Raw genomic sequence first — 144,179 nt, 5'->3', positions numbered from 1 at the left:
TAGCGGATGTGATGCGACAGATTTTCATTTTCTTGCGTTCGTATTGATTGATAACAACATTGCTTCTCGGAGACCTCGAAGTTAGAAGAGGAGGTGATGTCATGGACATACATTGGAAGATTCTTCGAATATTCTTCTAGAATATTCTCTAAAGATTCTCTAAAGATTCCTTTAGAAGGTTCTAGAAGATTCTTAGAATATTCCCTAAAGATTCTCTTAGAAGGTTCTAAAATATTCTTAGAAGATTCTAGAATATTCTGATAGATTCTAGGAAGTTGCTCGAGAAGTTTCCTAATTAGTAGAAGTTGTTGGAGAAGCGTCCTAGTTAGCGGAAGTAGCTCGAGAAGCTTCCTATTCAGTAGTATATATAGGAGTCGAGGCTGAAGGGTTCTTCAGTCTCGACAACACATCTCTTGGAGTTCTAGCTCACCTTTCTGGTGTTGTTCTTGTATACATCTGTTTAATCTAGTTCTGCCACTTCTTCTTGAACTTCTTGTTACATTTCAAGTCTGTATTTTGTGTCCGTGACAGTCAACACATATTAGAGGTCCTATAAAACATTGCCACATAGCCTTTAGTTAGATAGTATATATAGAGACAAGAGTGAAGCCCTCTCCACTCTTGTGAACTTTTTTCTTACTTCTAGTCTAGTTTCAAGAGTCTCAAGTTTCGTTGTCTTTTAGCAATAAGCCATTCTAATTTCTTTTTAATATATATACTTCCATATTTCTATTTTATTATTCTTTTTTTAACATGAATTTCATTAGTTTATGCATCATCTTTTAATTCATGTCATTGATAGAGAGGACTAATTATCGACATGGATCAAAATTAGATCCTAAGGCACAAAACCATACACCTACAACAATTCTAGATTTTTTTGGAAGACCAAAGAGTAGGATTTGAGAGTAGACTTACAAAGAAATTTTTGGGTATTATTTTTATATCAACTAAATTAATATTTAGTTTTTTGGAGAATTTTTAAAGTTAGTAATATTTTTGATTGATTTAGATTTTTAGAAATAAAACTATGTTTATATATTTGGAGGTTTCTTAAAATCTATTGTATATATATATGGATGAATTTTGGACAAAGTCTTAGCGTGCTAGTTATAAATATGTGTAAAAATTTTGAGGTCAATCAAATAGTTAGATCAAAATGTGTGAAGGTTTTTACAGATTGAGATCTTAGAAATTAGAGTTTGAAGGTCAATGAGTATTTTTAAGATCTTTAGCAATCTGACAATTTGAATGAAGTAAAAAAAATTTATATAGAGACTAGACTTGATTTTCAATAATTTAGATAAATTTTGGAAGTAATTCAATAATTCAAGAAGGAAATATTGGCACTTGAAGTTCAACATTTAGATTGAAATAGGAAGTTAGCCAACACCCGAGTAGAATTTAAGATTGATTTTCTAATTAGTAAGTTTGATCTTCTTCAAATTTTATGTACTTTTTATCAACTTAGTTTTTGAAAGATGTATAAAATCTTAAATAAAATCAATAGTATAATTGATAGATATTGAGGTTCTAAACCGCTTTAGAAATAAATTAATTTGACTAGGATTTGGTTTAGGATTTAGGAATTGGTTAGGATTTAGGACTTTTTTAGAATTTAGGATTTTTTAGGATTATTTAGGATTTGACTTAGGATTTAATTAAAAACTAATAAAATTTTAATTAATATTAAATTAAAATTTAATTAAAATTTATTTAAGATATATTTAAAATTTTATTCTAATATTTCTTTTGAATTTCTTTAGAATTCCTTTATGCTTCTTTCGTAAAAATTTTAAGATTTTTTGAATTTAATTAAAACTTGTTTAGCATTATTTGGATTTAATTGAAATTATTTAAGATTATATTAGAGTTAGAATCTTATTTTTGCAATTTTTCTTCTATCTTCCACAGCTAAGTGCTTAGTGCATTCTCAAGCAAAGCTTCATATAAATGACAATGTAGCTTCTAGTTAGATAGTATATATGGAAGTAAGATTAAAGCCTTATTCACTCTTATCAATGCATTTCTAGCCTTTAGTCTTATTTTAAGACTTTTTAATCTTCTTGTCTTTGGCAATAGCCATTCTATTTTAATATATTATCATTTTTGAATGACTTTCTAATCTTTTTGAGTGATACAAGAGTTTAATGAGTTTTTCTTTTTTTGAGATTAACGTCCTTTACACATATTCAATATGTATTTATCTTCTATCTAGCTTTTTTTATTTAGATATATATATATATATATATATATATATATATATATATATATATTTTTTTTTCTTGATATATATATATATAACTTTATTTTTGTTATAAAGTATAAAATTATATGTTCATTAATTTATATACTTTATAACAAAGTGAATTGCTTGACTCAATATTTGAAGATCATGTAAGTTCAACATCAATTTTTTTACCTCATACTGTAATCCATAAAGAAATTAGTTGATAAGTGCAACATCATTTCATTTAATAGACAAATAAAAAATCCACTCTTAATCAAGAAATAATATTATAAGTATATCCTTATTAATTTAACTATTCTATAAATAATTGAGAAGTATATCAAAGAGAGATGAAAAAAATAAAAACAAATAGATATGTATATTCAAGAAGAAACTAAATAACTATTATCAACAATTAAAAAACTAGAAACTCTTAATACTAGTTTAGAAGCAAGAAAAGAATTAATAAGAATGAGAAAGACCTTGTTCTTGCCTCTATATATAAAATCTAACTAGAAGCTATATGACAATGTTTTATAAGACTTCCAAAAAATATACAATTTGTAAGACACATGATTAGCTTGCAAGTCAAATTTCTTATATGTGTGCTATATGGCCAACTTGTACTACAAGTGGCTAACATGTACAATATGTAGCTAACTTGATGGTTAAGTTTTCAACCTATCAATCACTTACAAATAAATATAAAATAAAATTTGTATCTATGAAGCTTCTAAATTGTTTTTTAATAAGACATTGTAGAATTCATATACTTCTATTTATTTTTATCTAACTCATCTAATGTAAATAAATAAGCATGTCTATGATATTTATTTAAATAAATATAAATAAGTAGAATTTTATTAATAATTTTTTTCTTAAATCATATTAAATAATTTTGTTGAATGTCAATTTTATTTATAAGTAATTTTTAAAATGATGCATAGATTTTTAAATTTCTTTTAGATTCTTTTTATATTTTGATAGCTAAAATAGATATTAGGCCTATAAGCCTTATAATCTTTGGAAAGTTTTTATACAATCTTCTTATTAATTAGTATATATATATATCAAGCCTAAAACAATCTTTAGTATTATCAACATCTTTTCATATTTTAGACATTGTTTAAGACTTTTTTATTTTTTCTATTTAGTATATGTATAGTAATTTCAATGAATTATAAACTATATTTTAAATATTATTTTTTACTATATACATATTATTTATTTAATCAATATCTAACTAAGAAAAAAATTATATTATTTATATTAGTTTTTAATATCAATTTTTTATTTATATAATAATTTATAATAAAATAAATATTAAATAAAATAAATAAATGGATATTATTAATGGATTGAAGAAGCACATTAAAGAACAAAAATAATTGATGAAAAATCTTATATTTTTAATAAGATTACAAAACTTCTTGATTAAATAGATGTAACAAATACTCTAATTTTTTACAAAATTCAAATTTTTCATTATTTGTATAAAATAATTTACTTATTTTATATAAGTTGGTTACAATCAGTATTCTAATATAATGCTAATGTTAAATAGTCAAATTTGTTGTAAAAATTAAAAACTTATATAATATTTCTTGGCTCAAAGAATTCCTACCTTGGATTTCAAGTACAACATATCTTAAACCAATTATAGATTTGCATCTTTAAAATTATGCATAAAAAATTTGTAGATTAATTTAAATGGATGTATAAAATTGATAAATTTTATCTTATAAATCCTCCTAAGCAATAAAAATCTAAATAATAGCATAAATTGTACCATTACCAATATGTTAACAATGTCACTATTTTACTGAAAATAAATAAATAACATATTTGTTATCAATCCATTAATAATATCCATTTATTTCCTGTAGATCTTTCCCAAATTTGTTGTTATTTTTTTTCATTGTTGTATCTAAAATATTAGTATACCAGTCTATGTCGAACAGTCATAGAATAAATACACTACAAGCTTACAATTGAAGAGGAACATAGAGGCCACAAAACAAATTTTATGTTTGTAGAGGTTTGTGAATTCCAATGAATTGTTGTTCAAAGGAGTTGAAATACCAAAACACGTACACAACTTCATTTGTGTCAACGCTGATATTCCTGTACACATGTAAGGTTCACATTGGCTTCCTCTGAGGATGACAATGATCTGAACAGTTCTGCGAAAAAAATGGATACCCAACTTCCAGGATCCTTGAGCCTCGTTCGGCAACGGAAAGAGAACTGTTGCAGAGAAAGGAGTCACGTTGTAAGTAAAGCACGATGATAAATGATCAGTGGGCCTATCGCCAAACCAGAGTCCTGATTCGGATATGTAGTTCCAGAGTGGTTCCATGGATGAAGTATTTGATGCGTCACCTAGTGGAAGATTGTTATATTTGACTTATAAAATGATTGTGGTCTACACGTGGAAGAAAAAGATTAAAACACGCATGATAGTTAGAGGTATTGATGTAGGACACCTGTCGTTGAGGACATCGATACAACTCGTGAGAAGCAAGATTCGTACTGACCAAAATCTTCAGTGGAATTGTGCCACTTCTCACATCAAGATGGTGGTTTTCACGGAATTCATGGCGTAAATAGTGTAGCGTCCGTCTTCGACCCTAATTTAGGGTTCTTGTTCCTGGAATCAGATATGTATGTCGAGGAACTCAAGTGGATACCACGTTAACTGCTTCACAATGTTCTGCATTTCCGGATAATTCTTTATGGAATGGAGGCTATGCATAACGAATAAAAAAATGATTATAATATTGTTAGGGATATCCATACACCATAGAGGAAGAAATTCTTAACTGCAGATGGATTACAACCATCACGCACGGTTGAATAGCCTATTTTACAACTTAGAGATTTACACCAAACTCTCCCGTGGCTGCCCTTCTAAGATTTCACCGATTTCATGCCGTGTAAAATGTGGAATGAGTAGAATCGGTGCAAGAATCTCCCAGCGTGAACAATGCTACCGCTTATACAAACGTTTTGGTTTGTACTGCACTAATTAGTGCTGTCTATCTGCTTGTATAAAGACTTCTGATGTGCGCTTGAGACTACGAAAATTGAATTGTGAACCCTGAAGAAGGCACCAAAAAAAATTTACAGTTACTCTCGCTGATGTTGGTCATTCTTTACGACTCTTGTACCTCGTAACCAGCAATTTTTGAAGTTCTTCCTCCCCTCCAACATCCTCGAGTTCCTGAATCCAAATTCGGATCAAACCTAATGTCAAAACACAGTAGAGAAAGGAAGAAAGAGAGAAAATGAGGAATCAAACTTAATTTGAATGCAAACAATGAGATTGTTAAATGTGTTGAACCTGAGGGCCGAGAAAAAGCCCGTATGGTACGCCCTCAAACAGATCAGCGTGATGAAGCTGCAAGACAGGAACTCCGTACTGTTAGAACTTGAGCCCTTGAAAATCAGGCTAATGTCAGAACAAAGTGGTTCATGATGACGGCTAGACAGATAGACTAGAGAAACGCCAAACATCCAGAATGAACCACCAGTACCTGATGTGCAGCCGCAACCTTTTGAAGATAAGGAACGTCTGCAATGGGCCCAACTGGAAACCTTCGGTGTACAAGTCCATCATGGACAAACATATATGCCATACCGAACATTGTGATCCCAAGGCCCTGCACGAATTACCAAGGCGCTGTCACGAAAAGAGCATCTCGAACCATGTACACGGAAATCACCTAAAACATAGTGCGGAAGAGGTTTCAAAAGGTCTCCAAAGGCCACGACAAACTTAAATCCAATAGAACCTTGAACTTGATTACTCTAAAATAATCACAAAACAAGTAGTGGGGATCTTAAGACACTTACTGCTCCAAAGCAGAGACCAGGCACGAGGCCTTTGTGAAAGAAACCATATGCCATCAGCGATATGGCCGGAACAGCATTTATGATAGCGAATATGTCATTCATCTCAAAAGGTCCTTCCCGTGGTCTGTGATGCGACTGAAAACCACAGGCGACACAACTTCAGGCCAAGATCTCGCAGCCAAATATTTGTCACTAGTGTGTAGACAGTGTGGTGGTGCAATCTTTCTTATGATGAAACACAAAGAAGTGACAAGTTATACACTCACCTCGTGCATGTTCCAAAGCGAATCATGCCAAAGTGCCTTGTGAGCCCATCGCGCCCAATATTCCATACCCACCTGAGAACGATCATAAATCGTATCCGTCAGCGAACACGCTACAAGGACAACGAAATACGGAAGATACAAGCGAAGTGCGTAGAACTTATAAAATTTACACATCAGTGAGGCCAGACGGTGGGTTGAGGGGAACATAGCACAATTGCATCACGCAGTCTATCGTCATACATTGACTTACCGCGGCACCAATGGCTAACGAGAAGGTTCCCAGTATTTCCGAGTAGGGCACTTCCGATGCACCCTGCAGAAAACGAGAAAAACGTTGGCAAAGCAACTGATATCCGATACGGACAAACATACAATAACAAAGAAAGCATCCTCAGTTAGAGGCAGCATATAATCTAGCACGAACTTTCACACTTCAGACTGTAGAATCAAAAATGTCGTATTACTCCTAACAGGAGAGAGTCAGTTTTAACTGCCCTCACTAAGATGTGCCTCAACCATTTTATCATCCTACTGCAATAAACCAAGCGCACACTTGGAAGGGTTCTATCCAGAAAGATGCGAACCTGCAGTTGCCAATAGAATCGGTAGTATACAGCGCCAGCGGATAAGGTGGTGAACCCAATGCTAGAGGCTATGGCAGCTAACAAGTAAAATTTTCGTTCTCCTTTCCTGTTCCTTTTCTTCTTTGTCGGCAGTTCAGTTTCGCTCGAAGCATCGGAGCCAACGGCAGACGCCAGAGTGGAAGCAAATTCAATAGGTGACACTGGAGACTTCTCCGCACTGATATTGTCATTCCCCTCCTCCGCTCCAGCGGGAAGCTGAATAGGTTCTTGCGAAGAGTTATCAGTGGAGGCAACCCAGGTGGTAGAACTTGACTTCCGCCCATTGCTGAGCAAATCCTGCGGTCTAGCATTAATCTTCGCCGAGAGTAACCTACTATTCCATCGGGTACTACCCAAGGGATTGTACACAAGAGCACCTGGTGCATTGCGGAGCTTGTATGAGTGTGTTGCGCTCACACAAGGATGAATGTTCCTACTAGTAACTGAGTGCAGAGTGACGACGCACTCTGCCATCTTTCCTAAAAAGCTTCAATGACAGCTTCAAAACTTAGCCAAATGCGAACAGAAACAAACAGGCCGGACGCCGAGGTTGCGGCCTGCGAGCGCGAAGATAATCACTTAGTGTTCACCAAACTACAAAAACTGGATTCCTAATCTTGCACAGTGAGACAAACCACTCGCCATGAGCAGGGGAAGAATACCGCACATACAGACAGCCGTAAACAAATCTCACTAAGAAAGCACTGGAGTAGCTAGCCCAAATACTGCCCACACAATCATCGATGACAACACACTTCTAGCCACAAACGGATGGCGGAACACCTTGATCAACCTTGGAAGAAAACCTCCACAATCTCTACTTCACTCACTGACACACTCTCAGACACAGAATGTTATTTTGTACTTGCCATGGAGTCCTAAGACAACCTCCCGAATAATAAAGCCATTCAGTCCTCAACACCCTGACAATTCATGGCCGATAACCGAAGGAACGAACGTTAACTTCCGGCTGTTACTGTCCAGTCACAACACCCGCGGGCTACTCCACTGATGCACATCATGCAATGGTCTCTGCTACTAATGCAGTAACTGTGACACAGAACGTAAAAGCACGCAACGAAACTCTAAAAAATCGACGACATCGGGCAAACCACGACGACAAGAAAAAAAAAGTTGAAGTAATCAAAACGAAGGCTTCCATAGGACATAAGCGATGCTTCAATGGCCAAGCGCTACACCAGATAGGAAGCAACCAACGATTGTTAAACGAAACTCGTCGTGCACGATTCCGTTACCGAAACGGTGTCCATTCCCGGACGTGAGCAAAATCCCACACTACACAGCAAGCGATGAAGAAATTGATTCGCTGAAAATCGCACTGGAGACGGCGGGGCGGCGGTCCCACGGGAGGATAGAGGCGACAAGCTTGCCGATTCATTGGACGTCATTGGGTTCCTGATAGCAACGTGGCCGCGTCACAGCGACTGAAGCTAGAGGACTGCTGCGACGCAGCCTTATTTGCGGATCCAGCCCCCCCTTTCTCCACACACACTCACACGAGACACAGCGACACGGCGCAAGCGAGCGAGCGAGAACGACCACGCGCGCGACCGAGCCAACCCCACCGTTTCCTTCCGCTCTTCATAGACTTTCTTTCTTTCTTTTGCTTTCCCTTTCCCTTTTCCAGGGTTTCGTTGCTAATATTTCGTCCACGGCAATCCAGAGGCTTCTTCTTCAGCGCTCCACGTATGGCCTCATCCTCCGTTCCAGATTATGGGCGGAAAAGGCGTCTCGCACTTCCTGGCTCACATCTCCCGAACCCGTCCCCTCCTCTTTCCCCTTCCCCCCACTCCCGCGCGTTCCCTACGCCGGGAACATCGATGAATTCTGAGCCTGTGGGATAGGTTTCGTTGAACTGGTGGTCCTCATCCAACCCCCGCGACCCGGTGGGGCCAGCGGGTTACCCGTCGGCATTGTGGATGGCTCCCAGGTCCCCAAATCTATTTCTGGCCCCTCGTTGGTGGTCGAGATATCGTTCCTCCCTTAGCACCTCGGGAGTTTGTTAGCTATCGCATCCACTTGCAACCCAATTTTATATTATTGTAAATCTATACATCAAATTAATTTTTTTTGGGTATCATGTTTATTTGTAGATAGAAAATTTAGTTTCTATGTATACTTTAATATCGAAAGCACTGTTTTTAATTTTAATAAAAGGATCAGTTTGCTTTCATTTAGCTTTTTGTAGACATTTTTAACTTTGTGAAGGGCCTAAAACTTTTACTCTATTTGAATTCTACAAACTTAGGTGCAATCTCTAAAACGCAATTTCAATATGAAATTTTTTAAATCATTTTTGAAGGAAGTTTAGAGAAAGTATGGTTATTCTCAATCAGAATGTTTTGGTGGTTGAAAAATACCACAGAAGAAATGGTTACTATGCAATATGTGTTTGATTTATTGATAGCATTTTTTTGAATGTATGTTATGTCTTCTACTAATTATTTTTCCAAAAATTTCTTAAAAACGTTTCAACAAACTGTATTTGACGCTTTCATTAATTATTTCACTGTTTTACTATAAATATAAATGCCGGAAAAATAATTCATTGTTCTGTTGGAATTGAGATTTCTTATACCACTTTTACAGATCCACTTAATTTACTAATTTCATGAATCCTTTATTTTTTTTAAAAAAAATTCAAACAAATATTTTTGAAAAGTGCACAACTTGATGCATTGTAATATATATATATATATATATATATATATATGTATCTAATATCTTCACACACTAAAACAATATCTCAACTTTAATGCGTTATGAACAAATTTAATACATTATTATGTCTTGAAAAGTACTTATTTTGACCAACCAGTTATTGAGTAATATACATATATTTATTATTTATTAAAGACATTATATTTATTGTTTGGAAAATGAAATGATGGATTCTTGAATGAACATTGAAAAAAAAACAGAATTACATGTACATATTGATTGCAAGTAGCATGTATGTGTGTGTTAGTGTATACATATGTATATATATATATATATATATATAAATAAATATATTTATTTATTTATTTAAAATCAAATATCGTTGTTCTTAATGAATTACGTCTATCGTTGTTACTATCTGGTAGTTTGATTAATATCAAAGTTTGATGGTTGCCACTCGAATTTAATGTTAGTTATCACCACAGAGACTTCGAGTAATAATGAAACTAAGATTCAAAGAAACTATTACCATTACCAGATGTCAAATGATGTATGCTTTAAAAGAGAAAGATAGGTTCTTAAACATTGTTCTTCTGAAACGTTTATTTTCAACACTTTATTAGAAAGCTTGTCTAACAAAAAAGATTCGTCTACTAAGTTGTATAATTACAAGTCATTTCAAACTGAAAAAGGTTGGCTTTTAAACTTATAGATAACATGTAAATAGTTAGGAAATTTACAACATTCTTAATATTGTCATTCTTAAAAACATTCGCATCATAAAAACCTTATAGCATCTTGGACACTCACTGAATTACTATCGTTGTTCTCATGTGACAACTTTGACTTCAACTTCATCTTGCACAAAATTCTTATGCAGTTATGTTGTTCACAATACCTCATACGTTTGAAAATTTGTTAGGTAAGTTTTGTTTATTTATTTTGTACGTCAGTTTTCAACGTAAAGATTTTATCATAAAAATTCAAAACCATGTTCATACAGATAAAATACATCTTCACTGATCAATGATGGAGAATGTTATTGAAAACCACCTGAATTATTTCTGAACACCTTGGTGCTTTGCAAATTTTACGGTTCTAAGTTTCATTTTGAATTACATACTCCACAAGTCAATCAAAACTCAAGAAAATATCAAGAACAAAACTTGGAGGCAAAATAGCAAAAGAAAATGCAGATCCGATCTTTGGTTAATGAAGCAAAAACATTTCATCTTTAACGCAACCATACATGGATTGAAACAAGAAAGCATTTGATCATATTCTGTTGTTCTACAGGTGGACTCTAATAAATGGCCACCCTATGAAACCAGGCAGTGGTCAATGTCAAACAATTTTTGGTAATTATATTTCTGATTGACACCTACCTTCAGTTGGACTTTTGAAACAAAATGAAGTAAAATAGGCAACAGGTTGTTGAACTGAATAATCTCTAATCAAGCAGGCCATAAGAGAGGGAATAATATCAAAGGCTTGGAAAGAGGTATGGTACACTTAAAGAATACTAATACGCCAATGCGAGAATTTCGATCAATGTAAGAAGTGAAAGAACCTCCCTAGGCATCACTATCACTAAGACTCACCTAAGGCCTGTGAATGCTTTGTTGCAGCTTAGGTTCTATTGGGGCCTTGAACATCTGATCAGGCCCATCATCATCAGTGCCGAAGTAGCGGTCTCCAAATTCACCCATCCCGGGAACAACACGGAACTCATCGTTCAGTCCTGCATCGATCTCCGATGTCACAATCTTCAGAAGTGGAAAGCGCTTGCACACTGTGTGAATACCTTCTGGAGCCTGGATTTACGGAAAACCAACGTTTTAATCACGAATGAGAAATGCACGGTGGAGAAATACTAAATTCCAAACCGAGGTCATTAAATCAGCTTCCAGAAGGGAAGACATACCGAGATAAGATTCAAGAATATGATGTGAGACTCTGGAACTCCTTTCCGAATCAACAACTCGATGGCTTGAACAGCAGAGTTTCCTGCAACACGTCAATCACGCATCTTTGTCATACAAACAAATCAACGAGTTATTAACCAGGAGGATTGAAAGCGTTTTCTTGTCCATGTTCAAGATCAAGAATCATAATCTTTGATGTCCATCCACCAGATATTGCAGTCGAGTACATCTGGCAAGACTATGCCACAGCTTACTATGATGCAAAAACATATGAAACATCTGGATTTTCTTTTCCAGGCACCAAAACACTACGGAAATATTAGAATAGAGAAACAATGTAATTCAGGTTCCTGTAGTACACTTAATCAAAATTTAGATCGTCAAAGTGAGCGAACAAAGCAGGATACCTGTTCCAAGGATGGGATCCATTAACAGCACGTGTCGGTCAGCTATATTAATAGGCAACTTCTCATAAATCAGCTGCATCATCACCATCAGCCACTTTTAACAGATGAAGTAGCTCCAAACTTTCAACATTTGCGATTCTGTGCAGCCTTGAATGAACTTAACATATTCGGATTCAGCGTATTGAAAATATGAAAAGATGAAGAAAAGCAAGCGTGATACAAGACCAATCACATCCAACAAGTACCTGCTTCCCGTCATCTCCCTCCCGGTGTATTAGAATCTTTCCAATCTTGATGCCCTTGCAACACGCCCGCAAAGCATTCTCCATACTCTCTCCACTGCGCAACATGTGCTAACAGAATGAGTTGACTGATATTCTGTGACTTACATCCTCGAAACAATCTCTGCACACAAACTTCAAATAAAGCTACAGCATTACTGCATAAGAAGATGCAACCAGACTACTGACACTCCACAAGCCCAGTGAACTCGTAACAATATCCCACTTCGGTGGTACAATAAATAAAAGATAACCTGCGAATGATGGAAACTCCACAAAGTTGCTTGCAGAAGTCCACTCCAACATATATTGAGCCTGCAGGAAAGTGCCGTCCACTGTGAAACAGGACAATAACACTGATATAGACATACAAATGCCAACATCAGGCTCCCTGCTCGCATATCATGACAAGTTAACAATGGCGAAGTGCACGGCATTCTTTAGCGCACCTGTTGGTGTAATAACCTGCTTCTCAGTGAAGGGTAGATGTCCAAGTCCATGTTCCACAATCTGCACTCGGAAAGAGTCATTTCTTCACTTCACTGGTTTCACAACTTCAATCCAAGAATAATAGCAAGAGTTTCAGAGACGTTGACAATCTTTTATACAAATAGTAAAGACGCATACTCACCAAGCGGATAAGACGGTCGGCATAAAAGACGAAATCATGTTTGGTAGTCTCCTGATCTCGAATGAGAGTATGCATTCCACGAATCTGTAACCATCAACGTACGTGTCACAAGTATCGCTATAAAAAGTTAGCCAACAAAAAGGTCGGTAGATAATGCTTCGCAAGTCAACAAAAGAGCGATGTCACTTGTGAAATTTAATCTTGGCACAGCATATTGAAATCATCCAGACCAAACATCAACTACAGTATGACACAGCGACCCAATCTTCTGCACTGATCTTGATTGTCAACAACTTTGATTTTGGAGGTCGCTAGGCAGAGGGTACATATTGAAGAAAGGGAAAAATAAAAGATGAATGAAAAAAACAATTAGATCATATGTCAATGCTACCACACTGTTTACGGACATGATTACAGAGTGTCCTACAAGTTTCTGAGATAATCATATGAGTTCACTAAAACAGCACACACTAGGTAGCGTACATGAGTGAGGATGTCGGATATTCACGTGCTTCCTTTGACAACAAAGTTCAAATGGCATATGAACATGGCATCCTTCACTCACAAAACAATGTGAGGAACACTGGAAACTTCGAGAACTTCGAATGACGACTTATCATTCCCATGAAACTGCTGATATAAGAATTAGACAATACCTGAAAAGTGGACTGGATAACAAATACATTCGGATATATTTTGCGGAGATCATGTTGACCAAGTTTCATGCGAATATGCTGAACTATAAGATCAATAGCCACATGATTGTCTCCTCCACGGGGTAAGATGACATCCGCATACTTCTTTGTTGGCAAAATAAAATCATCAAACGCTGGCTTCACAAACTTTGCGTACTGCGTACACCTCCAGAAGTTAGTTCATCTTCATTCCGTATAAGCTACGAGATCGAAGTGTTCGCACTAAGACGCCATGGACAACAAGGCTGGGATGGTCAACAGATGTTACTCCGAACATACAAAATTAAACTAAGGTACCCAATGGAACATTTAGAACTAACTAGAAGTTTATCCATTAATCCACGTGAAAAAATGTTGCAGATCACTACACGTGAAGTGAAAATATTATGATAAAATTTTATTTTAATAAAATCGAAGATCGAAACAAACATCACCCCCCCCCCCTCCCCCATTCATGTGTGTTTGTGTGTGTGTGAATATATATATATATGTGTGTGTGTGTGTGTGTGTGTAAGTGTGTGACGAATGTACAATCAAATATTATCACAACTTCACGAAAGCAAGACTTATATCAAATAAAGAAACTTAAACGGATATTGCGGGTTAAATTTAGCATCAGAATTTTATTGACAAGTCTGTCCTTTGAACCCTGTCAAGCAAGTACTGATATCTCACCTGTTCAATCACACCATTCACGTCTCTGCCTCTCTCCAAAGTGTCCCTCTTTATCCGACGTGCTAATCTGACATCCGCATCTGTACTGCACAAAAGAACGTGATTACTAATGCCCTCTGAATATGTCTAGACTAAATATATCTAGATTCACAAGTTATGAGGTAATTCGTAACGAAAGCTAAAATCTTAAGCCGTATGAAATCTACCGAAATGTGTGAATAAAGCTGACCTGTATCCACAAAGATCTTCATGTTCATAAGCTCCCGCACACGGGCATCATGAAATACCAAGATGCCCTCCATGATGATCACATCAGATGCATTCACCTGTACAGACAACAGCAGAATCCGTTAAAAAAATAGCATATATATATATATATATATATATATATATATATATGTGTGTGTGTGTGTTCTGCGTAAGCGTTGAAGAGTGAGCATAAAAGCAATGATAAATAAACAATTACCTTCCGATACCTATCATTGCAGCGCTGATGCTTCTTGAAGTCGTACACAGGTATCTGAACAGGTTGGTTAGCTTTCAAGCTCCCAAGACATTCCAATAGCTGTTCCGTATCAAAAGCATCTGCAGTTGATTGTTAAGTCTTTCAGAAAGAAATCAAATTTACTATCAACATGTGATAGAAGCCATCTACAAATAACCAGAACCAAGTCAAAGATTGGATTAAATGCATTGAAAGAAGAACTCACCAGGGTGATCAAAGTTATACTCTCCAACATTAGCCATCTCTTCGGGTTTCAGCCCGCGGTAGAAAGAATCCTGTAACGGGATCATCTTACGAAGACTCAGCAAAGAGCTACAACATCCAGTTGGACCATGTAGAAAACCTGATACTACATACATTCAAATTGGTGTACAGTTTCATTGTGAGAGTTCGAGAAAGATTTCAACCGCAATCTAGAAGAGGTATAATACCTGATTAACAAGCACAACACGGTGATCGTGTAACTGTTGAATAATCATGTCACACACAGTTGTCTTCCCCGACGCAGTACCTCCCGCTACACCTGCACGCACAAACCCATATGTCTTAGGCCGCACGTACAAAGCTAACTTCATTTAGCACGTTAAGCAAATTTTCAGTCAAAGCAGGCATAGGCAAAAAAACCAAACGAATTAATGTTTTTGACAAAAATAAACAGACGACGACGAGGCGAGCGCACGAGTGAGCAAGTCCTCTTCACTAACCGATGACGAAGGGGACCTTGTCAGCGCCTTTGTACTTCGGCACCGGATACTCATCGTCAAAGTGCAGGCCAGAGAAATGAGCTGCCGCCGTAGCTTCCATGATGGTGTCTGGGTCCGATTTCACCATCTCGCACTTCACCTCTAGTATCCCAATTCCATAAAATCGATTCACCTACATAACTGGTCGCAAGATCCCACTACTCCTAACCCTAGCTCTTCTTCTACCCAAAATTCCAGTATTCCAAAACTCCCACCAGAATTCTCAAGCACAACGTCTTCTGACTTCCCTGCGGGGGAGGGGTCGTGCTGACTAAGAATTTTCACATCCCTTCAATAGCTGTACAAAGCAGATGTTATCTTAAACTCGACGCATCCCATGCGACAAGACACCGCACTCAAAGGAGCGGAACAGGGTGACACAAACATGTTAAGGTTTAGCCAGCACTGGGGTTTATCGGGTGAGACATGTTCGCATCGTAATGAACGATACTGAAGCAAGCGAGGTTTGATTTTAGCTCATGCTCCAGAGTACCAAACCCTGATCCAAGATTCCCACCCGAGATGCCAGTCGACTCGGCGGTCTGAAGAGGATGGTAGGTTGCGTGGCAGAATGGTCGGTACAATAGCTGGTATCTTCTAGGAATCTCTTGCTGGGCCTTTTGCCACAGCTTTCTACAACAAAGGCCTGGGTATCATGGTGAGATATCTTGCTTTCTGTGCAATATACAGAAAAATTGCTGTGCTTTTTGTGGACCAGGTTCCGATTTGTTCAGAATGGCCATCAAAGATTCTATGTGATTTTTTCTCCACGGAGAAAACATTGATGCAAGTATCGATTGCAAAAACTGTATGAATCAGACTATATTAGCCACCAAAATTGTGAACAAATGCTTTCTTTCCAGTAAAAATAGTATATACAAAGGTCTATCATAATCAGATGGTTGATCGAAAAGTCTGTATAGGCTTGTGCTCCATCATTACCAGCCATGATTACAGTAGGAAGTTCCAAGCTCTCTAGCTCTTGTTCCATCTTCTACATCTGTACGTGTTGGTGGTGGAGTGGAGCAAGCATAAAAACCGAGTTCTACCTGATATGGTTCTATTTAACATCGTACAATTTCTAGAAGCTTAGTGCTCCCTGCATCCAATTTGATGGATGGCTTTTACAACATGCACATGGAAGTAAATTACCAAAAAACTTCAGAGCTGGCATCGGTGTTATTCTTGTGTGTTATCATTGCCGGTGTCCACTTGGTAGTTGCACAACGTGATAGAAAGGGACGGTCTTTGTTGGAAGGCCAGCTACTCCGTCTTCTTCGTCGCCGTCAAACTCAAGTGAATACCTGCACCAACGTTGTAAATGAGTTATAAGGGAATTTCTCATCAACGACGGCAACATGTCAGAAGAATCCTTCTCTGGTAACCAACTCCACGTCAATATAACTATGAGCTTGAAAAAGCATGTAAATGTATGTGACAGGGCTAGTTTGGAGTAACGCATGAGTGTCGAGCACAAGTCGATAAAAATTAAATGAATGCTACCCTTCCAACAATAACAAAGCGACAAAAATAAAAATGTCTTGACCCTGAAACAAAAAGTAGTTCAACTTGACGAATATGTTGAAAAAAGTAACAAGAATTGTAAAACATAAAATTAGGGAGTATGAAGACTCACTCATCGCTTCGTTTCTGTCATTTCAGATGCATCCCAGCGCAGCCACATTCAAACGAAGAGTGAGACTCGAATTTTGAAGAAGATAAAAGTTGCTTAAATCTTAGATACACTACTGAACGACAGACCCAAGATATTGTAGAAACGAGTTATTTTGGCCATTTCCTGCAATCAGGGTTGCTTATTACAGCTATACAACTGTAGACTAGACTAAGTGGAGAGAGTCACAAATACTGTTACACAAGAACAAGCATTTTGCAACTTAATCAAGCGAAGGTTAAAAAGCAATTGGCAAAGCTTGAGACGTATGTCAATTGAACTTGAACAACGAGACCAGTAACACACTAAAAGAGTCACAAAGCAGTCAAAGTGCCTTTACCTTGCGTTGAGGCCCAACAACCGATGCTTTATATAATGCAGTTGTACCAGGGTAAACAGCCAGAACTTGGGTCCCCACAGGGAAGTCTGGTGCGTTGGACACATCCGATCTCTTTGTAAAAGGAATGATTTGTGATGCAGGTAACTTGTACTTTCTGAGAATGCCACACAGTCATCCAAACTTTATCAAAACTGCTTGGGCATAGTACATAAAAAGAGTGAATGTATCCTCTGCAGTATACATAGCGATCATGAACTGTAGAGAGAGAGACCAATCGCTCCTGAGACAAAACTCCCACCAATTCTTACCAAACAACTATAGAACACAATCTTATAACGTCTAAGACACATTCCAGGTGCATCACAATATCTTCAAGGAAAAAGAACGCAAGCAACAAATTAGTTGGCAGAAATACCTTTGGCCATTTCCTTCATCGTCAGGCTCTTCGTCAATCACTTCAAACCTGATAGAGAAAAAAAATTAAAATTGTGTTCAGGTAATAATACAAATATTGTTTATGACTAACTAGGTCTTGATATCATATCAAGCATGAACTAAATTGCACAACAGATCTGTCTTACTTCACTCAGAGATAGACCTACAATTTAAGAACTGCCATAATTGCACATACATCAATTTTTAAGTCGCTATCCCTATATCACAAGGAAGCGCAAGATTTCTACTTACCTGTTTGTTTCACGGTCATACTTCGTCAATTTCACCACGATCCACTCATCATTTTCTGCACCATCGCCTGAAATACGAGCTGCTACCTGCCATGCTTCATACTACTTGTTATAACATGGAGATCCTCGATCCTATCTAAGGTCAAGCATTCTCAACCATGGAATTCTGTTGGATTTTAACCAACAAAAAATCCCAACTTAGAAATTGACCACCTCATCGGATCCAATGCTGTATTCCACATACATCATAACCCTAATACTGACACTCATTTCATTCACAACACATCAAATATCACTCTCACTCTCATACATAACATTCTAAACTAGTTGAAAACAAATTGACGGGCCGCGTAAGCAAAGAAGCAAAGCCTAACCTGATCTCCAGATGCTAAATTATTATAGGCAACACTTGTGCTTCGCTGAGTGGGGGAAGACAGTCGAGTTGAATCATCTGCTCTAACTCGCTTTCGTTTCTTTTCGTTGGGATCTGTTTGTAACATGGAGCCGCCTGTGGTCAATTTAAAAGGCACCCTTGTAAAGCACACCAACATCGGACCCGCAATAAATAACAAAGATGGGTATTCTTCAAAGTCTCAGTTACATTCAGTTATTGAATCAAACTGAATAATAGACTAGTTTTAATCAAGCTCAACGAAGATGACGATCTACAACAGTAATACCTGGTTTCTTGCGGTTGGGGGGCGCTTGGCCAGGTAACAACCCAGTCAGATGCTCAATGCAATTAGTGGAAACACTGCCAATTTTTCATAACATTGTAAGAGACCCAAGAATCAAAAGATTGTTTCGATTCTTAAAATTAGCACGACACTTGTGTGTGTGTGTTTGAGTGTGTAAAAGTATTGAGTATGTGTATGTGTGTGAGAGAGAGAGCGAGAGAGAGAGAGAGAGAGAGAGGCACCCACGTTGCTTCATCTTCAGCCAAGGTCTTCGCCTTGATGTAGTAAGTCCGCAGCTTTATCCAAGAATCATCTTTCATGTGGTCCGCTTGTTCAGGAGCTAATAACCAAAAAAACCCAACATTTTGCTCCCACTTCAAATCATCCTCTCACAACTCAACTCAAATCTCAAAACTCAAAAACTAAATAAATGCAAAAGAAAATATGAATGTAATTACCCATAATCCTCAGGCAACATTCTCGTGTGGCATGCCAACCAAGAATCACCGACAATTAGACAAAATTCAACGCAAGAGTTTCTTTTCCACAACCCAATTCTTAACATCCCATAAACTAAAATTTCCGACAAGGGTTCCCCACCTCCCCCCACACACAACCTTCCTTCGAACATTCTGACACAACAAAAAAGGATCCGACTGCGCATAACATTGCCATCAGGACAGGAACCAAACACGCAACTCTCAGGAAAAAAGCCACATACACTGCTGGAGCTTGGAATGATAATTGTTAATTTTGCGAATAACAAGCTCTTGCTCTTTACGCAGCCTCTCGATTTCCTTCAAAGCAGCATTGGCCAACTCGAGAGAGGCCATCGCCTTGTTTTTGGTTGCAGTTGCAGCAGCAGCAGCCCCTCCTGCCCCAATCACTCACTCACTCACTCACCCTGGTGCTGTCTGTCTGTGATTGAGAAGCTGTGAAGTATGATAGTATTCGTTCAATAGGAATCAATCGGAACAACACAACAACATATCCACTGGCCCACTAAGGCAGAATCAGAATAAGAATAATAAAAAAGCATAACAACAAGGAGGAGGAGGAAGATTGTTAGTTTGTTGTTGGGGTCATTGCACGTTGTCGTCGGCATTCCTCAAAATAAGCTTCTTCGTATTAGTAGTGGTAGTATTCCCTTCCCATTCTCATTCCCCATTCTCTCTTCTTCTTCCAATTTTCTTCCTCCTCCTGCTGGCCCGAGTCCACACTTCCCTCCTCCTCCTCTTGCGTTCATTCCTTGTCTTGTCGCGCTTTTCTTTCCGAATAAAAGTTAAAGAGCAAAAGCCGCTCTTCTTCTTCTTCGCCTTTGTCTTTCCCTTTCCTTCCCTCTTTCCCACGATTTCTTTTTTCTTTTTCTTCCTTCTCCTTTGCCCTGCTCCCTTCTTTCTTTCACGGTCACGGGTCCGTCTTTCGCGAACAGTCAAAAGTCCTTGCAGAGCCAAGCTTAGGGTCACTACATCCGCCACGTGTGCGCTCTAGAAACCGTCGGATCTAATCTTTTGGAATGGTCAACCATTTGTCCTTTTGCCTAAAGCAAATATCCCATGAGTGGGTTTATTTTATTTCTTCATGCAATTTTGTATTTATTTTGATATTATTTTTTAAATTAAAATTTTGCTACAAAATATTGATGATTCAGCATGGCCTTGAGATGTTTGGTACCTAACTGTTGAAAGTCTTTACTTCTGCTGCCTAACAAAATTGTTGAGATCATTAAATGTAGCCGGTGCTCTCTATAATATTTACTGTAGACTATAATAATTACCATAGCTATAGTATTTAGAGTCTAGTGGAGAAGTACTGTTTATCCTCTCCTCTTTTTCTCTTCTTGTATACGAGACACAACCAGATCAATAGATTTGTGTGTGTGTGAAGCTCTCTCTCCTTAGAAACCCTTGTGTGTATGACTTACTACTATTCTTGTGTGTGTGTATGACTTACTATTACTCTTGTGTCTTTCTAAACATTCTCAACACGTTATCAGCACGACTCTCTTCTACACACTATCACAATTTTTTGCTCTAGTCTTTGGCTCTTCAAACTTGTTCCTATCCTTTCTCAGTATCTGCCTCATAATCTTGTTCTTCTTACTAGTCCCTCACACATTAGCTTGTTTAGAGCACTTGTTCCACTCTCTACCGTACTTGCTTAGAATACTTGATCCAGTCCAACTCTACTCCAGCTTGCTCCCTGCTCTCCACTGCGCTCCACCCCTCCTGTTGCCAAACAACCATCAAACTCGTCGCTACCACCTTGTCGCCGTTGACACTGCCATCCACTGTTGCCACCCGTCATTGCATGTCGTTGATCGTCGCCGCCCGCTGCCGCTGTTGCCTTTCATTGCCCGCTGCTGCCCATCGTTGCCCGTCGCTGCCACCCTGTCGCCCTACTGCTGCCACCTTGTCGCCCTACTGTTGCCGCCCTACTGTTGCTTGCTGTACCATCTTATTACTGTTCTGCTGCCTTAATCTACAACTCTCTCTTTAAAAAACTATATATATATATATATATGTATATATATATATATATATATTTTCAAGTTCAAGTTTATCATTTTATTTGACTTTATATTTTAAGGTACGTTTTACTCAACTTTTCTACTTGATCTTGTATTTTCTTTACAGATTTATTTATAATGAGTGCTTCAACATCTTCAACTGCTTCTACTATGGTTCCAACTACTACCAATGCATCCCAACATTTTCAAGCTCTTTTATTTCCACCATTGATTGTGGATGGAAACAATTATCTATTATGGGCAAAAATGGCAAAAGTAAATTTATTTGCAGAACAACTCTCAGATGCCATTATATTTGAAGAATCTCATACAACAAGTATTTCTATATCTCCTACTATTTGTTGGAAAGCACTTCTTCTCCTTCGTCGTCATCTTGTACCTGCATTACAATATCAATATTTGGAAATGGAAGATCCTGCAGAACTTTGGAAGAATCTTAAATCTAGGTTTGATCATCAAAAGACCATTTTTCTTCCACATTCACATCATAATTGGACACATTTATGTGTCTTGGATTTTCCAAATTTAAATGCTTTCAATAGTGAAATGTATAGTATTGTCTCACAATTACGATTATGTGGATAAAGCATTTCTGAAGAAGAAATGATTGAAAAAACTCTCTCTACATTTCCTCTTGTATCTGCTATACTTGCACAAGAATACATGAACATGAAATTTCAGAGTCATTCTGATCTCATATCCTATCTACTTCTTACGGAGAAGAAAAATGAGCTACTCTTGTGCAATGCGAAAGCTTGTCCTATTGGAACTATAGTTCCAAAATCTCATGCACTTAATATTTCAAAATCTAAGAAGAAATTATATAAACATGGAAAACATGCTCATAAGTATCAGGGTAGTCATAGTCAAGACCATTTCTATCCATATGGAAAGAATAAACGTTCTACTATTAATTATAGTAGAAAATAAAAATTAGAGATGTGTTCTTGCCATAAGTGCGGAATGATTGGATATTTAACACATGCGTGCGATACTTGAGAATATTTTATTAAAATGTTCCAAGAAAATAAGAAATTACAAGCTGAGGCTCGTGAAGTTCATACCATGGATGCGTCCATGGATTCAATTGGTGTTGATGACTTAGAGGCTTATATGAATGATAGAACTTCTAATGATGAATCAAATAATGCACTCATTGATTCTGCAACAATACATACTATCTTGCGAGATAGACAATTTTTTTATTGAAAAATCTTCAACTTGGCAAACTAAAAATATGATGACTATGGTTGGAACAAATGCGTTTTTTTTCCAAGAGGGCACAGCAATGGTAAAATTATCTACGAGTTCCATCATAAAATGTAAACATGCGATGTTTGCACCCTCAGCACCTTGGAGTTTGATTAGCTACCGAGATATAAGTATTAATGGTTATTACCTCTCGACTGCCACTTTAAATAGAAAAGAAGTTTTGGTTCTTGCGAAGAACCATAAAGTTGTTGAAAAAGCTTTTGCTATAGAAAATGATTTATACCAAATTGTGATTCGGCCTCCCATTATATTTAATTTCGCATCATCTATCTCAAAGAGTCGTATTTCTTTCTGGCATGGACAATTGGGATAGACCATCTATTACAGTAGATGAATCATTTGCATATATGATTATAGAAGCCTTTTCTTGCGAGGAAGACGATCCCAAATCTCAAACCATCGAAGAAGTGATGCATCGCTCAAATTGGTCAAAATAAAAAACTACTATTGAGGAGGAGTATGCCTCTTTGCGTAAGAGAAAAATCTTTGGTCCAATTGTAGTCACTCTTACATCTTGCCATGTGAAATATAAAATGGTATTAATATGCAAGTGAGATACTCAAGGCCAAATAACCCGCTATAAAGCTCGTCTTGTTGCTCAAGGATTTATTCAATGATTTGGCATTGATTATGAATCCACATATTCTCCAGTCATGGATTCAATTACATTTTGATATATTATTGGAATGACACTTCATGCCACCCTTGAGATGCATCTGATGGATATAGTAACTACATATCTATATGGTTCTCTTGATGCAAATATTTATATGAAAGTTCCACTTGGCTTAGAAATAGGAACTCCAAATCAACCCGCTCCAGGAAAATATCATGGTATTAAATTATGTAAGGCCTTGTATGGTTTAAAATAATCTGGATGAATGTGGTATCAATATCTTTGAGATTATTTAATTAAAAATAATTTTATAAATGATCCACTAATCCAGTGTTTATTTATCAAACGAGATAAAATTGGTTTTGTGATCATCGTTGTATATGTTGATGATCTTAACCTAGTGGGCACTACATCTGCATGTGTTACAGCTACAAATCTACTTATACATGAATTTGAGATAAAAATGCTAGGAAAAATAACTTTCTACATTGGTCTTCAGATTATGCATCTAACAGATGGTAGCATTTTTTTCTATCTACTAACGTATATTAGACAAATCTTGTGAAGATTTAATATGATTGATGCTTATCCATTATCTACACCAATGGTTGGACATGGTCATGATAGTCATGATCCATACTGTCCATGCGAGGAGGAGGAGGAAATATTGGAAGACCAATATCCATACCTCGCAGCAATTGGGGCACTTTTGTATTTAGCTATATTTACAAGACCAGATATTGCATTTGCAGTTAGTGTTCTTATAAGACATAGTGCACGTCCAACACTACGACATTGGAATGATATCAAACATTTATTACGTTATTTAAAAGATACTGAAGACTTGGGATTATACTACATACAATCCGTAAATCCAAAATTGGTTGGATATTGTGATGCAGGATATAAATATGATATTGCAACAGCTAAATCTCAAACAGGATATATATTTTTAAGACATGGAGCTGTAATATCATGAAAATCAGTGAAATAAACAATAACTGCAACTTCATTCAACTATGTAGAAATTATTGCTTTAAATGAAGCATCTCGAGAATGTATTTGGATGTGATCAATTGATAAATTTATTCAAACAACCTGTGGATTTTCATATGATGATTCTTCAACTATCTTGCATGAAGATAATATTGCTTGTATTGCACAGATGCAAGTTGGTTTCATTAAAGGTCACAAGACAAAGCATATTGATCCAAAGTATTTTAATTATACTCATGACTTGATTATTGATCAAGCACTTATAATTAAAAAAAATGAATCTACAAATAACCTTGCTGATCTCTTCACCAAAGTTCTCCCATTAAGCAACCATCGTCGACTTACTTATGGCATTGGTATGCGGCGACTTGCTTTTCTTGAATATGAAAGTTAATGAGCTCTTTAAATAATTAAAGAAAATGATGTTGTAGTCTTTTTCCTTCATCTATGATTTTGTCCTTAAATACAATAAGATTTTCCTAGATAAGGTTTTAATGAGGCAACAATTATTGATCTTACAAGATCACAGAAAATTATAGATCATAATTCTATACAAATTTAATATTATGTAAATATTATGATGAGCGAGGACGAGTATTGAGATCATTAAATGTAGCTGGTACTTTCCATAATATTTATTGTAGACTACAGTAATTATTGTAGCTACAGTATTTAGAATCTAGTGGAGAAGTACTGTTTATCTTCTCCTCTTTTTCTCTTCTTGTATACAAAACACAACCAGATCAATAGATTTGTGTGTGTTTGAAGCTCTCTCTCCTTAGAAATCCTCGTGTATATAATTTACTACTACTCTTGTGTGTGTGTATGACTTACTATTATTCTTATGTCTTTCTAAACATTCTCAACAAAAACAAACTCCTATACATGATCTAATTGGTATTTGTGGTACTTTTTTTTTCTTTTCTTTTTTAATTCATGTGCTTGCTCCAAATAGATATATCTGCTATTATGTCTCAAGACTATCACAATCCCGATTCAAAGTAAATTTGGCAACACAGAAAATGAGAGAAGGAAAAAAAAAAAAAAAAAAAAAATCATGATTAGAAGAGTCATGTCTAGTCCTATAAATTGTCGTGCAAAAGTGGCACCTTCCTAGTCATGTCTTGATCTGTAATGATTATTGATTTGTCATATTAATTTTGTAAAACAAAACTTTCTTATAAATTTTTCTATTGGTTTTATATTTTTATTTGTACAATTTTAGGAAAAATAGGAGCACCCAACTTTGAGGTTGGTGAAATATTAGGAATATTCATTGTTATTTTTGTAAGATTAATAAAACATTATTTTGATACAACATATTTTTCGGTTGTTTTGTAAATAATGACTTACAAATGGATATCTTGGAGGACATGCATTTTGTAGATAATCTTAAGTAGAAGTTGAAATAAAGAGTAAAATAACAACTTTATTCATAACAAATAATTAAACAAATAAAATGCTATATTATTTGGGAGTAATGTAAATGCCAGATGTATTGTAATGTAAAAATTATAAAATGCATATTTTATTTTATTATTTTATTATTTATTCGTAAACATATTTTTGTTGAATTTTTTTTTTTTTTTTTTTTTTTTTTTTTTATTCCAAAACATGAATAAAAGTAGATGATTGTATGAATTTAAACTCTCATCTTAAATTCATAGGACATAAATATTTGGTTTTTATAAAAACTTCTAAACCAAGTAAAGATACATGTATTTATGTAATGGTCAGGATTTTAAATTTTTTTTAAAAGAATATTAATTATTATTTAGCATAACAAGTGATAAGAGATGGATCTTTTTTGTGTAGAATACTAAAGATATATTACTTGAAGAGAGTCAAGTCCAACTTTTCACATCCTAATATCATCTTTGATTAAAATATAGTATTTTAAAAATTTTGTGGTTATTATATAGTGTGATTTTTAAATCACACTATATAATTAAATATTGTCTTCTATTTTTCAAATATTTATTTAAGAATTTATATTATTTATAAGAAATCTAAAAATAAAAATATTATTTTATATTTTTAATTCAAAAAATTAATTTCATTACCTTATATAGTAGAAGTTATTTAATATTACAGTGATCATTTTGAAAAAAATGGTATGATTTTATTTAAATTGGAATATATAACTTTAATTCAAAGAAAAAACCATTCATACATTTGTCATTAAAACTAAAAAACCATATATAGATAAATAACTTTTTGAAGAATATAATAAAAAAATATTTAAATTATTTATTTTAAAATAAATTATATATATATATATATATATTCAAACTGTCTTAGATATTATTACAAAAGTAATTTTCTTGAAGTATATAAAACTTTTATATCATATAGACTATAATCTTAGAATAAATAAAATTAAAAATAATCTATTACATATGTATTTTTTAATCATTAATTCAATCCAATATTAAATGTATGTCTTTTTTATTATAAATATTATGATTTTTTATGTAATATATAATTATTTTTAAGTACCAAAAATATATTATAGATATTATTTTATTATAATTGAAATAATTTAAAAGAAGAATAGAATTATATATATATATATATATATATATATATATTATTATCATATTTTTAAATCTTTGTAATAAAAATGCATACTATGTACAAATAATATTGTGACAAGAAGAAAAAGAGGCATTTTATACTTAAAAGTCCACTTTGAAAGGCCATGGTTCAATAACTTGTGCTACAATTATGCCTTCAAAGAAGGATGTTTTTGGAAATTAGACTCAATAATGTATGTGTAGAGACTATTGTTCAATTTATTGTAAGACCAAGTCTAATTGATATCTAACAACAATTCCAATTATGACCAATTATCACCAATCATCATCAATTATTATTGCTTATTGATGATTGGATGAAGACAATATTTTAGAAAATTAATGAAGATATTGAAGATCAATTCCATCATTAAAATTTTCTTCTATTTGGCCTTAAGAATGCACTAGTTGAATTTTAGAGAGCATTGGATGACTTATCATTTATTAGATACTGAATTGATGCTGTTGTCATATTTAGTAGCAATCCATAAGATCATGAGAGAGATTTACAAAGACTATTTGAGTATTTATGGCAATAGGGATTGTATTTATATCATAGCAAGTATAAATTCTTCCACAAATAATTATTATACTTAGGCCATATGATCATTCAAATATGTCTTGGTGTACAATAAGTAAAGATAGAAGATTTGAACAAAATCTCAATATCAAACAATGTTTTAAAACTTTGAATTTGTTTTTATTTTAAAAATTACTACCAAAGATTTATCAAGAATTTTAGCTTAATTATTAAGCCTTTAATTATTTTTACAGATAAAGATCATATATAGATTTGAAGTCATGAATAACAACATGTATTTCATACATTAAAATAAAAGTTGAATTTAATTTTAGTACTTCAATGTCTATATACTATTAAATCTTTTTAGTTATATACAAATTAAAGTGCAACATGATTGAGAGTAGTTTTGACATAAAAAGATGATGTAAGATAGAAATATGTCATTGCATTTGCTTCTAAAAGCAATAAAAATGTGGAGTCCAATTATTCATCTTATGACAAAGAAACTCTGGTAATAGTTTGTCCATTGCTCACTTTTGACCTTACTTATATGACAACAATTTACAATGGTGATTAACCATCAACCTTTGAAGTGACTTGTAAAATCAAACAAGCTTATTGATAAGCTTACTAGATGGACTTTGTTGCTTCAAAAGTATAATTTTGAGTTATGCATTGAGCAAGCATTATCAATTTGGATATAGATAAATTTTCTTATTATTCATATCTTTTAGATGAAGACTTGATTAGAACTCAATGGCATAAAGATTATAATAGAGAAGCAATTTTTGGTTAGCATGCAATTACATACTTGGCTTTCATGTTGAGCTCTATAATTGTAGTACGTAATCAAAGCTCAAATAATGAATATGATAGTATCTAAGTGATAAGTAATATATAAGAAGACCTTGTAGACTTACAAAAGTTTCAACAAGGACTATTTTCTTTAGATATGTCTGCTATAGAAAGAGATAAGATTAGTAATAAAATAACAAGATTTTTTTGAGAAAAAATTTGATTATTTAGTATGTGACTTAATAGAACTAGATGCATAATTCCAAGTCTAGATCAAAGAGCTTCTTTGTTGTGGCAAATATATGATAAACTCAAATATTTTGAGATACATAGAATATATTCTATATTGCGCAACTAATATTTATCGACTAATATGTATCAACATATAGCTCCATATGTTTCTTGATATAAAATTTGTAATCAAGTCAAATCACAATTTAATACTTTATCACATCAATTGAAGAATTTATTTATCATGGATTTGAGTTAATATTGGTCTTTGGAATTTATTTGATCCACTTATTATCTTTCTGTGTTAAATTAAATATATGTTTGTGATGATAAAGCATTTTAATAAGTGGATTGAATTTGTGGCTTTGCTACAAAATTCTTTAGACTTGAAAACTATGGTTTTTCTTGATTATGTATTGGCACATTTTAGAAGACATGTTGAAGTCTTAATGGATCAAGGAAGGAAGTTCATTGAAACTTTTGAGGCTTTATATATTAAAATATTAATAGATTATTATACTACCTTTAAAAATCATTATAATTCAAATGACTTAAATAATTTGTTTTGATTGATAAGTATGATTTACAAAAGTATGGATTATTACATAGAATCTATTATGATTGAGACTTGATATTGCCATAATGAAACAAGACTAGACTATCTAAAAAATTCGACATCCTTCTAATCCAAAGCAACATAAAGCTTCATCACAAAATAAGACAAAATAGACTAAAACAAAACTGAACTAAACTAAACAGAATAAGACATAAAAGACAAAATTGAGAATATAAAAATATAATAAAATAGAACTAAATAGAAAGATGCAAAACCAAATTTTCCTAAGAGAAAGGGTTTGAAGCCATATCTAAGCATATACTCCAAAAGGCCTTGACCAATCCTATTTATATCTTATCTTACTACCTTGGATTTCTTAGAATGTCCTTAAGTAGTAGGTTCCATTTAGATAATTATCTTTAAATTCTTTTTTTAGAAGATTCTATAGTAGGCTCTACCTAAATAACTACCCTAAGCCATTTTTAAAAGATTTTATAGTGGATCCCACCTAAATAACCGCCCTAACCTCTTTCTAGAATGTTCTAAAATGGATCCTACTTGATCCACTAATCCCAATTGTAGAAACTTCCATGAATCTAACTATCTATACAATTATTTTATCTATATCTTGTTATAATTAATCCCCTTCTATTAATGCGGAACATCCTCATTTTACTCTCGATGGTATCTCTAAATTGTTTCTTGGTAATAGGTGAGGTTTTGTGCAGGTTCTTATGTTACATCATGAATGGGATAACATTTTCAAAGTACTTTTTTTTGAAGTTGTGGACGTCCACTACCATGACAAAGATAGCAATACTCCAAAATGTTGTCTACTTTATATTCTTATTGGTCATCAACTCCAACTCATAGTCATGGTGGTAGTTAGTATCAATCTAAAAAGTACTTTAGCTTGGTATAAAATTCCTTCAGTTGTGAAATATGAAAGATTAAATGGACCCAAATATGTCGCAAAAGCTTGAGGTAGTATGTGACATCAAAAATCATTGCAGAAATATATAAAGATCCAAGCCATCAAAGTGTTAGTTTACAAATTTGGGTTGATGTAGCAAGTGATAAGTTGGTATTAGAGATTAACACTTGATCACCTTCTTGGAAGGTCTTGTATTGCTGATGATTATTTGCAAACTGCTTCTATTAATTCTATATAATAAAGTGGCAATGTAGTGTTTTTTATAAGGTCATTGTAAGCCGTTGTATAAATTCCTTTATTGTTAGATTATTAGTATGGATGAGATAATAGAGAGTTGCTGGCATAATTGGATGTTGACTAATATTAAAAAAAAATGGTGAATAATCAATACTTACTTGAATACTATCATTGTAAGCAAACTCTAAAGATGTCAAGTATTCATTCCAATTATTATGATGAATCACCATAAGTGCCTGCAATGTATCTTTTAAGGTTTAATTTATATGCTTTATTTGCCCATCTATTTGGAGATGGAAGGCTATAGACACAGGAAGTCATATGCCTAGCAGCTTAAATAATGCTTGCCAATTTTTTTTGTGAAGTGTGAATCTCGATCTGAAATAATAACATGAGATAATCCATGGTGATGAAAGACGATATCAAAGAAGACTCATGCAAGCATTGAAGCATCAATATCCAAATGCACCACGACCAAGTGAAGTTGCTTTAAGATCAATCCTTAAAGATAGCAACTACAAAATAATTATGAAGCATTTGCGACAAATACATAATGAGATCCATAGTCACTTGCTCTCAATGTGCCATAAGTAACAAAGTTGGTTGTAGTAATCTAGGAAACATTGCGTTATATACTTTATTATGTTGATATGACTTGCAAGAACATATAAAGGCTTAAACATCACGATCCAAACTTGTCCAAAATTATATCTTTGAGATCCGTTTTAAAGTTTTTTCTTGTCCCAAATGTCTAAATATTAAGATGTCATGTTCTTCTTAAAGTATGCGCATATGAAGTTTAACATTGTTGGATACATAAATTTATTTTTTAAAATAGAGCAAGCCATCACTAAGAATGTAATCTTGATATTGTATACTGCTTATTTTTAGTCAATTTCTAACCATCTTGAAATAAGCATCCCAATGGACAGCTTTCTTTTATTCTGCCTCTTTGATTATATCTAAAATGATACTACTAATGGTAGCAATTTCTGTCTTATCTTTTAATTCATCCTTCAAGTTCGATCTTTGCAATAAATTGTCTAGTACAATATATTGTTGCCCTTGCTTATACTCAAGCTAGATATCAAAAAGCTGCAATTGATCTTTTCAATGATGATGTCACAATTTCATATTTTTCAAATGCAAATCATGTAGTAAGGGTCAATGGTCAATCCAAACAACCACTGGCTTCTCCAATAAATAGTGTCGCTATATCTTTGTGGCGTATATAATCGCTAATTGTTCTTGATTATGTGCAGAATAATTGTGCTTTGTCTTTTGAACTTGCATAATTCATATGCCATATATTGAAGGCCCCTACTAAAGTCTTATTGAAGGACCGCTCCAATAGCAAAGTCAAAAGTGTCAATATCAAGCATACAATGAAGATTAAGATCATATCATTGCAATATTGGAGCAATAATGAGTGCCTCCTTCAACTTATTAAAGGCATTTTGCTGTTCTAGTTTCTATTCAAATGGGGCACTCTTCTCCAATAGGTTAGTAAATGAGGCAATAATATGAGCAAATCACCAAACAAAATGGCGATAATATTTGGCAAGGCCTAAAAATGAGTAAATTCTAATAATATTTTTGAAGATTGGCCAATCTTCTACTAATTTCATCTTATCTTGCTCCATACGTATGACTTTGGAAGACACCACGTGCTTCAAAAAGATGACTTCTCACTTCCACAATTCACATTTTGATTGCTTGTAATAGAAGCAACTATTTCATAGCCAATGTAACACTTTTTTATAGATATTGCTCATGCTCTTCAAGAATTTTACTATATACAAGAATATCATCAATGAAGATGACTACAAACTTGTCCAAAAGATCTCAAAACAATCTATTCATCTAACTTATGAAAAAAGCTAGAGCAATAGTGAGGCCAAAGAGTAAAACTAGCCATTCAAAATGTCCATAGCACATACAAAATGCCATCTTTTTAACATCCTCTTTTGCAATAGGTATTTGCTAATAGTCACTTTAAAGATCTAATTTACTAAAGATGGTTGCATCTTGAAGTTGATCAAGAAGATTATCCAAGCATGAAAGTGAATATGCATTTTTAACAATGTGCTTATTGATGCCTTGATGGTTGATGCAAAGACAAAGTCCATCATTTTTTTTAGGTGCAAAGAGTACAAGTGTTTTCTATGGTGATGCGCTTTCTTGAATGAGGTCTTTCTTTAAGAATTTGTCTAATGTTTTTTTGCAGCTCTTCAAGTTCTTTTGGTATTAGGTGATAAATTGGTTGACTTGTTGATTTGGCTTGAAGCAATAGTTCTATTTGAAAGAAGGCACCTTGCTCAAGAAGCATGCCACTAGGTAGGTTGTTTGGAAAGACATTCTAATATTCTTGTATGAGTTGCTCTACCTATTCTATCTCTTTGGCTATCTTTTCTACCACTGATATAAGATTTGGAACCACCATATATACCGGTTGTTCATGTTGTATTTTCTTCTTTATAAAGATCATCTCTACGAGTAAATCTTTGATTGTAGATTGTCTTTCTTCTACACTTGATGCAAAGGTGTGAAGAGTCACCTTGCATCCTCGATCTTTAAAAAAAATTATCATTGCTACCTAATCAATTTGCTTATTTTTCATCTCTAGCCATGGCATATCATAGATGATATCATACATTCTCTTTGTCACCTTGAAATTCTCTCTTAAGACATAGGCATCTGTCAATCTTAAGGTTTTTTTTTTACACATTATCGTATTATGTGAAATCTTACTTGAAAATGCATTGGATACTTGATTATAAAAGATAAGAGGAATTTGCAATAAAAAGTCCTAACTACTCTAATAAAATTATATATAAATTGCTATAAAAGCTTAACAACTATAATCAAGCATCAATTAAGTCTAATTATTATTATTATTATTATTATTATTATTATTATTTTAATTTTTTAATTTTATTTATTTTATCTTTAAAATAAATTATAAAAAAATACAAGAAAATCGTAAAGAAAGCCTAAAAAATATAAGAAAATCGTAAAGAAAGCCTAAAAAATCCAAACCAAATCCTAAATCAAGCCAAAATCCTAATCTTAATCCTAATCCTAATCCAAATTCTAAACCAAATCTTAACCAATTCCAAGTAATTCCTATAGTAGATTTAAATCTCAATAACTAAAAAACAAACTATTGATTTTAACTGAAATTTTTCATACTTCTTTACAATTAAATTGAAAAAAAGTACAATAAAAATAAAAAAAGATCAAAATTATCAAATAGATGATAACCTCAAAAATATGCTTGGATGTTGGCTAGCCTTCTTCTCTAACTTTGATGCCAATATCTAAGAGCTAATTACTTGTGATTGAACTATTATTTTGCTTCCAAAATTTACATACTTGTTAGAAATCAAGCTGAATACCTTTGTGAAAAAAATTATTTCATTCTATATGATGAATTGACAAGTATCTAAGAAAACCTCATTAGTCCTCAAAATCCTAAATTTCAAGATCATAATCCACAAAAACCTTCATACTTTTTAATCTAACCATTTGATCAAATCCAAATTTATAGCACATATTAAGTATAACTATACCCACAAATTTTTTTTAAAAAAAATCCTATAGATCTATTATTAAACTCCTAAAATTATCCAAAATATCAATTATATTTTATTTTCTAAAAATCAGAGTCATTGAAAACAATATCAACTTTGCAAAGCTCTTAAAAAGTCATTATTGAACTAAATTCCTCAAAATCAATGTCTGATTTCGACCATGGCTGATAACTGGTCTTCTTCGAGTATCAATTTTTATCCCATTTAAGGTAAATTCTACTAAAACCAATTCCTAACTTCCTCCTATATATGTCTATATCTTTTATTTTTCTAATCTATCTTTTTTTGCCTTATTTATGGCCTTACAAAGTAGATAGAAGCCACTTTTTTAAAAAAACAACATTACTACTAAAAGTTTTAATACATCACTATCTTTTATCTATATTTTTTTAATTTTATCTTTTAACTTGGCTCTTCTATAATAAGATCTATATTATTATCTTTCACCATGTAATTGTATTACAATACAACAATGTCCCACTCAATACGTTTTCTCAGTCATTTGTAAGATATATTCTTCCTCCATTGATTGTCTTAGTTTTGATTCCAAGCTGATTGGCAATTTTAGTTGAGATGCAATTTTTTGTAGAGCCACAATCTACAAGTACTCGAAATAGTTTCTTCTTAATAATCTCGTTAGATACACCAGTAGACTATTTTTATAATTGTTAAAGGCCATGCCATTTGTCCCTAAGAGAGAATAGCTATCCTTAGTATTGGCCGTAGGTACCTTTATTAGGGAGCTCCATTTTCTTGCTCTAATTCATTATCAACTTGGTGAGTTTTGATAATGTAAATTTATCTTATCTTGTTAAAACTTGAATTTTGACATTTTGATTAATCTCCGATCTAATGGCTTGGCTCTTGACAATAGAAACACAATCTCTTTTGCAATAATATTTATCATCTTTGTAGTGTCAATGATCTTTTTAGGACATCAATCTTCATTGGTGTTGGTTGTTGTGCCATAGTATTAAATAGCAACATAAGACTTCATATTATATGTCGTAGTCCACAATTTTTAAAATTTGAAGCATCAAATGTCTCTACAATCCAAATTACATCTTTGAATATTTATGGATCTTTAGCTCTATCTATCACGAGATTTCAGGTTTCAAATCTCTTAAAAATCAATCCATCATTTTTTTTCTTTGAAACATTGCTAATTTGAAAATATAAGGACTTCAATCGAGAGATATTATTTTATGCTAACCTAGCTTATATAAGATTTGCCAACTGATCATGTACTTTTGTACATTGATGGATCAAAATTGATTTCTAAACTTGGTCTCAAACTCCTCTCAGTCACAAAATCCACCTTTAGCTCTATAACTTTGAACTTGATGTTGCCACTAATTAGCTGCCGCACCTTTCAAATAATTGGTTATATATATAATTTCTTCAGTGGTATTTGCTCCAAATAGTTGGAAGCATCGTTGCATATTGAAGAACCATTGACATATATTTTCTTGTCTTGAAGTTCTAAAATATGTACTAAATTTATTCAATTTCAACCTAACAGTTGTCGACTCCCTTATCCTTGAGGCTTCTATTTGCCCTTCTCAAGTAGTTATCTAGTCTAAGAGGTATTGTATTTGAGTCTCCATCTAGGATTTCTCTATTATATCTCTCATACTATAATTTTTCATTAGAATCTATTATTGTAATGCCTTTTCACCTCATGATTGATTTTTTAAGAGTAGCTCATGGTAGCCTCAATACAATATCCACTATGACCATAATAATTGACCTTGGACTTTCTGATGACTATTGATATGCTATCAAAAATAAAAAAAAACCTATCACTTGCTCCCATACCAATAAAATAAGACTAGACTATCTCAAAAATCCAAGTTCCTTCTAATCCACAGCAACATAAAGCCTCATTACAAAATAGGACAAAATAGACATAAAAAAATAAAACAAAATTATGCAGAATAGGACATGAAAGAAAAAACTAAGCAAATAAAAATAGAAAGATGCAAAATTAAATTTTACTAAGAAAAAGGATCCAAAGTGATACCTTATCAAATACCCCAAAAGGCCTTAGTTAGTCCTATTTATAACTTATCTTACCACCTTGGACTTCCTAGAATGTTCTTAGGTAGTAGGCTTCACTTAGATAATCGCCTTAAAGTCATTTTCTAGAAGATTCTATGATAGGTCCCACTTAGATAACTTTCCTAAGCCTTTTTAGAAGATTCCATGTTGGGCTTTATCTAAATAACTATCCCAAATTCTTTCTAAAATATTCAATAATGGATCCTACTTGATCCACTAACCTAACTTCAATTATAAAAACTTCCATGGTTCTACCTATTTATACAATTATTTTATCTATATCCTATTATACATAGATTGCAATCCATTACAACTTTAATATTCAGACATCTTTGATATCTTATAGTCCTCACTAGTTATTATATGAATAGAAGTCAATCCTACTATGTTCATTATATAAAAACTAGTTTCAATTATTAATTTATATAACTTTCATATTTAAATTTAATATCTATATGATTAAAGAAAGTTCATTAAAAATGCAATACCTATTACTATAGTGAACTTATCTATTCTTTAATAGTGTAATACCTTATGATATGCTTATATATGTAGTAGAATTTATTGACCAAAGTTACTAAGATTTTCCAAAAGAAATTATATGTATTTACAAAATGAGATGACTACAATAATTATTATTAAGATAAGGCACAAAATTCTTTGAGTCAAGGATGTATTGCCAAGTTGTATTTTTTTTTAATTTAAAATTAAAGATGGAAAAGAGTGTTAGAAGCATTCACAAAATTTTGATCCTTTTCATCTTCTTGTTGATGATTTTGTACATCTTAAACTATGAATTCTGTAAGTTGGTCTTAAGTATTTTATATATAGTGAGAAGAAATGAGCTTCTACCATATTACTTTGTAATCAATGCCAACATAAATAACATATGATAAGCTTGACACCCATTCTTTTTACTCTTCTTTTAAGAGATTAGATTTGTCTTTGTTGTAAGAAGACTTTTAGCCATGCCTTATTTATTGATAAGAATTAAAATTTCCTTCTTTGGTATTTGCTATAGATTTTTGGACATCTAGATACTATAATATTGACTTGATTGTATATAATTTTATAATAATATCATTGTGATATTAGTCTTTAATTGTGTGTGTGTTGTTTTCTTAGCTAAGTGAAAAAAAATTCATGTACATTCATATTTATCCTAATATTTAGTTATATGATAAAATAGAAGTAGGTAAAATTAAATTTATTTCAGTATATTTTCTAGAAAATTTCTTAGAAGCTTCATAGATGTTGCTTGGACTTTACATGTATTTGTAATTGATTGATAGGTTAGAAAATTGGTCAACAAATTAACCATGTATTGATAGCTTATGGAACAAACTAACTATGTGGCATACATATATAAAACTTACCTTATAAGTTAAGATATATGTCTTGGAAAATCAACATGTTTTAGAAGTCCTATAGGACATCACCACATAGCTCCTAGTTAAGAATAAATATGAAGGCAAAGGTGAAGCCTTCTTCATTCTTGTCAATGCCTTTCTAGTCTTTAGTCTTATTTTAAGACTTTATAGTCTTCTTGTCTTTGGCAATAGCCATTCTAGTTCAATATACTACCTTTTTTAGTGATTTCTTAGTCTTTTTAAATGATACAAGAATATATTGAAGATTTCTTCTTTTAAGATTCATGTCCTTGCCAATTTGATAAGAGTACTAATTTATTATTTTTTTCTTGTTTTAGAAGTGAGTAGATTATTCCACTTCTATTTTTGTATTTTGAAGGTTGCGAATTATCGATCAAATTGTTTATTTTTCAAACACAAATTTTTTCCTTAAAAAAAATAGAATATCCTTCTTTATAGAAATTTTCACTTAATATTAAAGATTGTAGATTACCTTCTTGTAATTTGACTCATGGATTTCTTAATTTATTTGAAACGGAAGAAAAATTTATGGATGCTACACTTAAAGGAAGTGAAAATAGATTTGTAGATATTATATATCTTTATGAACTTGTCAACACTCTTAGAGTGTAAATTTCATATATCATCAATGCCAACCATAGAAATACTAATCCTATGTCTATGGAAGAAGTTCAAAATCTACATTAAAAAGTTGTACAGTTAAAAGAAGCAAGTAGATTGACCTTACAACCAAATCTAAGAAGTTTTACTTCTATATGTATGAGGGGGGCATAGATTAATATATCTAATAAGTTTGATGAAATAAGATCAAAATTTTGAGGATTTTTGCAACAAGTCAAGCTCTATCTAAGGTTGTATTTCTTCTAATACTCTGATGGATTTATTCAAGTTGGGTTCATAGATACATTTTTAATTGGAAGTGCTCTCTTTTGTTTTGTACCATTAATGGAAAAGAATTCATAATTTTTTTATAATTTAAATTCATTTTTAGAATCATTTATGCTTACATTTGAAGAGAATAATGAAGAAAAAGTAACAAAGATCAATTTCTTATCTTTACAACAAAGATTATGATTAACTACCATATAAGTTGCTAAATCCTAAAATCTCGCTTATGATATGGATTGGAATTACAAAGCCTTCATCAATCAATTTTTATATGGATTGATATCATAGATATATACATTCATCTCAATAGTTACTTATATGATTAGATAAAAATAAATAAATATAGATTAATTTCATAAAGTCTTTTAAAAAAACTTCTTAAAAGCTTCATAGATGTGGTTTTGACTTTAGATGTATTTGTAGGTTATAAACTTGGCCAACAAGTTAACCACATATTGCTAGCTTGTAGAATAAGTTAACTCTATATAATAGCTTGTGGAATAAACTAACTATGTGGTGCATACATAGATAACTTGCCTTACATGTTAAGACATGTGGCTAGCAAAGTCAATACATGTTGGAGGTCCTATAGAATATTGCCACATAGCTCTTAGTTAGAGAGTATATATGGAAGCAAGAATGAAGCCTTCTTCACTCTTGTCAATGTCTTTCTAGTCCTTAGTCTTATTTTAAGACTTTCTAGTCTTCTTATTTTTGGTAATAGCCATTTTAGTTTAATATTACATCACCTTTTGAGTGATTTTCTACTTCTCTTCAATTATGCAAGAATATATTTAGGATTTTTTTTCTTTGAGATTCATATCTTTAACAGTTTGATAAAAGTGTTAATATATCATTTTTATCTTATTTTAGAAGTTAGTAGATTATCCACTTCTATTTTTGTATTTTGAAGGTTGTAGACTATCCACTTTTAAACAAAAAATCTTATTTTTTAACATTAATCTTTTTCTTAAAGAGTATAGATTATCCTTCTTTGTCAAAATTTTTATTAGAGGTTATGGATTATTCTCCTCTAATTTAACTTTTTGGATTTGTTTGAATTATTTATAGAAAGAAAGATTATTGATACTACTCTTAGTAAAAGTGAGAATAGATTTTCAACTATTGTAGATCTTAACGAACTTGTCAATACTCTTAGGGCAAAAATTTCATGCATCATCAACATCAACCATAGAAGCACTACTTCTATACCTATGGAAGAAGTCTAAAATCTATGTGAAGAAATTGTGTAGTTGAGTGAAACAAGTTGATCAACCTTACAACCAAATTCAAAGGGTCTTACTTTTACAAGCTCAAGAGAGATAAGAATTAGTATGCTCAAGATGTTTAATAGAACAAGATCAAAATTTTGAAGGTTTTTTCAATAAATTAAGCTCTATTTAAGATTACACCCTTTCCAATACATGGATGGATTTACTCAAGTTGGCTTTATAGGCACATTTCTATTTGGAAGTGCTCTTTCTTGATTTACACCTTTGTTGGAAAAAGATTCACGACTTCTTTATAATTTAAATTCATTCTTAAAAGTATTTACGGCCACATTTGGAGAAAGTGATCAAGAATAAGTAACACAATCTAAAGTCTTATCTTTATGACAAGGATCACGAGCAGCCACTATATATGATGTTGAATTCCAAAACCTTGCTTGCAATGTGGACTGGAATGACAAAGCACTTATCAATCAATTTCGATATGGACTGAAAGATAGTATTAAAGATTTATTATTAATAATGTTAAAAAAAAAATCTGCAAAATAATTTATTGCTCAAGTCATTGCATGTAATAATTAATTATTTGAAAGGCGTCAAGAACAAAGATTTGGTCGGAGAGAAAAAAAAACAAAGTAATGGTGACAGCTTCCAAGTTTTTTGAAACATATTCATCAAAGTCGGAAGCAATGTAAATTGATATGGTAAATTTTAAACCTTTCATGAAGTAGAAAAGATTCAACTTTGCCAAGAGGATTTGTACTTATATTGTGGAGAAGCTAAGTATACTATTCAACATTATTTAAAGAAGCAACATAATTACAAAATGAAGAACATAATTACCAAAGAAGATTATGTATCAAAAAATGAGTTTCTTCGACTATAATAAAGACCATGCAGTTGAAATCATATGCAATATCTAGTAAAGGTCATATTTTTTTTTGTGTATTTAGAACCTAAAAATCACTAAGTCTCTGCTTTATTAGATTCAAGAGCCTCGACCTGTTTTATAAATAAAGATTTTATCAAAAATCAAAAATATCTTTAGTCAAGAAAATTAAATCCATACATATAGAAGTCATAGATGGTTATTTGTTGTCTTTTGGAAATATTATCCATGACACTATTCTTTTAGATATAGCAATTAAAGATCATAATAGCGTAGTAGTATATAATATAATAAGATCTTCTTCCAATCCGATTATTTTAGGATTATTGTGATTAAAAAATATAACCCTCAAATAGATTGGATTTCTCATAACCTTAACTTTTCTAGTAGTATAAACCAAGATCATGTTATTGAAGTAGAAATACATAAGTCTAATACATCCAAACTTTTACTGATAGGTGCAAGAATTTTCATGCATGTTGCAAAAGAAGGATCATCTTTTGTTATATATACTATGCCCATTTCTAATAGTAGAAAAATATCAAGTGGTACTTCTAGTCAATATTAAGAATTTCAAGACATTGTCATAATACGTGAAGTCTTCCTTGAGAATGCTGTCGGCGCCTGACTGTGGAAGGTAGAATAGAAATTGTAATAAAAAAATCCCAACTTTAATAGAATATTAACTAAACTCTGATTAGACCATAATAATGCTGAGCAAGCTTTAATCAAATTCAAAGAAACCTCAAAGAAATTTCAAAGAAATAATAAAAAATCTTAAAGAAATATTAGAATGATCACATGTATATCTCAAATACATCTCAATTCAATCTTAATTTAATTCTAGTGAAAATCCTATTGGACTTCATTCAAATTTTAGACCAAAACTAATTAAATCTTAAACCATTGATCTTAATTCAAATTTTATACACTTCTTAAAAACTAAGTTGAAAACAAGCACAAAAAGTTTTAAAAAGGATCGGAATTACCAAATAGACAATAACCTCAAAAATATGTACAGATATTGGTTAGCCTCCTTCTCCAACCTTGATGCTAATTTCTTAAAGCCAATATCTCTCTTTTTCATTTTTTGATTGATCTCAAAATTCTTATATATATAGAAAAACAAGTTTAATATCTTCTCACATAAATTTCACTCCAATCTAACTAGTAGATTGCAAGAAATCTTAAAAACCCTCAATCGACCTAAAATTCTATTTTCTAAGACCTTGATCCACTTAAACCTCAATAATCCTTGATTTAATTGTTAGATCGAGTTCAAATTTACAACACATATTGAATACAACTATGACTATTAACCCACAAAATTTCACTCATAGATCTATTACAAAAATCTTGAAATCACCCAAAACATAAACCCTATTTTATTTCACAAAACCCAAGTCTTCCAAAAGAAACCTTTACTTTGCAAAGCTCTTACAAAGTCAATACAGATCCAAATCATCCAAAACCAATGCTCATAGAAATCCTATCTAATATCAAATTCCGCTCTTTGATTTACCAAAGAGTCCTAGAATCGTCATCGAGACTCGGTTTTGTGCCTCAGGATCTGATTTCGATCCTAGTTCACAACCGGCCCTCTCCGGGTATCAATATCTAGTTTTTCTAAATAATTTTTACTATAATTTACTCTTAACTTCCTTCTAAAGATGCTTATATCATTTATTTTTCCAATCTATTTTGTTTTTCCTTATTTATGGCCCTACAAAGTAAGTAGAAGTCACTTTTTTAAAAATGCAGCATTACTACTAAAACTTTTACTACCTCCATATTTTTTATCTATATTTTTCTACTTTATCTTTTAACTTGGCTCTTCTATAATAAGATCCATATTATCATCTTTCACCATATAGTCATATTATAATACGATAATGTTTTTAAAAAAAAAATATAGATATTCTTTCAAAGCATCAATCTTATGATTATTCAATTCATCTGCAAGAAAGAGCTCAACTACCATTTGGACCAATCTATAACTTATTGTAGAATGAGTTGGATGCATTAAAAGATTATATTGATGAGAATTTGGCAAAGAACTTCATATGCCATTTTAAAGCTCCAATAGGAGCTCCTATCTTATTTGTGAAGAAGAAATCAAATCTCTGTAGATGTGTGTGGATTATTGAGGACTCAATAAGATCACCAACAAAAATAGGTATCCTTTGCCTTTGTTTTCAGGACTTCTTGACCAACTCAATCAAGCAAAGATCTATACCAAAATAGATCTAGAAGGAGCATACAACTTAGTTCGTATTAAAGAAAGAGATGAATGACAGACTATTTTTTGAACTAGGTATGGACATTTTGAATATAATGTCATGCCTTTTGGATTCACGAATGTACTTGTGCCTTTCAACATTTTATGAATGATGTTTTTTGTGAGTTTTTGGATGATTTTGTCATTTTTTATTTAGGCGACATTCTAATCTTCTCTAAAAATACATAAAAACATGTCTTTCATATTTGTTGTATGTTACTGAAAATTAGAGATGCAAGATTATATGCCAAGTTGAAAAAAATTATATACCATACTACTCAACTTTTTAGGGTACCTCATTTCTAACAAAGGCCTTATAATAGATTCCAAGAAGATCCAAATTATTATAGATTAGAAGATCTCAAGAACAATACGAGATGTGTAATAATTTTTAGGCTTTGCCAATTATTACCAAATATTTATGAAGAATTTTTTTGAAGTTGTAGCCCCATTTATAAGTTTGACTTGTAAAGACAAACTTGAGTGGAATAAAGAAGTAGAAATAGTGTTTGTCACTTTGAAGAAGGAATTTACCTCTTTACTAATTTTATATTGCGTCAACTTTTTTAAGGCATTCTTTATGGAAATAAATGCATCAAACTTTGCCTTGAGTGTAGTATTGTTACAAATAGGAACAGATGACAAATTCCATATAGTAGCTTTTTATTCCAAGTAATTTTTAATAATTGACATTAACTAAGAGATCTATGGTAAAGAACTTCTTGGAATTAAGGATTCATTTCAAGAATGGCATCATTATCTTAAAGGCACTTCAAGTCTAATCACAATATGTATAAATTACAAGTATTTCAAGTATTTCATGTCAGCACATATTTTGAATTATTGCCAAGTTTGTTGATGCTAGTTATTATCAAGATTTGATTTTTAGATCACATATTAACTTGAAAAATAATAAGGTTTATCAGATGCTATTTTTAGACACTCTTATCTTATACCAAAAGGAAGAGGTGTATCTTTTCATCAACAAAGAACAATCATCTTGAAGCCAAAGCATTTACATCTTTGAGCAATGAAATGAACATTGACTATTGATTTGACCTTTGTCAAAGAAACCCAATCAAATATGTCCTTTGATTCTCTTATTCATAATATCAAGAATCTTTCTTCTAAATCTCATGATGTTTCAAAGTTTGAGTTTACGAACAATCTTCTCTACTTCAAAAGACAACTATATGTTATGGAAGGAGAAGCACATTCATGTATTCTTGAAGCATGTCATGACTTTCCAACATCATGGCATTTTCGATACAACAAGTCTTTAGAGCTTATATCTAAAGATTTTTGGTAGCTACAAATGTAGAAGGGAATAAAAGACCTTGTCTAGTCATGTGATGTTTGTTCAAGATCAAAAACTTCTTATCATTGACTCTATGGACTTTCATTTCTATGGATTTTATTATAGATATTCTAAGTTTGAGTTTATATAACTTTATATTTTTAATCATAAATTGCTTCACCAAAATGGTATATTTTGTATGATGTATAAAATCTATTTTAGGTGAAGAAATAGCTAAGCTTTTTATTGACAATATCAATTGCTATCATGGATTGCCAAAGGATATTATGTTAGATAAGGGGATTTAATTTGTATCAAGATTCTAAAAAACCTTATTCAAGATATTAAAAGTAGATATAAATCTTTCTTTGGCTTTTCATCTTCAAATTGATGGACAAACAAGATAGGTGAATCAAGTTTTGGAGTAATATTTGAGGTATACCATCAACTATCATCAAGATGATTGAACAACTCTTTTGCCATTGGCAAAGTTTGCATAGAATAATTTGATACATTCTTCTATTCAACAAATACATTTCTTTATCAATTATAGTTATCATCGACAACTTGATACTTTTGACTTTTTAAAAGTTTATAATATTATAGTGGAAGATTTATCAAATCGATTGTTAGAGCTACATGCAACAATGAAGATATAATTAAACAAAGCTCAAGAACGACAAAAGACCAATATAGATGCCTATTATAAGGAACAACTACAATTCAATATAGGTGATAAGGTATAATTACTTTGTTGCAATATCAAGCCTACTCATCCTTGTAATAAGTTGGACTATTCTAGAGTGAGACCTTTTTTTATTTGTAAACAAATCAATCATGTTGCTTATTGATTACATCTACCAGAGTCTATGAAAATCCACCCTATATTTTTCATGTGTCCGTTCTTGAGCCATATAAGATATTGAATATCTTAGGAAGAAGACAAATGTCACCTCTTCCTATAGAAGTAGATAATAATTAAGAGTTCGAGGTCGAAGAAGTCTTAAATTCAAGATGGCACCAAAATAGGTTAGAATATCTTATTCATTTGTATGGATATGATATTAGCAAATGCACATGGGAGCCATCAAAGAATCTTCCAAATATAACAGAGAAGGTTAAAGCTTTTTATCAAGAATATCCATCAAATCCAAGATAAAGAATTTTAAAGATCTATAAAAGATGATGACCGCTCCTTGTGGAACTCATTCCTAAAAAGTGGGATAATACCACAGATATATATATTTTTCTCAATAGTTACTTATATGATTAAATAAAAATAGATAAATATAGATTAATTTCATAAAATCTTTTAGAATAGCTTCCTAAAAGCTTTATAGGCATGGTTTTGACTTTAGATGTATTTATAGGTTATAAACTTGGCCAACAAATTAACCACATATTAGTAGCTTGTAAAATAAGTTAATTCTATGTATTAGCTTATAGAACAAACTAACTATGTGACACATACTTAGATAACTTATCTTGCAAGTTAAGACATGTAACTAGCAAAGTCAACATATGTTGGAGGTCCCATAGAATATCGCCACGTAGTTCTTAGTTAGAGAATATATATAGAAGAGTGAAGCCTTCTTCACTCTTATCAATGTCTTTCTAGTCCTTAGTCTTGTTTGAAGACTTTCTAATCTTCTTGTTTTTGACAATAGCTATTCTAGTTTAATATTACATCATATTTTGAGTGACTTTCTAATTCTCTTCAATGATGTAAGAGTATATTGAGGATTTTTTTTCTTTGAGATTCATGTCATTGTCAGTTAAAGGATAATATCAAAGATTTATTATTGATAATGCTGAAAGTAAAATCTTTGAAACAATGTAATACCTTAGCCATTGCATGAAATAAACGATTATTTGAAAGGCACCACGAACATAGATTTGATTAGAAAAGAAGAAGTTAAGAATTGATGGTAGATTCAAAGTTTTCAAAAATTTATATATCTAAGTTGGAACTAATATAAATTAATATAGTGGGTTTTAAATTCCTAACTAAGCAAAAAAAGACTTGACGTTATTAAGATAATTTGTGCTTATATTGAGGAAAAGCTAAATACACTATTCAACATTATTTAAAAAAATAATGTAATCACAAAATAAAAAGCACAATTTCTAAAAAAGATAATATATTAAAAAATAAGTTTTTCCAGTTACAATAAAAACCATGCAGCTGGAATCATGTACAACATCTAACAAAGCTCTTATTCTCTCCTCAGATTCCTCACCTTATTTTGTAATAGATATATTTTTAAGACCTAAAAATCACACAAAGTTTTTGCATTATTAGATTTAAAAGCCTCACCTTGTTTTATAGACAAAGACTTTGTCAAAAAATAAAAAATAACTTTAATCAAGAAACCTAAATCTGTACATATAAAATTCATGTATGGTTATTTTTTGTCTTCTAAAGATATTATGAATGAGACTATTCTTTTGAATATAATAATTAAAGATCATAATAGTGTAGTAAAATTTAATATGATAAGATTTTTCTTCAATTCAATTATTTTAAGATTATTATGGTTGAAAAAATGTAATCTTCAAATAGATTAAATTTCTTATATATATATATATATATATATATATATATATATATATATATATATAGTTTAATCCAAAATCTTGATAGTGAAGAAGAAATAAATGAACCTAATATATCCAAATTTTCATTAATACATGCAAGAACTTTCATATATGTAGCAAAAAAAAGATCATCTTTTGTTATATATGCCATACCAATTTTTGATGGTGGAAAGGTGCTAAGTGGTATTCCTAGCTAATATCAAGATTTTTAAGATATTTTTGAAAAGAATAATATAGATATTCTTTTAGAATATCAATCCTATGATTGTTCAATTGATATATTAGGAGTTCAACTACCATTAGAACCAATCAATAGCTTATTACAAAATAAGTTTAATGTACTAAAAGAAAATATTAACAAGAACTTTGCCGAGAACTTCATATATCATTAAAAACCTCCAACAGGAATTCTTATCTTATTTGTGAAGAAAAAAGATGGATCTCTATGGATGTATATAGATTATAGAAGACTTAATAAAATCACCATTAAGAATAGATATCTCCTATCTTTGAATTCATAACTTCTTGATTAACTCAATCAAACAGAGATCTATACAAAAATAGATTTACAAAGAGCATATAACCTAGTTTACATCAAAGAAAGAGATGAGTGAATGATTTCTTTTAGAACTAGGTATACACATTTTAAATATAATGTCATGCCTTTTTGACTCCTAAATGTACTAGTTACTTTTTAATATTTCACAAATGATATCATTTTAAAGTTTCTTAATAATTTTCTTTTGTCTTATTTAGATGACATTTTAATCTATTCTAAAAATACAAAAGAACATGAACTTTATGTTCATCATGTGTTACAAAAACTTAGAGATACAAAATTATATGTAAAGTTGAAAAAGTGTATATTCCACATTACTCAAGTTGATTTCTTAGGATACATAATTTCAAACAAAGGATTAAAGATGGATCCTAAAAAGGTTTAGACTATCATTGATTATATCGTCTCAATAATTGTCACAAAAATATAATATTTTTTAAAATTTGTCAATTATTATCAAATCTTCATCAAGAACTTTTATCAAGTTGTGATTGCTCTTATAAGTGTGATATGTAAAGACAAACTTGAGTGGAGCAAAGAAGTTGAAACATCTTTTGAAGCCTTAAAGATAACATTTATTTTTACACCAATTTTGTATTATGTTGATTTTTTTTACGCATTCTTCAAAAAAATAGACACATCAAACTTTACTATGGATATTTTCTTATTACAAATGGAAAAAGATGATAAGTTCTATGCAATAGCTTTTCATTTTAAGAAATTTTCAATAGCCAAAATTAACTATAAGATTCACAACAAAGAGCTTCTTACAACTCTAGATTCATTTCAAGAATGATTTCATTATCAAAAAGATGCTTCTAGTCTAATTATTATGTATACGGATCACAAGAATCTTCATTACTTCATGTCAACATGTATTTTGAATCATCACTAAGCTTGTTGGAATATGTCTTTATCAAGATTTGATTTTAAGATAATTAATAGATCTATAAAATAACAAGGTTTATCAAATTTTATTTTTAGATATTCTTAACTTATACTAAAAGAATAAAATATAAATTTTGATCAATAAAAAATGATCCTCTTGAAGTTGTAGCATTTTCATCTTTGAGCAATAAAATCAACATTAATTTTTTATTCAACCTTTGTCAAGTAAATTTAATTAAGTATTTCTTTTAATCCTCTTATTTATGACATCAAGAATAATTTTTTTAAGTCTCATGATACTTCTAAATTTAAATTCAAGAATAATCTATTCTACTTTAAGAAGCAATTATATATTCGTAAAGAAAAAATACAATTATGTATACTTCAAGCTCATCATAAATTTTTAGAAGTCAAACATTTTGGATACAACAAGACTTTGGAGTTAATATCTAAAGATTTTTGATGGCTTCAAATATAGAAGATAATTAAAGAATTTGTACAACCATGTGATATTTATTCAAGATTCAAAATTTTTCATCATCAATCTTATGGACTTCTTCACCTATTACCTATTTTGGAACAACCATGGTCTTCTATTTCTATTGATTTTATTATAGATCTTATAATCTCAAGTTCATATGATTCTATATTCATGATAGTAGATCGTTTTACTAAGATGGCATATTTTATATTCTGTAAAAAATCTATCATACGTTAAAAATGGCTAAAAGTTTTTTTAACAACATCTATTACTATTATGGATTGTCTAAGGATATTATATTAAATGAAGGGCCTCAATTTGTATCAAGATTTTAAAATTGGACATAAATCTCTCTTTGGCTTTTCATCCTTAAATTGATGGGCAAACAAAATAAGCAAATCAAGTTTTGGAACAGTATTTGAGGTGTATCATGAATTATCATCAAGATGATTAGACAACTCTTTATGTCAAAATTAACAAAATGATTATCATTAACAAAAAATTTATACAATAATTTAGTATACTCTTTTACTCAACAAATACCTTTCTTTGTCAATCATGATTATAATCCATGATTTGATACTTTTGACTTTTCAAAAGTTGATTATTGTACAACAAAAGATTTAAAAAATTATTTCTTAGAGCTATATGCAACAATGAAGGTGCAATTAAAAGGAGCTCAAAAATAAGAAAAAATTAATATAGATGTTTATCACAAAGAACAACCACAATTGAATGTAGGTGACAAGGTATGATTACTCCATTGTAATATCAAGAATACTCATCCTTGTCACAAATTAGACTATTGTAAGCTTGAATCTTTTCTTATTTGTGAACAAGTTAATCATATTGCTTATTAATTAAATTCATCAAAGTCTATAAAAATCCTTTTTATATTTCACGTCTCTCTTTTTGAACCATATAAGACAATGAATATCTTGAGATCAAGACAAATACCAACTCTTCCTATAAAAATAGATAATAATCAAGAATTCAAAACAAAAAAATTCTTAAATTCAAAGCAATATTAAAATAGGTTAAAATATCTTGTTCATTGTGTCAGTGTCAAGGACATGAACTAAAAGATGATGCATAAATCAATAAAATTTGTAACAAAGAAAGAGTGAAAAAATAAATAAAAAAAAAGTACATATGTTAAAAAAAAACTGGAATGGCTTATTGCCAAAAGACAAGAAACTTGAGACTCTTAAAACTAGACTAGAAGCAAGAAAAGAGTTGACAAAAGTAAAGAGAGCTTCACTCTTGTCTCTATATATACTATCTAACTAGGGGCTATGTGGTAATGTTCTATAGGACCTCTAATATGTATTGACTTTGTAAGACATATGCCTTAACTTACAAGGCAAGTTTTTCTATGTGTGGGCCACATAGTTAGCTTGGTCTTCAAGCTAACAACATGTGTGGCATATGGCAAACTTATTGACCACATTTCTAACCCAAAAAATTAATTAAAGACACCTATAAAGTAAAAATAGTATCTATTAAGCTTTTAGGAAGCTTTCATAGAAGATATTATAGAATTAACTTATTTTTACATACTTCTACTTATTTCTACCTATTTATACATGTAATTATTAACTTACATGCATATGTTTGTGACATTATCTTTCGTTCTAGGGATAAGTTCTACGAGGAGTAGTCATCATATGTTGAAGGAATCTATGATGCAACGAATTATATTTGAGACATACTCAGATCTTTATTCTCTTCAAAGATGATTGATAGGACCTCTCAACCATCGATAATGTCCCATACCAGGGCGAAAAGATCACCCTCTTATCTGATCATTGTTGAGGCCTTCATAACTTCCTTTAAATAAAATATTTAGAACACCGTCAAGAGTTGTTCGTAACTCTAATAAAATTACCAATCATTCGGAGTCTCTTTGAAGGTCGTGATACTAAATGCATTATATCTCGCCATTTATTTGAGAAAAAACATATGATGACGTTCTTGAGGATCTTCATCTTAATTGCATCATCTTAAAGGTTGTGACAATTGCAATGTTTCATCTGACAAGTCAGCAAATGAAGGCTCTTTAGTCAAATTTGGTTCTCCATCTCTTTAGAATCACAACTATAAAATAATTACAAAGAAAGTTTGAAAGTAGATGTCAAGGATATGAATCTCAAAGAAAGAGAATCCTCAATACACTCTTCTATTATTGAAAAGAACTAGAAAGTCATTCAAAAGGTGATGTAATATTAACTAAAATAGCTATTGCTAAAAACAAAAATATTAGAAAGACTTGAAACAAGACTAAGAGTAAAAAGGCATTGATAAAAGTGAAGAAGGCTTCATTCTTACCTCTATATATACTATCTAACTAAGAGCTATGTAGCAATGTCCTATAGGACTTCGAACATATGTTAACTTTGCTAGCCACATGTCTTATTTTGCAAGGCAAGTTATCTATGTGTATGCCATGTAGTTGGCTTATTCCACAAGCTTCTACACGAAGATAACTTATTCCACAAGCTACCAATACATGGTTAGCTTTTTGACCAAGTTTCTAAGCTAAAAACACATCTAAAGTCAAAATTATATCTATAAAGCTTCTATGAAGCTTCTCTAGAAGACTTTATGAAATTATTCTATATTTACCTACTTCTCCTTAATCATATAAGTAACTATTGATATAAATAAATATATATATATATATATATATATATCCGTGATATTATCTCCTCTTCTAGAGACAAGTTCCACGAGGAGCAGTCTTCATATGTTAAGAAAGTCTAAGATGCAACAAATTATATTTGCTACATATTTCGATCTTTACTTTCTTAAAAGACAGTTGATAGGTCTTCTCAACCATCTATAGTATCACATACTAGGATGAAAAGACTACCCTATTATTTGATCATTGTTGAGGCGTTCATAACTTCTTTCAAATAAAACATTTGGAATACTGTCAAGAGTTGTTTCTACCTCTAATAAAATCACTAAACATTGAGAGTCTCTTCTAAGGTCGTGATATCAAATACGTTATATCTTGCCATGTATTCGAGGAAGGACATGTTGTTCTTGAGGATCTTTATCTCAATTCCATTCTCTTAAAGGTTGTGATGATTACAATATTTCGTTTGGTAAGTCCACAAATGAAAGCTCTTGAGTTGAATCTGCTGGTTATTGGTGCTCCATCTCATCAAAAATACATAGACGCTACAATGAAAGATAGAAGGTAGAATGTTATTTTCCTTTGATCTTGTTTCTTTTATAGCAAAGGTATGCTATTCTTCATCTCGGTTTTGATGGATGTCGTTGATGAAAGACTTCAACTTTCTTTACTGCATTTACAAGATTCTTTGATGACTCCCATGTACATTCACTAGTATCATATCATTGCCAATGAACAAGATATTCCAACCTATTTTGGCACCACTTTGAGTCTAAGACTTCTTCTACCTCAAACTCTTCGTTATTATCAACTTCTATAGGAGGAAGTGTCATTTGTCTTCTTTCTAAGATATTCACTGTCTTACACGACTCTAGAAGAGACATGTTATCATGTTGTGGTTCGGCTACTATATGAAAATAATGTAATTATATACTTAATATATAATTTATTAAGTAACATGGTGAGAGCCATGTTAGTAGATTTTAGTTGGTTTTAGAATATAATTTGATTATTACCTTGAAAAGAGGCTATTTAAAAATATTATTATAGAATTTGTATAATTTTAATTTTCTTTTGATAGTCGCTTTTAAGATTGGTTTTGATTGATAGTAACTTCTAAATATTTAGAGTCACCTTTGTTAGACATTGTTGACCTTTGAAAACTTATTTTGATTCTTTTATTTGGTATTTAGAACATAAATTATGTAAATTTTATAAGAAAAAGGATTGAAGAAGGATTTTGGTAGCAAAGGGAGTAATTAGGGCACCAATATAAATGAATGGAGATGAATGATGAAATTCTCCATTCCTACTGGTCAAAAATAATAATCAAAAGGCTTTGAGGAGGCTGCCCGAGGCCATATTAGAGATTAGGATTAGTTTCTTAAGGCCTTTTGAACTTTGAAGAATAGAGTCAGTAAGTTTAGGTTTTTGGCTATGGTTTTGGTACAAGTTTTGTATGGTTTGGAGTTTATATGAAGGAGATATAGGTGCTCAAAGTTAAGGTGTTGATTTGAGAGCTATTATTAGTCTTTTTGGCATAACACACGTACATAGATAACAATTGACGATTGGTGATTGTGACTAAAAAAAATACTTTTGCGGCTATATTTTTTGGATATTGCTTGCTTGATTCAAATTTTGAATGAAAGAATTATTGGATTTTGAAATTAGGGCATGCAATCTTAGGATAGTAAGTGACTCAATTTACTAGTGGTTGTGTCTTGAGCTATATCTTGAGTAATTTGATAAGGTTTTGATTCAAAATTTTAGAAAATGTGTAATTTCATGTAAGTAAATTTTATGTATAAGTTTAATGATATTTGAGTATTGGATTCTTGAGAAATTAAGAAAATAGTTCTTAGATGCTTATAAATTAGGGTTTAGAGCGTCTGCAAGGGTTTCTTAGATGCCAGAAGTTTGAAAGTGAATTTGTAGTTGGTTTTTTTTGTGATAAAATTTAAGGATAAATTCTACCTATTCTATAAATTTGAAACAAATTGAATAGCTACATCAAGAGTTATGAATTTCTAAAGCTCAAAAAAAAAAATTGTTTGTGGAAAAAATATGTTTTGAAGGGATTTTGTTATATTTTGAATTTTATGCAAATCAAAGTAGTTTTATAAGCTAAGATAAGATTCATACTAGGATTTAAGCTACACTCTCTATAGTTAGATATCCAATGTATTTCCAAATAGCAAACCATGCCATACGACAGACCTGCTGAACCCGACGTGAAAATTTCTAGGATAGAGAGTTTTGAAGAAATATTTTTGTCTTTCCATTATGGAAGGAGGGCAAAGAAGTAGTAGGAGGAATTGCATTGAAGAATCTCCATTGTAACTTGATCTTGCTACAACTCAAATGTTTCAAGCATTTATATTTTTTATGCAACAATAGCAAGCAGTAGAACGCAAGGAAGCAATGGCTACTAAAGCCTTGCAATCTGTTATTGGTTTATTGGATCAATTTGATGGAAGAAATATTTCCAAGTATCTTAAGTATTATTTTTAGGAGATGGAACTCAATAAAGTGTTAGAGAAAGATATGATCCTAACATTTGAGCTTGGACTTGTACTAAAGCTTTGTGAGCATATAAAAAGAATTATTAAAATTTATGGAGAGAAATGGGAGGATTTTATCCTTCAGCTAAAAGAAGAGTATTCTTTGGAAGATGCAGAAAGGGTGATAAGAAAATCGTTTATGGAATGGATCAATAAATCCAATAAGGGGTTGGTTGCAATAGAGTTATTCCAAGAATTTGAAAGATAGTTTCTTCAATTATCTTGAGTAGAAAAGCTTACACTTGAATATAAAAAGGTGGAGTTATTTCTTCAATCAGCTAGCAATGATTTATAAAGAAAGTTGGAATTACTATTGGAGGATAATACAGAGGACAATAGACTTACTACTGATTGGAAGAAAGTCTCCGAAGCTGTAGGCATACTTGCCAAAAGAGAGTACTGGAGGAGTAAGGTGATAGTAAGGCAAGAGACTAGACCTCCACCAACTATAATACCTCGTAGGCAATTGCCAGAACCTGCTATACCAATAAATACTATTCCAATTCCTATGTCTATAGTTGTATTATAGAAAGATGTAATTGATGAATTTGTAAAAAAAATGAAAGACTTATAAAACAAACTAGCAAAGCTAGAGGAGAAAGAAGGATTACTTGAGAGCAAATCTGTATCAAATTGAGGATATATACAAAGATGTATTTGGTGCAATAGTATGGAGCATCCTCGAAATGAGTGTGGATATTTTACTGAGATTCTGCGATAGGGAGTAATTTTATGGAAAGATGGAAAAATTGCAGTGCAAGATATATGTGAGTTTCTCAAAACCAATTTTGGAAAAAGATGGATGAAGGAGGTTTTGGAAGAGCATTTATCTCAACAGGCTATGGTATCAAGAGAAGCTTTTATTTATGGCATTGAGGCTATAAGAGAGAAGAAAGATGTTTTTGATAAGCATATAAACACAGGGGATCTAAGGAATTATGCTATTATCAGCATAAATAAAGGAAGAAAATAAGGTAGGAATTACTTAATACAGCCACAATAATTAGAAATGCCACAAGATGGAATGACCTTATAGATACTATGTCTGTACATGTTTATTTGGCAAAGTCCCAACATGAAGCTCTAATGGAAGTGAAAAGAGAAAGAAATGAAATAGAAGAAAATCTTGAAGAACAAACAAACAAGAAGAGATCTCAAAGGCATGCAGAAACAACACAAAATAAAGAAATACCTATATCACAAGCTAATAGACCATTCTGGGCTGGGTCATTGACATCGCACCCTAGAAAAGCACCACTGTCAAAAGAGAAATGGGAAGAAAGGATAGAAGTTGATAAAGACAAAGGGAAGAGTAAGCATGTTACTTATAAGCTTCAATCAGATATTGAAGTAGCCACAGATTTGAAAGGGGTATTGAAAAAAAGAGTATTAAATGCTAAAATTGAATTTACTCTACAAGAAATTTTAGGCATTACAAAGAGAGAGTTTCATGAAGTCATCTTTGACACCATTAAGCAAAAGAGGCAGTTGATAGGAAAATCTACTATATCTAGTGCTTTGGATACAATCTTGATTGAAAAAGAGGAACATGAATTGGCAAAATGTTATATCAATAAAAAAGAATAATTTGATTTGGATGAATATAAGGATGTTGACAAGTGCCGTGGACACTATACTAGGAGACATTGAGTAAGAGCCACCACATAGACTTTAGTAAAAATGGAAGACTTGGTAGAACCAGTAATTGCTCTCATTGACCATAGATCTAAAATTAATATTATGTCAAAATAAGTCTATAAATGTTGAAGGTGGCCCATTGATATTAATCATAGATGAATAATTTGGGCAGCAAATAATACACGAGGAGATCTTTATGATGCTTGCCCAATTGTAAAGATAAAAGTTAGAGATGTGACCAAAGAACAAAAAAAATTTGTTCAAGACACTACTTCATATCCAGTGATTCTTGGTCAACCATATATTATAGTTGTGAAGATAGAAACCAAGGTTTTGGATAATGAATTAGCATGTGTCTGTATTAGAAGTCAAGATAGAAAAAGGGCACTGTAATTTCTAACAGTACTTGCTAACCATGAGCGCAATCAGGATTATCTACACAATGGTTCATTACCAAGGATTACTGAGGAATTTAAAGATTTTTGTAGGGTACCACTATAGAGCGAGAATATAGTGATACATCAAAGAAAGTATTCTCGCATAGAGAGAATAATAACTTTCATATAAGTGTTCTAAAATTATTTAGGAATAGATTTGTTGTACATACACAACTTAATGACTTACAAAAATGGAGACAAAGGGATATGCAAAAATTTGAAAAAAACCTAAAAAGAATAGATATACTTGATAAAGATGCTTTGATAGCAAATATATATATGGAGACATATTCGAAAGATTTTTGGATGAAATAAGCTCGAAATACAAGGATAAAATTGATATGGGGCATTCATTAAGGCAAGAAGGAATTTATGAAGGAATTACAGAAGACATATATTTCTTTACAAATAAAGAAGTGGAAGACATAAATCAAAAAAAGACAATATTATGAAGGTGATATAATGCCGACTACAACTTTGGTTCTTTTTGGTGCATATCGGAGGATGCACAGGTTTAAAAGGGGTGGATATTATATTGTAATTTGGCTACTATATGAAAATAATGTAATTATATACTTCATAAATAATTTATTAAGTAACATGGTGAGAGCTATGTTATTAGATTTTAGTTGATTGTAGAATATAATTTTATTATATTTTGAGTTTTATGTAAAATAAAGGAGTTTTGAAAGCTAAGACAAGGTTCATATAAAGGTTTAAGTTATACTCTCTACAGCTAGATATCCAGTGTATTCCCAGATAGCAAATCACGCCATATGACAACGTGTAATATATGGTAGATCCTCATAGACTTCGGTAGGAAATAAGATTGATTTGTTCACAAATAGGACAAGGTCTTAGTATATGATAATCCAATTTATTACAAAGACAAGTAGTCTTGATATTATGATAAAGTAACCATACCTTATCACCCATATTATATTGTGGTTGCTCCTTGCGATAGGCATCTACGTTGGTCTTTTGTTGTTTTTGAGCTTCCTTTAATTGTATCTTTATTTTTGTATATAGCTCCAACAAGCAAATTGCTAAATCTTCTGTCGTAGGATTATAAACTTTTGAAAAATCAAAAGTATCAAGACGTGGATGATAGCCATAATTGGCAAAAAAAGGTATTTATTTTGTAGAAGAATGTATCATATTATTGTAAGCAAACTCTGCCAATGGCAAAAGTGTTGTTCAAACATCTTATTGGTAGTTGATGGTACATCTTAAATACTGCTTCAAAACTTGATTAACACACTCCGTTTGTGCATTAATTTGAAGATGGAATGTTAAAGATAGTTTTATATTCACTTTTAGAATTTTGAATAAGAGTCCGTCAAAATCTTGATACAAACTGAGTTTTCCTATCAAATTCTTATTCTCATTGTATTCAAGCTTCAGTATACTAAAGCAATTGAACTAATAGATGTGGGTTCGAACATGGAGAAAGACTGATTATATGAATTAGGACTGTTAGTGTCACAATTGACTGTATTCTAGCTATCTGAAATCAATTATCAAACCACAAAACACCAAGGCTTACCACTTCCATCTTAATTCAACACATAATCTATTCTACAACTATCAATTCAACAATACTTCTATATTCTTATCAGTTCATCTCCCACTTACTCTCTTTGTGGTTTATATATTAAATTACTGATCTCCAGCTTACTTATTATATTCAGTTTTTCAATTCATTACACAAAATTTAATATCTTCATTTAACACAACACAATTCGATAATCTCAATTCTCAAGTTCACAGATTTTCTCCAAAATGGTCAATCCAAAGTTATATTCTACAATATTCTAATCATAATTTCAACAATACTTCTCTCAATCATAATTCTTCATAAATAAATAATAAAAGTAAAAAAAACAAAGAAGTAGCACTAAGCTTACCTCGGCTTACGACTCTCACAATCTGGCCCCTCGGCTTACGACTCTCACAATATGGCGCCTTGACTTACGACTCTCATAATTTGGCCCTTTGGCATACGACTCTCACAGTATGGCCCCTTGACTTACGACTCTCACAATTTGGCCCTTTGGCATACGACTCTCACAATTTGGCCCCCCTCCCCCCCCTCGGCTTACGACTCTCACAATCTAGCCCCTCCGGCTTACAACTCTCATAGTTTGGCCCCGATCTCTTTTTTTTCAATCTCTTTATCCTATCAAAAGATGGACTATCGGCCAGCAGATTTCAAAGGTTATAATCCTTTGAATTCTTAACCATTTGTTCCACTAATAACCTACTATTACTAACTAAACTGTCTAACCATAAGTCTAATTTTCAAGGTTCTCAATAACCAACCAGTAACTTACCACAAAGTTTATTTGCCTATTCTATATAGCCCCACTCTTAATTGTGCAGCGCCCTCGTAAATATTATTTAGCCTCAATTTATAAAGACATAGTAGCATTGGCTTCTTCAGTCAATGGGGTTGGCTTACCACCCTTTGAATTGGTGACCTTCTCCTCTACTACATCTTCATTGTGTGCCTTAATGTTCGAGGGTTTTTCATTCCAATGTGTCGTCAGATCTTCATTCAACAAATCCAATTTCCGTACTTGAGTCTCAAGTCGGACAATTTGGTTGTCACGCTCTTCCAACATCTTCTTCAATTGTTCAGTCGGTTTCAAAGGTATTTTCGAAGGTGTTATCATTGAAACTGGCATATTGGTCTGCACTATGTTATTGGCCTCCTTTGCTAATATGGCTATTTTAGTCTGCAACATCGCAACTTCTACTTGCATCTGCTCTTGTCGTTCCTTCCAATTGGTCTCCATCCTTACTTTTTTGGACACCATATTTACCATCTTTTCCTTTTTTGCTATTCACTTCTCCATAACCACAAAAGAAAACACGATGCTTGTCAAGAGCCTCCCTCCTACTTCTTACTATGGTCCAATCAATTGGGTCGATTCTCTCTTTTGTAACAGGAAACCTGTCCTAGATTTATGTATAGTAAAGTTTAAGCCGATTGCCATTGATCCGTGCCATAAATTTAGTATCCATAAAATCTTTCAATTGTACAGAACCATTTGGAAAACCGTCAATAACTTGATAAGGCTCATGCCATTGTACTTGAACTTTTTTTGGAACACCCGTAATAGTGTTTGGTTGCTTTAATTCTATTATAATCTTTATTTTATCTGGATCTGTAGTAATGTCTGCCATCGAAACTATATGACTCAACAGTTTACCAAAAAATAAACCAAATTGGTACTTTTTTGAATTTAAAGAAATTCCATATTTGTCACATTGATTCAAACATTGACCTAGACATTCTAAATGCCTAGCTCTCGTACTAAATGTACAAAAATCATCTAAAAATATTTCCATTAAAATTTGTAGATAATCTTGAAATGCTTGCGTCATTACCCTTTGAAATGTAGCTGGTGCATTACAAAGCCCAAACGGCATAACCTTATAAGCAAAGATCTTCCAATCCATACTAAAAGTAGTTTTTAATTAGTCTTCTTTTACAATTTTAATTTGATTATAACTGGAGAATCCATCAAAAAATGAATAACATTCATCTTCAGCGACAGCATCCAATATACTATCCGTGAATGGTAAAGGAAAATAATCCTTCTTAGTAGCCACATTTAATTTACGAAAATCTTGACAGATGCGAATTTTTTCATTCTTTTTTAGTACCATAACAATTGATGAAACCCATTCACTGAAAGGAACTGGATAGATAAATCCAACCTCCAAGAGTTTATCCAATTCTTCTTTTACCATAAGTGAGTATTTTGGATTAAGTCAATATTGTCTTTGGTGTATTTGTGTAGCGTTCTCCTTCAATATAATTCGATGCTCACAAACTTCAGCTGGAATTCCTTTCAAATCTGCATACAATCATACAAAAGCAGTTTTATGCATTAAAAAGTAATCCACTCAAATTTCTTTCTCCTTGCCTTTTATATCGTCGTAAATCTGAATGATTTGGTAAGCCTCCCCTGTACCTAAATTAATTGGTTGACATCGTGGAATTTTAGGACTCTCTGGAATAATGTTCTGCTCAATTCGACAATCTTTCATAAAATCCGACACATTAGAACTTTTCAACTCCAATTCCATAGCACTAACGTGATTAACATCCTGTCTATTCATCCAATATACAATCATATGATTAGAATTGTCAATAACATCTGGAAGAACTAAGTACTCTCCTAGTCCCGTGCATAGGTAGTTCATTCTAGTGTACTCAACAACTTGCCTTGTATCAACATAAATTGGGTTGGGTGCACCAAGTTCTTTTTCTTCAGACTCATCTTTACAATCCGACATGAATTGTGAATTGGCAAATTGAGTTTTTCCATGATATTAGATAGGATATATTTGAAGCATAATTTTATCATTACCTTTCCCAATTGTCATTGTACCATGGCCCCAGTCATTTCGAGCTTTAGCTTGATACAACCATGGTCGCCTCAATAAAATTGGATATGAAAATATAGAGCTTTGCAATCAAAAAATAATATAATCATTTTTTTAGGTAATCCCCGTAATTACTATATCAATACTTCGTAAAATATCCATAGATTTAACTCGACTGGAGTCAGCCATTCTCAAAACTACTGTAATAGGCAATGAGTGATCCAAATCCAACTCCTCCATTGTTGCGGCATTCATAAGATTTAAAAAAGATCCTCCATCTACTTGCACTCCCAATAATAACACTCCATCAATTGAGACATAAATCGTTAGTGCATCCAAATCGGAATTCAAACTTACTTCTCAGATTTCTTTATTTTCAGATCAGCGATGAATTAATGAGGAATTCAAGATTGTTCGACACTTAAGTGCTACTACTAATAGTTGCTTCATAGAGATCGTGGGTGGTATGGTATCCAAATCTTTTAGAATATCATATGGTTTTGTATTAGTGGTAATTTTCAATGTCCGTTTCTTCTTTCCAGTCCTAGACACCAACGCAAGTAAATTGATTTTTTCTATATTAAAAATTGATAAAGCTACTGGAATTAAATTTGACAGAGCTTGTAAAATTGGTTCTTTCAACAGGTAAGATTGTTCTCCCAATTGGGCTGATATTAATTCTTTGGAATTCATGTCTCCGAGAGAATCTTTCAATGGAAAGACCATTTTCTAAAACTGTGTAAAGAACAAAACAACTTGAAATAGAACTGAAGCCTTTGTAATTGATACATCAATAGGATACACAACCAATTCAGGTCTTATACTAAGTAAGGGATCCATTTCAGGACCTGAATTGGATGGCCCTGTAATTGAGTCCAATTGGTCCTTTGCTTCAGGATCACCCAAATGTTGAATTGGTCCTTTCTCTTTTTGCTGACTTCTTATAAGGACAACTTAGACTACTTCTACCCAATGAACTGGTCAATCTTGAGAACCTTGATTTATCTCCTCTATTTTTCCTTGGCTTTGGATTTGCTGATTTCAATTATTGAAATTGAATGGAGTATTATATTGCTGATAAGTATGTCCCGATTGCTTACAATTTACACATAGTGCATAATCGTCACTAGCTCTGAGATAGGAACATTCACTGGCATAATGATCAATTTGTCTGCAACGAAAACAACAAAGTGAACTTCTTGCACGTCCATCTGGCATATTGGATGTTTTCACCAGTATATACCTACTAGGCTTGTTCCATATAGGATAAGAAAATGATCTTGGTTGTCTCGTTGGTACGAAGGGTACTTGGTTTGATGACATCAATGGAGCATATTGCTGATACCTCTACTACTCCTTCCCGTAGTTCAGGGGATTTGATGTAGACTCCTGATTAAAATTGAAACTTTGAAAGTAATTGAATGTTTGATTTTGTCAATTAGATCGATTTCCATTCCATCCATACGTATTTCTTGTTTAAACTTGATTGACTTTCCACTGAGTGGGTGGGATCATGGTTTGATTATTGAATTGTTGTTGCCTTTATAAATGTCAATAGTTTTTGGTAGGGTACTTTCCTTCGCAAAATGTACATTGAATACCCGTTTGTCTAGATGATGGATATTCCATATCAAAATGACTTTGTCCCTTACAATTATTATACCATACATTAGGTCTCGTATTAGAAGGTTTATATCATTTCTCCTTATTTTTAGCCAAATTCATGGCCAATTCTTCCATCTTCTTTGTTAGATTCAATAATAAGGCTTCATTTGGATCTTTAACAGTCATATTTGTGAACAACTCTGGTTGTTGATAGGTTGGTGATTTAAAATAAGGTGTCATTATTATTGGCGCTATTGCTTGGAGTGGTGTAGCATTAATTGATTTTTGTAACAATTCATTCTTTATGTTGGAGTCAGCTATTTGTGGATAATTATCCATCGATACATTTTCCAGTTGTATTTGTTGGCTTCCTAAACTTGGAATCATCCTGGCCTCCACTGTTAATAATTTGTCATAATGACATTCTTCCCACACCTTTGCTCGTGCGAACAATGCCTCTACTGTAGTTGGTCAAGCCTCTTTAACAAACATTTTCAATTCTGGTGGATGCAAACCGTTAATTAATATTGACAATATAAACGCATCTCGCATTTGATTATTTGACCATTTATGAAGTATATCCACAATCCAACCATAATAGGACTTTATTGATTCCTCCGCAAACATCCTGTTATTCATAAAACTTTCTCAAAGCCGATCTTCAAATCGAATTGGTCTAAAATGGATTAGAAAGGCATTCCTCAAGGCCTCTTAATTGAAAAATCTACCCAATGATTGCCAAATATATCATTCAAAAGTTATATCTTTTAAAGTTGTTGGCAACCATTTCAATCAAATGTCTTAAGTTCTACCATTATTAGCCACGTAGGCTGTCAAGAATTGAAATATATGATGATCGAGATCAGAGCTCGGCCAACCACTAAAAGTAGATAATGATACCACACTTGTAGTTCGATCTCCTACTGCTCCCATTTGTACTGCAATTGATACTTCTAGCACTCCCACGGCCATTGGTGTTATCACTAGTCTCTTTGCTATTTGAATTTGAATTTTTCATCTTTTCGATTTACTTAGACTTACAATTCCTTTTTATCATTCCCATAGGAGATTTCTTATCCGTAATCACTCCTATCTTTCTTTTGCTTGTAGATTAATTCTTTAATAATCCTTTCCTTCATAATTATCACTCATAATCTATTATTCTTTTCGTATAATCAATTTCTAACATTTTATATTGTTATCATTTTCCTAGCAGTGGCGCCAAAATAATGTTCTTGTTGTATTCAAGCTTCAGTATACCAAAGTAATTGAACTAATAGACATGAGTTCGAATACGAGAAAGACTGATTATATGAATTGGATCTATTAAAGTCACAATTGATTGTATTCTAGCTATGTGAAATCAATTATCAAACCACAAAATACCAAGGCTTACTACTTCCATCTTAATTTAACACATAATCTATTCTACAACTATCAATTCAACAATACTTCCATATTCTTATCAGTTCATCTTCCACTTACTCTCTTTGCAGATTATATATATTCAATTACTAATCTCCAACTTACTTATTATATTCAGTTTTTCAATTCATCACACAAAATTCAATATCTTCATTTAACACAACACAATTCGATAATCTCAATTCTCAAGTTCACAGATTTTCTCCAAAACGATCAATCCAAAGTCATATTCTATAATATTCTAATCACAGTTTCAACAATACTTCTCTCAATCACAATTCTTCATAAATAAATAATAAAAACAAAGAAAACAAAGAAGTAGCACTAAGCTTACCTCGGCTTACGACTCTCACAGTTTGGCCCCCTGACTTACGACTCTCATAGTCTAATCCCTCGACTTACGACTCTCACAATCTAGTCCCTCGGCTTACAACTCTCACAGTCTGGCCCTTCGGCATATGACTCTCACAATCTGGCCCCTCCGGCTTACGACTCTCATAGTCTGGCCCCTCCGCCTTACGACTCTCACAGTCTGGCCCCGATCTTCCTTTTTTCAACCTCTTTATTTTCCTAAAAGATGGACCATCAGCCAGCAGATTCCAAAGGTTATGACCCTTTGAATTCTTAACCATTTATTTCAGTAACAACCTACTGTTACCAACTAAACTGCCTAACTATAAGTCTAATTCTCAAGGTTGTCAATAACCAACCAATAACTTACTACAAAATTTATTTACCTATTCTATACAGATAAAATATCCTTTGGTAATCTATGATAGCGATAGATATTGTCAAGAAAGAGCTTTGCTGTTTCTTCACCTGTGATGGATTTTGTACATGGTACAAAATATATCATCTTAGTAAAACTATCTATTATTATAAATATAGAGTCATAAGAACCTGAGATTGGAAGATCCATGATGAAATTCATAGAAACAAAAGACCATGGTTGTTTTGGAATGGATAATGGCTAAAAAAGTCCATAAAGTCGATGACGAGGAGTTTTTGATCTTGAGCAAACATCACAAGATTGTACAAAATCTTTGACTGTCTTCCACATTTAAGGCCACCAAAAGTCCCTGGATATTAGTTCTAAAGTTTCATTATACCCAAAATATCTTACTGCTGGAAAGTCATGACGAGCTTGAAGAATACGCAATCAAGCTTTACCTTCTGGAACATATAGGCATTCTTTGAAATATAGTAGATTGTTCTTGAATTCAAACTTAGAAGTATCATGAGACTTTGAAGGATTTTTCTTAATATCACAAATAAGAGGATCAGAAGACATACTTTACTGAACTTGCTTAATAAAAGTTGAATCAACAGTTAGTATTGATTTCATTGCTTGAAGATGAAGATGCTTTGGCTTCAAGAGAATAGTCCATTGTTGATCAAAAGTAGCATCTCTTTCCTTTAGTGCAAGGTAAGATCATCTAGAGAGTGCATCTAACAAACCTTATTATTTTTCTTGTAGATAAGTGATCTTGAATTCAAATCTTGACAAAGACATACTTCAATGGGCTTGGCAACGATTTAAAACACGTGTTGATATAAAATATTTAAGATTCTTGTGTTCCATATATACGATGAATGGGCTACAAGCACCTTTTAGATAATGGTGCTATTCTTGAAACAAATCTATGATTGCAAGAAGTTCTTTGTCGTGAATCTTGTAGTTGATTTTGGCTGCTGAAATATTTTTGGAATGAAAAGCTATAGGATGAAGTTTATCATTTGTTTTCATTTATGACAATATGGCTCCCAAAGCAAAGTTTGATGTATCTATTTTCATAAAAAATGGCTTAGAAAAATCAACGCAATACAAGATTGGTGCAGAAACAAAGGCTGTCTTCAAAGCTTCAAATACTACTTCTGCTTCTTGATTCCATTAAATTTTGTCTTTACAAGTCAAACATATAAGTGGAGCTGCAACTTGAGAGAAATCTTTGATGAAGATCTGATAGTACTTGGCAAATTCTAAAAAGCATTGGACATCTCTTACCGTTTTTGGGATCTTCTAATCCATAATAGTTTGAATTTTTTTAGGATCCATCATAAGTCCATCATTTGAAATGATGTATCATAAGAAGTTGACTTGAGTAGTGTGAAATACATACTTTTCTATCTTGGGATAGAGTCCCACATCTCTTAGTTTTTGTAACACACTAAGAATATGAAATTCATGTTCATCTGAGTTTTTAGAATAGATTAAGATGTCGTCTCGGTAACAGATAAAAAAATCATCTAAAAACTTCCAAAAGACATCATTCTTTATATGCTGGAATATTGCAAGTGTATTTTTAAGTCAAAAAGGTATGACATTGTATTTGAAATGTTCATACTTTATTTGAAACACAGTCCTCTATTCATCTCTTTCTTTGATGCATACTAGATTGTATGCTATTCATAGATCTATTTTTGTATAGATCTCATCTTGATTCAACTGATCAAGGAGTCTAGATATCCAATGTAGTAGGTGCCTATTCTTGATGGTGATTTTGTTGAGTCCTTGATAATCAACACACATTCGGAATGATCTATCTTTTCTCTTCACAAATTAAATTGGAGCTCTAACTAGAGATTTGGAATGGCGTATGAAGTTTTTAGCCAGATTTTCTTCAATATACTCCTTGAGTTCAGCTAACTTATTTTGTAATAAATTATAGATTGGTTCAAATGGTGGTTGAGCTCCTTCTTGAAAGTCAATCGACTAGTCATATGAACAATGTTCTAGAAGACTATCCACATTTTTCTTCTCAAATACATCTTAAAAATCTTAATATTGGCTTGGAATGCCACTTGAAGTCTTTCCACCAGTAGAAATAGGTGTGGCTTAAATGACACAAGGTGATCTTTTTTTTGCACCATGCAAGAAAGCTCTTACACCTACAAATATAAGTTTACTAGACTTATGACTTTTTACTTGAGTAACTACATTCTTAATTATACTTTTAGAAAAGTCAAGACTACGAGAAGTCCAATCTATTTTAGGATTATTTTTTTTAACCATGATAAACCTAAAATGACTGAATTATAGAGAGATCTAATGATATTGAATATTACAAAGCTACTATAACCATTAGTTGCTACTTCTATAGGAAGAGTTTCATGAGTAACATCTCTTGAAGACAATGGACAACTATTTATGACTTCTACATAAAAAAATTTAGTTTTCTTTACAAAAAGTATGCTATGTCTTTTAGCAAATTCTTGGACATAGCATACTACTCAAGTAGACTTCTTAGAATATATCATTTCAAATGATGGACTTATGATGGATCCTAAAAAAGTTCAAACTATTATGGATTAGAAGATCCCAAAAACGGTAAGAGATGTCCAATGCTTTTTAGAATTTGCCAACTACTATCGGATCTTCATCAAAGACTTCTCTCAAGTTGCAGCTCGACTTATATGTTTGATTTGTAAAGACAAAATTTAATGGAATCAAGAAGCAGAAGTAGTATTTGAAGCTTTGAAGACAGCCTTTGTTTCTGCACCAATCTTGTATTGCGTTGATTTTTCTAAGCCATTTTTTATGAAAATAGATACATCAAACTTTGCTTTGGGAGCCATATTGTCATAAATGAAAACAAATGATAAACTTCATCCTATAGCTTTTCATTCCAAAAATATTTCAGCAGCCAAAATCAACTACAAGATTCACGACAAAGAACTTCTTGCAATCATAGATTTGTTTCAAGAATAGCACCATTATCTAAAAGGTGCTTGTAGCCCATTCATCGTATATATGGAACACAAGAATCTTAAATATTTTATATCAACACGTGTTTTAAATCGTTGCCAAGCCCATTGAAGTATGTCTTTGTCAAGATTTGAATTCAAGATCACTTATCTACAAGAAAAATAATAAGGTTTGTTAGATGCACTCTCTAGACGATCTTACCTTGCACTAAAGAAAAGAGATGCTACTTTTGATCAAAAATGGACTATTCTCTTGAAGCCAAAGCATCTTCATCTTCAAGCAATGAAATCAATACTAACTGTTGATTCAACTTTTATTAAGCAAGTTCAGTAAAGTATGTCTTCTGATCCTCTTATTTGTGATATTAAGAAAAATCCTTCAAAGTCTCATGATACTTCTAAGTTTGAATTCAAGAACAATCTACTATATTTCAAAGAATGCCTATATGTTCCAGAAGGTAAAGCTTGATTGCGTATTCTTCAAGCTCGTCATGACTTTCCAGCAGTAAGATATTTTGGGTATAATGAAACTTTAGAACTAATATCCAGGGACTTTTGGTGGCCTTAAATGTGGAAGACAGTCAAAGATTTTGTACAATCTTGTGATGTTTGCTCAAGATCAAAAACTCCTCGTCATCGACTTTATGGACTTTTTTAGCCATTATCCATTCCAAAACAACCATGGTCTTTTGTTTCTATGAATTTCATCATGGATCTTCCAATCTCAGGTTCTTATGACTCTATATTTATAATAATAGATCATTTTACTAAGATGATATATTTTGTACCATGTACAAAATCCATCACAGGTGAAGAAACAGCAAAGCTCTTTCTTGACAATATCTATCGCTATCATAGATTACCAAAGGATATTTTATCTGATAGAGGTATTCAATTTGTATTAAGATTTTGGTGGATTTTTATTCAAGATTCTAAAAGTGAATATAAAACTATCTTTAGCATTCCATCTTCAAATTGATGGACAAACGGAGTATGTTAATCAAGTTTTGGAGCAGTATTTAAGATATACCATCAACTACCAATAAGATGTTTGAACAACATTTTTGCCATTGATAGAGTTTGCTTACAATAACAAGATACATTCTTCTACAAAATAAACATCTTTCTTTGCCAATTATGGTTATCATCTACAACTTAATACTTTTAACTTTTCAAAAGTCAATAATCCCACTGCAAGAAATTTGATAAATCATTTATTAGAGCTACATGCAACGATAAAGGCACAGTTAAAAGAAACTCAAGAACAACAAAAGGTCAATGTAGATGTCTATCGAAAGGAACAACTATCATTCCACATGGGTGATAAAGTATGGTTACTTCATCACAATATCAGGACCACTTGTTCTTGTGAAAAGATGGACTATCGAAGGCTTGGCCTATTTTCTATTTTTATATAAATCAATCTAGTTGCATATCGTTTATACCTACTGGTGTCAATAAAAATCCATCTAGTATTCCACATGTCTCTTCTTGAATCATACAAGACAGTGGGTATACCAAGAAGAAGAGAAGTTCCACCTCTTCTTATATAAGTGGACAATAATGAAGAGTTAGAAGTGGAAGAAGTCTTAGATTCAAGGCGATGCCGAAATAAATTAGAATATCTTGTCTATTGGCACAGATATGATATTAGTGAATGCACATGGGAGCTAGTAAAGAATCTTATAAATGTAATAAAGGCGTTGGAGGATTTTCATTGATAATATCCATCAAAATCAAAATGAAAGCCTTCCTTATAAAAGAAATAAAATCTAGGCAAGATAACATTCTATTATCAATCCTTGTTTGTACCTTCTTTGTAGTTATGATGCTAAGGAGATAGAGAACCAACAAACAATGGATTCGAATCAAGAGTCTTTATTTGCTGACTTGCCAAATGAGACATTATAACTGTCACAACCTTAAAGATGATACAATCGAGATGAAGATCTTCAAGAACGATATATTCTACCTCAAATAGATGGTAAGATATAACATATTTGATATTACGACCTTGGAAGAGACTCTCGATGTTTAGTGATTTTACTAGAGGTAGAAACAACTCTTGACGGTGTTCCAAATATTTTATTCGAAGGAAATTATAAAGGCCTCAACAACAATCAAATAACTGGGTGGTCTTTCTACCTTGGTATGAAATACTATCGATGGTTGAAAGGCCCTATCAATCATCTTTGAAGAGAACAAAGATCAAAGTATGTGGTGAATACAATTTGTTGCATCATAGATTTCATTAACATATGATGACCGCTCTTTGTGGAACTCATCTATAGAAAGAAGGTAATGTCATGGACATACATATGTAAGCTAATAATTACATGTATAAATAGGTAGAAGTAAGTAATAATAGGTAAAAATAAGTTAATTCTATAATATTTACTATTGAACCTTTTTAGAAGCTTCTTAGATGCTGCTTTGATTTTTTAGGTGTCTTTAATTAACTTTTTGGATTAAAAACGTCGTCAATAAGTTGGCCATGTACCACACATATTTTTACCTTGAAGACCAAGCTCACTATATAGCCCACACATAGAAAAACTTGCCTTATAAGTCAAGGCATGTGTCCTACAAAGTCAACACATATTAAAGGTCCTATACCACATCACCACGTAGCCTCTAGTTAGATAGTATATATACAGATAAAAGTAAAGCTCTCTTCACTCTTGTCAATTTCTTTCTTGCTTCTAATCTAGTTTCAAGGGTCTCTAGTTTTCTTGTCTTTTGACAATAGCCATTTGAGTTTTTTTTCTTAATATACATATTGAATTATTTCTATTTTTTCATCTTTTTTTGAGAGAAGTCTCACTTGGTTATTTATTTTTATCAAGTTTTTGTTGTTGACAACTAAATCCTAATCCTAAATCAAACATTAATCAAATTCTAACCAAATCCTAATCCTAAATCAAATCTTAATAAATCCTAATCTTAATTCTAAATCCTAAACCAAATCCTAACCCTAAATCAAATCCTAACCAAATCCTAGTAATTTCTACAACAGATTTAAACATCAATAACTAATGAATGAACTATCGATCTTAACTCAAATTTTGCATACTTCTTAAAAATTAAATTGAAAATAAGCACAAAAAAATTTGAAAAGGATCAAAATTACCAAATAGATGATAATCTGATAAACATACTTGGATATTGGCCAGCCTCCTTCTCCAACCTTGATGTCAATCTCTTAAAGCCAATATCTCTTTTTTTCACTATTTCATTGATCTCAAAATTCTCATATTAATAAAAAAACAAGTCTTATATCTTTTCACATAAATTTCACTTCAATCCAATTAATAGATTGTAAGAAATCTTAAAAATCTTCATTGGACCTAAAATTCTACTTTCTCAGATCTTGACTCATTCAAACCTCAATAACCCTCAATTAAACCTTTAGATCGAGCTAAGATTTACAATACATATTAAGCTCAACTATAAACATTAATCTACAAAATTTTACATGTATATCCATTACAAAACTCTTGAAAACATTAGAAACATCAATCCTATTTTATTTCACAAAATCCAAGTCATCTGAAAATAATCTTGACTTTGTAAAGCTCTTACAAAATGATAACAACTCCAAATTTTCCAAAATTAATTCTTATAGAAATCTTATCCAATTTGCTATCAAATCTCTTCTTTGATTTACAAAAGAACTCCAAAGTTGTCGTCAAGATCCTATTTTGTGCATCAGGATCTGATTTCGATCCAGGTTGATAACCGGCCCTCTTTGGGTATCAATATCTAATTTTTCTAAGTAAATTTTACTAGAATTTATTCTTAACTTTCTTCTAAAGATACCTATATTATTTATTTTTTTAATTTACTTTGTTTTTTCTTATTTATGGTCCTACAAATAAGTAGAAGTCACCTTTCTCAAAAGGCAGTATTGATACCTTTTAATTTTACTACCCTTTTGACTATTAACTAAATTTCTAAGATAATTTGCTCTAACACTTTAAACTAAGATCTCTTACATTATAATAATTTCCACACTCTTTCATCTATTAATTATATTATATCATGACAACGGTCCTTGTTGTAGTTGGAAAAACTTATTTTTTGACACATTATCTTCTTTGGTAATTGTGCTCTTCATTCTGTAATTGCGTTGCTTCTTTTGACAATATTGAGCAGTGTGCTTAGCTTCTCTATAATATAAACACAATCTTTCTTGTAGACGTCGAGTCTTTTCTTACTTTGTAAGAGATTTAAAACGTATCATATCAATTTGCATTGATTCTAGCTTTGACAAATACGTTTTAGAAAACTTGGGAGCTACCGTCATTACTTGATTTGTTCCTCTCCAATCAAATCTTTGTTCTTGATGCCTTTCAAATAAATGATGATCATAAGTAATGGCTTGGATAATAAATTATTTCAAAGATTCTACTTTCGGCATTGTTAATAACAAATCTTTGATGCTGTCCTTCAATTCATATCAAAATTGGTTGATAAGTATTTTATCGTTCTATTCTACGTCACAAGCGAGATTTTAGAATACGCCAGCATATATAGTGATTGTTCACAATCCTTGCCATAAGGATAAAAGCTTGGTCTCTGCTACTTGTTCTCAATCACTTTCTTCAAATGTAAATATAAACACTTTTAGGAATAAATTCAAATCATAAAGGAGTCGTGAATTTTTTTCCATTAAAGGTACAAATAAAGAGAGAGCACTTCCTGATAGTAGTGCACTTATGAATCTGACTTCGATAAATCCATCAGGATATTAGAAAGGATGCAATCTTTGATAGAGCTTGACTTGTTGCAAAAATCCTCGAAATTTTGATCTTGTTCCATCAAACTTCTCAAGCATACTAATCCTTGTCCATGTCATACTTATAGAAGCAAAACTCCTTGGATTTGGTTGTGACGTTGATCTACTTGCTTCTTTCAACTGCACAACTTCTTATCGCAAACTCTAAACTTCTTCTATAGGCATAGGCAGAGTACTTCCATGATTCACATTGGAAATACTTGAGATTTCTACTGTATAGGTATTGACAAGCTCATGAAGATCTCCCATAGTTGCAAATCTATTCTCACTTCCGTTGACAGTAGCATCTATAATCTTTCCTTCCATAGAAACTTCAAACAAATTCAAAAGTTAAATTAAAGGAAGGTAATCCACAACCTCTAAAAACAAATTCTACAAAGAGGTGTAATCTACTCTCTTTAAAGAAAAGATTAGTGTTAAAAAATAAGATTTTTTGTTTAAAGATGGATATTCCACAACCTTCAAAATACAACAATAGAAGTAGGATAATCCGCTCACTTCTAAAATAAGATAGAAAAAATATGTTAGCACTCTTGTCAAACTGTCATGGACATGAATCTTGAAGAAAGAGAATCCTCAATACACTCTTCTATCATTGAAGAGAACTAGAAAGTCATTCAAAAGGTGATGTAATATTAACTAGAATGGCTATTGCAAAAAACAAAAGGACTAAAAAGTCTTAAAACAAGACTAAAACTAGAAAGGCATTGACAAGAGTGAAGAAAGCTTCACTCTTGCCTCCATATATATTATCTAACTAAGAGCTACATGGAGATATCTTATAGGACCTCCAACATATATTGACTTTGCTAGCCACATATCTTATCTTGCAAGGCAAGTTATCTATGTATGCTCCATATAGTTCGCTTATTCCACAAGCTATCAATACATGGTTAGCTTTTTGGCCAAGTTTATAATCTACAAACACATCTAAAGTCAAAATTACATCCATGAAGCTTTTATGAAGCTTTTCTAGAAGACTTTATGAAATTAATCTATATTTACTTATTTCTACTTAATCATATAAGTAACTATTGAAGTAAATGTATATGTTTGTGACAGTAAAATGTTATCTTGCCTAGATCTTGTTTCTTTTATAAAGAAGGTTTTCATCTTGATTTTGATAGAGGTCATCGATAAAAAGCCTCCACCATCTTTGCTACATTTGCAAGATTCTTTATTGGATCTAATATGCATTTACTAATATCATATCCATGCAAATAGATAAGATATTTCAATTTATTTTGGTGCTACCTTGAATCTAAGACTTCTTCCACTTCAAACTCTTTATTCTTGTCTACTTTTATACAAGGAGTGGGAGCTTGTCTTCTTCTTAGTATGTCCCTTCTCTTGTGTGGTTCAAAAAGAGACACATAAAATACTAGATGGATTTTCATTGACTCCAATAGGTCTAAAAGAAATGTAACTAGATTAATTTATATAAAAATAGAAAATGGTCCAAGTTTACAATAGTCCAACTAGTCACAAAGATGAGTAGTCTTGATATTACGATGAAGTAATCATATCTTATCACCCATGTGAAATAGTGGTTGTTCCTTTCGATAGACATCCGCATTGGTCTTTTGTTGTTCTTGAGCTTCTTGTAACTATACCTTCATTGTTGCATATAGCTCTAATAAATGATTTGTCAAATCTTTTGCTGCATGATTATTAGCTTTTGAAAAGTCAAAAGTATCAAGTGGTGGATGTTAACCATAATTGGTAAAGAAAGGTGTTTATTTTGTAAGAAAATGTACTGTGTTATTATAAGCAAACTCTACCAATATCAAAAGAGTTGTCCAATCATCTTATTGGTACATCTTAAATATAAATTCAAAACTTAATTAACATGCTCCATTTGTCTATCAACTTAATGATGGAATGTCGAAGATAGTTTTATATCCACTTTTAGAATCTTAAAAAGAATCCACCAAAATCTTGATACAATCTAAGTTCTCCTATCAAATATAATATCCTAATGTAATCCATGATAGTGATAGATGTTGTCAAAAAAGAGCTTCATTATTTCTTCACCTATGATAGATTTTGTAAATATTACAAATGTGTCATCTTCGTAAAATGATCTAATATCACAAATATAGAGACATAAGAACTTGAGATTAAAAGATCTGTGATGAAATCCATAGAAACAGAAGACCATGGTTGTTCTAAAATAGGTAATGGTTGAAGAAGTCTCTAAGATCAATGACGAGGGGTTTTTGATTTTGAACAAATGTTGTATGACTGAACAAAGTCTTTCACACCCTTTCACATTTGTAGCTATCAAAAATTTCTAGATATAAGATTCAAAGTCTTGTTGTATCCAAAATATCCTGCTGCTAGAAAGTCGTGACATCCTTGAAGAAAACATAATCATGTTTCTTCTTTTGGAATATATAATTGACCTTCAAAAAAGAATAGGTTGTTTTTGAACACAAACTTAGAAGTATCTTGAGATGTAGAAGAAGGATTCTTAATATTATAAACAAGAGGATTTGAAGACATATTTGATTGGATTTATTTCATAAGGTTCAAATCAATAGTCAATGTTGATTTCGTTATTCAAAGATGAAAATACTCTAGCTACAAAAAAAAAATTCTTTGCTAATCAAAAGATGCATCTTCTTCTTTTGGTACAAGATAAAAATGTCTAAAAAGGATATTTGATAAACCATATTATTTTTTGGGTCGATACGTGATCTTGATAAAGACATGCTCTAATAGGTCTTGCAACAATTCAAAACATGTGCTAACATAAAATACTCAAGTTTTTTATAATTCGTATACATGGTGATTGGATTGGAAGCACCTTCTAGATGATGATGCCATTCTTAAAATGAATCCATGATTATAAGAAGTTCTTTCTTGTGGATTACATAGTTAATCTTGGCTGCTGAAATTTTTTTGGAATGAAAAGCTACTAGATGAAGTTTATCATTTGTTCTCATTTGTGATAATACGGCATTCAAAGCAAAGTTTGATGCATCTATTTCCATAAAAAATGCCTTAAAAAAGTTGACATGATACAAGATTGGTACAAAAATAAAGGGTGACTTCAAAGTTTTAAAAGATGCTTCAGCTTCTTTGCTCCACTCAAGTTTGTCTTTGCAAGTCAAATGTGTAAATAGAATTGCAACTCAAGAGAGGTCTTTGATGAAGATCTGATAATAGTTGGCAAAGCCTAAAAAGCATTAGACATTTTTTATTGTTTTTGAAATCTTCCAATCAATAATCGTTTGGACTTTCTTAAGATCCATCATAAGTTCATCATTTGAAATGATGTATCCTAAGAAGTCAACTTGAGTAGTGTGGAATACATACTTTTTTTATCTTAGCATAGAGTCCTACATCTCTTAATTTTTGTAACACATAATAAACATGAAATTCATATTCATCTATATTCTTAGAATAGATTAAGATGTCGTCCAGATAATAAACAACAAAATTATTTAAAAAATCTCAAAAAACATCATTCATTAGATGTTGAAAAGTTGTCGGTGCATTTGTTAGTCCAAAAGGCATGATGTTGTATTCAAAATGCCTATATTTAATTCGAAATACAGTCTTCCATTCATTTCTTTTTTTAATATGTACTAGATTGTATACTCTCCATAGATCTATTTTTGTATAAATCTTAACTTAATTCATTTGATCGAGAAATATGAATATCAAAGATAGAAGGTATCTATTACTGATGGTGAACTTATTGAGTCTTTCATAACCAACACACATCTGTAATGATCCATCTTTCTTCTTTACATATAAGATTAGAATTCTTGCTGGTGATTTGAAATAGCATATGAAATTCTTAGCTAGATTCCATGAGGTCAACTAATTCATTTTTTGATAAACTATAAATTGGTCCAAATGGTAGTTATGCTCCTTCTTGAAGGTCAATTGAGTAGTCATAGAGATAATGTTTTAGGCAGTATCCACAATCTTCTTCTCAAATACATCTTGAAACTCTTGATATTGGCTAGAAATGCCACTTAAAGTCTTCACATCATTAGAAATAAATGTGGCATAAATGACATAAGGTGATCCTTCTTTTGCAGCATGCAAAAAAACTCTTATATCTACAAACATAGGTTTAATTATACTAGACTTATGACTTTCTATTAGATTAATTTTACTCTTAATTATGCTTTTAGAAAAATCAAGGATAAAAAATATCTTATCTATGCAAAGAATATATTTTTTTAATTATGATAAACCTAAAATGACTGGATTAAAGGGAGATCTTATTATATTAAAGATTATACAACTACTATGACTATTTTTTATTACATCTATAGGAAGTGTTTCATGACTAACATCTCCAAAAGATAATGGATGACCATCTATGACTTCTACATGAACAAGTTTGATTTTTTGTATCTACGGTATTTTATGACTTTTAACAAATTCTACGTCTAAGAAACAAGTTGAGGCTCCTGAATCTATCAAGGTAGAGGCTTTATAATTATTAGATCCTAAATGCATATCTATTATAAAATAAGGACAAGGTTGTGAGAAGAGGATAGGACCTTCATTAAAAATTGTATAAGATTCCAACCACACAGTTCCTATTAAAGTTGGACAAATTCGTTTTCTGACACATTGTCTTCTTTCATAGATGTGCTCCTCATTCTGTGATACTATCACTTCTTTGGATGATATTGAGAAATATGTTTACGTTCTCCACAATACAAGCACAATCCTTCTTGACAACAATAAGACTTTTCTTGCTTGATAAGAAGTTTAAAACGTATTGCATCAATTTACATATCTATTACTTCTGAATGTATGTGTTGAGGAGATGTTGGTATTGCCATCAAATTGTAGTAACGTTGAGATCCATTTGTATGACTCTTAGATCAAAATTCAAAAATTCAATTATCGTATTTCATAGCAAAGTCAATTGCTTGACTCAATGTTTGAGGATTAGATAAGTTGAGTATCAATTTTTTTACTTCATATTGTAATCTATAGAGAAATTGGCTAATAAGTGCAGCATCATTCCACTTGATATCAATTGTAAGTTGTCAAAGGTGTGAAGTATATAACATTGTCGTATTATCGTTCAGCTACTATATGAAAATAATGTAATTATATACTTAATATATAATTTATTAAGGAACATGGTGAGAGCCATGTTAGTAGATTTTAGTTGGTTTTAGAATATAATTTGATTATTACTTTAAAAAGAGGTTGTTTAAAAAGATTACTATAGAATTTGTATAACTTTAATTTTCTTTTGATAGTCACTTTTAAGATTGGTTTTGGTTGATAGTAACTTCTAAATATTTAGAGTCGCCTTTGTTAGACATTGGTGATCTTTGAAAACTTATTTTGGTTCTTTTATTTGGTGTTTAGAACATAAATTATGTAAATCTTATAAGAAAAAATGATTGAAGAAGGATTTTGATAGCAAAGGGAGTAATTAAGGCACCAATATAGATGAATGGAGATGGATGATGAAAATCTCCATTCCTATTGGTCAAAAATCATGACCAATAGGCTTCGAAGAGGCTGCTTGAGGCCATATTAGAGATAAGGGTTAGTTTTTCGAGGCCATTTGAGCTTTGAAGGATAGGGTCAGCAAGTTTAGGTTTTTGGCTATGGTTTTGGTATAAATTTGTATGGTTTGGAGTTTATATGAAGGAGATACAAGCGCTCAAAGTTAAGGTGTTGATTTGAGAGCTATTGTTAGTCTTTTTGGCATAATGCATGCGTACAAATAGCAATTGAGGATCGGCAACTATGTCTCAAGAGAACACTTTTGTGGCTACACTTTTTGTATACTACTTACTTGATTCTAAGTTGGAATGAAGGAGTTATTGGATTTTGAAGTTAATACATGCAATCTAAGGGTAGTAAGTGACCCGATTTACTAGTGGTTGTATCTTGTGCTACATCTTGAGCAATTTGATAAGGTTTTAGATCAAAATTTTAAAAAATGTGTAATTTTATGTAAATAAACTTTGTACATAAGTTTAATGACATTTGAGTATTGGGTTCTTGAGATATTTAGAAAATAGTGCTTGGGTACTTATAAATTAGGGTTTGAAGCATCTGCTAGGATTTCTTAGATGCCAAAAGTTCGGGAGTGAATTTACAGTTGGTTTTTTTGATGATAAAACTTAAGGGTGAATTCTACCTACACTATAAATTTAAGACAAACTGAATGGCTAGATCAAGAGTTATGAATTTCTAAAGTTCAGAACAAGAAAATCCTTTGCGGAAAAAATATATTTTGAAGGGATTTTGTTATATTTTGAGTTTTATGCAAATCAAAGGAGTTTTGGAAGCTAAGACAAGATTCATATAAAGATTTAAGTTAAACTCTCTACAGCTAGATACCTAGTGTATTCCCAGATAGCAAACCACACCATATGACAACATTATAAATTGATTATCTTGTAGCAAAATATGGATCTTGTTGGTTGTAACACAAATTGTATCATGTTTTCCATACATGGATCAAAATTTCGTCAAAAATGCCTCTAGATTATCCAATATTGGATCTCGTTGTTCAAAAAAAGATGAAAATCACGATAGTGCTGAATCTGAAAGAAGTATACTAATGAATCTAATTTGTAAGCCTAGAGTTGGATAGCTTTGAGGTTGAAGTTCAATCACAAGTTATACTTGATTGATAAATCCTTGAAATTTAGATCTTATACCATCAAACTTCTCGACGAGGATAACTCTTCATTCTCTAACACTTGAAGGATGTTCAACCATGAGTGGAGCGACATGATTTGGTAGAGATGTTGAAGTAGCTATAATCATCTCTATATCATCACTTCTTACTATTCTTGTTGATCCTTGTGGTGGTAATCTAAATTGATGCATCGCAAGTATCAATTCTTTGAATTACTCTTACATTTTTGTCATTGTACTCTTTATTTCAACAAGCTCTGCCATAATAACACTCAAAAAAATATCTAATATCACTCAAAACAAGTAGAAGAAAGTACTTGAGGACAAAAAAAATACTAAGAACAATATCAGTTTAAAAGAAGGTAATCTGTAACTTCTAATATGCTTATGTCTTATCATGAGAAAGGAGTAATATACTCTTAATCAAGATAAGACAAAGCTCTGATACTATAAGTAGACTCTTGTCAATCTGTCAAAGACATGAACTAAAAGATGATGCATAAACTAATGAAATCTGTATCAAAGAAAGAATAACAAAAAAAAATAAGAAAGTATGTATATTAAAAAGAAATTGGAATGGCTTATTGCCAAAAGACAAAAAAATTGAGACTCTTAAAACTAGACTAAAAGCAAGAAAAGAATTGACAAAAGTAAAGAGAGCTTCATTCTTGTCTCTATATATACTATCTAACTAGGATCTATGTGGCAATGTTTTATAGGATCTCCAATATATATTGACTTTGTAGGACATATGCCTTAACTTACAAGGTAAGTTTTACTACATGTGGGCCACATAGTTAGCTTGGTCTTGAAGGTAACAACATGTATGGCACACTGCAAACTTATTGACCACGTTTTTAACCCAAAAAGTTAATTAAAGATACCTATAAAGTAAAAATAGTGTCTATTAAGCTTTTAGGAAGCTTTCATAGAAGATATTATAGAATTAACTTATTTTTACGTACTTCTATTTATTTCCACCTATTTATACAAGTAGTTACTAACTTACATGCATATGTCCGTGATACACAAATATGATATTAGTGAATACACATGAGAGCCACCAAAGAATCTTGTAAATGCAGTAAAGAAATTTGAGGCTTTTCATTGATAACATCCATCAAAATGAAGATGAAGATTATTTAATCTTTATTATAATAGAATTAAGATCTAAAAAAGACAACATTCTATCTTCAACTCTTATTTGTAGCTTTTGTGTATTTGTGACGTTAAAAAGATGTAGAAATAATAACTAGCAAATTCAACTCAAGAACTTTCACTTGCTAACTTATTAGATAAAACATTGCAATTGTCACGGCCTTCAAGACAATATTATTGAGATGAAGATCTTCAAGAATGACATGTCTTTCATTGAATAAATGGGAAGATACAACATATTTGATATCACGACCTTAGAAAAGACTTTCAATGTCTAATGATTTTATTAGGAGTAGCAACAACTCTTCACAGTGTTTCAAATGTTTTATTTGAAAGAAGCTACAAAGGCCTCAACAATGATCAAATAATAAGGTCTTCTTGTCTTGGTATGAGACATTATTGATGGCTGAAAGGGCCTATCAACCATCTTCAAAGAGAACAAAGATCAAAGTATGTGGGAAATATAATTTGTGGCATCTTAAAATTCTTCAATATATGATGACCACTCCTTATGGAATTTGCCTCTAGATAGGGAGGTAATACCACAAACATATATATTTATTCTAATATTTATTTATATGATTAAATAGAAGTATGTAAAATTAAGTTTTATTTTAGTATATTTTTTAGAAAAGCTTCCTAAAATTTTTATATACACTGCTTTGATTTTACATTTAATTTTAGTTGATTGATAGGTTAGAAATTTAATCAACAAGTTAACCTTGTGTTAATAGCTTGCAAAACAAGCTAATTATGTGGCGTTCTTAGAGTCATTACATTTTCAACATTATATAGGATATTACCACATAGCTCCTAGTTAAGAATATATATGGAGGCAAGAATGAAGCCTTCTTCATTCTTGTCAATGCCTTTCTAATCTTTAGTCTTGTTTTAAGACTTTATAGTATTCTTTTCTTTGGCAATAGCCATTTTAGTTTAAAATACTACCTTCTTTAGTGATTTTCTAATCTTTTTGAATGACACAAGAGTATATTGAGGATTTCTTCTTTCAAGATTCATATCCTTAACAAAAATTCATAATCAACTAAAAAAAATGAAGGTACTTGAAAGTATGTTGATTATAAATTTATATTTGATTTATGTATGATAGTTTGTAATTGATTTATGGTGCTCAATGTATTATATGTAAAAAATATTTTATTATACAATAGTTGTCACATGAATTTGGTATTAAGTACCAAATCTTGTTGAATGTATGTAATTTGGTTTAGATTTAGTGGTTTTCTATCGACTTGGTTATTTTTGTTAGTTGACTTTGTAAGTCTTAACTATGATATAAAGACTTAGGTAGAAAATTTCTTTTGATTTGATATTGTAATCAAGTCAAGTCTTATAAATAATTTTACGAAAAAAAAAAAAAAAAAAAAAAAACTTGCATTGTAAGGATTTTCTTAGCTATAGAAAATTAGCCATTTTAATAAACTTTAGAATTTTTTCTACTCACAATAGTACTCTTAAATTTCTACTTGGTAATATGAAAAGAAGCTTAATTTAGTTGTATATAGATTTAAATATTAATCTTTATATAAATATAATTAATATTAAGTAAAATTAAATAATTTTAGTTTTTTCATATTATGTATGTGTAATAAAAATAAAATATTTTTTATAATATATATATAATTAAAAATAGTTTTTTTTTATTATTTAAATAATTTTTTAAATATATATGCATATGTAATTTTAAAATTTTCAAATAATTTAATTATATATATATATATATATATATATATATATATATATTTCAAATTTTCTACCTATTTTTATTTATTTCAAAACTATAATTATTTGAAATATATATATATGCATATAATATTTAAACATGTATATATATTATAAAATGAATTTTTAAAAATATTACAAATGAATTAAATTAGAAGTTAAGAAATTTTTAAGTAATTTATTAGAATATTAGAAATTGAATGTATTATAGAATTAAAATTAGTAATAAATAAATAAAGGAAAAATATATGTAAATTTATTGTTAATATGAAAAATAATAAAATTAATTTATTCATATAAAATTTAGCTCTTTCTTAAAATATTTAAAAAAAATTAAATAAAAAATATTAAAAAATATTTATGGCTGAACAAAAAGAATCATATAATTATGTAGAATTTAAATTTTATTTTATATTCTCTAATGATACTATGATGTTATTCTTAAAAATTCTATTTTACATTTATTTATTATATTTGAAACATACTTGCTTGTGTATTTAACAAATTTTGATATTATTTTACACAAAATTATAATTTCTAATTAATATGTATTATAAAGTCTTAGTCAAGTTGCAGATATATATATATATATATATATATATATTATTTATTTTTTTCCATGCTAGGTTACAACCTTGTACAGATTCGACCCTTGAATGAGAACTGATCCCATAACGTAAGGAATGAGTGTTGGTGATGTAAGAACCCAAACCCTAAACCAGAGACAGAGAATGTGGTTAAAATTGCCTCATGACAACACCGCTAGTGCAGACGACACCCTTGCCCTCGGAATTTGCGTACTTCTCGAGCAAAAGCGATCACCACATCAAGATAATTAACTAATTACAATTCAGAAGAGGAATGTGGAGTCAACGAAGAGACCAGAGGGCTGATTAAGTAGAGGCAGGGACAATGAAGGTCAAAGGAGCAGAGTAGGATAATTGAATTTTTTAATTTAATTAACATTAAAACTGAAATTGATTTTGGGTGTGGCTTCATGACTGGATAAAAAGTGGGAGGGAATCCTACTTTACATTAATTCGTCTCGCCTTCTCCGCCTCGTTGGAGCCCTCCTCCCGAGTCATGTTGAAGGCCATCAAGGACTAAGGGCTCTCGCCATGGATCCTGGTCTCATGCCTAAAATCCACACAATATCCTCACTGGATTGCTGGTCTCTCGGGTGAGACAACTTGCGAGCTTGCGCGTTGCGAAATCAGAAAGAACGAAAGAATCCCGAAGGAGATCACACCACTTCAGTCTGTGCAAACGTCGTAGGGGACGAAGAAGACGAAGAGGAAGAAGACGAGGAAGCAGACGACGAAATACTGGGAAGAAAGAAATGCGGGAGGAGTATATAAAATTGGGGAATCAACCAAAAAGGAAAAGCTAAGACCCTGCATCAAGAGAGGGGAGAGAAGGAAAGATGAAGAAGAAGAGGAGGAGGAAGCAAAAGAAGAAGACCTACACAGTGTCTCGCACTCTGGCATCACCCCATCTCTCATACCCCCCCCCCCCTCCCCCCCCTGTTGTGGATTCCTCACTGCTCACACCAGCCGCATGTAAGGTTTCACCGTGGAATTCATCGTAAACTCACAATTTACGAGCTACATGCGGAGGCAATGCATGTGTAGGAGGAAATGATCGCTCGTTTGTGATGCAATGGTAATGGTAGAGGTAGAGGTCGGAGAGGGGAGAGGATCCCCCTCCGGAATGTGATTAGGTTCTAGGCTGGGGTGCCGAGGAGGAAGCAGAGAGAGATACAGTGAGGGTTTGGATGTTGTGATGACGAAGCAAGCGAGGGGTGCTGGGATGGTGTGATGCTTGCTGGAGTATGATGGTTGACGGGCATGGTGGGTTGGGTTTGAAAGTGGCATAGGAGGGATGCATTTCAATTGCTTGAGATGATTGCCTGAGGGAAGCCGCAGAGGAGTGTGCGTTTGAGTCTAGTCGATTTGGACGTTTTCTGTGGTTTGGCCCGCGCTTCTGTAGCATTTTGGCGGTTGGAAGAGAGTTCGTGTTGAGTGGCATTGGCCGTGTTTGTAGATGGGCTGTGGTAGCACGAGTATGAGCTCCTTCGAATAAGTCTTCGGAGGGTTGCCTGCCCATGTTCTCACCACCCCATTCGCATCGCTGCTGTCATGTGAACATATTGAGGACGAGTAGACACGCAGCATAGGAGGAAGAGAGTATGGGTAGTGTAGTAATTGTGTAATCCCAGTGATTGGAGTTACATTGGTAGTTTCTGTCATCGTCTATCGCTAGAATTCTTACTTGCCCGCGGGCCTTATATCCCTGAACGTCATTTTTCAACATTGTCTCATTGATTGTTTCAATTGTCGAATGATGAAGTTGAACGTGTGGTTAGGAGCGTCTTAGGTTTTGGCGTCGGCGCTATCAGCCGAAGCACAAGTTGAATGACTGTGCAGTCGCTTGAAGCCCAGTTTCTATTGCCCATTTTCATACCTTTTCCTTTGGTGGATCTCTTCGCGTCGTTACTCAGACGGTGTTACACATTTGTTGAATTAAGTAGAAAGAACTGGGAAGCAAGATCGTGAGAGAGGTTTATGTTTTACAGGTTCTGTAATTACATTTAGTTTACATTTCCGAATGCGTATATCGCCTGCTAAAGCTGATTATTCCCTAGCTTATCACCTTCGAACTTCACCTCTTTGTATCCATTTTAAGCACATTTCATTTATCCCTTCCCCTGCTTCGAGATGCAGAATTGTTGTCTGCGATTAGCTCTGAATCAAATAGAACCCGGTTTGAAATATATCGGTGATGTACATAGAGTTGATTGTGAGGGAAATATGAAGAAGTTTTCAGTTGTAGCTTAGCTTCGCGGGTTTGTAGTCAGTCTTCCGGATGGCTAGAGACAATGATTTGGGAGTATGTCGTTACTGTGACTGTCGACACCTAATTACATTGTTGACCGTATTCGGGATCAAGAAGTTTGAGCTACTGTAGATCTGTTAGGGCAGATAGTTTTATGGTGAGTTGCGTATGTGGTTGCAATTCATCGTGCCCACGTGAACAAGACGACGACCAAGAAAATGCATAGGTATACAAAGGACGCTTTGTTGGCTTTGGCCAGCCTGCCTAGCTGCCAGTTACGTTTGGATGGCATAGACCCTGTTTTGTTGAGGTATGTTGCTACGACCTTGTCTGAATTTCTTCTGTTTAAACCTACCATGAATGGACTGCGGGGCCTCTAGTGGAGACTTAGGACAAAGAGTTTAGTAGTGTGTCGAAAGATTTTAAACTTTAATTCTTTTCCTCTATCCAGCAAAGGGGAAGCCGAGTGAGAACGCCGGAAGATGTGACTGAGTGTCTTGTAATTCAATTCCCGTGCTTGAATCATAAAATACCTTGTCATTGATAGTTTAGTTTGGAAGGTTTGAATTCCTAGTGTGTAGTAAGTTTTGATCACCTGGGTGTCAAAAACCTTGTCATGGCCAATGTTGACTTTGTTTCTGCAGTATTTTGAAGTGAATTTACTGAGGTAAATGTAAAGAGCGAAAAGAGAAATGTTGTCTCGTTTTGTATGCATTATGGTTTTTATCCTCATCGCATCATTCTTTAAGAGTTTCATGTCTCCATCGATCTAATGATGCGTGCTCACAATGACAGAGATTCTGTCAATTCTGATGTGGAGGGGAATATTGCAATTCCAGCGGTGCCGTCTGGCCGAGGTTCCGCGCGCAAGGATGTGTAAGACTTCTGATCCAAGGTTACTTTGACTTTGGAATCCATGTCTGAAGGGCTATTGGACTTGTTGACATAATATTGCAATGAGAGATGGCATGCTTCGTGAAAGGAACGATTTCAACAATTCATTTAACAATCATGTGGCATTTCTCATTTTGCATCTGGTTTACAGGTAAGTTCACGTAAGTTGTATATAAGTCTAAGTATATAAGTTCTCAAGTGTACCATGGATTTAGTGTTCTGAAGAATTCTGATCGGATTCAGCGAGTTAATTTTCTGGATGAAGAAGTAACTTTACATCTGATTCCGAACATTATATGGTGTGGTTTGGAAGTGACTTTGCTTACAGTAAATCGCCAGTGAATGACCTTCCGGAATGGAGAAGACCTAATGGCGGAGGCGCTATTATACAGTCTGGTGCTCGGCGCAAACCGTATGAAGAAGAACCGTTGGGCAATGCCTTTTCAACCAGTTACCCACCTCGACCTTCTGGTCCTTGGGTTGAACAGACTGGTCCTTCGAGGCCACCACATGATCGACCTGGTCCCAACGGGGCGTCAGTACCTCCAGGTAAATGGGATGGTAATGGAGACAGAGATCGTGAACGAGGGCGCCTTCCACAAGTCTGGGATGCCAAAGAACGAGGTCAGTATGCTTGTTTCCTTGGTTAATCTTGTGACGCTAATGTGCGTGTATTCTAATCGCGTTCTCTATTCTGGAAACCTATTTCTTTGTGCTCGTCTTGTATGTGTAATAGAGAAGAATTTGATTTTGGGTACTTGATTACTCACTTCGATTCTACAGTAATTTGCTAAAATATTGATTCTTATTTTTACTTCTAGCGCCTCAAGCATAGCATATGATCTGGTGCCTAATATTTATTCTGGTTTAGGTTCATCGGGTAAAGGAGATGCAGAGCAACGCCCCTGGATTGAGCGCGATGGACTATTGGGGAGTGGAATTCGACCACCTCCTCAAGCTCATGCTCGCATTAGCCGGTCAACTGGCAATTACCAGCCTTCCCGTTCTCCAATCAAAACTGGTGGCGGAGCTGTAAACGCCTCCACTGTACTCTTTACTTCCGATTTTAGGTGTCAAAGCTTGTAAAGTGTGTGTTTTCATGAGCTACATTTCTTAGAACTTCTCTCAAATTATATAGAGCAACAAACAAATGTCGTTTAGCTGGTTTGTTGATTCTTGTGAATTAAAGCACATTTAAGGCATCATTTTATTCTGATCTACTGTAAATATTTTGTAGTGAAAGTTACAATATTATTCGACGACATAATGGTTACCAGAGTTCTGACGGGCTTTGTGCATTGACGGATTATAAATTGTAGACTCCCATATTTGGACGGCGGGAAGATACGGACATTGTGAATGACGAAACATTTGGGCTTTCCGAAATTTATACGGATGATAGATCTGATCAGGAGCGTAAGCGTCGAGGTTAGTACAAAGGATTGTCGAAAATCTTGGTTTCGTGCAATTTTACTAAGTCTGTAATTGTGTGATAACGCAGGCTATTATGCACTTCATTATTTAATGTTATAATGTTCTTAAACTGGTCATTCTAGCATGAGTATCTCTTCTCTGCATCTGACTATTTTCTGGGGCTAAACTTGTCTCTGAGGTTATTGCTGGATAGCTCCATTTATTGAGTTTCTCCTTCTCAAATCATCTGTTAAACAACTGACAGTTGTGAAGATTCCTCTTAGCCGTGTACGTGACGTGTAGTCTTAGTGAAGAAGCGTGAGATAAGTTAAATCGGCATGCTTCTTGGGGTCAATAATTAAGGTGTGCTAAATAATATATTCCTTCATAATTGACCTAAATTACTGTGCGAACGCGGTTTGCAGAGTCCTTTGAATTGATGCGTAAAGAGCAGCATAGAAAGGTACAGGAACAAAAACAGCCTGCGAAAACATCAGAGAATTCGACTGTGAATCGCAAGCATGACGAAAATAGCCTTTGGGACAATGTCTCCTGTCAATCTCCTCCCCTCTCACCCACAGGCAAGGTTGCCGTAACGCCTCCGATTCCAACTCCCCCTCGCCCTGCTGTGCCACCTGGTTTTTTAAAAGTGGCCCTGCAGCGGTTTAGTTCAAATCAAGTACTCCCACAACAGGTACAAACTTGCGTAATCCAATAAACGTCTTAATTCACTGTAAGATCCTGCTGAAAGAAAGCACTTAATTATTTTAAAATTTAGGTCTAAACGGAGTTAAAGAGGCGATCCTGGATAAATTCTACGTTTATGATCATGGTTGGGCTCTGATATGTTTGCTGTGCATCCCTGAGGTTTGCAATTCAATAGTCGTTGAATTTGTTGTGTAGGATGATGATGCTCAAGGAGCTCATAACCACCCGTCAAAGGAGAATTTGGTCAAAGACCATCCCTTGTTGAATTCTAATGAGGCGGATGATTCTTCCTCACTTCATTCTGGTAGTAGTGTAGGTGACGTTACGGAAGTCAAATGTGCAACTCCTATTGCCAAGGAGATGATTATTGAGTTGGATGTTATCGAAACGAAAACCGTAGTTACTGAAGTCAAAGAGGACTGTGCTGCGAATTGTTCTCTTCCCTCTGGAGGAAGCTTGAGTGGGAAGAATGCACCGGGCATGTGGAATTTTAATGTGGAAGGTCAGGATGGAGACGCAATCAGTGATACTCTGTCTACGGGAGATAAAAGCAGTATTCGGAAAGAGTCATTGCTTGACAAGCTCTTTGGAAATACCATACCAACAGTTATTGATGATGTTCTTCCCACTCATCTGTCAAGAGATGAGGTATTCCATCTTTTCCGACGCTCCTTCTGATGTTCACCAGACGTTCTCTGTAGTTGTGTAACAATGTGAATCATGTGGTAGGTTTTCACTTCTGACATCTGGTTTATAATGCTATTGTCAAGGAGTTGTCAGTTTCTGTGTTTGGATCCTGATGCGTTCAATGTAAAATGACAGCCTCATATGGCAGCTCCAGAAGAGGACAATTTTCCAGGAAGTGTCACAAAATCATCTAAATTCGCTCACTGGTTTCATGCAGAAGGTATGGGTGAATTGTGATTGAGCTCAAAAGTGGCGAGTGGGTTGCTGGCAATTATTGCTTTAAAAAGTAACTTATTGTGTTAAATAGTATAGTTGTTACTCATTAGGCTTGTACATTTGGATCGTACGTGGAATTAGTTTGGGATCATTTCTCACAAAGGGCCAACTGGATATTGCAGAAGCTAAGCTCACAGCAAGCCAGACGAACAGCTCAAAAAATCTCATGTCTATTTTTGGAAGTAGGGAGAAACCTAATAACAATGTCTTTTTGAAGAAAGATTTTGAGCATTCTGGCGTGTTTGCTCCCATTATCAAGCCTGGATTCAATGTAGGACTTCCTATGCCTGTCGGTTCCTCCGTAGAGGATATTGAAAAAGTTTTTGCAGCCATGGGAGAAGTTCCTACTACAAGCAACCTTGCTAAATACAAGAATGATTCTACAGGGAAGTCGATTACACCTAACAAACAGCCTCCAGCCGCACCTCCGGTGTTCATGACTTGTGAAGACATTGAGCAGGCATTGCTGGCTGAAGCAGCTGAAGCTGATACTAAGGCTGTAAGCAGCAGAGCTCCTCCTTTGGTTCCAGTAGTTGTGGCTCCTCCTAACGATGCTGAAAATGCTTCGCAACATCTGCTTTCACTTCTTAAGCGACCTCCTATTCTAGAAACCGGGCTGTCTAGTAAAGCCTTAGCTATGGAAGCTGGAAGTCAAAGCCTCAGTAGCGAACTGCCACGGAATAAACCAGAACTCGGCAACAATCGAGCTAATGAAGTGCCTACGCTAGAATCATTGTTTGGCAAAGCATTTATGAACGAGCTTCAATCATTTGGAGGAGCTGCAGGCAGAACCTTTCCAGACGAAGGTTCTGTAGGGCAACAGAGTGAGCTGTTAAATACTTCGTTCCCGCTACAAACTGAAGACCTCAATCACAAACTTAGGCCGAATGGCATTGGTGTCCCTCGAGATTTGCTTGCAAGCTCTGGGCCTCAATGGGGGAACGCTGACGCCATCAAGAATCACAATAACATGTCAATGGATGGTTTGAATGCTGCTATGCCTAGTTTCGGAGAGACTTCTTTTGGACAGACTCATATTGATGCAGTTGTTAAGAATATGAAGCCTCTCCCAGGGTCATCGGCGCAACACTTAGGCGCACCTCTTGAGCAGCGGAACACGCCACGAGCACCACTTGGTAGCGCTAATGCCAGCTTTTCTCATCCTGCACCAAGACCTCAAGCACCGGGTCCAGTATTCAACAGCAACGGATTAAATCCTGGGTTTGATGCATTTCCGCCACAGCAACACATTCAACCTTCTCATGCTTTTCACGGTCCCATTTCGCACCCACCACCTCATTTAATGGGCCAACTTCAGATTCTTCAGCGTCCCCAATTGCACCATGGAATGATCATGCCAGAGCATGTCATTATGAAAACTCAGCTTCCTGGAGGGACAGTTTCTGCACACATACCGTCTGTTCATCATATCCATGGACAGCATCTGCCTAATCAGGTGCCTCCAAGCGGATTTTCAGGTCGCTTCGAGTCAGAATTTCAGAGAACAAATAACAACAGCCTTGGAAGTAGCGGTGTCAATGCCGTTGGAAATATTGAAAGGTGGTTTGGAAATGATGGTCGTCGATCAGGTCTTTTGGAACCCAGTAGTAAATTTCCACAGGCGCCAGTGGGAGTGCAAGGTGACATGAAGCTCCGGTACTGATAGATACTACCACTTCTTACTGTTATTTCTCAGCGAGGTGTCGGCATCTAAGGTTCCGGAGTGGTCCTCTTCGAGACGTAACTTTCTTGACAAGGTACATACCTCTAGTTTGGGAGTTCTGAAGTCGCCACCTAGCATGTTATTAGCTTCTTTTCCATGTCGTGGACTGAAGCTAGTTTATAAACGTCTCAAGCGTATTTCAAATCCATTGCAAGGTCGCCTTGCATGATCTTAGGCAGGTTTTACTATACCAGTTGGTCTTGGTTTAACTGTGGGCGCATCCCTCTGTATCTTGGTAAGATGTTGACAAGCTGTCTGTGTTCTTGTTAAGTCCATTCTCAGTAAGCTGTAAGTACAAGTATTTAGTTAAGTAGAAGTTCGACACCTACATCAGGTAGGATTGGCCTGTTGTTGAAAAGAAACCTGTACATGGTGTTTACGTATTTCTTCGCTTGTGGAGAAAGAGGCGTCGAATAAAGTGGAGTGGTTACTAAATGTGCTGCTCATTTTCTTTATGATATAATTTCTGATACGAGTCTTTGAGTCAATCATGAATCTCTATTTCTGCTGGAGACAAAGATGTTGAGTCGGCCACAATATTTCGAGTCTAGGTTTATGACCAATAAAAAAAATTAAGCAATTGCCTATATTTGCTCCTACATTTATTCAGCTTCATTATTTCTTTTCGTGTAGCCCAATTGTATTCAGCAAGCCTACCAGGTCTCACGCTGTTAAAAATGTCTGCGGAGAAAAGCTTTGTGGGTGCAGGTGTGATGCTTTGAAATTTACCTGTGCCATATTTTGTCAGCATTTGTTTTGCTTAATGTCACCCAAATATTGTTTGAGGTTTCTGTTCTGGTGGTCGTGGACGACAATGTAGAATCAGATGTGAACAAGTACAAGAATCTGCATGATTATCGAACTTAATCGCGTAAAATTCATTGAAATTCAGTGACATTTATTATCAAAGACGGCGGTGCATTTACTACCTCATGATCTGTCCAGGGGATTCATTCTAGAGCGATAGTCTGATCATTTGAGCACTTTGAACCTGAAAAACTACTCATTCAAACGCATGTGCTCGTTTACAGGCAACGGAGAACGATGAAAGCATACGAGACCCTGCACTGCACATACATGTTACAGGACACAGATGTGATACAATGCTTATGTTTTCAGTGCTAAGTGGTGCTTTTTAGCGGCAATTTTCATTAATAAAATGAAATTCTTTGCAAAACCAACATTTTGATTTGCATTGAACATAGGCAAGATGCATTATGCTATCAGAACTGCAGAATGTAACAAATGATGGTTTTTGCTAATGGGAAGTTTGGGATTACTCTTTCAATAGAGAATAATTAAAAGAAAATATATTCCTAAATTTTTGAATAAATTGGGGTTGTTTCTAAGAACTATATGCTAAAAGTTTAGGCCAAAGTTTTAAAGTCATATTTTAATGAATTCTTGAGAAGTTTGCTTGATTTTTATATTGGATTGATTTGAAGCAATTTTTACAACCTTATTGCTACAAGCACATCCTAAATTGCTATATGCACCTATCATGTCTATTCACATATCTAAGGCCTTTGATTGGTTACTCTAGATTCCTTCTTTTTTTGTCTTGGTGTTGTCTTGGTGTGTGTCTTGGATTTTCTCTCTCTTTTTTGTCTTGTCATTTGTTTCATTTGTCTTATCATCAATTTGTGGAATAATTTTATTTATTTTTATTTTTTATTTTTTATTTTAAAATAAATTATAAATAATATATATTTTATTCATATAATATACTTTACAAATTATTTTTTTACATTTTGAAATAAACTATCAAAAAATACTTTATGAATTATGCACTAAAAATTTATATCAATATAATTCTTAAAACAAGTTATATTAAGCATTATATCTAATAAAAAAATAATTATAAGTTTTGATAATATTATATTAATAATATATATTAATTTCTATTATAAATTATAATCTTTAGTATTATATTAAAAAAATATCATATATATATATATATATATATATATATATATGTTATTTATTAAAGATACTATTTATTGGTGTATTTTGTCCCTATTGTTTGTGAAAATAAAATGTTGTGATATTTGAATCATAGAGCATCTCCAACTTTGGGTTAGGATTTTGGTGCAACTACATTGTTTGCACTAACAATACTTCTAACTATTATGGATATACTATACAAAAATCCAAACAAAAAGTTGAATAAAAGAGTTTCAATGAAAAAGCTAGCAAGAACTTGATTAAACCAGATGAGTACAAAATCAATACCAAGAGAATTTAGCTAGAATCCTAAGAGATGTATTGTTGAGATTGAGGATCCTCTTAGCCTTGACTCCAACATATACTAGTTACTGGGAAGCTTTTTAAGAAGTTCCCTTGTTACTTGAATATGAAACAATCCTAGGAATCTTCTTAGACAACTTCTTTAATTTTCATAGAATTTTTTAGAATTCATTAGAATATTCTAAAAATCTTTTAGAATCTCTTATTATAAAATTTTGAAAAACTTATAGAACCTTTTAGAAGGTCCAACTATGGCTCTACTTTGAGATTCATGATCTAAAGACTTTCTAAATACTATTTAATTTGACATATTGGATCATAAATTAGATACATTAAACTTTAAGGTTGTTGTCAGCAATACTTGCTTTCTTTGTTATATACAACATTTTAGTAGTAGCTTCATAGGGAAGTCATCCTAAAATAGATTTAGATTTTTGAGGATAGTGTTGATGAAACTTCTGTATCTTTTGTAGTGCACTAACTAGATTTTTTGCTAGTTTTGACATATTCTCATTGATATTGTAGCCATGCTAATGAATAAAATATTCCAACTTACTTTTTTATTGTAGAGGATTAAAGATCTTTTCTATCTTATATTTTTTATGATTATCTATTTCAATGCAAGGCAATGATGGTTGTATTTTTCTTGAAATAATTGATTTTGAATTAGCTTCTATAAAAGAAACATGAAAGACAAGATGTACCTTCATGGATGTGGTAGTTCCAACCAATAAGCTATTAGTCCTAGTCAGACTATTCTTTTGAATACAAAATAGTCCTAGTCTTTGGTAGTCGAACTTATTGTAAGGCCAATCGATCTTGATATTTTATCAAAGAAGCCATATTTTATTTCCATCTTAAAAAGCAAGGAATTCTTTTTTAAATTTGTCTAAAGATGTTTTGTAAGAATCTTGAGTTGCTTGTAAATATAGCTTGAAATTTGTTTAGAGTTGTGAAAATTGTTTTGCAAGATCTTGAGCTATTGGATTTTCATCTTTTGATATATATATAACAAATCAAGCTTTAAATAATAATCATAATTGGCATAAACTGGTGTTTATTGAGTTGAAGCATGAAGAGTATTATTATAAGAAAACTTTATTAAAGATGAATACGAGGTCCAATCATCTTATTGATAGTTGATGGTATATTGTAAATAACGCTCTAAAACTTGATTGATTTTTTTTTTGTTTAACCATCGGTTTGAAAGAAGAAGGAACTTTCAAAACTTTTGACATCTATTGGATTTTTAACTTTTAGAAAAAAGTTTGATATTTACATTCAATATCTCAAAAAAGAACTTCCAAAACTTTGATATAAATTGAGATTCTTGATTATAAATTATATCATCAAGTAGGCTATCATATCAATATATATTAGCAAGAAATAGCCTTATTATTTTTTTCACCAATAATTATGTTTTTACATAGAACAAAATAAGCCATATTTATAAGTTGATCCATAATAATGTAGATAGTATGAAATGTAGCTTATAGCAACAAATCAATGATGAAATTCATTGATATTGAAGACCATGGTTTCATCAAAATTGGCAATGGCTATAAAAGTCCATAAGGACAATGTTGAAAATTCTTAGAACTTGAATAGTCATTATACAAGAGGACAAAATCCTTCACAATCTTTCTTGTTTTTTGCCACCAAAAATCTCAAGACATAAGCTCTAAACCTTTGTTAAATCTCAAATGTCTTACAATTGAAAAATCATGATAAGATTGAAAAACACAAAGTTGAATCAGTCTTTTTGGAATATATAAACGATCTTCAAAATACAAAAGATCTTCTACAAAGTTGAACTTATTGTTGTGAGGGCCTTGCTTGATATTACAAACTAATGAGTCCTTAGTTGACATTACATAATTTATTTTAAGAAAACTTGAATCAACAAGTATAACCATAGAAGTAGTACAAAGTTGAAATTATTTTGGCTTCAAGAAAGTGGTATATTATTCATTAAATATTACTTCTTTGGTCTTTGAAATAAGATATGATCTCCTTCATAAAACATTTGATAGTTCTTGCTACTTCCCCAATTCATATGTAATTACAAAATCAAAACGAAATAATGACATATTTCAATGAGTTTGGCGGCAATTGAAAATTCAAGCTAAAATGAAACACTCTAAGTTTTTGTGATTTACATATACAATCATAGGATGTATAGCACCTTCTAGCAAGTGACTCTATTCTTAAAAAGAGTCTATAGATGTAAAAAGCTATTTATTGTAAATCTCATAATTTATCTTTAAAAATCAAAACTTTCTAGAATAAAATACAACTGAATGGACCTTTCTATCTTTTTTTATTTGTGATAGTATAGATCTTAATACAAAGGCAAAACCATCAATTTCCAAATAAAAGGCCTTTGTGAAATGTGGATGCATTAAGATTAGAGCTACAATAAAAACTATCTTTAAATCTTAAAAAGTCTTTTGTGTTTAATGTCTCCATTCCAATTTGCTTTTGGAAGTCAATCGAGTAAAAGGAGCAACAACTTTGGAATAATTTTTGATAAATATCCAATAGAAATTAATAAATTTTAAAAAATATTATATATTCCATATTTTCTTTAGAATTGCCTACTTTATTATAGCTTGAATTTTCTTTGAATCTATCAACAAGTCTTCATTAAATATAATATATCCAAAAAACTCTACTTTTGGTTGATAGAACACATACTTTTTCAATTTGATACATAATCTAGTATTTCATAACTTTTGCAAGACTAATCTCATATATTCTTTATGTTCTTTAGGAATTTTGGAATAGATTAAGATAACATCAAGATAATTGACAACAAACTTATCTAAGAGTTTTCAAAAAATATTATTCATTAAATACTAGAATATAATGAAGTATTTGTCAATCCAAAAGATATGAAATTATTTTCAAAATGTCCATACCTTATTCAAAATGATGTCTTCCATTCATCTCCTTTTTTAATCTACACCAAATTGTATGGTCCATGAAAATCTATTTTAGTATAAATCTAGGTTTGATCGAATTGTTCCAAAATCCCTAATATTAATGGTAATAGATAATGATTCTTCATTGTTATTTTGTTGAGGTCATCATAATTAACTATCAAGGACATAAACCTTAAAGAATTAGAATATGAATACATTCTTGTACCACTTGAAAAGACTAAAATATCATTCAATAACAAGTAGGAATGAATAAATATATATTCTTTTACTATTCTAAAGCCAACCAAAGAAAAGGTATATAATAGATGATCTAAATTGAAGATGTTACAATATGATTTTTTTTTTATTATTATTTACATATGTACAAAACAATCATTGAAGCATCTATGGTAGAAAATACAATTTAGTAAATAATGTTGTTTTAATTATTGAAATAGCTCAACAAACCAAAGATAAATTCAAAAAAGAAGAATTTTAAATTATGATGTAGTATGGCGGATATTTTTTAATTTGATCCAAAAGTATGTTATTGGATTGATGTATAAATTTGATGACACATACAACTAAGATAAATAGAAAGTTAATAATTATATATAAAAATATTAAAACTCAAGTAAAACCAAGTAAATAAATATAACAAATTCTAATTTCTATTTTGATAAAAGATAATCTGTTGAAACCTAAAAGACTTGAAGAAGCAATATTAATTTAGCTAATCTATAATAAAGAGTATTTATTGGTGTTTAGAGAGCTCAAACTAGTTCTAATATTTTAATTTGCTACACTTTAAGTGTACTCCAAAAAAACCAAAAAAAAAAAAAAATGTATGATTTTTTATACACCTAAAATTTGTATAAACTTTAATTAAACTATATCAATGTCATAGAACATGTACAAATATTAGGTGGAATCTAAGAATTCTACAAAATAGATTTGTAATTCACAATAAAGAAGATATATAATAAAAAATGATAGAGTTATGAAACTATTGTACATAATATATTCTTAAGTTTTTAGTTTGTTTTAAATTTATATTTTTAGAATCTAAAATAATATGTATGTATTACTTATTAACCAAAAATTATTATTTTTTGTATAAAAATTATATAAATAATAATAATAATAATAATAATAATAATAATAATAATAATAATAATAACATCAACAACAACAAGAATATAAGTGCCTTGTAATTATATTATAAAACTTGGAATTTAAAAATAATATTTTTAAATTAAAATTTAATTTTTTAAAGTATTTTTAATAGATTATTAATTATTATTACTAAATTAGAACCTTCTTATATCTATTTAAAGCTTTAAGCTTAATCTTGTGGCATATTTTATAATAATTTGTATAAAAACATATATGTATTATTTGACCTTGCCAAATAGTTGTAATAGCATATATTGTTTGAATATTTATTTTTAAAAATTCAAAAAATATATATTTTCTAAATGTTGAAAATATTTACAAATTTTTAAATTATTTTTTAAGATGAAACTTTAGAAACTTTTCAGAAATAACTTTAAAAGACATGCTAATGTTTGTATGTATATGTCTATGTGTAAGTTTATGTATATATATATATATATATATATATATATATATATAGATCATAATTGAAGTAACTAAAACTTTATTCAAAAGAAATAATAAAAATTATTTAATAAATTTAAAAAATAAAAATAAAAATAAAATTGTATAATTATTTTATAAAATGTATGTAATAATACATTAAACCAACCTTCATTTTAGTTATTCAAAAATATTGGCTTTAATTTTTATATAGAGTTCTAAATAAAAACTATAATAGCTGATGTCAACAACATTACATCTTTTTAAAGTCATTATAAAGTTTATTCTTTGTTTCAACAAGAACCACTAATACCTCATAGATATAATAGAAAATTTTGATGTTCCACCTCACTATCAAAAAAACATCAATAATGATAAAAATAAATAAATAAATAAATAAATAAATAAAATTCTATTATAATGCTAAGCATTAGTTTGAAGTATGGTATTATTGAATTCACTTTCTTGCACAAACTCCAATAAATACTCCATAATCAATGGAAGCACTCCAAAAAACTTCTCCTTTATTCCAATTGTATTGCCTCTCCTTTAATTTTCACCGACGCAAAGCAAGAAGCCTGCGGAACTTCCTAATGCAATTGTACCATGACCAGATTAGCAAATAAACGATTTCTAACACTAATAATAAATAAATAAATAAAAAACGGATGAAAGCGGATGAATTACATCCATAACCGGTGATGGGGGCAACAGAGTGCCACGCCAACCGCTCCTCGCGGTGGAACCCAAAGCCGTGGAATAAGTCCCTGCTTTCGGGAGAGAACGGTTGGAGGCAAAAGCGCAGGTACCTTCGTTCCTGCCATACCCTAAATTTACCCGCCAACAAGCTTCGTCCGCATTTTGGGACTCTTAGCCTCTGGCGTTTTTGCTGACCAATTGGGTCACTGCACGAATTTGCCGACCATTGGAGAATTCTTGTCAGTTTTGAGGGTTTGCATCTCGAAATCAAAACCATGACGAATTGTGAGTGCCTGGGAGTTTTCGTAGAGCCGCTTGTGGATCACTATGATGTAGCTATCGGTTGAAAGCGCTCACTGGCCTTGGTAATTGTAGATATATGGAAGTGGAACCATTTGGAGCTGGTTGGGTTATTGTCAGGAAATTGTCGGACTAGGGGGGTCGTGAACTTCTTGCCGTGGTTGTCTTCATTTTGGGTATTTTGGCATGCAACACTTGTTTCCAAGTTGGGGATTGCGTGTGAGGTGAGAGGCTGGGGTTGAATACTGTGGAAAGGAAGGTTTCTGAGGGAAAAATAGTTTTCATTGATCCTGTTTTATTGATTGGTCCTTCCATTGCATTTTTTCTTAAGCGTGTCCATTATATTGTGCACGGATGCGAACCAATAAGTGTTAGCTGGTGAGAACCATCTTGTTTGAACTTGTACACATGGAACTTTCTTTTTTCTGAAAGCTAGGTTGGTCCAGTTGGGATACCCAACACGTAGATTTCTTGGCACGAGAGTTATGCTTTTATGGTATCTTGTCATCCTTGAAACAAACCAGGAAATCATACACAAGATGTTCGTGACCTTGACTCTTGTACATGGTGAATGAGTGCTTCTGGAAGCTCTTATCCTCTGATACCCACTCGAGAACGATTCAATCTGAACAAACCTGGTTTAAATTCAGGACGTTCTACTTTCTTCGCTTGGATTTGGAAGTGGAATTTTATGTTCGCTTGAATACCCCTAACCGTCTGGAGCATTAATATCGGAGAGTTCAACGGTTGCCAGATATTCGGCATCCACACACTACTATGCGCTGAACAAATGAGGATCTTTTGCAGGCCACATTTGACGTGTATAGAGGACTCACTTTTGTTGAGAAACAGGTTGGTTCTAAGTTCTGTACCCGGTTTATAGAGTAATTGGAACGGACCCGAAATTCAGAGATCCTCGAATTCTGTGTAGCGCCCTCAAGCTCGCCCTCCATGATGAATGGCCAGCATCAGACCCATGGATAACCTGCTTTTGATCACCTCCCGTTCCTTGATGATTTGCTTAGCTTCTCTTAGCTACGTTCGGCGAAGCTTCTGGTATGCCACATCATTGTGGAATGTCATGGGGGTATAGTGCCGAATAGGAAGCAAATGATTCCAATCAATGTGCATTTGCTTGGCCCGAGGATGTGAACGTCGACAGGAATATAAGGAAGTTCCTCTCGTTAAGTCAATTGATTGTGTCATTATTGCTCAATTAGTTTTCGCATTACTTTTGATTGTTGCATGACCTTGGTCTTCTCTGCGGGTATTGAAACTATAGGTTAATAACCTCAAGATTTGTAAGAGTCTATTTTAGCCCTTTTCTTTTGTTATAGCACTAAATTTAACTTGAAAGAATTCTCAGTAGATTAAACTTTAAAGGTGAAGCAGTCAATATTGTCAAATTATTCAACCTAGACGCAAGAATCGGATAGCATCTTGTGGGGAGCTTCAATAATTTCAACTTAGCTATTTGACGACATATATGGAAATATATCCGGTCAAATAAGGCGCGTGCAAAGCATTGAGAGCTCAGTAAGCTAGCATGTTGGACTTGAGGCGGTCCATGAAGCTGGCGAGGTGAACATAAATTTGTGCAAGATGTAATGGTCGCCGCGTTTGAACATTGTTAGTTGGCTCTGAATTTGAACAGTGTCTGGATCGTAGATGGTCAGTCTCAGTAGTCGTGAGGTTTCCTTCCCACAAGTTACTTTGGGGTTGCATCCAGCAGCACCTAATCTGATGACTTCATCTTCAATTTCTTAAACCAAGTCATCAGGACAAGAAACTGATGTGTTCATGATTGTTCGTCTTCTGATTGTTATGTGATTCTTTCATCCGAAATTTTTCAGCTCTGAACTCTGGCTTATAAATGGTGCTTTGGAGTTCACAGGTCGTTAACTGCTGACGCTGACCTCCGAATTTCTTCCTTTTTGTAGGCGCCATCTGTGATCCTGCTTGAAGGGGAGGATATCATCTATGAGTTGTACTGTTTGACTTCACTTAGAGTACCAGTGGAGCATGTCCTGCACAACCCACAAAATCGTGTTGATCTAGATTATGATGTAGATTCTTCATCTGGAATTGAATTTCGATTTAAGAAGAAGGGTCTACATCATAAACTGGATGATTACGATTGTTGGATAACAGCAGCACCTACGCTTTCTAAATTTTGCAGTAGGTTCTACAAGATTATCAGTATCTCCCACTGTGATAGTTTACACTTGCTAATTGCAACGTTTGACTATCTTTAGACTCATCTTGTTACAGTTTATGATGTACTATTCTTTTTTGTTCTGTGGGCTTGCTTAGTGTCACAAACCTTCGACTTAACTTGTGGTTTCTGCTTGATGGCGACCTCGCTGTGAAACCATTCAGTTATGGTAGCAGCTGAATGGTGTGTGCTGGTCGAATGAGTTCCTATGAACTTAACACCAAGTTGTTTAGGCGGGTATCGTTTCGAGATCGTGTATTTTTACACAACTAATATTGCTATGTGAAAAAACTTGGATCAACTTGGAATGGTTCTTCGATCTCCACAGATAGCTCATACTGAGATTGTTTGCTAGCCTCCATGACTGAGTTTCGTCGGAAATCGTTGTGCTTTGGAAAACACAACAGAGACAGTAAATCACAAGGTATTGGAACACTTGGTGCGTAGATTATTGCAGCTGCTGACATTCCTCCATAGACAACAGAGCTTTTCGTGTGCTGCTTCAAGAGAGTGCTCTTGGTAGGGGAAACTCAAAGTATGAGCTACGCTTGGACAAAGTCTCAGCTATCAAACTGTAGCAACAAGGAGAGAGAGCCGTGTGCGTTTGTTCTCAAGGAATCAGTGATACGAAGCTTCTGATCAATAGTCATATGTCAAATGTTGTTTGTATCGCCCTTAAATCAGTAGCATCTTCTCATGAACAGTTGAAGAACACCCACTTGGGATGATCCTTAGAAACAAGCAATCGAGCTCCACAAAAGCCCTTGATTGTAGTAACAAAATTACACTAGGACTCGTTACGCGGCACTGAAATTTGCAACTAAACTTTTTTGAACTATCAGCTAAAGCTGCTTCTTCAAAATCTATTTTACATAAAACATATCACTTGGGCAGCTTCTCCATTGAAAGATTGCTGAGGAGGTTTCAATAGACTTCGAACTTTTTAGATCGAAACTTTGTGGATGGAGTTTGGGAGTTTTGTTGAAAAGAAACAAGATGCATATAATTTACATCAATAGTTTTCTTTTATTAACGACTTCTATAAGAAAATGCTTTTTTGAGTTAACTTTCTATCACATTTGCTAGACATCAAAATGACTTTTAACTCAAAAAATTGTATTATTCATTTATGTATAAATTAATGTATTTTGAATAATAGAAACATGAATTAAAAAATTACACAAAAACAACAAAATATATATATATATATATATATATATATATGTGTGTGTGTACATGTGTGGGGGGAGTTTACAAATAAGAAACAAGGTTTTGTGTCACAATTCTTAAATCATTTGATTAGTTGAAATGGTAAACCTCACTAAAATGGTTTTGTAGTTAAAAAAATTGGTTCAAAGATCCTAAGAGAAAAAATGAGATGGAATGCACTATTTTCCTACATGGTGTAAATAATATTGTCCCTTCTGAAAAAAATTAGAGAAATCATATCAAAAAAATCTTAGAATAACAATTTTACAAAAAGAGAGAAATCAAATTTATCATACTTTTTATACTTATTTGGATCAAGATATGAACTAACAGTTTTTAACTTGAAATAAAAATTTGTTTATTTCACAAGTTCCTCACTTTAAATCTAAAAACCAAAGCTTCCAAAGAACTTTCACCAAGCAAAAACCTTTGGTAAAGTTTGTGAACCATGACCTTCCGAAGTATACTTCTAGATATATAAACTCCCTTATATTTAAAACTTCGGTGACATCTCACAGACCCTTAGTGACACGTCTTTCCCACAGTCTTTCCCACAAGTCCAAATACGATCAGCGTGAGGATATCATTTATGGCTATGGTCGTCCGTCATCGGCCTGAAACTAGGTACTTAGTGTGAAATGAAGGCTTTACAATCTACACATACTCCGGTAGCGAGGGTGTACACTTCTCCAGAATGACAACCCCGCCTCTTTCCACTGACGAACACCACAGATGACCAAGCACATGTTTGAAAAAACAACCAAAATTCTGCTCTAATGACGTCCAGTCAAAGAAATAACAGAACCTATCGTCAAAGGATCAATTTGACATATCACATCCAGAGACCATGTCTACTGAAAAGATCTCAAACGAGTAACAATTTTAACCATAAGGTGACAAGGTAAAGGGACAAGTATTCATCAAAACCTGACTTGCTTAGTACTCCTAGTGTTAGGTCTGCCTGTACACCCTGCTCTATCGTAATGAATTGTTGTAGTTTCGCCAGATGATCTTGCTCAGATAAGATTTAAAAGTAAAGGTTCCTCAGAGTTTCCGGAGCATACACATATAATGAAACCTGGAAGCACAATTGTGCACATGGGTGGCATTATTGGCAATATTCAGTTCCAGTTCCTCGTACAGCCTGGCTCCCTAAGCTCATCATTTTAGACCTCTTCATCACCACGACTCCAGCCCTCAACCCCCTTTATCCACACGCCCGCCATCCTCTACTCCAAAATCGCCACCTCCACCCTTCTTGCAGTCAAGTCTCCAACCTTCACAATTTCGGGTACAGCAATGCAACCTACTGGCACATTGCACGCTTGCCCAAGAGCACCCATGTTTCAGCTGATATTGTCTTGGGACGGAGCTCCAGCAGACAGAATTTAGTTCTGCACAACATCCCTCACCTTCAAATCTGATATTCTGGTGTCACTGCTCTGGTCTTCTCTCCCATATCTTACGTCCGCCGCATTCTAATTAACCTTTGGTTGCTCGCTCACCCCGTGGATCGATCAGACAAATAGCTTACTCTTAAAAGCTCCCGCCAACATACTCTTCCGCTTGAGACCCCCACAATACCAACTCTTCAATCCGCCATGTCACGGAAATTACACCCCAAAAAATCTCAAAATCTCGTATACAGCAGTGACCAGTAAAAACAAAACTCAATAACCGAGAAGCGAGCGTCGAGGTCAACAAGCAATCAAGGTTGTTGGCAATTATGTCAGCATAGCTCTCTGGAGACAAATCTGGATGCAACACACGACTGACATCCTCTTTATGTCAAAAGATCCCTCTTACGCCGTGACCAAAGGAGCTCGACAATCCTGTCAATGTTTCCGAGGAGCGAATTTCGAAGGAGCTCATCACTATGAAGAAGTATCGTTCTACGAGCGATAACAGGGTCCAATGAGACCATGGCTTAAGACCAAGAAGTCCCCAGACCATGGCTCAAGACCACGCTAAAAACTGCCCATTTGTCACCCAACTAGAGCACCTAGTTCCTCCAAACTTCCTGTTCCAGAGCCATATGTCATACTGTCCATCACTACAGCACTTCAAAATAAAGTACACTCAGAGCCATATGCTTAAGTAAGCGCAAAATCTTCAGCATCGTATATTATACAAGGTTTAAAGCTATGAAAACTTCGCATTCGTTGAACGTGGTTCTCAAAAGTCTTTCAGCACTTCACACCAAAAGCAATTGAATCACAAGATTATTCAGAGAGCAGAGAAAACGGTACTAGTAGACCATTAAGACAATTATCAACTTCAATACACACACACGCAAAAGAAAAGAAACAAAAGAAAAAATTAAAAGAATTAAAAAAAAAGCAAAGTCAAATCAAAATGCAAGAATCAAAACCAAACTACAGACAACATTAAACATATCATGAATGTACCAATAGGTTCATCCAACTGATTCTCAATAAGTAACATAGCCACAAACAATTCGAGAGTGAAAAAAGACAAAAACTACAAAATATACTTGCATAAAGTTTCCATTACGTAACTGGCTCAAGAGACGTCAAAAAAATTAAAATAATAATCAGCAACAAAACTAAAAATGATAATAATAATACTAAAAATGTATACTAAAAATTTAAAACAACAGCACGCTTAGAAAAAACCACAACTGCCAAAATACTGATAAAAATGATAATAATAACAACAAAACAAAAATAAACACAGAAACAAAAACAAAAACAAAGCCTAAAACAATCACAAAACAATTCAGAAGGAACGAAATAAAAACTCTTAATGCAATAATGGTTCCATCTCAATAACTCTACAAGGGATCATTGTCCAACGCCACCATAACCTGCTTCTCTATCCACAAAAACACAACCTTCAAAAATTACTCTACTCCCTGCTACTAGCCACATTCAGGGCAGAAGAGCCACCAATTGCACCCTAAAAAGCTTCCCTAATGCCTTCCTCACGTCCATCTGCACAAATGTCGTCAACTGTATAAGGCAACTTCCACCACACCCTCATCACCAACAATCATCTAGTATAAACCAAATAACTGAATAAAAACCTCCAACAGCACACCACAGACAAACATACACATGTCAGGCTCTCGTTGCAAACGAAATCTTGAGCGAGAAAGCAATAGATTAATAGCAAGACTTAGAGAAACCGATGAACCCAACGATGGAAAAATACCACATATCCATCCCAACACTCAAATCATAACCAGAAGCTCAAACCTGGTCACTGCAGATAAGCTTCGTGAAATAAGGGTAAAACTCTGGTAAGTGCTTTTTGAATAGGAGCGTATCCATGTCTCTCATCGCCTTCAACACCTGCACAAAACAATGCTCCCACACTCAGCCTCTCCACATGCAGCCTAACTCACTACCCTCGCATTTCATTCACGACATACAATGGCGCCACCACAGCTTGTCTCACAGAGTGGCCACTGCACAAACGCCGGGGATCCAACGCTCACAGCGTCTTCCAACAGCAAGCTTCCCAATCCCGCTACATCAAACAACCTCAATACCACTTGCGCACTCCAACATACCTCAGCAGTCACAGCTGATCGCAGATCAAGCGCTCGGTGGAAATCACTCAGAACAGCCTCGCTTAGACCCGGTTGTAGAGCAGCAACTTCTTTCAAAACGTGCCCACAAAATGACACCAACTGCCTCTCACCTTCCTCTCTCAGCTTCTGCTCCCCACCCTTCCACGATATCTCACCACTTTCGGGATCTTCACCTCCCTGCTCCATACTCTCATGACCTCTCACTTCATCAACACTCTCAGCTGTAGTTTTGTTCAACACTGCAAGATAAATCTTCGTGCCTTCCGTCTCCTGACGCAGCAGATTTGGAGGAGGCCTGTACCACAAACCCAACCGCAATGTTACCGTAAAAATCAACTCTCGTCACCCCGTTTTACATTCGTAAACCTCCCACCAACCTCATACGCTAAAACATCCTTCAACGTCCACCAAAACCTCACCTGTCTCCAGACAGGTGCTGCATCCTACTTCGAAGGTTCGAGTCGCTGTTGTATGAAGCAGCAAAATCCACCATTGACAACAGAGTATCCATAACCAGTCGCTTGTGTGACGGTTGTAATCTCTGCCAGTGATTCCTCTGTCCAACGCAACGCAAACACATATTTACAATATCATCACAACAACCAGGGTCTATGCACTGCACAACCAACTCGCGATCCTCGAAGCAATGAAAGCACCTTCACAACCCAGTTTGTCCAAGGAACCGTACTTGGAGACTATCCAGCGCACCCAACAGCAACAGCTGTATCACACATTTCGTCCTCACATCCTGCAGCAAAAGCCCTTCCACTTCGCTGTCGTCCGGACCTTGATCGCCCTCATCCACATCCTGCACATTCCACTCGTTCAACACATCGCCTATCACTCCAAATCACACTCGCATTCATCATGCACATCCAACGTAAAGCGCCTGCAAAACCCCTCAACCCAAACCGCAGTACACAAAGTGACCATGCCCTGCTCCACACCACAATACCTGCAAAGAATTATGCACATGATCCGCAGGCTTGCTTCTAACACTCCTGAATGTCGTGTTCTTCAACAACAGCGTATCCATCACGTTGCTCATGAAAGACCGTCCACTTGCCTTGCCATCCCTCGGAGAAGCAACTGATGCTCCTGCATCGGAACCTAAACAAACATCACGCTTCCAGTTCAAAACACAACCAGCACCAACCACATCATCCTAAAAAGCCCACCTTCAACCCATCCCTCTCCTCCACAACATCTCTCATTATAACCCACCATGCATTGCCATGCTGTCACCACGATCACTACCTTCAGAGTCCGCGTTACTCAGTCTTTCAAGTCGATCATCTGCCATAGCATCATTACTCATCCCACGATTCGTCTTTGATGTGTCGCCATTGCTCATACTCTTCGGCGTTCCTTCCACCGAGCCGTTATCGTGGGTGTCAAAGTGCCCTCCATCTCTCTCAGATTGTCCGCGTGAGCAATGACCTCCTCGCATACTTGATGGAGGGGCAGCAATCGATAGCGCCCTATGTCCTGAAACATAATCTGACCCAAACGTCAACATGCTCTCCGGGTTCAACAGTTCCACTGGTTGCGTGGTGTAACATGCATCCCTGTACAACACCCACACCCACTATCAGCAAACTCTGTCCCCTGTCCATCCGTTCCACACCCATGCACAAACGGCTCAGTTCCCACAGTGGACTCCAATTATCACGATGTTCACAACACGCATCCAGCCGCATACCAACTCCTTCCCAGGGGGTACATCGCTAGGATGCAGAGGACATGGATCACTTGCCCATCGACTCAATAACCGAGAAGCACAAGACCCACCTATGTGCATATCCCTCATAATCGCCTATGTTTCTGCGTCGCAGAACTTACCGAATGCTGTCCAGTAAAGTCGTCCAATCCTTATCGTTGAACTGGTGTCCGCCAACTTCAGTCAATCGCACCAAGGCCCCCATTGAAATTGCCGCCAACGTTTGATCGGGCCGAGTACCGCAATCCAGCAATAACCCCAACAATGCCGGTAACAAAAAGGAAACCTCCTGCAACCCAGGAACAGAACCCCGTAAGGACTATGTTCCCAATGCTTTTGAACTACCTCCAACAACTCGCTCCAAAACTATCCAATTCCCACGACCACGGCACCACCAGCACAGCCCAGCATAGCTGTTGCACGACAGCACCTTGTAGAAACTGCTGAATAGGTCGCACAAAAGCTGCAGTGAGTGTATGCAAGTTTCCCGAAGCCACTGATCTGCAGACGCAGGCTTCTCTCCATCTTTACCAGCATGGCGAACGTGGTCGAAAATGGGAAATAGTACACGATGAAACACCATCTCCCAGAAAGCTCCAGAAAAATTCTTCCCCCGTTCCTTCAGTAGATCGAATAAAACTTCCAAAGCACAGTTCCTAACTTCTATTCGCGGATCCGACGTCAGATCCGACAGTCCAGCAAGCATTGGAAACCAATAGTACTCCGCCACCTCGAGATCTGGTTGATCTCCGCTCCCTCCTACTTTCCAAACATCACCACCTATCTGACCCTGCAACACCCACCAACACCTTGCCAGTTTGAATGGGAAACTAACTTCGCCACAGCCTTCTGCTTTGCGGCAACATCCGCTCAAACAAAAACCACAAAACAGTACACCTCTTGGACGGACACGCATCCTTCGCTTGAACCAACATGTGAACATATTTACGCTTATCAGACAGCTATTTGTATCCACGACTGCTTGGACCAGACAACTTACATCTGCCAATCGATCCTCGCAGATTCGAAGAAGTGCGATCGCTTTCAGACTGGTCTGTGGACTGATCTTGTTGTTTGCAAATGCAATCAAACAATTCACGCAGTCCATGAAGCAATCTCCAAGCACCTGATCGAAATGCTCCAGCACAACTGCACCACACTCCACCAAGTTAACCACTGCTTAGGCCACCACCACGAGCTTCACCACATATGGCCTTTCCGACATTGCATCATTCAAGTCCAATGATGTTCACGTCTCTATGACATAACAATAAAAGTCGCATCAGCACACACTACCTTGCTCCACATTTTCAAAAGCAGTGTCGGATATGGATACTACGTCATCGTACGCAGCAGTGGAGAGGATCATGAAAACACTCCGCCACCCAGATTTGATGCTCCCAACCTTCGATTTGAACATCTGAAAACATCATACTGCTCAGTATCGGAAACCTCCACAATTGCTCTCGCGTTCTTATATCACATAATATCCATACCACACCCTTCTTCAAAGACCATCCAGGTCGATACCCAACCGATCTCACATAAACTCACTCACGCAACACATGAGAATTGCCCAACTACCGCGTACTCGGAAGAACTGGTGTCACACAAATGCACCCCACCGCATAACACGCTACCTGTACGATGCAGTCCACAATAAGAGCTCTAATCGTCGGGTTCTTGCTGTTCCGCATAATCACAACAAAAGGCTTCAGGATGTCATTCTGGAAGGTGAAATTCGCCAATTCCGCCCTATCAAGATACTTCACCGCAAGTTGCCGAAGAGAGTCGATTGAATACATTGCAATCTTTTCCTCCGAATGGCTTCCAGCTGCAACGAAGTGCACGGATAGAACTGACCATATTCTGGCCCAAACCTGAACCACCAATTTACGTGCCCTGTCAGCGCAGTCCACCCTTACCGTCACGTGTGCACGCAAACATCATCACAACTACTACCTCCGACACTTCCACCGCACAACCGCCAAGGCTACCTCCTTGCACTTGCCATGCCGTATCAAACCTTCGAAGACCACTCATACCTCGTCAACCCCCTGTGCACATTTCTACCATGCTCAATGCCATCACCCTCACATCACTCACTTTACCATTCGAATTCGTGTCATGTTATACGAGCTGATCTCCACCAGCTTCGTCAAACTGAACACGCGTGGAGGAGACTGCCTCAACTCTTCGGCTGAAACGCCACACAAAGCTGCAAAAAACTCCACAATCACATCGCTTGGCAGCCGAACACTGTTCACAAACACTTGTTCCGTCGCCTTCCCAGTCAGCTCCGTCAACGACAGCAACAAAGAGTCCCGCGATATCTGGTTGCTACCCTGCATCAGGGTCGAAGTCATGCCCGGAGTCGTGATTATGAACTGCAGCCTTGACACGCACTCCAAAACAGCATTCCATGTGTCTTGTAACGCTTCTGGCTCGTTCTGGCACATTGACAGCAGTGTCTTCAAAGCCTCCACATTCTTCGACCGCATCTCCCGTGGTGTATGCAAAAACGTGAACCTGCAAGAGTAAACCAAACAAAAATATGCAACTATTAGCCTCACCTGCATGCTGCAATATGAAAGCTTCTAACACCTCACGTACCCACCAATTACCGCTACTCACAATGCCACTAGACTTCCAACGATAGACACCAACCTCACCAACGACGTCAGAAATGCATAACGCATGGTCTCCATTCCCAGGGCCTTTGTTAAGTGTATGCCCAGTCGAACCCCTTCCATGCACAGTAGAACTCGAGACTTGTTGTCGCTGTCCTCCATCGTCACAGAGAACGCTGCAAGCAATGGCCACCCAACGGCTTCCAGCATTGGACGAGCCAGGTCTTCGTGCTCTGCTTTATGAAAAACCCCTCTCTTAAACCCTGCTTTCTTGAATATCGACTGCGTTACCACGATTATCTCGTCGGTCTCTTTCTTTATATCCGTTGCATCTCTTCCTCCAAATCCACCAAGATTCAATGTACTCACCAGAGACCTTCTCTCTTCCGACCTTTCCCGCTTAGAATTCTCGTCCTTCAGCTTAATCTCCTCTCCAACAATAGATTCGTATATTTCTTCCAAAAGTTCCTGACAGACGGTAAGTTACACAACTTAGCTGCGCTGCACTTCTCGCAATACTTGTCATTGTTAAATCCAACAAGTCGCAACGCACCATTTTGGGCCGCGTCGCCACACTGTTCCGACCAATACATGATCTCTTATCAGAGTACCAAGCCTCAATAACCTCGCCAGTCCCTAGCCAAATTTCACACTTTCTGAGACCACGTCCAACGACTCACGATTCTGGACCGAGGATCGTCAACAGCAACAATTATGTTCGCAATCAATGTCTGTGTATCCACTGGCCATGGGCGGTGTTCTACCGGAGCAGCATGCTCATCCACGTCGCTGGATGAATTCATGCGCACAAAGTCGGACTTGGTAATCTTCTTGGTCACCATTGGATTGTGGGCGTCGGTATTTAGCAAGATCACAGCGTATGCCAGTGTGTACGCAGTGTCTGCGTTCTTGAACAAATTTGGGTTATCGCGGCAATATCTGCGTGGCAATGCAGGCATATCAGACACCCATCGTCCAAACCAACTGCAACCTCATCTCAACCCGTAAATTCAGACCGAGACCTTTCCTGTCGCCAACTACAAATCATAACTACTCAGCCACGCTGCAAAACTACCTCTCTGCAAACTTCTCCATGATGGGATCAATCTTCTGCGCCTCGCCAGGAAGTCGAAACTCGTTCAGAAACATCCGAATAGCTTTGTCAAACTTCATGCCACTAAAATTCAGTGCATCAACATACGCGTGCATCACTGCCAACGGAAACTCGTCGTGCTGCCCCAAGTAGTCGCCAATCATTGTCTGCAGCAGTGAAACCCAGACACGTCACAACCACACCTACTAGAACACTGCACTATTGAAATGCTCAAGTCTACCTAAACAGTGCCGAGCCATACGAAGATACAACCTTTACACTACACCACAATACATGACCAGGATCGTCCCAACACAAACCCACCTCCCGCCAAAAATACTATCAGGCAGTCCTCAGAACGTCAAGTACATACCCTTATCAAATTTAACCACCACCACTACAACAAGAAAAACATCAACAACTACAATCAGGATTCCCTTCACCTTGTCCTGTCCTCAGGTTACAAATTACTCTGACCTGGGGAGCTGTGTGCCGTGCAGGTACAAAAGGAGAATCAGAAAGACTGACAGGACCATGTGAGTCTTGGTGTGATTCATAATCCAACTGCACAAAAACAAGTACCTTATCCAACCCTGGTGACTCCCTCAGAAACTGAGCAACTGCTTTCGGTTCCTTAGCCACCAGATTATGCTCGAAAAGGAACTTCATCCCACTCGACGACTCCACATTGAACTGTGCAAACAGATCATTTGTCAAAACTACCACAAGTACCCTGCTCAATCCCTACATGTCATACTTGAAAGATGCACAGACAACGCCATGTTTACCGAGTGTAAACAGCCACTCACCAACAACCAACAAAACGTCCTTTCTAACCCAACAATTGTCTCACTACTCGTAGCCATTGCATCACTACTGGTACCACCCCATTCAAAAATTCTACATTCAAGGTAAAAGCCTGATGCCATCCATGAATCAATGTCTCTGTTCCATGACTACCTTGGAAACACCACTCTCTACAGTGACCTTCAAAGCTTTTGCTTTCTCAAATTCATCCGCTTGAGTCGCAGGCTTCGTGTCATCTTTCATTTCAACAGCACTACCATCACCATTCACCCCATCGACATGGACCTCCACCTCAGCAACAGAAAAGTCAGGAAACACAGGCCTGTTCCCTCTTTGTTTTGATGTCCACGTTCCGAGTGACCTTAGAACGCATATCATACACTGTAAATCAACACACAAACCAAAGCGACATATCAGGCACCCAACCATGCCATCGAGGAAAACGTACACATGGCCTATACATCTGCACGAACCACTCACCTGAAGGGCTGAGGCTTTCAATGCAATGCTTTGCAAGGCATTTGCAGCATTGGGATCTCCACCAACTGTTCCTTGAGCGAGTCGCGATAGGGAATTAACCTTCATCACATGCATACAGCGTATAACCCCAACCGCAAAAGTCAGATTTGCTGCAATGTCGACAAGCTCAAAAATGCACAATGGACCACGACATCTAGCCGACACACTTTTCTGATCAAACAATATGGAGGATCTTCCTGCTCCCACTCGTCAACAACAAAAATATCATACGTTGCTCTACTTGGCCACTGGCGGTCTCAACACCAACAAATATGCCCTAGTAACATCTTTCCCTTCCGTACCATGCGTTCAAATAAGTTCGTGGCATCCGGATCGCAATCATAGTTCACAAAAATGTCTGCCAGCATCTGCGGGTCTTTGCAAGCCTTCTCCAGCAATCTGCTGTATCACAGAGTACACTCGATCAGCTTGTACCGCAAACCCGGAGGATGCTCAACCCTGTCTTGTCAGTCAAGCCGTCATCATGTTTGTACCACACGCACATCATCACCAAACTTTTCAACGCGACATCGCAATCAATCAAAATATTTGCGAAGCTTCAGAACAAACGTGCATTCCCTAACTATGTTGTTCAATAAATCGAACCGTACTTCAAGACTGCTGTCTTCTGATGAAGAGGACAGTCGATGTCTAAGGACCGCAAGATAATCAAGTTGAAAAATATTCCCAACTCCGCCTGCACAATAATCCCAACTTGTCATAAACAACATGGATGACAAGCTTTGCGACGACGCTTCCAAGCACCTAATCAGGAACATTACGGGTTTGCAACGGCTGAGGTACACCTTGTAATGTGCCAACATGTTCATCTTTACAGCTCATTCAACACATGAAACCGACACGCATTGGCACATTGCTGAAGCTATTACAACGAATCTGCGAATCTTTAAGTCAACTGACAGTCACTACGAGCAAGATGTGCCGCAATTTCACCTTGAGGCTCTCTCTGTAGCGTTGCATCATAATCAGAAGGATGTTCACAGCGAGCTGCCAGCACAAGCACTCATAGAATTAGCAACTATGGAGCCTCAACAACAATGCTCGTCCAACACTAGTGTAGACGCATTCACTTCATACCACTAACCATACCACATTGTCCCAGCCGAACACATCAAGTACCCAAACATGATGCCTGCTCTCAAGTTTCTTCTTCACCTCCGCTCATGTCTGCAAACTGGTCCCAAATGAGCAACCAGAGCCCCAGCCTGACCGACGAAAGACCGTCTTCGACAAAACCGGCACTCTATCAACGCGTTCTACTCACCACCTAATCCAACTGCTCCACCCCATCAGCCGTGCTTTCGTCACGAAGCCAACGACGAAGTTAGTTTCGAGCACCAACCTGAAAAACAGCTGCGGTTGGCGAAACACACGATCTCAACAATGCATAGCATATGTACGCTTTCACGAGCTCGATGAAAGGGAAGTTCGTCGTGAAAGCATGTCTTACACTTTCCAGGCATCCCTACACAACAGACCAGCGTCCATTACACAACACGCCCAACAAAATCTGAATGCTGTTACCGGAAATGAACAAAACCTCCCTATGGATAACTTCAAACAAGGCCACACAGCCTAACCATCCATAACCACATGGCAACAATGAATCACAAGCATCCAGCGGAATGATTACGTTATAAATGCATTTACATCTTCCGCGAACTTTCATGTACCCTCAACCCACAATACAAATCTGACGAGATTTTTATACCACAGCTTCATCTCCGTAACAACCGCACACGATCAAATTGCACAACAAAAGCAGACCTGGAGCAGCTCAAAAGAAAGTAGTTTGGTTCTACTCAACAGATCATCACTTCCACCCTTCATAGCCATCTGCACGAGCGCAATCCTGCACGCTTAGATCATCAATGACATCACCATGTTCCACTTCCGGCATTGCAAGAGATCAAACAAAAAGGCCGATATGAGAATGGACGGAAGTGTTTTACTTTGCAGATAGTGCGGAGGACAAGAAGAGCATCCTTCTGGCCCAAAGTCAAAAGATCCAGGTCCTTCTCACTGTCATGATTCGAAATATGCACACCAAGTCAATACGTAGATGACACAATATCAGGAAAGATTTCAACAGCACGACCACACAGTTTCACGACACCACCACCAATGTCCACTGCCCTGTTCAACACTATTTCAGCCCTTCACAAGGTGACTCAAGAGTACGCACTCATGGTTCTTGATTGCTCCCTCAGGAGTTACTGCTTGCTCCAAAGCAGCTTCAATACCCTGCAAAATCAACACGGCAACAAGCCGACGTGAGTCCTTCTCAGACAAGAAAAGCATGACGTACACTGTACCGCAGCAACAGCTAAGCTGCATACCCTGCACAATTACTTCTACAATGTGACATGTGCTTTGCACCTTCACCCAAAACTACATACACAAAGCACACGCACCCCTCGTATGCGCTTAAGACAGCACCTAAACCGATTCAAGAAGTAAACAATCTGCTTAGGAGCACAGCACCGACAACGACAAATCATAGAAATGAACACAGAATCGACGCAGGAAATCAAGAGCCCAGAAACACTTAGAAACTGCAATTTGTTGACAACCATTAAGAACACTTCAAAGCAGCAGCACAGTGCTGTCATCTTAAACAGGATCAAGGGTGTGGTCGCTTCTGGCCTTCAATAATTCCTTTAAAAGCACCATTGCTACTCACAAACCTTGAAATCGGATTTGGTAGCCAAATGTTGAAACTCCGCAATTGACACTGGTGGAGGGGTGCTTGGCACTGTTGGGAGTGACTGAAGAGACATTTCCATCGACTTCCCTGTGCTCGCATTCCTTGCTTCCCCAGATTCTGGGTCTATATGAATTGTGGTAGTCCTGCTGTACACCAATCCTGGCTCTGCTGTGTTCTGCCCATCGTCTTCGTGGGGAAGATTCCCACTCAAAGACGCAACTGGGCCTTCATCGTTGGAGGTGTTAGCATATGCATCGTCAGATGCTTGTGCCGATGGTGATTGCACATTCTTACCAGCCTGCACAAAGTGCGGATTCTTAGCAAATAAAAGCACAGTGGACATGAATTTGGTGTGCATGATATGATGCCAATGAACACTAGATTCAGCGACAGCGAGAAAACCTATAGCACCTCTGAAATCGCCAACACCAATCACACGACTTCGGGAAATAGTTAATCACCATGATCTACTCTGTTCCACAACCTGACCCACTAACTAACTCCATATACATCCACACCATCACCTCTATGTCAGACTCCATGCGCCTCAAAACGATGTTGATCATCTGTGTCAAAGTTGCCTTGGCAGTCGCCTGGTTCACAGGATTCTTGCTGCATTCCACAAACGAGCACATCACTGGAGGTAATCACAACGCAAAAATCGAAATCATATGCATGAGCAATTGTGACTCACGATGATGTAACCCGAAAAACAACGCTAGTATCCATAGACCACTTCTCACCAGCCAGTGCTGGCTACCGCGACTTCTGATGGTTACTACCTTGCTCATGTACCCTACCTGCTCAAAACGATGTTGTAGCACGTTCGAACAGCAGTCAACAAACATTCTCCACGCACTGCAATTTCGCGACAAATAGGACCAAGTTAGACCCACACCAGCTTTAAACGACATCCGTTGTTCATTCTCGTCTGGAACTGTATAGGCCCCAACACAAAATGCCTGCCACACCTCATTTGAACTATAGGAAGTGGGCAAGTACCTTGGAAGGTTGGTGAAGCTAAAGCTGTCAGAAGCACCTTGATGACCTGAAGAACCAAACTGCGCCACAAAGTAGACCACACAAGCGAGCACATCGTAAATGTCCTCTTCAAGCCACAATTCACGACATCCAAATTCAACCAAACAATATCAAGCTTCGGCACATACACTTACATCGCTAAAACTAAAGCCTGAACTGTAAACCAGGTCGGGGTGATCTGCAAAGCAGGCCTGTAAGTTTCCTACTGGAATAGCAGCGACTGATTACGAAACGCAGCCAGTGACTTGCAATCCAAACATACAGAGTGACTTCGTGCACACACCTGAATGCGTGCCCCAGATTACACACACAGACAGACTAGAAATTATTGCAGGCCTCCTTCCCGAGCAAAAATTACGAACATAACAAACAGCCCAAGGCAGATATTACCTGTCAGGTGCAGTGGTGTCAGCAGACGCACAGACCATGTTCACAATTTCAGTTCCCAACTGGGCGTTCCTTCCTCCTTCCACACCAGCTTCTCCCACCAAATGGCCGTATGATATAAGTTTCTACACACATTGTGCCAACCAGACGGTCAGTTCAGGCTGAAATACTACTCTTTCAAAGCCGCCGACTGTTGCACATCGCTAGTAGTGTATGGTTTTTCGGGTTACTCACACACAGTTAAATAAACTGCCCGCACAATATATGTCCCTCCATGGCCGGCTCATCATGCAACTTAACCTATGGAAATAAGAAAAGAACAAAGCAAAATTTTCACCACTTTATCACGCACACAAACTACTTGACGATGTCATATGCAATCCACATTGTCCTCGTAAGGGTGACCGACTCACCCCTCGTTGAGCAGGTGTATAATCTTACATGCAGACAGTCCAGAGCTGGTTCCATGAGCTTGGACTGCTTCGTCTCAAAGGCCAGGCGCAAGGGCAGGATCACCAAGTCTGCTTCCGAACCATCTAGCATATGTCCGGCCTCAGATAAGGCTGCCGCAGCCGACTGTCCGGTACTTGGCTTGGCAGGCGATACGACCGGGCTGGTCTGCACAACCTTCTCGTCGCCTTCTTCAGGACTAGACGCATCACCTTCCGAGACATTGCCTTGGACAACAGATCTGCATTCAACCCTCGCACATCACCAGAAGCACAATGAAAGTGCCGATTTGCCGGTCCACAAGGAAGAACCGAAGACTGGGACGACCCTCCAGTAGAGAAAAGCAACATTGTGTACTGCCCGCATCAGCTTAGGAACACAGGCTTACTCAGAAAGAACAAGATTCGACCGATGGACTCTCCTGGACGATTGATCACTTCACCTAATTCTACAGAAATGGCCCAATGTACACAATAGAAAAACCCAACGTGATGTGTGGAAACCACTCCCCCTTCCTACTAGGCACAATTTTCCTTCCTTTCCAGCGCCTTCTAGGAAAAACCACGAAGGCGCCTACCACTGGCACTTTCCAAGTTTACCGAACAACAACTCTGATCAAACCAAACTCAACTTCATGTTCGCATTCTGTCCCACTTACAGCCAGCGCCTGATGAAACTGAGAAACTGAGAAATAATGAGGATACAAGGAGTAGAGGGTAAAACAGAGTCCCGAGAGCTTACATTTCATCCCGAAAAATGGGCTCGGGTTCTTCTTGGGGTGCAGGCGATGGTGACACAGGTTTCCTGTCTGCAATCGTACAAGCAAAATCCCCGAATTAGCAACGAATCGACGAAACCACGTCTGTTGTATACGGAACACTATGAAGAATGGCTAGAGTATGCTTCAATATGCCACGCTTTCCGATGCTTGGAACGTTCTTTCCTCCAACTTCTTGAAAATTCGCCACCATCCAAAAACCAATCGAATTCCCTTACACGTTTCACGAAATCAATCCCCAGAATATTTCGAAAAACGTTGCTCGTATTCAGCTGATGAATTATTCACTCAATATGTCACCCGTGAATAGATCGGAAAGCAATGGATCCTTTGGCTGAGGTGCACATGGTAGGGACAACGATTAAATGTCCTGACGAAATATAATTCCAGTAAACATTTCATTGGCATGAAATTGCGGGACTCATCGTGATTGCAGGGTACAGATGGTGAATAGCAGTAATTGACGCAGCCATCGAAAAGGTACGATATTGATCAACTTCAATCGGATCCGCAAGCACACTCTGTTTTCGTTTCGAAATCTCACAGTCTTCCGAAGACAAGAAGATGTTCCCAGCACTCTACTAGGTCACACCTCTCAACAGCGTATTTACAGAGCGAAAACCAAACCACTCGGATCGCCAGAAACTACAACTCACCTAAATACGCCTTGAGAGCAATCTGCAAGCTGCCGTACTTGCGACCCGCTGAATCCTTGAGCATGCTCTCAAACGCGCGTGTCACGAAGGCTCCCCCGGCCTCCGCCATGGTTGCACCCTTGCTCTAAATCAATCCTCCACTCTCATAACCCCGAACTGAATTCCTCTCCCCATAAGACGTAGACCAGCTCCAAATTTTCCGCCAATGTTCAAAAACAAAAATAACAAAAACATAAAAATGAAAAATAAATATTAACACTAAAGTCGGGCAACAAGGCGAAGGCAATGACGCGATTGGTCAGCATCCGTGGTGTAGTAGACCACGCAGAGGCAAGCAAGTGTGCGTGCATGCGTGCGTGCGTCCTTCAATCGGCCCCCGCTCAAAGGCGGCGAAGGTCTGATAGCAATGAGGGTCTGGGCGGCAAATAACACCCCCCCCCCCCGGCCGGGCACATCCACGTCCCGACCCAGGTGTCGTTTCAGGTCCCCAAAATAGTCATATTATCATCCTCTCATTTATAACTACTTAACTCATTTTTAATTAAAATTTATGCATGATACAGTTCGAATTAATTTAATATACATCACCAGTTTGAAAGTTTCGATTTTTTATTTTATTTTTATTTTTTCTGCATTCATCATTATAAGATAAATGAGAAAATAATAATTAGAATTTAAGAAAACATAAAAAAATTTACTATTTTTCGGTTTGTTGAGGGTTTTTTTTATTATTTTTTGGCAGAAATTTATTTTTTTTAACTGCTATATTACAACTAAACAAATAATTTTTAAGGTATTCTGATATTAAAATCCAAGTACATGAAAATCAATCTGAAACAATACAATATATGTAAATCATAAAGCTTTTGAAGCATCAATGAAAACAAGCTTCTAAATATTCATTTTAATAGATTAATTTCATTAGAATAATTGATAGAAGTATCATGACCCTTAAATATATATATATATATATATATATATATATTTATATTAGATAAACATATGTAATTTTAATATATGTATATATTCCTCCTTATGTGGCAATTTAAAAGATTTTCTATCTATACTTATCTAGTCTTATATAATTTTCTCAAGAGATGAAATAGATATTAAAGAACTGTTAATAAATTACAAAAAAAGAGTTGTAATAAATTATATGATAGATACAACAGTGTAAAAGAAAATCTCATTTAAGTTAAAATCTTCAAACAAATTTTGTTTAGGATTTTTTTTATAGTAATTTCGTCTTTATATAACTAAATAAATATTTTTATCGTAGAAGCCAACATATGTGAACCTCATTTTAATACATGTCTAGATGTTTTAGGTAAAGGATTTGATTGTATTTTTTTATTTTTTATCTTAGAATGGTAGTAAATATATAAAAATATGATATTTTTATTAAGTTGATATCAAAGCTAATTTTATTCATATATATAGCTATATGTATATTTTATAAAATATAAACTATGCATCAAATAGGCACTAGTTATTTTTTACTGATATTTAATTATATTTTCTACATTGATTTTTCTTAGTCTTAGTTTTTTTGTCATATCAAATTTTGGTTGTTTATCGTGTAAGAGATTGACAAGCATAAATAATTAAGATATATTTTTTATAACATTTAATTTTTTTATCTGTAATGCATTGACAACAATTACTTTACAAAGTTGTGGATTTCCGCTAATAATAAGTCATCATGTACATTTATGATATCTATTTGTTTTTTCTCAAACAAGTTTAAAAACTATGAGATAAATAAGTTTATTTTCTTTGAAAACAGAACACAGATAAAACTATAATACAATACCGAAAGTTGTTTCTTACCTTTCACTTTCATAAATTCTTTGAAAGACATGCTTCGGCTTGTCTGCGATGGCTGGATGTAACTTTTCTCAACACTCACCTGAGATGTCCGTTCATCACAAAACGTAATTCATCCATAAATGGATGTAAATAGTACATCCATTCCCACCCTACCTCCTTCCTCGAAGTCCAGTCTAGGGTAGCCCGACGACGACGACGCGCTCTGGTCGCGGTGGGGGGGGGGGGACTCATTGATGACGCAAATTCTGATCGGCGTTATCGCATTAATCGTCGTTTGGGATGCTCTCTCGGATTTCGAGCACTTGCCACGAAGCGCGATGAATAAGTTTGTTGTTGTGAGTGAATCATGTTGTTGTCAGAGCTAGATTTAGGGTTTCGGGGTTTTTGAAAGGGGCGAGATTTGCTCAAGTGACGAGGACTGGGCATGGTTTGATGGAGATGGGAGGTTGATCCTGAGGGTGGATCGTGTGTGCGATGAACTGTAGCGATTCTAATGACCTGAGATTGGTTTTGGTCCCGTCGCTGCATTTGAATCCGTGTGCATTTGCATTGCGCCTTCGGGAGTGGAGGGAAACAGCTTAGCGTCGGGAAGCGACGAGGATGGCCGACGAGGAGGCGGTTGCGACAGCTGAGGAAGCAGATGGTGATGAAGAATGTGAGGATATGGCGAGGAATCAGCCTCTGGAATCAGAGCCTCCAGTGTCAGTTTTGAAGAAGGCTCGCCCGATTGGCGCTGCTAGGAAGCGCAAGATTGTGCATCGTACCAGATCGGGCAAGAGGAAGGGTATGCGTGTATGCACTTACTTTCTGGCTTAAAACGTTTCTAGGGTTCGGGAATTCGTGAGTTAGAGTTTAATTGGTGTGCGGGGATGGGACTTGGCAGATGTGGAGACGAAGACGGTCTCGCTCAAGAAGATGAAGGAAGCGGTATCGATGGACTTGTCGGACCCGTCGCAACTCACCATGAAGGAGATCATTCGTAGGGCAGAGGCTATTGAGAGGGCGGTACGTTTCTGTAATTCGAGGGGGAGATGAATTGTATAATCGTTTATGGTGGTGTCTGAGTTCATCAGTGTATAATCGGGCTCGACTTACCTTGCAATTGTTAGGCTTCTCTTGGGAGCAGATGACTCAGTCGCAATTTTGGCCGAAGGAAGCAAGCAAGCATGGATGGTAACTGCGTTGATCGTGAGGTATTGTTTCTTCCAGTTGTCGGATTAGTGTTCTGAAACATTTGAACTTGCAGAAAGCGAGGGAGGAAGCGGCCAAGAAAGGCAAAGGGAAAGATAAGAAAGGTGCTGGCACCACAACTGCATCAAAGGACAGGAATACTCCTGCAGACCAGGATATGTAAGCCTCTATGTTTGTCAAGTCTTGTTGGTCCAGCAAGGTACTGCATTTTGGAAATTTTCACACGATTTGTCTCTTGATTGTCGTAGATTTTGAATCTGGGTTTGCTGACTTCTTCTGGTCTGCTAGGCCTGCCCAATCTGCTTCTATCTTGACACCTCAAGTGACGATCGTGAACGGGCGCATTGTTATCAATCAACAGAGTTTGGTGGTGGGTGCCCAAGCCAGCACACGAGAGGATACAAATACTTATCAAAGGGTGGAGGAGGATAGACCTAAGCTCAATTATAATTCTTATTCCAATCGAACACCCGTGGAGAGGTGGAAGCAAGAAGACACGGATTTGTTTTACAAGGTGTGATGCAGGAGGATTGTTTTGGCTGTAGATATGTCTTCTGTGATTAGTTTACTTTCCGGACGCGTGACGATAGTGGACCATGGGATTAATTCACCGTATTTCTTTCCTCTGCGTCCGCTATGTTGACCATTGCAACCCCTACTACTCTATTCGTATTCACCCCGAGTTATATGGAGTTAATGCGATAACTCAACAAAATGTTATTATCCTTTTCGGAACTACATATGTGCTATTCAAGGATCTTCTGTTTTTGTAGTTAATGGACGTTTGGGTTCCCATCGTATGCAGGCACTGGAGCAATTTGGAACAGATTTTGAGTTGATACAGAATTTGTTCCCAGGAAGGACAAGAAAACAAGTGAAATCGAAATTCAAGAACGAGGAGAGACTGAATCCACTACGCCTTTCGGATGCTCTTGGTCACAAAACACAAGGTTCGTATCAAGTGACAAGTCATTTTGTCCATCTAGGCGTAAAGTGCAAGATATTGTTGCCTACAAATCCGATTGCCGTACTAATGGATTCAACTGCTGGATTTCGTTGCTACAGATCAATCCCACCACTACAGAGCCATCCTCGAAATGATTAAAACAGAAAAGCCAGCTGCAGATTCGGATGAAATGTTGCTGGAGAGTCTTCTGCAACCTGTCGTGACGGACGAAAGGGCCAGTGATCAGGTTGGTTGCATTCTGGATCAGGGTAGGAAAGACTCTTCTTTATTTCTTTTCAAGTAATTACAGGCTTTGATGAAGTGCTAATGCTAATGCTGAACTGGTGTTGCAGCCCTTACAAACACAAGCGAGCACTTCAGGGGATAAAGTTCATGCGGAGGACAACGTAGATGTAGCTATGAACACGGTAGTTTTAGACAAGGTGAAGCCGGATGATGTAACTGCGCCTGCATCTGAACTAATCGATTCCACAGCAGCGGTTTTGCCCCAGTCTGAGGTCGAAACAATTACCGTGAAGGACGATCCACCCGCGTCAGAAGCTCCTGAAACTCTTTCATCTCATCAAAACAAGAGTAAAGCCTCTGGAAATCCACTCGGCAGCTATGGGAAGGAACCCCTGTCTAAGAATCCCCGGGGTAGCTATGGGAACATGTCTAGGAACCCCTTGGGCAGCTACAAGAAGAATCCCTTGGGTATGTACAAATAGCGATAGACTTTTTTTTTTACTTATTAGTTAACCCATCGGTCTCCACTTGCCTGAAAATCTCCAGAGAATTTTGTGCGGCATCTACTTTAGTCCTCCAAACTTTCCGGGTTTAGATTCAAGGGTGTTAATAGCCCAACGGGAGTACACATGAGTCATTACTGCTACTGAAAGACTATTCTGGCAGAACCTATTCGACCTGGTTACAGTAGCATGTGAGGCTTTTCTACGTGAATCACCCTTGTACAACAGGCCAGATCTCATTGAAAACTGAAAATTTCAGCAATTTTGCATGCACATCTTTGTTCCACAACCAACTCCATCTTGCGGGGTTCTCTCGTTTCGTTCCAGTTGGGTTTAGTACAAGTGAAAAAAATTCTCTGTTTCTGAAAATGTACATATTACGTTGGTAGGTCGTCTATTAACAACTTCACAGTAAACCAAGAAAATTGTTTGTCACCTTCTGCTGCCACAACATGCCAGATCCGTTCGCTGTGAAAGATTCTCAGGTTAAATAATATCAGTTGCCCGCTTTGCTGGTTTTGCAGTATCTGATGTGGCATTTCTCTCTCGATGTGCCACTATTAGAACATGAGTATAACTTTGGATTGGAGATGTTTCTCAGACAAGGAATTTGGCGCTGGAACTGGCACTGGCACACACACCGACAAAATGTCCTGCGTTCTAAAACTTTTGGTGGTTGTGTTCCTCTCTTCTGTGTTTAATTGCTGGATCATGTAATCCACTCTTGTGCAGGGAAAGACTTGATGTGGGTGATTCGAACGCCCTCTGAGTACCACAAATGGTTTTCTAAAATTGAGGTCTGGAGTTTTTACTATCTTGTCGATCAGTCTGTTACAAAGTGATTCAATTTTTATAGAATCGAATGAGCAGATTACGAATTGGGAGAAGTGTACACAGGTTAGCATTGCCATTGGAAATCCAATCCAAGTTTGCACATAGATGCTGAATACCAGATGAAGTTTGCATATAGATGTTAAATCTTAGACGGACTGTTCTGTTTATTTATTCATTTTTCGAAATATAAACTAAAAAAAAAAAAAAAAAAAAAAAAAAACTCGCTATTAAAACTAAATGCTTACAAGTTGATAAAGTTTGAGTTGTGTCATTAAAGATATCAATCATAAGACTTTGTAATTTTGTGTGATTGAATTGGATTTAGATAAGACTAGACTCTACAAAAAAAATTATGTAAGAAACAATTGTAACACATATTGCTTTCTGTTCAAACACAACCATATTTGATGAAGATAATAAGTTTTTCTTGCATAATGATTGTACAGAAGCTTTTTTAATTTAATATTTCTAAATTTAGTACATTCTACGAATACGGTCTAAATAGATGCCATAATTTTTTTGAGAATGAATAATGTGGTTGAATATGAACTTTGTATGAACTTTGCTATTGTGGTGGCTTGTAGAATATATTAATAATGATAATAAAAAAAAAATTAAAAATATATATCCTAATTTTTCTCCTAAAATAAAACTAAACTAATCTTGTAGGAAGTCTCATTTAAAGATCAATAAGAAGATATAAATTAGTAAGTATTGTAATTTACATAACTAGTTTTTTGGCTTCTAATTTCTTTTAAAAATATCTGATAAAAATTTCAAAACAAAGCTTTAAAATAAATTTGTAGAAATAAATGTCCATTCTAAGAACATCAAAGATTTTAACTTAGTTACACAAAATAATCTCTATTTTTTTATATATATAATTAAAAATTAAATAATACAATATATATATATACATATATATATATATATATATATTAAAATGTAGAAGTAGACATAATATATCTTTCCATCTATTCAAAGAAGATAAGGTCTTTTTTGAAGATTTTCATTTTGATTGTAATGTCATAAAGGTTGTGACAATTTAAATAACTTAGAAATTTTGCAAACATTAGTTTATGAACTAGTTAATAATTAACTAGTTCACTAATTCTCTTAACTAATAATTTTTATAATTCACTTTTTTCTTTTTTATTTATTTATAAAGGAGTCATAGAAATGTATTAAAATAAATTGATTCTTAGTTTTATTTTTTTCCTGTTTTATGTCAGTTATTTATATCTATTTTTTCAGTGTTTGTAAAAATTATGAATATCTAAGTTCAATTTTTTTTTTAAAATGAAAAGAAAATTTTATAAAATAAATAATAAAAAATAATAAATTAATATTCTTTTTTACATTTGGATCTTGGTGCTTTATTAGAAAACATGCAATAGAATTTATAGGAGTGGGTGTTTATTTGTGAATTTTATGTATTTATAGTTTAGAATTTTGAAAATATTCAAAAATAAATTTAAGTCTTTTTAGATATAAAATACATGTTCGATTTTAAAAATTCAGATCATAATTGATTACATCTTCACAGTAATAGCATGTGTACTAAATAAAGTTAAAAAGTGATGTTAACATATTTAAGTGAATATGCTGTGAACATGTATTTCATTTTTTTTCTTTTTTTTCTTTTGAAAAAATTAGAAATTTCATTAAAAATATGCATCCCTTGCATTTTGTGTAATTTTTATCAAGTATGATAAAAGATTGTACATATTGATGGAGGGGTCAAAGAAAACCAACCCCTTACTGAATTTTGCGCCATTTCTGTGCAGGAATTGACGACTTGAATGCACCCTGTCATATTGTATTATTCTCAGAATGGTCTAGAAAATTACACACAAGTGAACATGCACGTTCGTGCTATTATTCAATATTCAGAACCATGTTTCATCAGAAAAACTGTTGGAGAAATACAAAAAGACAAATCTGCAAGTTGAAAGAAGGTTTTTATTGCAGCCCCAGTTATTCCACAAAACAAACTGGGGTCATGAAGACCTCCTCCTCTGTTTCAGAATTTGCACCCACATGCAAAAATCACACTCCGCATTGAAGATCCTTGGGAGCCCTTTTCCACTCATGTGGAGCTTGTGCCAACACTTTTGTGATCCCAATTTTTCTAACACCCTTTATGAGAGTCGGAGTGTATGCCGGGGAGGACTCACAAAAGTTCAGCACTGATATGTGTAAGTCGGTTTGCAGTGGCGATATTTTTAAAGACATCTGAAGTCACCGTGAAATGAGTCATTACTAATCCAGCCCCCTGGATCAATATCAACGCACAAGGTTATCATCGAAGTCAAAACAGCTTTTTAAAGAGGTTGTAGAAAAAACAGCAAATGGTTAACTCTCTTGATTGATTTTCAACAGGTCTACCAGAAAAGGGCTCCAATGCATGCACTGCAAATCAGGGAGCGACAAATCATGTGTACTGGTCTTGGTACTAATAAAGCGGCGATAATAAATCAGCTCATGAGACAAATCTAGAGGTTTTCCCACCAGCTGTGTGTTTCGAAGTGGAATTTAAGCGCCAGGTTCCTGACGGTCCGAAAAGGATTGAGAATGGCTTGTAATGCGTGAGAGTTGGTGCCAATCTCTCCCCTTGACTCACCACATGTTGACGGATTACGCAGTCATAAAAGCAAATCAACCCAGCCACGCCACTGGAGCTCAAGCACTTTGTGGCTTTTTTCCCAACGCAGGTGGGATCCACGAGCAGTCTGCATATGGAAGTCTTAACCATTGTAAACCTCCAAGTCAGTTGGAAGGGCCGCTGAGAAGGGTACTCGATCTCAACCACGGATAGCCCAACAGATCATCAAGCCTCGTCGACTACTGCAGGTCAGTGTGGAACTGATTTTCCCACTAAAGAAGAATGCATGGCTTTAAATCTGAAGCTGTCTTAGACGAAGCGGCTTGCTGGACTGATTGCTGAGAGGAAACAAAGGTGGTACCTGACGGGGGCACATTTCAGGCCGTTTCGATCTGCAGAACTTCGTACGGCCTCTTGTATGCAGATTCTTCGAACACGAGGATTGGATGAGTGGTGGGAGTCACCGGAAAAAATATACTGTACGTCGTCCTTGAATCCCCGTCTAACGTGGTACCGTGGTCAAGACTCGAGAAGCAGCTGGCCATCACCATCGTGACGAGGGGGTACTGCACTATCGGAACATCCCGAAATTGCGTCTTAAAGCACAATGATCTGTGATCCAAAGTTCAAGTTATTCTGAATACCCATGACTGCGATGGTTGAGGTCAGGAATATTAATCTGGCGGAGGTTAGTGGTTAGGTCCACAGCAAGAGCCAGACTTCGCTTGAAAATTCGTTGATTTAGATTGTTTGAATCACTGCGCACTCAAGATGTCAAATATTTGGATGTTTTTGAAAGACTGTTTTTTATAGAATTACTGGAAATGGTCAAACCCAACTGGTTCTCTCGTGTGTATTACTGCAGACTCGTTATCGTGCTGGTCACTGTACACACTGTCGATTACTGTAGATGATTCAGAGAGTCAATCTCAGTGCGCCTCGCAGGTCTCACATACAATTTCTCGCATCCAGTTGGGGGACTACAGGTTCTGTTTTTCGACTCCAACTAGTTTCCAGATGCTAGCACTGAGAGAGCAAAAAAATTCTCTACGTTTTGCAAACCTGTGCCTCCCTCGTTTACCACAAATTGTCATATTCAGATGCACCCGGCTCAGTTCTGGAAGCAGTATGCTCAGTCCTTCGACCACCCACATCCGCTGCGAGTCACTACAGAGGATCTTAGTTGTACAAATGTCTCACAATCATACGCCGCAATCATTTTAGTCCTCTATAATTATTAGTAACTGCCAAGAAGAGAAATAGAAAACTGAATAGCGCTCGATACTAGAGCCGACGTGGTCTGAAGAAGAGGTTTTGAAATCCAAGTCACACAAAACACAAAACCTAGTCATGGCCGTTCTGTACTTTAACAATTGTATGCTTTGAGATGTGAACTCTCCCACTGTTTTGTGAAGCCTTCAGTGAGAGGCATTTCAGATGTGATTCCAGGATCCATTCTTTTGCCACTGTAAACTTGATCTTTGTCAGGGTTAGCCATCAGAGACGGTAGATAACCTCGTGTCGCCACATACTTCAGTGAGTTGACCAATTCAATGTGCTCACTGATAATGTTTCCACGTCACGAACCAAGAGATTTTGGCAGGCAGTTCCGACTTCGGAGCTCGTCTCCAGAGCTCGGCACCTGCAGACAAAAAAGTGACAGTAGAAGAGTATTGATCCAGCTCTCGTTTGTCCGAATGCCATGTGTGAAACGCATCCTGTATTGTTCAGGATACCTTATGTGCTGGACAGTGCAGACACTTAAGAACAGGTTTTCATCACCAAAATAGTGAATAGTTTGCTCGATGTGGCGTAAACTTTACACACAAGAGAGGGATCAGTTCTCCACAGTATTGTAGAGGCACATGTATTGAACCCAGACAACTTGAAACGATTGAAAGTTGCACATTTGAGCTGTAAATGTGGTTGTAGAAAGCAGCTCATATTTGAACATATATAGACTGTCAAATATACACTTCCCGTTCGTTTGAGGGAAAGTACCATATGCGGCATTGAGTTGAATTGTTGTCTATAGTACCCAATGCCTTTCCAATGCATGTTATCACTAAAACATGGCAAATAAAGGTAAAGTAACCAACAATGAATTACACTTACCGTACGTGGTAACTTTACGATATCATACTAAAAACGGTGACTCTTGAAAGTACACAGAAGTGGTAAATTTGATGATAAGTTGTTTGTTCTTGAGGTCTTCATGCCATTGGTGTGTTTACAAATTAAAGTGCAGATGTGAACCTTACCCCAATCATAAACTATCTTTTTCAGTATTTCACAATATTAATCCAGGTAATAAAGTAGGATTCTGCACATTTTTTTCATCCCCTTCCCCTCATTTCTGTAAGGAAAATCAAAATCAACAAAAAAAAATATAATTTTAAAATAAAAATCTACCTTTAAAACGAGCGATATCTTTCGAGTCATCTCTTGTGACATGAGAAAGTGGCCTCATGTATAACTACTGAGCAATCAAAATTTAAGAGGGCCATGTGCCGGTTCTCACAACAACACATCACCCAAACATACCTTGACGTGCATACCACTCAAACCATGGAGAACCCTCACTAAGAAAGCCGATTGTGTAGCAATCAACCAAACCCAAACCATTGAAGAAGCGCTTTGCCCTTAGTAACGCAAACTGTACAGGAGTGACCACCCCATGAGGATCACATGGAAGCTTGAAAGAAGCGGCAGCAATATCGAACCACCGATGGCCAATCTCGAAAGCTGCCAGGGGCATGCAGCAGTCGTGCATGGTCCAGGGAGCTCACAGCAAGCAGAGCTGCAGCAACAGCAGCTGCCAGGAGTAACAACAGGGCTGAAAGGCCCACTTTAGCAAATGCAGGTGCTACTCTGCAGACCCTCGCGAGCTGCTTCCACACTCACTGCCCACGCCACTCGAAGCGACCAATGCTCTGCTTGCGCCACCACATCCAGCTCGCGTTAAAGCAAGTCCCCGCCCTCGTACTGTCCTTTATTGATCTCTGTGAAAACTGGTGCTGCATTTGTTTGTTTGTCCCAGGGCTGGGCTTGCGGGGTTTTGCAGGAGTGTGTGTACATCGCGACGCGGTGTGGTGCACGGCTTTGCTAGGCACACAGAGAGACACACAGCGCAACTCTACTACTACTAGATTCCTCTCCCTCTCTCTCTCTCTCTCTCTCTCTCATTCACATATATATATATATATATATATATATATATATTTTCTTAATTCATGCGGTGGGCGGCATCCCAGCCTCAGTTTGATTTGCGAGCACCGATCAATAGATCCATCATCGATATCAACACGATTGTTTAGCAAATTGGAAGCCAAAGAGTAAGTGAGTGAGTGAGTGCCCACTTTTGGCAGGGCCACTGAGATTCAAAAAACTGAGTGAGTGAGTGCCCACTTTTGGCAGGGCCACTGAGATTCAAAAAACTGAGTGAGTGAGTGCGTGGCGGCCTCGGTAGTTGCTCCCTTTATACCCCTCTTCAAAGCGCTATGACCAGGATTCGAACTTGGGTCAAAGTCAACTCCGATGAGGCTGAAGCACACGTGTTCTGTAAAAAAACAAAAAAGCAAAAAACTTCAAAAATTTTCTGGGGCGTGGAAATAAAATTTTTCTTATTCAATGCCCCGAAAAAGTAAAAACTGACGCCAATCTTTCCCATCCCTTAGTTGTTTGTATTTTGTCGTTTCTTTCTTTTATTAGGGTTTCTACCTTATGGATCTTCTGATTACTTAATGTTATGTGGCTGTGCCTTTTGGAATCAAGACGTACCACTATTGTGATCGTTTTGTATTTGTATATTGTTTTTATGGATTACTTAATATAGTAATTGAAGTAATAAAATCAAACTATATTTATTTGTTTTATTTTTATTTTATTTGTGAGATATTTTGTTGGATTTTTGTATTGTTTAGTTATTCAGTTACTTACCCTGGGTCATGTGTTTGCTAAGATGAGATGCTCATCGTCCATGTTAACAATTATTAAATGTTGCTTATGAGCATTTAATCATTTAATCATTTGTATAATTACTGAGCATATGCAATTGAGCATCCAACACAATTTAATTCATGCATTAAATCTGTAACTTGGAATAAATTTTATTGGAATCTAATACTGGTTCTTAAAAAAAAAATGTTTACGTTAATAATATTTTAAATGCTTGTAAATGTGAAATTTAAAAGCAGAACTGAAAACAACCATCATTGACTCTTCAAAAGGTCTTGACTCAGATTTTATTTATATATTGTTTTGTAATATGCTTACATTTGTTTTAATTAAAAATTACCAATTAATATCTCTCAACAGTACTGCTATTAATATTTTTTGTTTAATTTGTGTCAAAATCAATAATTCCCAATATCAAAATCAACAAAATTTTAAATCTTTTAGACTACACGGTTCACCATGATTGCATTAAATAAACAAATTCCTTCCATAAGAATCAAAGACATGCACAGAGCATGTGTTTTGGAAAAAAGTATATACACCTTTTAAGGTTCTAATTCTACAATCATGTCAACAAAAAAAAAAAAAAAAAAAAAAAAAATCTCGAATAAAACTGTGTTAACGAAAGTACATAATTTGTATTGCAAAATTCTTAGTTAATTACAAGACCTCACCAACTTCATGTCCCCAGTCATCCATTTAAGTCTTCAGATCGGGTAAGATTAGATCGATATCCGGACACACCCGGGGACCTAAGACCCAGCCAATGAAAAAGCAGCCACCAAGAGGATAAAAAAACGACGAGAAAGACAAGCTTCGTCGACGAGCTGAAAGACCTTTATTTCGTTATCTCAAAAAGTAAAGTTAAAAGTGAAGAGAAAAAGCAGGCACACTAGCTTGTTCGAGGAGGAAGATCGTAAGGGTGGGTGAGTAGTGAGTAGTGAGCTTGGCATCCTCCTCGTCGTCCGCCATAGCCACAAGCAATGGGACGCCATAGCCACAAGCACGAGGGGGGCGCCATAGCCGGGCTAAGCTTGACCTCAGTTAGAACTCCTTCCTTGCTTCCTTCCTTTCTTCGATCCTTTCTGGAGGAAATTTTCGGTTCTCTCGCAAATTGCAGCCATGATAGGGTCACGACTTTCCCCCTCTCCTCTTCTTACTACGTACAGTGCAGAGAGAGAACTCTCTGTAAGAATCCATATAAAGGTCTTTTGTCTCTGCTCGGTTGAGTCGATATATATATGCTTCGTTAAGATACTTCTTCGCTTTCCTGCCTCTTGTTGTGTAGAAGTATGCGGGGAGCAGACCTATCTTTCCGACTTCGAACTAGGATGGTTTAGGTGAGTGAGCTCAGCTTATGGTGGTCAGAGTACCTTATGGTGCGTTTTCTGTCTTTGTTTTTTAATTTTATTTTTAGTTGTTGTGAGTTTCTGTTTCGAATTCAGTTTTTGAGAAAGTTGTTCGCAGCTGAGCGTTGATGAGCGTCGGCGACTGTGTGTGTTTCGTTTTTTGAGTGAAAGGATCGGATTTGCGGATTGAGAGATGATGTAGTGGCGGATTCGATTGCAGCTGACGCTTTGCCGTCATTTATGACGTGCTCGTTATATGTCCGATGGGTTTGTTGCAAGTAGGGTTCCTCGTGAATTGGATATAGTGAGGGGATTCTCGTTTTCCCTCCTTGCAATGCTCACTGGGACTTACGCTCCTCCGAACTTCTGATCCATGGATCCTTCAGTAAATTTTCAATCAGCTGCATTTGAAGTGGGTGTGGTCTCACCAGTGACAGATGTAGATGCCTGAGCATTATTCTTGAAAGAATTCAGGGAATCTAGTTCGTGTATCGGACATAGGACTTAATTTGATTCTTGGATGATAGCGAATTTTCAAGAAGTCCACGTGTGTGAGCATGAATATTCCAAGTGTTTGAGGGTGTAGCATTCTGGACATGATAGACGTGGTCCTCCGCATTTATCACTGATTCGGGGTTTTCTTGTATAGTGGCAGAGAGGGAACTTGTGTTACCACCGTCTGAGTTCCAAGATGAGCCGGCTTTTCGAGATGAAATGCATGCTTCTGGGACTTCATTGAACTTTCATTCCTTAAGTAGGCCTTATTTCTTGTCCTCTGTGTAAGGTCCATCAGATGGCCGCTTGGAATGGAAGGCAATATGAACGAGGTGTACTCGGTTTAAGCAGAGTTGTCGAAGTTAGAGAGTGACAGTGGTAGGTGTATTCGTGCCTCTGATTAAAGCGTGGATGATCAGAATAGGAAATTGAGCATCATGGGAAGATGTAGAAATTTCTACACGTCATGATGTCTCTACAAGGTTCAGTCTTACCTTGGAGACTCCTTTTCGGTGGGGTTCAGTAGTTGATCATTCAGGAAGGTTCATTCCTTAACTGACAAGTTTGATGAGATACACTGATTGTAGCCAGTTTTCTAGGATAAATGTTGGGACCCAAGTAGAGCTAGTTTTTCGATGGTGTTTATACCCTTGGTTTAGTGATGTAGAGACAAACATTCGTAAAAGCAAAGTGCACTCAATTATTAGTCACTAGTTACCTGACTGATTTTGAAACATTGACACAAATTCCTGGAACCGATGTTGTTTCCTGTATCGATATTTGACACATTCGATAGGTTCTCGAATTATCGGCATAAAATTTTGGTTTAGTTGTGTTAAAGTTGCTGGTAAGTACTTAGGAAGTTGTTCAAGCAGTTGCCGCCCAGTTCTGCAAGATTCATAATGACATTGGAAGAATCCTTTGCATATTCGTTATAAGATACACTTCAGTATAGCTTAAGCACTTGGGTTGAGGCAAGCGTGATAGTGTTCTGACATGGGGAGAGCTTTGATGATGGGTTCGTGGATAGAATGAATTGTGGTAGTAGGTCAGGTTCATGGAGGGTTGAATCTTTGGTTCATTGATTTGTGGGATTCGTCAGTCCGATTCGAGAACTACAAGAATGTAATAGTGCGACTGTTAGTAGCCGAAAGATACGGTTTTATTGACTCAGTGGGGCTATCAATGTGCTTGTTTAGAATTCCTCATCTGTTGCAATGAAAGCAAAGCATTGGTGCTATTTAGAGAAGCTTCAACGGACTCGATGACTTAACATGGTTGTTGATCACTTTTCTGAAATCCACAGGTTTCTGTTCGGGAACTGAATGCTTGAGTATTATATTCGCGTTTAACGAGATTCCTGGTTTAGTGGAAGCGTGTAACCATCTCACAGACTATAGCTTGTGTACCTGGATTCCCTCGTTACGCCTATGGTCTCTTGTGATGAATAGTACTTCTCTCTAGGGGTGAACTTTTATGATGGTCATTGTTTCCTGTTCGCTTGTGATTGTTTACTTGTGTTCACAACGCAACATATTTTGCAATGCTTTCTTGGCAGTTTAGTCTTTCGGATATCTGCCACCAGTAAGACTGAACTTTATGTGTACTTGGGTACAGAAATGTGGCAGAGGTTTGAACTAAGTTTACTTGCAGTTTTCGCTTCTTAACTGAATACAACACGAAATTGCTGGACAACAAGGTCGACGAAGTGCTTTGATACACATTGAAAAATTCATGAAAGTACCATGTGGCTGGATGCGGGGATTCATGAATAGAGCTTCTAGGGGAAGTTATTGATGGGAGAGGTAATGGGTGTTTTCAGTGATGGAGGCTAGTGGAGAACCTTTTGATTCTGGGGGTAAAGAAGATGTTATCTTGAAACAAGAAGCTAGCAGAGATGCCATCAACGCATGAATAGAATGAACTAGGTTCTGGCTATGAGCAGATGAGAGATGTTTGAGTGGTTGACGAAAATGGTGATCTCTTGTTGGCGTCCTGCAAAGAGATGTGCGCACGGGCAGGGTGTGACTGATTGTCAAGACCCACTGTTGTGGGGTAGGGATCTTTGCTCACATGCCTTAGGGGAATTCTCTTATGCAGTTGTTCAGGCTAATGGTATTTTGGAGGACATGAGTCAAGTGGAGTCTGGCTCTTTTGGTACATATGTGGGCGTCTATGACGGGCACGGAGGCCCCGAAGCTTCCCGTTGCATCAATGAGTATTTGTACAATTTTGTACTAAATAATATTACAGAACAAGGAGGTATGTCGTGTGACGTTCTATGCCGAGCTTTCAGGGAGACGGAAAACAAATTTTTTGATATCGTCCGGAGGGCTTGGCAAATAAAGCCGCAACTTGCTGCTGTTGGGTCTTGCTGTTTAGCTGGAGTGGTTTGCAGTTCCAAACTGTATATCGCCAATCTCGGCGATTCTCGAGCAGTTTTGGGAAGTTTCTCCCCTGACACTGGTTCTGTAGCTAGACAAATATCACACGAGCACAATGCAAGTATCGAGGCAGTTCGTAATGAGCTGCATGCGCACCACGAAGATGACCCACAAATTGTGGTTTTGAAACATGGCGTGTGGCGTCTGAAGGGCCTGATTCAAGTTACTCGTTCAATTGGCGATTTTTACTTGAAGAAAGCTGAGTTTAATAAGGAGCCTCTTATAGCTCGATTTCGACTTCCAGAGCCTCTGAAGAGGCCTGTCATGAGAGCAGAGCCGGAATGCAGCGTTATCAAGCTCAGTCCACAAGACGATTTCGTTATTTTTGCGTCTGATGGACTATGGGAGCACTTGAGCAATAAAGAAGCTGTTGATATTGTATATAGTAATCCTCGAGCTGGAATTGCTAGGCATCTCATCAAAGCAGCTCTTCAAGAAGCTGCCAAAAAACGTGAGATGCGTTATTCTGATCTCAGGAAGGTTGAGCGGGGGATACGACGACATTTTCACGATGATATTACTGTTGTGGTTGTCTATTTGGACCCAAAATTGCTCAACGAACCGAGTAATACTTCTAATCCCATTTCTGCGAAATGTCCAATCGACATGCCTCAGGGTAATCGTCGTCGTAGTTAGCCAACCCAAACACCGACATGTGGCAGTTCCACTTTACTGGATTTTGCATGTCAATACGTTTGCAAGAGGTCAGCTGACTGGAGACGCCAATTGCTAACTCAAAACTGCTAGAAAGCTTTAAAATATTATTGTGATATCCTTGTTTGCAGTATCCATAAGTTGAGTTGTTTTCTTTATAGTTTGGTAGATCACAAAAGGTGTTAACACTTATCTGATGATGCTTCATCGCTTCAAGTATGGATCTAGCTCCACAGTAGCTGAGTCAACTACGAATGATGAATGCGGATGTACAGTACGTGACTGGCCACTCCCTATGCTACTTCCTTTGATCTGCCTTATGTATCTGACCCATTTTTGCTGGACCACCATGAGATCCGAGATTCTATTCTAGCTGAAAACCAGGTTTGTCTTGTTTTCTTTCGTATATTTCAAATTGTATCATAACCTAGTGTTTACAAACCTAGTTTTTCATTATGTTATCCACGGAACCTTCCATTCTGTGGTTCAGCTAGCTAGTAGGATCAAGGATGTATAAGTTGAAGTCACTAGGCAGTAGGCTTAGCGATGAAACTGCAACCCAGGAAGATTCTGCAGGAAAATCCTTTAAGTAAATCAAAGGCAACTGCAGAGAACGGTCAATCTAATTTCACATGATGTGTATTAAATCTAGCTGAGTTTTGTTTCATACCATGAAATCTTATGAGATTTTCACTTTGGGTTTAACCTTACAATTGCTTGCTTTAAGATATGCCATGTAAAATTCTTTCTATGTCCTTACCAACAATTACACCAACAAATATCCTATTTCACTTATCTGGACAATTGATCACCAATTAACCAAACTATTTTTTTTACATGAGCATAAACAAACCAACACACCTAAAAAATCCACACACAAACATATCAGTTTCTGTTCAATATATATATATATATATATATATATATATATAATTTGCAACATGCAAATTTTATTATTTTTACTTACTTTTCTATTTTTCACTGTAATTAGTTTTATTGATATGTACTTTAAAGTAGTATTTAAACAACAAAAACATAAGATTATAAAATAAAAAATTAACAAAGTTTATGTTGCAAGTGTAATACAACTTTTTTTTATGTTTAGCAAGCTCCACCATTCAATTACAAAACAAATTCTTGCATTTGTTTTAAGTTATTTGGTATAGAGTATTCTATATTTTAGTTTGAAATATAAATTTAAAGTATAAATTAGTTTTCTACCAAATTTTTAAAACAAATTTAAATTGATTGTTTTCATAGAATTTATTACTTCAACAGAAATATACTTAAGTAAAATGATAAATTATATACTTTGTAAAACTGTAATACAAAACGATAATATTAAAACTGTATTTCTAGAAATAAATAAATAATTCTGTTGATAACATAATTTTCAATTTAGAGTGTTTGATTGAGTTTATTGTCAAAATCAAACTCACACTGATTGTTTTGTTTTGCTTTGTTTTGTTTTTTTGATTAAATTAATGTACTTGAAGCAACTTCAACCATCTGAGCATCATGTTTGTGTATATATATATATATATATATATACATTTATTTTTCTTATTAGCAATACAAATCAATTTATTTATTACATTACAAGTCCAAATTTTTTTAAAGTAATTTTTTATTGATATTGCAATATTCTATTTTTAATTATTCTGTTAACAAATGATTATTATCAATGAAAATTAAAATAATAGAAATTATATAATTTTTTAAAGATATATATATATATATATATATATATATATATATATATAGAAGGAAAATTTTGATCTTTTATAAAAAAATAATTTCTTTTATATTTTATTTTGATTTTAATTGTTGTATGAACTTAAAATTTAATATATATATATATATATATATATATATATATATATATATACACACTTAATTAATTTTGAAGCAGCTACTGTGAATAATAATATTTACATCTAACTAAGATCTCTTGCAATATATTGATTTATTTTAAAACATTCTAAATTTTATTTAGTAAAATTTAAAAATACCAAGAACAATTCTATATAATTAAATGGTATGAGTTACTTAACCGTTATTTTTCTAATTTGCTATTACTTGGTTTACATTTTATACTTTTATATATTTTTATTAAAATTTCTAATAGTAAATTTTATAACTACTTTATTTAAACATGTATAATTTATATCAATAAATGTTTTTCCAACAATCACTTCAACTTCACAATAATTCAATTGCATTTACACACTTAATTAAAACATAGTGAATTTTTCAAAAGGCAAATAAATAAAATACGAAATACTAGCATATTAACATTATAAAGTAAAACATCATAAATATTTAACTGGTCTAAAATAATTTTTATTATTATTATTATTATTATTATTATTATTATTATTAGTAAATTAGAATCTAATAGCTTTAATATTGAAAAATGTTTTTTAAATATTTATGCAACAATTTCATATCTATTTTATTACCAAAAATTATTACCATTTTTTTTTTTCTAAAACTTTACATTATAAATCATTTTAAATTTTTGATATAATTTTAAAAATTGATTAAATTATTTACTAACTAGGTTATTTGTAATGCTACTTAGTTCAACCACATTGATATTTATATAGGTATGTATATATATATATATATAGATACAGATATAGATATAAGATTAATTTATAAATATTTTTTTATTTAAATCATTATAATTAAATATTTATATATTTCTATTGCTTAAATTTTTGAAAGAATAAAATTGTGAAGGACATTTACATTCATGAAAGTAAAAAAAATAGTAAATGTTATTATAAAAATATACAGTTTTTTTTAGGGTTCTATGAACAAAAACTTAAAATAAAATAAATATAATACATCTAGCATAGGACACAAATATGTTAGTATCTCCCTTGGATATTTTGTTACCCCCAAGACTTCAAAGCGGCAAACCAATACTCCTCAATTGAGCAGTAAAACAGATAAAAAGCCGTATTTTTTTTTTTTTTTTTTTTTTTTTTTTTGTCAATTTTCAATTTTCATTTTGGTTGAGAGTCAGTGAAGGTATTATTTATTGCCCATTGTATCTGGCATGGTCTCCTTCAGCTCCCACGCCAAAGAGATGTATAGCAATTCTACTGTAGCCTCGAATCCTGCATCAAAGCAGTACATGTATGAATGAGGACTCTGGATGAGGCAGGTAAAATTGGTGCATTAGCCAACGCCAGGATTCCATAAGCATTTTTTCCTGCAAATCCCATCCCAAGTACATGATTTTATCACTGTTTTTATATCATTCAAGCTGACAAATTCCTCGCAACTTCGACCAGTTGTAGCTCTTACAGGTGCTTACTTCGGTGCTTTCCCAACATAGCCCAATTCGTTTTTATGTGCAGAGAGGGGGTGTATCTGTCCGTGTGCAAACAAAATATATATTTTGCGAAACTTGGAGGTTGTACCCTCGTGCAAAGGAATAGAATAATACTCGTCTTATTCAAGAACCAAATCGGAGTCGAGTCCCAACATGTGAATATTCTAGAAAAAACAAAAACAGAAACAAGAGATACTCTACTGGAACATGGATAGATTCTCTGAATGCTGATATTACTATTTCCGAAATCATAAGCATGTTACTAATTGCTTCCTTGTGGTGCAGTTTTTGCAACGCTTGGAAACCTGGCAAGCTACCAGAGTCAGCTACGTTTTCGAATCTTTTTTCAATACAACCAGTTGCCTAGAGGAACCCGAAAGTCTGATTCTAATGGCTGAGGTCAACTTATTCAGATTGTAGAATCTTGTAGTGCAGTAATGTGCGAGCTTGAAAGTAGGTAGCGACAATATGCAAATATCCAGGCCACAAAGTGAGAGTGGTTACATTACCCAATACAGAAACTACACATTTCGGGAAGTAGTACTATTAGTAGAAGAAGATAGCGAAGGCTATATAATGTACAATTTACTGAACCATAGCCCCAGAAACCAGCTGGGGGTTATACAAATAATTGTATTGAAAAAACACAAGGAAATGATGGAATACTGCCTAACATAACCTCTCACGTATCACTTCGACGCACGCTCATTTCCGACGCCAGCTTAGCTAGAAGCAAACAACTGAAGTGCTCAACTCCACCACTGAAAACTTTGAAATAAATAAAATAAATAAAAACTCAAATAGAGAAATTCTCATTGGGTCAATATTCAGATCTGAACAGAACTACATATACTGGTGAGGGCCTGAAAGAAGAACCCCGCTCAAGGGCCGAGTGGGTGTTGTGGAGGTTTTCAGAGGCCTGGGATCCAATTGTCCAGAGAATTTGAGGTTCCGTGATTCCTCCGCTTTGGGATAAGTCAGACGCTTCATGGTGGCTGGTGTCTTCAACGCACCCGGTGGAGTCGGCCTTGCTTTGGGCTGGCTCCGAGCTCGGGCCTTGTTTTTCACACTGAGCGTTTGTTGCAAGTGGCCTGCAACAATGGGAGGACTCTTCGCCTCCGTGTCGACGATGACACCATTCCGAACAGGGCCCGTGTTGCTATAACGCGTACCATACTTGGGGTCTGTCAGAATGTTCGTCGTGGTTCGACCTGTGCCTGATATCTCACTCCCGGATTCTTCCAGGTCGTCGTGACGATCGCTGCTGCCTCTGCTTCTGGGACTTGCAGCTCGAGACTTGGACTTGATAGGCATTCCGTGGCTGTTGAGCACCTGTGAGGTTCGAAGCGCACCGGAGTGAGCTTTGAGGTGTGTGTTCACTAAATCGCCGCAGCTAGCACGGACTTGAGGAGCCCCAGGCTTGGGAGTCGTACGCTTGGGATCCTTCCTTGTAGCATTCACGTCAACACTCTTGGATACTTGACCATCGTGGATGTCCTTGAAAGCTGAAGGAGTCTCAAAGATGCGACTCTCCCATGGCCGTGCTGCTGTCCATCGCTCCATGTAGCTCCAACCCCAGTGGGGCTTGTCTGGTTCGCATTCGATGAAGAGTGGCAGGACTTGCTTTGGTGCTACGCGTCGGAGGTGCTGCAAAGTATGCCAATGCCTCGATCCGTGTGAGTAACTTCTACTTGCTGTCAGTCCAGTTACAAGGCATACATGTGGAGTTTGTACTGTAAAGCATAAACTGCGTCCATCTGAATGGGTGGTGAAGAAAAACCCATTAGCTTTAGAAACAATTAGGTGGGTTGAAAATCAGAGACCTGCTGTGTCCTTGCATAGGCCAAAGCTCGTTCCCTTTTGAGCGCCGCTACTTGTCTCTCCTGCACTTTGGCCTCTATCTGTTGCGCGCTTAAGTTGCTATCGTTCCAGCCCGCTTCGGTCAACCATTCCTAAAAAATTCGAAGTCCTTCGATGATTATTTGAACATGGTTTATATGATGTTCTGAGCAAGAAAACAACTGACCATAAAACACACAAAATTTCAACAGTCTAGTACAGCCAAAAGCCGAAAAAAAAAACTTGATAGCAGATGCATATGTCTAAACGAGTTTATATTGATATAAATAGTGGGATAAGTCCACACTTACCGAGCTTTTTCTGGATGCTGGCTGGTCCCGCTGCCAGATCTGATGCTGAACAGTCAGGCCATCCTCCGACATACGAAATCGATGAGCTCTAATTCTACCCTGAACGCGAGCAAGGGCTTGCATACTTCTCATGGTAGTATTTGCCTGCCGGATCACTCTGTGACCTCGAACAAATTCCTGAAGTCTGACCAAACCCCTTAGAGCACGTAAAGTTTTCCTTGCCTGCGATAGCAATTGTCGCATTTGTGAGGGCAACGCATAACAAAAACAAAAAAACAAAACGATAATAATAATGAAGGAGAAGAAGAAAATCAATGTACATATAACCTGAGTCATTATCACTCACGAAACAAACTCACTAAGGGTATAAAGTTGAAAAATGACACAGTGACTCATCCAGTTTGTACCAGATAACCTCGAAAAGCAGTTTGGATAACCACAGCTGCCCATTCTTCTTGGGATGGGTACATGTACATCGTAAATTTGCTATTGGATTGAACAGACGTTTCTCTTTGATTGACATCAGGCTCCTTTTTCTCGGTTTCCTTGTGTTCTGAAAGGGCTAACTTGCCGAAGCTCCACCGTCGCACTTTGTGCTTTGGCTTTTCCGGAAGCTTCAAGAAATTGAACCATTAGACGCATGCAGAGAAGATTCAAAGGCAACACAAATAAGCTTGAGCTGACATCTATAGAAAGGCTTAGAAATTCAAGTGGCTCTTTACTGGTTGCAATGCTTCACCAGGAAAAGTATTCACAAAAGGTTCCAGAAACGAACGGATCACGCTCACTACATGCTGGAAAATAAAAATAATAATACTAATAATAAAAATAACAATAAATGCATTCGTGTCCCCCTTTCCTCGCCATTCCTCAGGTTAGATCCCTCAGCTAACTTATGAAGCAACATCATTCAGTGGAGGCTGCCGAGCATTACCACTGCCAGAGGACGTATGTCACCAAAAAGATCCAGATCTTTGGCCTCAGATTCTTCACAATCTCCATTCTTGATTGGGGACTTGAAAGCATTTTTAACAGACGTAAGCCATTTATCTTTCTTCCCCATCTTTCTGCAGCCACCACAAGGACATGCCATCCACATACTCCCCTGAATCCATAAGAAACCCAGAGCCACAATTGAAAAGACCAGACAGGAAATAGTAAATATGACCGTATCTGCGTTAGAAATATATATATATATATATATAAACAATAATTGATTAATTAATTCATCAAAAGCACCTAGAGGATAGCATGCAGCTTGATTCTCATGAACGAACGCCCAAATAGGACGAAAATTCCTTTGTAAGGCGACCGTAACTGCAATTGACCATAATACTCCTTCTCGTTGATGGTCTTTACATGAGGCTTCTACGAAAACCGCTCATATACTCATGTCCTCTGATATGCAGGTATCTGTTAAATACACCACATTCTTTGAAAAAGCAATCCAGAAACAAGAAATTGTGTTGCAACTAACAAAAACCACCTGCGATGCGTTCTAAAAGATCATGCTTGACCTGGTGTAGGTTATGGCAAAATGGAAGGGATGAGCAAGTGAGAGACAATACCCACCCCAGGTTCTGTTTCTCTTTATAAGCACAAAGTAGCTAGAATACACTCGAAGGCGGTTTAAGAGCATATATCCTAACACTTACACAGCTGTTCTGTACCTATATCAGCACTTATGCAACTAAATACCCCAGAACTTAACATACCAGTGCTGTAAAATATAATAAATCCTCCGCATTAGCTTTAATATTTGGGCCATCACTCAATGCTCAGCAGTGTGATTTGGAAAATTATGATTAACTCGTAAATAACTATCGAACTCAGTAGAGCATATGCAACATAATTGCTGGAAGAGGCAGGTTCAAGTGAAGAAGCATGACAAGCAGGTGATGTGTTACTCTCAGGTACAGAAACGCAACAAGCAGGTTAAAAGCTGCTGAGATACAGGAAGGTCAAGCGTACGTAGGTAAAGTTGCTAAAATGCGTAAACCATCGACGAGACAAGGGGATGTGGACAGCATAGACAAAGACGGTATAGACAAGGACATGACCTTAAACCAAGTATCCCGAATAACCAAGCAACGCAGAGTACAGTGTAAAATATGATATACAACCAAGGCAATAGGTGAGGCATAAAGCACCGGCCATTCTAAACACTAATAGGCAGTGTTCAAGGATTGCTTATACATGTCTCAAAAAGTGAAGACAATGGAATAGAAAACAATGCAGGAGTAGTGTGAAGTCTAAAGAATCCTTCGAAAGGATCCTGAAGCTTAGAGGGCTGCGCTCTTCCCCCACCCCAGGGACCCACACAGAAAACCTAGAAGTAATGCCTGCCCTCTGAAACCATCAAGTTCCTTTCAAAGGTCCCTGAACTACACATGACTCCGACGCTGCCAAAAACATTTTGCTGAAAATCCAGCGGCATTCTCAGCCCGAATTGATCATACTAATGACAACAATGAGATTTCATACACAAGGCAAGGTTCATAAACCCCTGAAGTCAAAGATTTCAGTGATTCTGGCCCAACATAGGTATCATGACATTAATTGGAGCCCAAGTGCGTAGCTGCTGCAACGAGATTGAGGTCCATCTCGACTCAAAACGTAATGAATCTTTCGCAGACCAGGTACAACTTGCAGGCATGAAAAAGCAGATTTCAAAGTGCGAAAACCACGACTGAAATTCAGCATAAAAAAGAAACAGCCGGCAAGCGAACCACCTACGCCCACAGCCACAAAAATCATCGGCATGTAAGGTTACCGACCAACCTTTGTTCAAGATCCTCTAGAAGCTGAAAAGCCTCCCTCCCCCCTCTCTGCGACGCACACTCCCCGCATTCGCCACCAGTAAAACGTGTCTCCGGATGCTTCGTCACGTCCAACCTGATCGTAGGCACTTATACCTCGTATCTCCCGCTACAAACCATGTGAGCGCACCTACTCTTCACCTGAAAGTTCTTCTCGCCAATTCGCTAAAACCTTTTTTTTTCTCTAAAAATCCTCGCACACTCACATACCGCTAAAACCGCCAGGAAAGACTAACCCACAGTCGACACCCTGCACATCGCACTCCAACCACCTCAAACCACCTCCAAGTACAGATTCTCACATCTGTAACCCCTACCCAACTCAGATCGTCGCCATTTTAGACCATCGACACACACTAAACACCAAAAACCATTTCCCAGTGTCATTTTCCCATCTTACAGAGCAACCTGGAGCTCCGTTGCCCCCACCTCTCGAATTGACTTGACTCAGGTGCTCCCAAACCCCACCGACACTCTCGGTACCAGATTCTGGAGCTGGTGAGGACGACGGATTACTACGATGGGGAGTGATGAGGAGGAGGATCTGCACGGCGACTCATCATACTTGAGTTCCCAGAGCAGGCTGGCGGTGTAGAGAGTATCAGATGAAATCATGAAAGTGCGGGAATGGCAGGTAGACAAAGCGAGAACGATTGCGCCGTGCAGGTGGAGCTCCCGTCAAGGGTGCGATCGGCCGGCTTCGCTGTCGTGGAACTGAAGTGATATCCTCGCGCCATGGGGATACCCTGCCCTTCCGGGTGACAGATCGTATCAGATCCGCGTCATGTTTGGCTTTCGGTGTCATACCAGGCGTTACCTGGAAGAAAAAAAAGTCCAAGCCCACTTCTGTTCTTCTCCTTGCAGTGATGTGAATTCCCTTACAAGTTCATGTAATTCTGTTCAAGCATCCATTCCATGTTGTTGCACTACCTGGAGCAACAACATGATTTGACTTTGGCATAACTGTCCCTGACAAATCAACTTCAAGCTCACAGTATTTGAGGACACCGCCAGTACATTTTAAAAATTTTACTAAGTTCGTTTCACGAACTTGCCTGATGTTTACTCGGCGTTGATGTAAAAAATAAAATTAATAAAAATAAATAAATAAATGGGTTGTCTGTTTCGCGTGTTGTCATCTATGAACCAGTGGTGTGCACTAGGAACTGGAATTGGGGTGGGTGTTGAGAATGCCCAGCTCACACTCATGACAGCATTCTATCTGTAGCTCATGGAGGAAGTAAAAAAAAAAAAAAAAAAAAATGTAACAAATGGAGTCCATCACAGTATTCTCTCTCTTCCTCTCTCTCTCTCTCTAGATCCAACCACACAAGTAATTCCAAGGTCATTTTAAAATAACTTGTACAAATCTCACGACGCAGAACCCCTCCACATTGAGCCACGGAGGTGCGGCTTCTGTGACAGTTGTGTTATTTTTGTCTTTGTGTTTTTTTTTCTTCTTCTTTTTGTGTCTTTCACACGAGTGGAGTAAACGAAAGTTTTCACTCCAGGCTTGGTCCAGGAAAAGCTGGACTGATCCGATGTTGCAGAAGCACCAGGCAGCAGCACCCCCACGGGCACCCACTCAACTGAATGATGCATTCCTGCCAGTTACCAACATTACCAGAGTCATGTGCAACTCACCCGA

At 35.3% G+C, this 144,179-nt stretch overlaps 8 protein-coding genes and 2 long non-coding RNA genes across 31 annotated transcripts; 4 read left to right on the top strand and 6 right to left on the bottom strand.

Annotated features, from left to right (window-relative positions):
- Nucleotides 1–4,984: 4,984 nt before the first annotated feature.
- On the bottom strand, nucleotides 4,985–8,163 carry LOC112295550 (beta-carotene hydroxylase 2, chloroplastic). 2 transcript variants are annotated; one of them, XM_024547309.3, is made up of 8 exons: nucleotides 7,844–8,163; nucleotides 6,936–7,531; nucleotides 6,602–6,664; nucleotides 6,352–6,423; nucleotides 6,086–6,220; nucleotides 5,767–5,892; nucleotides 5,574–5,630; nucleotides 4,985–5,453 (listed from the first exon to the last, which is right to left on the bottom strand). In XM_024547309.3, the coding sequence occupies exons 2-8, from the start codon at nucleotides 7,446–7,448 to the stop codon at nucleotides 5,379–5,381; spliced, it is 1,041 nt and encodes a 346-aa protein (XP_024403077.1). In that variant the 5' UTR covers nucleotides 7,449–7,531; nucleotides 7,844–8,163; the 3' UTR covers nucleotides 4,985–5,378. The 2 variants fall into 2 exon arrangements, with proteins under 2 accessions (XP_024403077.1, XP_073396905.1); XM_073540804.2 differs by lacking the exon at nucleotides 7,844–8,163 and having other exon boundaries at nucleotides 6,936–7,832.
- Nucleotides 8,164–10,906: 2,743 nt separating this feature from the next.
- Nucleotides 10,907–15,948, bottom strand: LOC112295335 (uridine/cytidine kinase UKL1, chloroplastic). The gene is made up of 14 exons (XM_024546766.3): nucleotides 15,480–15,948; nucleotides 15,207–15,298; nucleotides 14,981–15,050; nucleotides 14,737–14,855; nucleotides 14,500–14,596; nucleotides 14,271–14,350; nucleotides 13,557–13,751; nucleotides 12,901–12,984; nucleotides 12,719–12,779; nucleotides 12,524–12,584; nucleotides 12,234–12,327; nucleotides 11,989–12,061; nucleotides 11,581–11,663; nucleotides 10,907–11,470 (listed from the first exon to the last, which is right to left on the bottom strand). The coding sequence occupies exons 1-14, from the start codon at nucleotides 15,604–15,606 to the stop codon at nucleotides 11,258–11,260; spliced, it is 1,449 nt and encodes a 482-aa protein (XP_024402534.1). The 5' UTR covers nucleotides 15,607–15,948; the 3' UTR covers nucleotides 10,907–11,257.
- Nucleotides 15,949–16,356: 408 nt separating this feature from the next.
- Nucleotides 16,357–20,103, bottom strand: LOC112295336 (SAGA-associated factor 29 homolog A). Of its 2 annotated transcripts, none has more exons than XM_024546768.3 (9): nucleotides 19,615–20,103; nucleotides 19,140–19,233; nucleotides 18,897–18,970; nucleotides 18,591–18,703; nucleotides 18,218–18,303; nucleotides 17,946–17,993; nucleotides 17,531–17,684; nucleotides 17,155–17,168; nucleotides 16,357–16,822 (listed from the first exon to the last, which is right to left on the bottom strand). In XM_024546768.3, exons 1-9 carry the CDS (start codon nucleotides 19,724–19,726, stop codon nucleotides 16,714–16,716), a joined length of 804 nt encoding a protein of 267 aa, XP_024402536.1. In that variant the 5' UTR covers nucleotides 19,727–20,103; the 3' UTR covers nucleotides 16,357–16,713. The 2 variants fall into 2 exon arrangements, with proteins under 2 accessions (XP_024402536.1, XP_024402535.1); XM_024546767.3 differs by having other exon boundaries at nucleotides 18,591–18,724; nucleotides 19,615–20,102.
- A 62,479-nt stretch (nucleotides 20,104–82,582) lies between these two features.
- LOC112295098 (uncharacterized) lies at nucleotides 82,583–90,067 on the top strand. Of its 4 annotated transcripts, none has more exons than XM_024546281.3 (9): nucleotides 82,583–84,213; nucleotides 84,699–84,779; nucleotides 85,111–85,421; nucleotides 85,669–85,829; nucleotides 86,117–86,225; nucleotides 86,636–86,904; nucleotides 87,114–87,566; nucleotides 87,741–87,825; nucleotides 88,004–90,067. In XM_024546281.3, exons 1-9 carry the CDS (start codon nucleotides 84,122–84,124, stop codon nucleotides 89,542–89,544), a joined length of 3,102 nt encoding a protein of 1,033 aa, XP_024402049.1. In that variant the 5' UTR covers nucleotides 82,583–84,121; the 3' UTR covers nucleotides 89,545–90,067. The 4 variants fall into 4 exon arrangements, with proteins under 4 accessions (XP_024402049.1, XP_024402047.1, XP_090100276.1 ...); XM_024546279.3 differs by having other exon boundaries at nucleotides 82,585–84,213; nucleotides 85,669–85,844; XM_090244150.1 differs by having other exon boundaries at nucleotides 82,719–84,213; nucleotides 85,126–85,421.
- Nucleotides 90,068–97,189: 7,122 nt separating this feature from the next.
- LOC112295020 (uncharacterized) lies at nucleotides 97,190–99,889 on the top strand. Of its 3 annotated transcripts, none has more exons than XR_002973514.3 (2): nucleotides 97,190–98,225; nucleotides 99,314–99,889. It is a non-coding gene; the product is annotated as an uncharacterized LOC112295020 (long non-coding RNA). The 3 variants fall into 3 exon arrangements; XR_016498282.1 differs by having other exon boundaries at nucleotides 97,190–98,954; XR_012219509.2 differs by having other exon boundaries at nucleotides 97,190–98,977.
- Nucleotides 99,890–103,535: 3,646 nt separating this feature from the next.
- LOC112295203 (brefeldin A-inhibited guanine nucleotide-exchange protein 5) lies at nucleotides 103,536–117,550 on the bottom strand. Of its 4 annotated transcripts, none has more exons than XM_090244153.1 (34): nucleotides 117,163–117,550; nucleotides 116,470–116,536; nucleotides 115,720–115,969; nucleotides 115,282–115,403; nucleotides 114,853–114,911; nucleotides 114,651–114,708; nucleotides 114,375–114,462; nucleotides 113,831–114,148; nucleotides 113,329–113,387; nucleotides 113,096–113,165; nucleotides 112,911–112,979; nucleotides 112,486–112,608; nucleotides 112,077–112,130; nucleotides 111,734–111,819; nucleotides 111,425–111,521; nucleotides 111,084–111,182; nucleotides 110,757–110,984; nucleotides 110,379–110,489; nucleotides 109,779–109,963; nucleotides 109,468–109,642; nucleotides 108,741–109,171; nucleotides 108,185–108,602; nucleotides 107,714–107,953; nucleotides 107,370–107,493; nucleotides 107,074–107,222; nucleotides 106,504–106,863; nucleotides 106,196–106,362; nucleotides 105,611–105,921; nucleotides 105,309–105,451; nucleotides 105,042–105,161; nucleotides 104,773–104,909; nucleotides 104,333–104,648; nucleotides 104,016–104,111; nucleotides 103,536–103,751 (listed from the first exon to the last, which is right to left on the bottom strand). In XM_090244153.1, exons 1-34 carry the CDS (start codon nucleotides 117,269–117,271, stop codon nucleotides 103,689–103,691), a joined length of 5,502 nt encoding a protein of 1,833 aa, XP_090100279.1. In that variant the 5' UTR covers nucleotides 117,272–117,550; the 3' UTR covers nucleotides 103,536–103,688. The 4 variants fall into 4 exon arrangements, with proteins under 4 accessions (XP_090100279.1, XP_090100277.1, XP_090100278.1 ...); XM_090244151.1 differs by having other exon boundaries at nucleotides 105,309–105,463; nucleotides 109,384–109,642; nucleotides 111,425–111,524; nucleotides 117,163–117,411; XM_090244152.1 differs by having other exon boundaries at nucleotides 105,309–105,463; nucleotides 109,384–109,642; nucleotides 117,163–117,411.
- Nucleotides 117,551–119,224: 1,674 nt separating this feature from the next.
- Nucleotides 119,225–122,151, top strand: LOC112294949 (uncharacterized). The gene is made up of 7 exons (XM_024545965.3): nucleotides 119,225–119,776; nucleotides 119,876–119,997; nucleotides 120,239–120,342; nucleotides 120,472–120,697; nucleotides 120,989–121,133; nucleotides 121,249–121,376; nucleotides 121,483–122,151. Exons 1-7 carry the CDS (start codon nucleotides 119,593–119,595, stop codon nucleotides 121,855–121,857), a joined length of 1,284 nt encoding a protein of 427 aa, XP_024401733.1. The 5' UTR covers nucleotides 119,225–119,592; the 3' UTR covers nucleotides 121,858–122,151.
- A 2,503-nt stretch (nucleotides 122,152–124,654) lies between these two features.
- On the bottom strand, nucleotides 124,655–126,760 carry LOC149987447 (uncharacterized). The gene is made up of 2 exons (XR_016498356.1): nucleotides 125,224–126,760; nucleotides 124,655–124,987 (listed from the first exon to the last, which is right to left on the bottom strand). It is a non-coding gene; the product is annotated as an uncharacterized LOC149987447 (long non-coding RNA).
- Nucleotides 126,761–130,187: 3,427 nt separating this feature from the next.
- On the top strand, nucleotides 130,188–134,883 carry LOC112294929 (putative protein phosphatase 2C 46). Of its 6 annotated transcripts, XM_090244219.1 has the most exons (3): nucleotides 130,188–130,317; nucleotides 130,563–130,614; nucleotides 132,736–134,883. In XM_090244219.1, the coding sequence occupies exon 3, from the start codon at nucleotides 133,071–133,073 to the stop codon at nucleotides 134,196–134,198; it is 1,128 nt and encodes a 375-aa protein (XP_090100345.1). In that variant the 5' UTR covers nucleotides 130,188–130,317; nucleotides 130,563–130,614; nucleotides 132,736–133,070; the 3' UTR covers nucleotides 134,199–134,883. The 6 variants fall into 6 exon arrangements, 5 of the variants coding, with proteins under 5 accessions (XP_090100345.1, XP_024401698.1, XP_090100346.1 ...); XM_024545930.3 differs by lacking the exon at nucleotides 130,563–130,614 and having other exon boundaries at nucleotides 130,199–130,317; XM_090244220.1 differs by having other exon boundaries at nucleotides 130,217–130,614; nucleotides 132,425–134,883.
- A 3,229-nt stretch (nucleotides 134,884–138,112) lies between these two features.
- Nucleotides 138,113–143,235, bottom strand: LOC112294927 (protein IQ-DOMAIN 3). Of its 7 annotated transcripts, none has more exons than XM_024545922.3 (7): nucleotides 142,494–143,235; nucleotides 140,952–141,125; nucleotides 140,647–140,779; nucleotides 140,120–140,326; nucleotides 139,713–139,934; nucleotides 139,386–139,514; nucleotides 138,113–139,209 (listed from the first exon to the last, which is right to left on the bottom strand). In XM_024545922.3, the coding sequence occupies exons 2-7, from the start codon at nucleotides 140,963–140,965 to the stop codon at nucleotides 138,406–138,408; spliced, it is 1,509 nt and encodes a 502-aa protein (XP_024401690.1). In that variant the 5' UTR covers nucleotides 140,966–141,125; nucleotides 142,494–143,235; the 3' UTR covers nucleotides 138,113–138,405. The 7 variants fall into 7 exon arrangements, with proteins under 7 accessions (XP_024401690.1, XP_024401688.1, XP_024401693.1 ...); XM_024545920.3 differs by having other exon boundaries at nucleotides 140,647–140,817; nucleotides 142,494–143,216; XM_024545925.3 differs by having other exon boundaries at nucleotides 140,128–140,326; nucleotides 142,494–143,167.
- Between the last annotated feature and the right edge of the window lie 944 nt (nucleotides 143,236–144,179).

Source organism: Physcomitrium patens, chromosome 18, assembly GCF_059467195.1.
Source record: "Physcomitrium patens ecotype Gransden chromosome 18, ASM5946719v1, whole genome shotgun sequence".
In the NCBI taxonomy this organism is placed as follows: Eukaryota; Viridiplantae; Streptophyta; class Bryopsida; order Funariales; family Funariaceae; genus Physcomitrium; species Physcomitrium patens.
Note: the sequence above shows the minus strand (reverse complement) of the source record. Positions and strands in the feature narration are given on the sequence as shown.

Excerpts from the sequence above, each read along its gene's own strand:
- LOC112295550 (XM_024547309.3), bottom strand. The coding sequence starts at position 7,448 with ATGGCAGAGTGCGTCGTCACTCTGCACTCAGTTACTAGTAGGAACATT. Across the intron at positions 6,424-6,601 it reads CGTTAGCCATTGGTGCCGCG|GTGGGTATGGAATATTGGGC; the intron begins GTAAGTCAATGT and ends GATCGTTCTCAG. Across the intron at positions 5,631-5,766 it reads AGGTTGCGGCTGCACATCAG|CTTCATCACGCTGATCTGTT; the intron begins GTACTGGTGGTT and ends CCTGTCTTGCAG.
- LOC112295335 (XM_024546766.3), bottom strand. The coding sequence starts at position 15,606 with ATGGTGAAATCGGACCCAGACACCATCATGGAAGCTACGGCGGCAGCT. Across the intron at positions 12,985-13,556 it reads TTATCCAGTCCACTTTTCAG|ATTCGTGGAATGCATACTCT; the intron begins GTATTGTCTAAT and ends TGATGGTTACAG. Across the intron at positions 11,471-11,580 it reads TATTCTTGAATCTTATCTCG|GCTCCAGAAGGTATTCACAC; the intron begins GTATGTCTTCCC and ends CCGTAAATCCAG.
- LOC112295336 (XM_024546767.3), bottom strand. The coding sequence starts at position 19,726 with ATGGCCTCTCTCGAGTTGGCCAATGCTGCTTTGAAGGAAATCGAGAGG. Across the intron at positions 19,234-19,614 it reads TCATTCCAAGCTCCAGCAGT|CTCCTGAACAAGCGGACCAC; the intron begins GTATGTGGCTTT and ends TTTGGTTATTAG. Across the intron at positions 17,994-18,217 it reads TATGACCGTGAAACAAACAG|GTTTGAAGTGATTGACGAAG; the intron begins GTAAGTAGAAAT and ends TTTCTCTATCAG.
- LOC112295098 (XM_024546279.3), top strand. The coding sequence starts at position 84,122 with ATGCATAGGTATACAAAGGACGCTTTGTTGGCTTTGGCCAGCCTGCCT. Across the intron at positions 84,780-85,110 it reads GGTTCCGCGCGCAAGGATGT|TGACTTTGCTTACAGTAAAT; the intron begins GTAAGACTTCTG and ends GTGGTTTGGAAG. Across the intron at positions 86,905-87,113 it reads ATCAAGTACTCCCACAACAG|GATGATGATGCTCAAGGAGC; the intron begins GTACAAACTTGC and ends TTTGTTGTGTAG.
- LOC112295203 (XM_090244151.1), bottom strand. The coding sequence starts at position 117,271 with ATGGCGGAGGCCGGGGGAGCCTTCGTGACACGCGCGTTTGAGAGCATG. Across the intron at positions 112,131-112,485 it reads CAACCGCAGCTGTTTTTCAG|CTCGCTGTGAACATCCTTCT; the intron begins GTTGGTGCTCGA and ends TTGTGCTGGCAG. Across the intron at positions 105,922-106,195 it reads ACTTTACTGGACAGCATTCG|GGATGCATGTTACACCACGC; the intron begins GTAAGTTCTGCG and ends GGTGTTGTACAG.
- LOC112294949 (XM_024545965.3), top strand. The coding sequence starts at position 119,593 with ATGGCCGACGAGGAGGCGGTTGCGACAGCTGAGGAAGCAGATGGTGAT. Across the intron at positions 121,134-121,248 it reads TCTTGGTCACAAAACACAAG|ATCAATCCCACCACTACAGA; the intron begins GTTCGTATCAAG and ends TCGTTGCTACAG. Across the intron at positions 121,377-121,482 it reads ACGAAAGGGCCAGTGATCAG|CCCTTACAAACACAAGCGAG; the intron begins GTTGGTTGCATT and ends CTGGTGTTGCAG.
- LOC112294929 (XM_090244219.1), top strand. The coding sequence starts at position 133,071 with ATGTTTGAGTGGTTGACGAAAATGGTGATCTCTTGTTGGCGTCCTGCA.
- LOC112294927 (XM_024545920.3), bottom strand. The coding sequence starts at position 140,811 with ATGTGGATGGCATGTCCTTGTGGTGGCTGCAGAAAGATGGGGAAGAAA. Across the intron at positions 140,327-140,646 it reads ACATACGTCCTCTGGCAGTG|CTTCCGGAAAAGCCAAAGCA; the intron begins GTAATGCTCGGC and ends AATTTCTTGAAG. Across the intron at positions 139,515-139,712 it reads CAGCATCCAGAAAAAGCTCG|GAATGGTTGACCGAAGCGGG; the intron begins GTAAGTGTGGAC and ends CGAATTTTTTAG.